Here is a 142,435-nt window from a genome sequence, read left to right on the forward strand (position 1 = left end):
TGTTATTTATAGTCATTCAACCACTTATTCAATTTAAAAAACTACTGTATTATACATGAAAAAATAAATTGTTACCTGATTAACATTGATAAAATAAAAATGGTATTTTTTTTTACAACAAATCCATATTCTCACTAACCATCGACTAATAAAATATTTGATTTTATGTAAACATAATTATACTCAAATAAACGTTTCCTCTTATTTATTATAAGGAATCATTTTCTTTTTCTCGTGTGTTATGAGAATTTTTTTAACATTATTATTTATAATTATTTGACCATGGTTCAAGAAACTACTGTATTATACATGAAAAAATTGAAAACACATTTAACATTTTTTTCTTATATTATTGTCATTTGATTAACATTGATAAAATTAAATTGGTATTAATTAGTATTAATAAAAGGAAAAAAATAGAAAAAATAAATTTATAATTTTTTGTAAAAGAATACTATTTTCTTTAAATATTATAAATAAATTAAAAAATAAAAATATCAAAATTAATTTCAAATGTGTTAAAAGAAAAATCATATCAAATAATCAAATTGGTCTCCACCTCAAAGTATATATATCTGAGTTACCATTAATCCATTTGGGTGTTAGTATTCTATTCAAATTTCAATGTAGACAATTTTTTAAAGATTAATTTTTAAAACACATTGGACTACATTAAAATTTTTGGTTACTCATGGTAAAAATGAAGATTCAAATATGTCTTGTGTTGCTCTGATAATATTGGTATTTATATTAAATTTATATATATTATTATCATGAAGTTTTAATTATACAACAGGTTAAATAACAAATTATCCAACTTACCAAAAATAAATCGTGCTTCACACAAATATCAAATCTAATAAATATATAAAGTATAAACTCAATACGACTTATCTTTTATAGTTTATATATTCATTTTAATTCAAAAACAAAAAAAGTCAAGCTATGTGAATTCATTTAATTAATATTTTTTAAAAATAAAATTGAAGAAAAGAATATTTATATAAACTATTTTTTTTATATCTAATATTTTTTATATATAATATCTATACTCTTTAATTATGTCAATACTGTTTAAATTTGTATTTTCTAAAAAATAATACGTAATTAGTATTGATATTTTTATTTTCTAAATTTAATTTGGTTTAATTTAAAAAGTGGTTATAAAAGTTTAGATGATGATTTTAATTTATTCTTAAGTCAAAATTTTGATTAAAAAACTGTTATTTTAAATAAAAATATTTAAATTTTATTTAAATTTCTCACTTATTTGTTTATACTCCACTTATTCTGTGCATAGACATTTTAATGTTATGTTATTATGATTATTATTATTATTTATTTAATACTTTTATTAACTATTTAATAACTTATTTACTAGGTTTGTGAATTGTTTGATAGATGTTATAATTGAGATTATTAATATATTATTATTTAATTAATAAATATTAATAATTTTTTTAAAATATTTGACTTATTTATGTGACTCTATAAATTTTTAGTAATTAATGATTGTGATTTTTTTTATGTGCATGTATTTTTATAAACAAAGAAATCATTTTTAATAATTTGTAATATTATTTTATATATGAAAATATATCTATTTGCATTTTTAATTACTTTTACATGTACAAACATTTTATACAAGTAAAGTAAGGGGGGTGTATTGGATTAGGATTTTAAAGGACTTTTTTAGTTAAAAAAAATCCTGCGGATTTTAAAAGACTTTGCAGGATTTTCATGACTTTTAAGATTTTGCAAGATTCTACAAGACTTAATCAGGATTTTAATGGATTCTGCAAGACTTTTAAATTAGGATTTTAATGGATTCTGTGGGATTTTGTGGAGTTTTGACATTTGATAAGATTTAAAAAAAAATTATACATTCAAATTTAAAAAGAGTCAAAGATAAAAATAATAAATAAAAAAAATAATGTCTAGATAAATAATAATAATAATTCTCTATAATATTCTATCCTCTTTTTATAGCATCCACTATCAATTGTAACAATTCATCGGAATCATCCTTAATCCAAGCTTCATAGTTTTCTTTCTCTTTTCATTTTTCTTTATTATTTCCTTGTGAATCTCCCATTTGAATTACTAAAACAATATATGTTAAAAAATAGTTATATAAATAATTACGGATAATAGAAAAAATCAATAAAATTATATTATTATTTTTAGAAGCACACCATCATACAAGATCGAATATATTTTTGCTATCCAAATGGATCAAATACCTCAGTTATTATAAAAAAAAATGTAAAAACGAAAATATAGAAACATAAGATAATTTTTTATATAAAAAAATTAGTATATTCGATACTGAAAAAATATTTAGATATATAATTTTTTTTATATAAACAGAAGTATTTAGATATAGAGAATATATATATATATATATATATATATATATATATATATGATAATTTTTAACGATATTTATAAATATAAATTATTCTAACAAATATTTTAACAATATTTTCTTTTTTAAAAAATAAGTTAATGAAGGCATAAATCCTAAACCCTAAAAAATTAGATATTGCAATGTCTTATGTTAATTTTCTTTTTTTAAAATATAAAAAATCTTAATTTCATAATATAAAAATAAAAAAGAAAAATTCATAGTAAAAAAAATAAAATAATTGTTGAGTCATAAAAGGAGGAGGGATAAGAGTAACAAATTCAAGGGAAAGAGAGAATTCGAAATTTTTATGCTAAGAGGGTTCTTCCCCCTACTAAGATCCATTTTTATCTCATTCTACTCACAAAAACCCTAACAAATTCATCTTTTATATATATATATATATATATATATATATATTGTTGAGATTATGATATCAATTTCATCTTTCACCTTTTTCTTTTCTTAACGTGTGTCATAAAAAAAATTACCACTAAAAGTTAAAATTTCAAGTATTTTTTTGTGTTATATAAAGGAACAAATTCAACTACATAGAATAAAATAAAGTAAGTCAATTAAAGAGAACGAACAGAAAAATAAAACAAGTCAATGACACTATCATTTACATATTAGAGTTTCACAAAATAGGAGAATGGTATGAGAATAATATTATATATGAGCAATGAACAATAGTGTAGTATTATTAGTAGAGAAAAAATGGAGAAGACAGGAGCATAGAAAAAAAAGATGAAAAACTCACTTGAAAATTCTTAAAACACTTGAAAAATCATTTCAAACAATCCTTCAAAATCCGATGGGTTTGGATGGGATTGTTTTATGAATCTGGTATTTATAGATAACACTAGAAAGTCTTTCAAAATCCCTCTCACACAACAATCCTTTAAAATCCTTAAATTTTTGAATACCAATGGATTGTTTTTAAGTTGTAAAAAATCTCAAATGAATACCAGTGGATTTTAATGGACTCTTTAAAAAATCCTGAAAATCCAGATTGAATACCACTGGATTGTTTTTAAGTGACATAAAATCCTGATTGAATACCAATGAACTTTTTTACTAAAAAAAAGTCTTTTAAAATCCTACGAAATCCTAAACCAATACACCCCCCTAAATAATCATTTGATAATTTATTTACAAATATTGTTTAATAAGGATGCCACAAACATTTACAAGTGAATTCAACTATTTAAGTATCTTCTATTTTTTCACATTCATGAATAAATTCATACATAATAATATTATTTTTTACATAGTAATATAATAAATTAAGTGTCTTATTGTAAAAAATAATTATTGACATGAGTTTCTTTTTTCACATAATATAAAAAATGTCTATTTTTTAATATACTGAAAATAAGAGAGACACTTCATATTTCTTTATTTAAAAGAGTGATAATGGACCATTATTCAAAGGAGAAAAAGTTTAAAAATTAAATTTCAAATTAAAGTAAAAGAAAGAACCAATATATTAATAAACAAAAGAAAAAATATTTTTTATTCATAGAAATGAAATTTAGATATTAAAAGAGTTTACAACACTTACAACCAACTAAAGATAATTATAAAAGTAAATTTTTGTTCAAAATGAAAAAATAGTTAATAAATATACATGGTTAGTAAATAATTTTGATATTCTAATTAATTAAAATTTCTCTTTTGATTTTTTAAGGATTTTAAAAATCATTTCTAACACCTTACATTGCATAGTGATTTTTTTAACTATGATATTAAATAATTAAATAATAATACTATTATAAAAAGTTTTTACATTAATAGAGATGGATTATGCATTAAAAAATAAGAAACAAAATTTTATTTATCACCAAGCCATGCAATAGTCACTTTGTTTTTATACTATTTTTGAAAGGACACCAGACCACGTTCTAAAGATCTAAAACAAAATGACCCGAATTTTACTGCGGCAATCAGCAGTAGCACAACACAACACAACACATTGTTTGATTGAACGGTGCGTTTAGTGTGGCGAGGGAAAGAAAATTGTAAAGGCGCGATGGTGAAAATTAACCCTAGAACTAGAACTGAAAACTAACCTAGACACGGAACAGTGTGTGTGAATGTGTCATGTTCAAGTTAAACTCTTAAACGGGTAAAAAAGTGAAAAAAGGATTTGAGCGGGAACTTCTTTTTCACACAATATAACATAACTCCCCATTTTGTTTCAATACTTTTTTCTCTCTTTCTCTAAACCATCAAGTTACTGCTTGGGAACCACGATGCAGGCTGCAGAAGATGCTGAGGGGCGAAACGCGCGTTTTGAGGAAAACGATTTGGACTTGGAAATTTCGAGGCTGCGTGGACGATGGGAGCTCGCTTCTGTTCTCAATTTTTTGGACGTAAGAGATCTTAAATTTTGCAATGCAATTTATGTCTCTGTACGAAATCGCGTAGGAATTTTTATCTTATTTTACAGTGAGTATAATGCTATGCGTGGGGTATGCTTATTTATTGTGTTGTATTTGGTCTAGGTGTTTGGTCCGATACTTGGTAAAGATTTGAAGCTTTCTGCCGAAGATATTGAGATTGGGCTTGTTAAGCCCGATGCATCACTTGCTCGGCTTCACATTCAAATTTTGAAGGTACCTTGTTTTACGTGATTGTGATTATTGAAGCGTGCATGTGTGCGTGAGAAATGTTTAATTTGTGGGAACAATTAGAAAAGTTGTTGATTGTTGTGTGTTTGCATGTGACATCTTTTGAGACTGTTGGTGCTTGGTAGTGGTAGAGAGGTATTTGTTCAAATGTAAATTTTGCAAATTTGGACATTGTTTTGTGTTTGTAATTTGAATTCTTTTATATGAAAAATGGGCAGTTATGTGTTTCCATTTGTGTGATAAGAAGTGATGATTGGGAGAGGAGGGGGGGAGATTACTCTGTTGAAGTGATAGTTTTGTGGGGGTACAATCTGATATTATTTTATTCAACTCTCCAATTTATAAGCTTTTACTAGTGACACTGTTAAAATGACTTTGTTTTCACATCTTACTTAACAGAAACCCAGATGAGTTATGGGCTGAATCATAAACTTCTCATGAAATGCATGATTGGATTTTAATATTAATTCTCAAAAGTGCAGTAGATCCATTGTGAGTACATCAAGTCCAATAGAGATATAGGACTGTTAACATTTTCCTGTTACATGTAAAACTGTGAGGAATTGAGGATTGCCCAAAATATGAAAGGGACATGCATTTCAAGGAGGAAGTTTGAATATACTAATTTTGTGAATTGGCTGACTTCTTAATATCAAACATACTATTCTACTGATTCATATGACTTATTTTTCTGTTGATGGCTTCCTATCCTATTATTTAGAATAAATAATATATCTGTAGTTTCTCCGTAGATTTATTTTATTTGTATTTCTGCCAGGGAATGCCACCTGTGAGTAAAACACTTGAAGAATCTGATAAATGGGTGACTTCACTCTGTAAGAAACTGACTATGTGGTGGCCATGGGTAAGTCACTGACATATTGCTTTTGGGTATGTTTTTTCTTTTTTCTTCCCTTTGCTGATTGAATTTATTACTTAAACATGCTGGTTGAATCTGTGGAACAGGTTGCTGAGGGGGAGATTCCACTTGTTCCATCTAAAGGGTACTGAAACACACTGATCATGTTGTATTGATTCTAATTACAATGGCATTTTTAAGAAATCTGTTGTCATCAATGTTTGTGCAGAGAGGAGATATCCAAGTACAAGGAACTTAATCCATCAGATCGTTTACTACTGCTAAGAGCGCTTTGTGAAGTTAGAGCTGATGTATTGTTATCTCCTGTTTGTTTCTTCATTTTTTTTTTAATTTAAAAATCTGATATATTGATACTATTTAATTTTCATGACTGGATAATCCTCCTAGTCTATGTTTCTATTCATCTTTGCTGTTTTCCACTTTTCTTTTAATATTTGATCCCTTTATTTGTTTTTATTTTGTCTGATGTAAATAATTTTGTTGATATTCAGCAACATGATGCAGTGTCATACATCAATGATGCTTTAAAAGAAGGAACCCAAATTTCCTCTTTTCGCAAAGATGCTTTGGGAAGAGATGGAACTGGCACATCTTACTGGTATTTTTTTTAAGACTGTTATTTTTAACAATATCAAAACCATAAAATTGTTGTTGCTTATGTGACTATTTTTGTGTAGGTATGATGCAACTTCAAAAGGTCAGAGTCACAGATTGTACAGGGAAATTATCACATCAGACTCGATCCCAAAAGATAAGGATGAAAGACGTTTATCACTCCCCACCATTCAATGGGAAACACTTGCTTCCAATCTTGAAGATTTTTCTAAAGTAGCTGTAAGATCAAGTTAACTGCCTTTTGTCTTAATCTTCCCTCTTGGATTTGAAATCTTTATTTTATTAAGTTTGCCATAAAAATGTTACCTGCAGGAAAATTTCACATTCAGCAAGTCTTCTGTGGAAGTTGCTGTTAGCATGAAGCTTCAAAGTGATGCTATTCCCACTCTTGAAAAGATTCGGAAGGTATGACATCCTTTTGTTTAGTGTTTTATAGGCGTATGTACATTCTAGGGGATACACTTCATCTTTGGTTGCGATAAGGATGTGAGGGAATGCCATCTTTGATTTATGCAGAAGAAAGAAAGAGCAATGAAGCAAAAGCAAAGGCAGGATAAACTGTTAAAAGATGTTCAGATTTCTCATTGTTCTGGAAATACACGCTCTTGTCGCACTCGAAGGCCTATTAATTATACATTTGGTAAGATGTGCATTATTCCTGTCCAATTACATGGCAATGATGCATGTTGCATTCTAGCTCCTACAAATTCTGATGCACAGGACAACTGTTATCCTGCATGTGAATGGATTTGACTTTATTGTGCATTGTTCTGTACTTTATCATTGATTTATCGCTTTTGTTAGTGAGAGTGGGTCTTGTCAATTGAGCAGGTGAGGATGTTTGTGCACTTGTAAGATGTCCTAAATTTTACTATATCGTGCATAGAACATGAGTCGTTACTCTTCACTGTTTGGAATTGCTCTGAATTGCTTTATCTAAGCTTTCTTTGATCAAAGGAATTCTATCTCACTTTCACTATTAGTCTTGTGTGCGTGTTTTTTTTTTTTTCTTTCTTCAGTTTCTAGTCTTACGGAGTGATGAGCAGTGTTTGCTTGAAACATTTTAGTAACAAGCGGTTGTTTTAATCTAGGATGTCAAATTATTTAGAATCTATTCTCATCTTTGATATTTCAATGCTAGAATCGCATTACTAATTTCCATCACTACAACTTTTTTCTCCCCATTTTCTGTCAAGTGTTAACGCAATATGTGTCTATGAATTAAATTGAATGAATCATAAATGTCCAAACCCATTTATTAATGTGATAAGTAAGCACAAGTTGCTTGATGCTTCTAATAAATTGTGAATCCAGTATAAGTAGTTTGATTTCTTTCCTTTTCCTGCCACTTCATGATATCAATTGGAATTTTAGATATTAATTAGTTTTGTTTGGGTAAATGTTGCAGAAGCTTATGATCGAACAATGGAGGAGGCAATACAGCTAACAAAGTATGTTTTACGTGATATTGTACATTGTTAGTAAATGATCTGTTTGTCACGTGTCAGATTATCCCTGTAGAATGGGAATAATAATTTTTTCAATTATTAATTAGAGTTATTTTGGTTTTGTTAGACTCAAGATTGAAACCAAAAAAGGGAACAAAATAATTTTTTTCTTTTAACTTATACTTTGCCGCTTTTACATTATTGTTTTGTCACACATGCTCATGCTTATTATATGAAGTAGATGTGTTTAAGATTGATAATTTGGCTATTTTATTAGTGGTTACCCTAGGCTGTTATGACTACAGAAATCTAACATGTTAATATTTAATTGTGGTTTCAATTATCTATTTGATGTGTTCATTGTTATCTGACCCTGCTTTTATAATTTTTACTTTCTTTTTTATTAATGTTCAGTAAAAGGAAAAAGTCTCCTGTTGCTGACCAAGATAAAACCAGAGGATCAGAAGATAAATCCAACTCAAAAGATGTTTCAACAGATGGTGATTCCGAAAGGGATGTGTTCCCAGTATCTGATAGTGAAGATGACACTGGTTACAAAGTTGAGAATCATGGTAGCAGCGATGAGGATGGTGTTGATGGTGAGATGGGCAACTCAGAAGCACACTCAAGCCATGCAGTTTCTTATCCCAAGGGGGTTCGCTGCAGCAAGCGGTTAGCTGGAGTTGCTAGCCACACTATTTTAGAAAGCAGAGGGTTAACTACAAAGCAAAGATTGAGACAAAGACCCACCCGCAATTCTGCTATAGAATCTGTCATCGTATCTGATTCAGAAGACGAAGCATGTGAAGGGAAGACAGATTTGTCGGAGTCTAATTAGTCCTAGTATTAACCTGCGTTTTGGCTAAAGCATGGAAGCCTAGCAGTGACAGAATATTTGTCATCGAAATTTGGGTAGATTTGTAGAAGCCATCATTTTTCTAGGATCACCATTTTTGCTTCTCCAATTTGTCTTGGAATCTATGAACTCATTTTTTTGTCTCTTGGATGTGATCCGATAAATTACTGAAGTATTTCAGTATATAATATATAAATATGGCTAATGAATCTCTATGCTGTGAGTTAGATGCATCAGCTGCAATCAATTCAACTCTCAACCATCTCTTAGATGACATGCACTGTAATGTAATTCATCATGAATCTGACAAAACAAGTGCAGCAACCTCTTAGTATGATTGACCATAAACAAAATGCAAAATACCATGGATATCCTCTTAAATGTAAAAAGAATTTGAAACGAATTAAATTTAGACCCATCAAGATTCTAATGTTAGAACTAAAATGCCTAATTTTTCAAAATTTGATAATAACAAAAACTGTTTAAATATGATAACATATTTCTTTGTCTAACAACGGTGTTCTTTGTGTAGATTTATTAATTGATTTTGCTTTCAATTGTCCGGGTTCAGTCCAATGGGTTTATAAGTCAAAAATGTTTCTAATGCTTTTAGTGTTATTAAAGCTCAACGCTGGTGAGTCTAGTCGTTTTAAAGCGTGGACAGTCCATTGGCAAATGAACGTCCAATAAGCATGATGAACTTTTATGTGTCCAATTATTTTTTCTGAACGGCCTTCTATAAAGGTTTAATTTGGACTTTGGACCGAGTTAGGCAAGCGCCAACTAGAATCAAATTTTCTACTAGGATAAGTACCTAGAATATGATTTGTTCAAGAAAAAGGTAGGAACAAATGGTTTTCAAATCTTTCACAGTAATTTAAATCACGAAATTCCAAGCCCAACAACCAAGTGATATTAAAACCCTATTTTCTTTAAGAATATGGACTTGATTAAGCGCCTCATCTAAGGGTCAATTCAAGTAAACCTCTTTTTAACTGAAATCTCAATCATATTACAAAGTAAATGCGTGATATATATTTGCAATCATCACAAGTAGATTGAATAAAAAGTAAAATCAAAGTTTTATAGATGAGGAAAATGGATTAATAGTTTTGATGAAATAAACCATAAAATGCGTAAGGCTTCAAACTAGCAAACGATTTGAATGATTGATTAAGAAGTTTAGTAACTCTCGTAAGTCGGTGAAAACCTAGAAAGTGAGTGCTTAAGGATAGAGAAGGCTATCATAAGAATAAGAGTTATTTATGTCCTAAACGTAGAGAGCTATCACCTTATTTATACGACTAATGCTGAGCTTTTCTCATTTCCTTGTGCTGATTACAATTGGCCCAAGACCAAATATGATGCAAATTGTTGAGTAACGGGACACAGTTTGAACTTTGAAGAACTTCACGTCCTTTCATATAATAAATACGTTTAGCTTCGTCTGGCCTATCGTCCTGTGCCTAAAACAACCATCTATTGCAATTCTGACATCTTTAAAGTCCAAACTCGGTTGATTTGTTTGCATCAAAGTTAAACTCACATTTGGCTTTAGTTCTATTTAATTTGGAACAAATCAAAATATGCCCAACAAACGACAAATTGCCCAAACATTAGACGATGCATCCCATCTCCATCTAGTGCAATTTTTACCAAATTAGTACTCGAATTCGGTCTTGGCTTTGCATGAAGGTTGTAAATCTTTTGCGTGACTTGTTTTGATTTCTTTCCTTTTCTAGTAATTTAGACATTAATCAATTCTGTGACAACAATGTTATCTTCTAGTAAATGTTCTATTTCCTTTGCCCCGTAAGATCATCCCCAAGCTTGCCTTCTCAAAACAAAAAGAGGCCAAGTAAAAAAATTTCTTTGCTGTATGGTACTAGTTTGATGCATTTGCCTTCAATTCAACCATGTCTTACATTACATGACAAGCACTTAAACAATGAGGAATCTAACAAAACAAGTGCTGCAATGCAACCTCAAGGATTGAAAAGAAAGAATCGCAACACAAAGACAAAGACCATGAGCAACCAAAAGAAATAAATTTAGCCAGTGATCATAGTTCCAGCACCTTCATCAGTCAAAATCTCGAGTAACAAAGAGTGAGGAACCCTACCATCAATAATACTCGCAGTGGTAACCCCTTGCGCCAGCGATCGCACGCAACAATTAACCTTCGGAATCATTCCACCACCGACCTTGCCATCTTCCATCATTTTTTTCACCCCTTTTATGTCAATCTTTTTCACCAAGCTGTTAGGGTCGTTCCGATCTTCCAAAATCCCCGCAACATCGGTCAGCAGAATCAGCTTCTCCGCGCCCAGCGCCGCCGCCAATTCTCCGGCCACGGTGTCGGCGTTGATGTTGTACGGCTGTCCGAACTCGTCCGCCGCCACGGAGGTCACCACGGGAATGTGGCTGCTCTCGATGAGGGAGCGGAGGACGGCGGGGTCCACCCTGGCCACCTCGCCGACGAACCCTAGGTCGGCGGCCTTGGGGCTGGGGCGCGCGGTGAGGAGGCGGCCATCCATGCCGGAGAGGCCGACGGCGGTGGCGCCGGCCTTGTTAATGAGGGAGACTAGGGTTTTGTTGACTTTTCCGACGAGGACCATGGAGACGATCTCCATTGTGTCGGCGTCGGTGACGCGGAGGCCGTCGCGGAAGACGGCGGGGATGTTGAGGCGGCCGAGCCAGGAGTTGATCTCGGGGCCACCGCCGTGGACCATGACGGGGCGGAGGCCGACGCAGGCGAGGAGGACGAGGTCGTTGATCACGGAGGCCTGCAGCTCCGGGGACTTCATGGCGGCACCGCCGTACTTGACGACGATGGTCTTGCCGCGGAATTTCTGGATGAAGGGGAGCGATTCTGAGAGGACGTCGACTCGGTACTGGCCCGGAGTGGCTGACTCGGCGGTGGTGGGCGGAGGTTGGACCGGGTTGGCGACGGCTGAAATGGGGCGGTGGCGAAGACGAGTGGAAGGGAATGAGAGAGAGGGGTGGGTGAGTGGGTTTTGGGTTTTGGTTGTGAATGGGAAAGAGGGGCAAAGATTTGTTAGGGTTTTGGCTGCTGCTCCTCCCATCATTGTGTCACAAGCTCAGTTTCAAGTGTGAAGTGAAAAGTTGCAGACTGAAGAAGGGTTTCGGACTTCCACGGCTATTGCTCTTTCTCATCTCATACATTATAATACAAGACAACTGTCTATGTAAGGTAATTTTCCCCACGTGCTATGCATACTTGTTTATAAAACTAGCTAATTATATTTATATTCTTATTTTGAGATGTGCGAGGGCGATAGGGAACCATATTTTTAACGTTAAATATTCTCACTAATAATTGTGCTAAATACGTTTGTATAAAATTTAAGTAGAAATTTTTAATTTATATCCATTTCAAGTCTCATCGATTGTTATTTATACTTTAGGATTAAGACGATTTAGTTGTTGGTGAACAGTTTTTCCATTCATGACAACACAAAAACCAAGCTATAACGTGCAACAGCACCTCTAGGACCCCTTAAATTAGGAGAAATAATCTTCGGGACCACTTAATTTAGAATGTAACGACATTGTTGATACAGTTGATAAAAAGAGCATTTGCTGAAATGGACAGTTTGAACCAAAATTGTGAGCAGGATGCGGAAGCCGTGAATCAGTGGTACCCATTTGAAATTGTAAATCTATTAATTAACTAATCAGTATCCATTTGATCTTTTAAAGCTATTAACTAGCTGTGTCACCGTGCATTACATGGTCACGATAGTCCTGGTCATGTGAGGTGACTTCATCATGAATCTGTCTGTGGAACATCATCCTTTTCTCAAAGATGATAAACAGAAGCACGGCAGCATATGTGAAACAGAAGAAAAAATAGTTGGTGGCACGACACCTTTGTAATGTATTCTCAGAAGTTACACAGTCCAAGCTTTTGTAATGCACACTCGCATGCGTGCAGTAATGCATTTCCGCGGTCTAAATAATATTCCGTGACCCGGATAGTACAATAAAAGTTAAAACAAAAAAAATACTGAGATGCTGCATAATACCAGTTAAGAAATATACTTTCTTCCTCTATTACCTTATTACTACGGAACATGGACATCTCTGCACCAAACATCCCGAGGTATAAAGATCATAGGCCACATCGTGGCTCTCGGTAAAAATGCGGTATTGTCAAATTATATACAACTGCGCTTCTAGACCTTCCATCATAATAAATTCGCAGAGGACATAGGGGTGAAATATAACAGCAAAATTGAGCAAAATTAATTGACATTCCGCCCAAAAATGAATATAATGAAGAAAGAAATAATTACAGCTTCTCCTCGATTAAAAATTAATACCCAAAGCCATTACCAACAAAATCCTCATCGTCACTACTTAAGGACTCAAGTATCTGACTATCATCATCATCCTCGTCACCTTCTGTCACAATCTCCAATATGCCAGGTCCTTCATCGAAGTCTACATCATCCAAAATGAAATCTCCATCTTCATCTTCATCGAGATCGCTCGCGCTGTCATCATCATCGTCATCATTGCTCAAGTCATCAGCATCACTCGCACTATCACCACCAAGACCAGGGCCTAAAAGGGGATCTACATCAACATCATCATCGTCATCATCCTCATCTTCCTCCTCACTTTCAGCATCATCAGGATCAGAATCATCATCAGTTGGCCTCCGACGACCAATTTCATAGATTCTGGCTGAAGCATACATCTCATCCTGATCATCCATAGTAACCAGACCAACAAATGAATCTGTTGGCTCGGCTGCAAAATCAAGAACACATCGGTCCACAGGGATAGTAGCAATGTCTGAATAATTGATTGCATCCACTGTGCGGAAAGCCGCAAACAGAGGATGTTTGACACGACGAGTGTGGACTGCTGACATTACATCCTCAAGATTTCTCCTCAAGATTGCATACATTACATCACCTCGTGCATTGAATGTTATTGATGTTTGATCTAATGAAGGTACACTGCGAAGCAATCTGAACTTGCGCAAATCCCAGACTTCAGAGTTAATAATAACCTGGTTAAAAACAATTATATTTTACAAACAAAAAAAATGATGAAGGTCAGAAAACCACCTTGCAGACGGAAAGTATAATTAAATCAAATAATTAAAAAATAATACTATATGTTCACTAGAACACTGTCCTGGTTCAAATTCTATAACCCTAGAATGTTAGACATAAATCACAAAAACCTTTTTACACAATGAGGTTGATAATCAAAGTATACCTATATGACTATTTTCTCACTACATGGTCTATAATAGAAGATTATGGTTTTGTATGATCTATGGTTCTGACCCATCTACCGGGAAAAGGCTTGGTTGTGGTTAATTCAAAATTCTATTTAGACAGATGCAAGAATATGCATACCTCGTTGCCAGCAGGATGAAAGCCTCCACCACCATAGTCTGTAAACTGATCAAAGCGATGAACAGGCCTAGAAACCCTCCGGTCCCATAAAACACCATTCCAAAGCAACATTGAGTCAGAAGGGTTAAAATGGATTAAAGAATAAACATGACCCCGCCCTGTAGAAGTTGCATATGTATCTGACAACTTTGATTCTAAATGACAAGATTGGATATCATACAAGAGGATTTCCCGTCGTGCAGATTCTGATGACAAGGCTGCAAAAACACTCCCAGAATTGCTGAACCTGGCAGCCTTGCATCCTTCAAATGAATGGCTAGGACCTCCTAAAATTGATGATGCATCCCACAACCTAACATCTTGGGAGCTTGAAGAAAGCAATAGTTGGGTCTCACCAGAAACGAAAGACTGAACAAGAGTCAAAGGAGACTGATGACCAGTGTAGCTCTCGACAACATTGCTGTTGTTGGAGTCAAAAAATTTGAGCTCTCCATTATGGCTACCAACAGCAATGTGAGAAGAGTCCCCAACAAATGTAATGCATGTTAACAAGGCACCGGCATCATCCCGACAAGGACGCCCCGGCCTAAACCGACTGTAAATAAATTGCCGATCCCTACGATTCCCATGCACTCCACCATACATGTATTTAAATTCCCGTGTACCAAGTCGAGCAGTCACATTAGAAGGAGCATCAAGGCTTCGCTTTGGTTCAGGGCAGACATGTGGATGCAGCAGAGACAGTGGAGGAAGAGTGGTAATAGGAGCTGGACATTGGCGATGCTGATGCTTCAGATACTGAACCACTAGCGAATCCAGTGTTACACGCTCAGGGTTGTTGGGCTGAAGATCATTCAATACTTGGGAGGATGGTGTCATCTGACCTGTATTTGGAGTATTGTACTGATTCTCATCCACAAAATCACCCATACAACGGCTCTGTTGATTTCTCAAGTTACAAATTGGTGTGACAAGCCCAACAGCATCAGTCTGCAGGCTGCTTTTACGAATTGCACTTGAACATATAGGAGAGCGAAGTCCTTGATCCCCAATATTTAGTCGTTTTCCAGAAGCTGAAAACATTGCTATATCCTTTATATCAGATAACTTACGTTTTGCTGGCAAGGAAATAGGAGTCTTAAACAGAGATCCAGTATCAATATTATTTTTCACCAAAGATTCAGATGTAGTATCTACTGCACTAGTTTCTGAAGACTCTTTACCAGTACTTGACCATTTACTGACTGATAATTGCTGAGAGTAAAGTTGCAGTCTTGAATGAAAAGATGATGAGAAAGTCAGTGATTTTTTCTTTGCAGAAATAGAATCACTTTTCAAGCTAGCATCCTCATCCTTCGCATTAACTTTTAATTTGTTAGAGAGAAATCCAGAAGGAGTACGACCAGAGGGCCACTGAATTTGTGTTGAAGAAACTTCCTGTGAGGTGGGCTGTTGTGCAAGAAAAGATGGAGCAACCAATGATGGCAAAGGAGTCAACTGAGCCTCTTTGAGCAACAAAGAAGCAGTTTGTGTCATTCCAGATGCTTGCAGGTGTTCATGAATTAGGAGCAAGAGTTCCCTGAATAAGAAAAAACATAACACAAAAGAACTATGAGTCATCAGAAGGGTGCCCCCAGAGATAGGGGGAGAGCACATCTATAGGAAAAATCTGAATGGTAAAATAGAGAAAAAGAAACCTTGAATGGTAAGTAATAGGAGTGGCAGCAGCTATAGCAGCTCTTTCTATACGCCTTAAAGTAGGAGTAGCTGCATCAGTAGCAGCTAATGTACTGGCACGTCCTGAATTAGTCACAATCTACAAATACAATTTAAACAAAAATTATCAGCAGCAGCCTTCATAAAGCACATATTATACTTGTTTATCTTATTCTTGGTGAAAGATAGATCACTGCATATTGAACAACATAATTCTCAAAACTGGGATTCTATTTGGTAACAGGATTCAAATATTTATTTAAGGTCCATTACAAAGAAACTGGCATTCACTGCCTTACAATTTCCTGGTGAAAAGTAAAAATCCAATTAATAACACACCTAAACTTGCACATTTGCTCAATCATGCATTCACTCAGGTGTGCAAAGTCTTTTGGCCACATGCAGGCACACACACAAATTTGGCCATACAACCAAATCTAGAATGTCAAGATTGTTTGAATTAATAATAATATACAATTTTTGTCATACAACAATAAATTGACAGTCATTATTGATGGAATTAATTCATATCTTAACCATTCATTTTAATTATATGGTTGAAAAATGAAAATTTCTCCTGTCATGCTCTCATTTCCCTGATACACTTGCTTAGTATATATTCTTTATTACTTATTTACATAAATAATAAAACAAGTCAATTAAATAGATGGACATGAAAACCAGTGAAATACACAATACATGATACCCTTAAACACAAACTTCAGCTTCACCAAAGAGTGGATATGCTCACCCCAATAAGCTCAATCGCAGCCTGGGAAAGTTCAGTTTGCCATCTACCCTGCTCTGTTCCAGGTGTTTGGCTGCCTGAATCCCGAATCAGTTCTGACAGCTTTTTCCCAACCTAGAACAAAAAAATCAAGATATTACATTCCAGCATTTGACAATATTTATGTTTTATGAAGTCTCATCAGAACAGAATTTAAACAGATAAAGAAAAATGTTGAAGCCAAGTTATCTCAATTTCCACATTTGATACTGACTATATTCCAAACCCATCAAACCAGGATACAATGGATACAGTCCAGTCAGAGTATGACTGTGCTCAATGAAAATCAGTTATGGTTGTTCACCTGAAGCTTGGTCAATATGTGTGCAATAGTATCATCTCTGGCTAATCCAAGCAAGACTCGACATGATAGAGCACGAAGACAATCTAGAGCAGCAGGAGGAGAATATATGCGCGGTTGGAGAAGATGCAGAAGAACCTTGATACCATTATTAGAGCGTACAGCCTCTCTTGCCTGACGATATCCTTGTTCCAATTGAGCAGCAAGACCAGCACAACCAGCTCCAGCACCCAATGATATTCTTCGGTCGCCAACCAATCCTGAGGTTGCTGAAGCAACAGGAGTTTGTGGAGTACTATTAACAGGCAGTGTACTGGATCCTGCAGCACTGCCTCGATCTACAGCATTGGACTCCCCATTCCTCTCCCTAGGATCAGTCTGGCTAGTAAAGTGAACAGCTCGATCTGAGACATTACGTTCAGCATTTCTATCTCTAGCCTCGGAGGGAGGACCATTAGATGTTTGTGAAGGCGCCAACTGCTGACCTTGTCCAACCATAGCTGGCTTATTGCTGATTGAAGGAGGAGGGCAAACAAGATTGACCAAGACATTTAATGCTGGTTGAATTATCTGAAATGTAGAAGTATTTGTTAACTAAATTTTAGATACCATATGTTGGGATACTCGGTATGTCAGTCAAAATCCTAAAAATTTCCTTTTACCACCTGCAGAAATTAGAGCAGTGAACACTAGAATTGCTACCAGAAGACACTCACCTCAGGGTCCACGTGATTACTAACTATATTTGCAGCATCCAAAATTACTGCAATACCGACACGATTATTGCTTAATGTTACATTTACAATCATCTTACGACTGCTAGGTACCAATGTAACAATGTGAAGAACACCCAACGCATACTGAAGCAAATCATGAAGATATCGCTCCACAGGTGGGGCCTACAAACAACCAGGAGAACAATAAATAAATAATTTGCAAGATAGGGAATGCATAAAATAACTGTCATACCTGACACAATTCCAACATACAATAAATAAATAATTTGCTAGAACAGGGAATGCATAAAATAAATATGCAAACCTGACACAATTCCAACATAGTAACATGTCCATTAGATGCCAAGAACTTCTCAACTGCTAGCCAACGTGTTCTCACAAATGCAGGACCTAGCTTCCGATCTTTTTGTAATTGCAGGAATACTGCATCCATTGCCTCATTACTAATATCAAGTGGCTTGTACACAGCCCTTACACTTGGAATATTTCTAGCAGCACTACGATTGCTTTTGTTTGGACGAATAGAATCCACTAATACAAGGAGATGAGCCCTGAAATATTGCCGCAAAGCAACACAAGTGTGATAAGCAATCTGCTTCTCAGATGATGTCAGCACTTCCGCAGATGATCGATCATTTCGAAGCGATCCTGAGTTAGATAAACTCAAGGCTCCAGAATTTACTCCTGATCTTACTGAAGCAGCATCATTTAGAAGCCCCAGTAATTTGTGTAATCCATCCAGGGAATCAAAGGCATCAAGAACTGCTCTGAAGACAAATGCAGCAGCAAAAAACAATGCTGCATTCTTCCGGGCTTGGTCTTGATTGCAGTCAAGGAGATGGAGAGCTAACTCAACAACATGATAAACAACTTCTGATGGAAGAGCACAAACCCGTTCCATTATCCCCTGAAATAATCATTTAGGGTCAGTAAAATGTAGCAGTGTTATATTTGAGCATGCATGCCCAACACTGTCAGACACGGAGTGAGGGAGAACTTAAAAACATAAGTAGGCAGGCATTTCAATTCACAATTATAACTATAAACAACATGAATACCTGAAGAGAACCAATAGTAAATAGACAAGAAGAAAGGCCAAAGAAGGTTTGAGCCATTCTAGGGACAGCAAGCAGCTTTTGCATTCCCCCACGGTCCACAAATAGTGCAGCAAATTTCCTATGTGCAGCTAAAGCACATATTAGCTTCATGACATCAGGCAACAGCAAAGCAACTTTGGATGCCTCCCGATGTTTAGAATTCTGCTGTAGAAGTGCAAGACACACATCAACTCCCTTCTCATGCAACACAGGGCCAAGAACTTCTACATATTCTCCTAGTAACTCGAGACACTGAATGCAATATTTTTCTCTCAACTGTGCAAGTGATTGAGTATCTGGGATGAAGTACTCTTCAACATCCTCATTAGTTTCGGATTCTTTGCCACTCATATTCTCTGTTATAGTATTGTCGCATATAGAAATCCTACCACCAACAAAAGAAAAACATTATATAAAAATTAATGTTGACATTTGTTCATGAATGTAATCAGATCTTAAAAGTTACCAATGTACCATACTTGTAAATTATATTCTGACATACCTTGAAACTTCAACTGCAGATGCAGCCTCGATAACAGTTGATGCAGCTCTTGAAGCAGCCAAAAAAGCAGCTTCTTCATCATTAGAGGATTTATATTCCTGAAAATAAATGCAAAAGTGAACTATCTTAGCATCAAGTTTAAACTATAAAGACAACCCAATCACACAGACATACATATAAGCACTAAGTACACTTTTGGCTCTGGGAGAAAAAAAATAAATGAACCCAAGCATACCTCTGAAGCTGCAGTTTTTACAAGATCAGCAGCAGCATCCCCAGCTGCTTGCACAGCTTCTTCAGGTGCATTGGCTGATCTAGCTTCAGCTTCAGCAGCTTGAACTGCTTTTCGGACAAGATCGGTTATGTCTTTACTTCCAATTCGGCACTCTTGGAAACAATCATCATTATCCTCTCTTTCAAAAGAAGAAGGGGACCTACCAAGGGTCTTCTTAGAATCAGCCACCCTCCTAATGTCAGCATTCCTCAATATGCTTCTATCTCTAACACTCCGTCCCAGTCCTAATCGACTACCAGAACCAGGAGATGACAAAATGGGATCACTTTCTACAGTCCCTTCATTGATCCTTCCTTTCCCTCTAGATCTCCCCCATCCACGGTTTGCACGCCGCCTCGAAGAGTCATCCCTAACATTGTCGTCATGCTCACCATATTTTATCCTTCCATCACGTATATCTCTACAACGCCATCTATCCTCTCCATCAGAATCTACCTCGCGGACATCAGCACCTTCACCAAACTCATCGGGTGGTTCACCATCTATCCAAGATCCATCTGGGCAAGTTTGTCCACTAATGCTTCTATCCGGACCCCTTTCAAGAGTTACATCATCTAAAGATCTCTCGTCAATCTTCCTAGTATCATCCAAATGATTAGATTCCAGGAGCTGGCGAAATCTTCCGCGACCATCATCTCTACCTCTTCCTGAAGTATTTGCAGATGCATGCCTACTCTCTGTTATATGAGTAACATCTTTCTGGCTGCTACTGGTCTCTCCCAGCACTCGTAAACGAAGATAACGCATAAGCTTAGCAGACAAGCCAGATGTCAATACATCTTCCACTATTTGACCTCCACTGCAATCATTCCAACATTGATAAGAAAATAAAATAAATAAATGAGAACTATAAAAAATAGGAATAAGCAAGATAACCCCCCAAGATCAATAGAAGCAAATGATTAAAATTTAAAGCCCAGCATTAAGCCAACATTAGAGGGAAAAATCTAAAAATAGTCTACAGATTGAGCAGCATAGCATACCCGACCAAACACACAGCAAGGAGTCCAGTAGAATAAGTTTTCAACATTTCAGAATCTGATGCCTCCCTCCTGTCAGGATTATGCTTCAGATTCTGCTCTTCAGCAGACACCCTAGGGTTATCATCCATCGCCCAATTTTTTATGTTTTCCATGACGGATTCTTCAAAAACATGAGGATACTGTCCATTTACACTTCATCAGATCAATTGAACAACACAAGGACGTCGTTAAAAAAAAAAAAAAAAAGTGGAAAGGAAATCTCACAATCCAAGTTAGTGAACAGCATAGGAGAAGCCTACAAGCAGCAGCTTGAATGGAAGTCGAGTATCTTGTTTCTAAAAGAAACTTCGACGATATCAACTCAAAGAACTCATCATTTTCCTGCAAAAACAAAAGAGCGAAAGTACTATCTCAATAATTTAACATGAAAAATCGCCTTAAGAAGAAACTCTACATCCAAACAAACAACAAGGATCACGTGGGGACAAGAAAATACCCGGATTAAGCCGCCAAGGCGGCCAATGATATGCGCAGCACGAGCATTGCTCGAAGAAGAATGACCATTCTCGTCCATGTATCTACATTGCAAAAACAAATTATCCATAAAAACCGGAAGGAATAATTCCAAGAGAAATCAATAACTAAGAAATTATTCCAACAAGTGATAGGGCACAGTATTCAGAATCAAATCTAAAACCACGCACGTAGATGACATAAAATCGACATTCATCTAAACAACCGAGTTTACGTATACGTACATATATTAACACCTGAGAAATTATTCCAAAAGAAATCAAATAAAAAACGAGCGTGCGTGCCCGCGAATCCATGCGTAAAATAAACCGTTAAAAAAAAAACAAACGAAGACAACAAATATACCGTGACTCTTGCGTTTCGAGAATGGAAGCAAGGGCGTGGAGAACGGTGGCTTTAGGGTTATCAGGTGCGGAAGTGATCTTATCCATGAGTTTGTTAACCTTTGCAATCAATTCCTCTTCTTCCTTCTTAGAATCCTCCTCTTCATCCCGCGGCGGTGTAGCGTGATTCGCCTGATCCTCCATCAGCGACACTGAGACGAGATAATCGTATGATAATAGATGGTGTGATTTGATTAGGTTATTTTCTTTTTCTGTGTGTGTGTTTTTAATATGAATATGTATCTATATTACGGACTAGGGATATGAGCGTGAGCAGTTTTGAGTTGCACAGGTGAGAGCGAAAGAGAGGCATAAATGAAGAAAAAGAGAAAGAAAGACAGTGAGAAAGGGCACCGCACAAACAAACACCAACACCAACGCGATGATGGATCGGAAGCTTCGGGAGATATCCGACCCAGTAGCATAACCCTACTTGTGCCCATTTCTTTTAAGGCCCAATGTAGTAGACCCAACAACAGAAATGGCCCAAATATTATATTTTTACGACCCAACAGGTATGTTTTTCCAATTTAAATTCATAAGCATCAGTATCAGGCATCAATTACTATTATTTAATAGAATCTACATGTTTAAAAAATATAATAATTTTTTAATAAAAGAAACAGTTTTCTATTTTTTATGCGTTTGTCTAGATTTTTTTAACAAAAAGTAGTTTTTTTTTTAAGAAGCAATTCTTATTTATTTTGTAAAAAATCATTTTTTCAAAAATCAAATTTTTGATAATATTTTTTAAATTCTAAACAAACTGATATGTTACTATTAATAGAATAAAGTTTCTGCTGGAACACTGCCATTTATTATTAAAACACGTGTCATGTTATTATCGAATTTGTTCCGTCCTACTTTTCATCTCCCATTTCTAAAGTCGACTATTCTTTTTTTTGTTGAATTGGTCCAACACTCACGAACACTTAGCCACAATAAAAGTGGGCAAACCCAACACCCGATCCATATTCAAAGATTTTGCACGGGTTAAAAAAAAGGTAAAAACATATACTATTAAGAAGTTCACTTTTAAGTTTTACGGTGCATTTCATGCACTTCAAGGATAAGACAATAAAAATAATATAGGATAAATTATGGAGAAATTGTTCGAACTTTTTGTTTTGTATATATATTTTTTAAAATAACAAACAACATAAATAAAATAATATCAAATTTATTATAATATTATCTTTTATATTGATTATCATAATATATTATTATCATCTTAATTGAAATGATAATAACATTAATGATAATAATAATAATAATTGTAATAATAATAATCACAATAATAAAATCATGATAATGATAAAAATAATGATAATAACCAATAACAATAATAATCAATAGTAATATAGTGATAAAAGATAATAATAATAATAATAATAATAATAATAATAAGTAGTGATGATAATTTTTTATATTTATTATTTTATTTTATGACTTTTGTAAATAAAAATGAAATAATTATATTTATCATATTTAACACCATAATTTTTTTAGAAAATCTAACTGATATTTATGTTTCTCATCATCAATGTTGTCCATAATCGAACCTGACCAACTAACTATGTTGAAAAAATTAAGAAAACAAATTTTAATGAGTTGAAATGAGATGAAAAGTCTGGACCCTATAGAGTTATAGGCTTCAATAAAATAATCACTATCCTTAATTTAATGGTTGGGTGAGGAAGAGTTAGGGTAGTTAGAAACATGAGAACTTATGTTCAATTCTCGATCATTTTTATAATCTTTTCAATCTTAAAAAAAAAAAAAAAAATAGGCTTCAATAAAATACATATCGGCAAGCGATGAGAGAAAAAGGAAAATTCATACGATATTGTAGATGGTTGCTCGTGAGAAAGACAGTCACAAGCCCCAAGACAATGAAAACCCGCAACCAATGAAGATCCAAAAAACTACATTGAAATCGTCTTCTCTTCATTTCCATTCTGTCACATAGTCACTCTCAACAAATCCCCCAACCTATGATTCATTGTCACCTCATTATAAATCTCCCGATAGAAACCCAAGTGCCCCCACCGTACATTTGTTTCCAAACCCGAGCCATAAAACTTAGTATTTCACACCATTTTTGCAACATCATTTTGTGAAGAACAATTACATGTATCAAAATTAAATTCCTATAGAAAGAGAAATAAACAAATATATAAATAAAAAATATTTTTCATGTATTATCATTATAAAAAAAAATTCACAATGTCAGCAAATTAATTCAGATATGACTTTTAAATTATTTGAAAAGCCAATAATCTTTTTTTGGTTACCCAAGTTATCCCCCAACCTAGAGCTATACATCATGTTGATAAACGTCAATAATCTTACTAATCTATGATTAGACGAGAATATTTTTTTCCATCAAGATTTTAATTAATGTTGGCAATGAAGATCGAAATACCAGTCAAAAAGCAAGCAAATCAAAACCAAAGATTACAAAATAGCAAAAGTACTAAAAAACATAGCACTGTTGTTAGAGATCCAACTCTTGCATGTAACTCCGCAGAATCTGTCTCGATCATGATTCTGAATTTGCAATCTCCAACGGAAGGATCCTTGTCAGTGACCATAGAAAGCCCCGGGAATTTGCATGCACTATCCATCTGGTCATTAATCTGGTAGTAGCTATTAAACGCATAAGAAATGTTACCATGAACATCCAAATTGGCACACGAAGTTCCATAGCCAAGACTAGTGCAATCAGCATTTTGACATGCATATGCCACACTAGGTGCGACTTGGTCATCGTTAAGGTTTGCAGAGGGTTTCAAAACGCACCATTTTTTAGCCAAATGATCAACACCACTAGCCCCTACTAACCCATTACCACGTGCTGACCCAAGATTAAGTTGGTACTTGGGTTGGCCATCAAAGTAAAACAACCCCCAATGACGCTCAAAGTTCCCTGGCTGAATGCTTTTGCTATCTTCATCTATGAAACTAAACAAATAAGCATCTATAGGACCAGGCCTCATTGGGGTCCCTTTTCCAGACATATAACGTGACATGAAACCTTGATTAAAACGTTGTGCATATTGAAGGTTTGCATTTCGGTCCCCATCTGTTGGCCAACCAATTTCCCCCACAATTATGGGCAAGTTTCCAAACCCATTCTTCTGCAGGGCCCACACTAGAGTGTCGTGGTTGGCATCAAACACGTTGTCATAGGTCCTTCCGTTGTCATTTATGGCGGGCTGGTAGCCATTAAAAAAGGCGTAGTCAACAGGGAAATTGGGGTCTGAGTAGAGGCTGATGAAAGGGTAAATGTTCACTGTGAAGGGAGCTCCATTGTCGTTCAAGAACTTGACAATCTGCAGCATGACATTGTTGATGTCAGGTCTGAAACCACCGTCGGATGGATTTTCTGAGGAGCTTTGATAGACGTCGGCGTTTAAGGGAACGGTTACTTTAACACGGTTGCTTAAACCGGATTTTGTGAGAGCTGCCTGGATGTTTTGGAGAGCTGGAAGAGTTGTGGTTTCGTAGGTGCCGTTGTATGTTGACAAGAATGGTTCATTCCCCACTGCAACGTACCTTGCAAAAACCACAAGAAAATGAAGAAACAATGTGTAAGAAAAAAACAAGTGTAGGCATTTGCAGCATACGCTCGTTGAGTTTATAAGCAGTGAACGTGAGAACACGTGGATTAGATCTACAATGCATTAGTTAGATCAATTAACAGAAAGTTGCTATTCTGTTTCCTTCAATTCCAATAAATCACCCTGAGTTTTAACCACATGCACTTTGAGCCTCACTGATGAGTTTTTAAATTTTAACCATGTTTACTTTTAAGTCCTCATTTCAACAAATGCTGGGAACAGCTATAACACAAAGTTACAAACCAACAAGAATGTTGCATCATATTTGAATCACACCCTCACGTGGCTAAAATCGATTCATTGCAAGTGATTGAAATTATTATCAACAATAACAATCAAATGTGGATCTAGAATGATCAATATTTAATCACCATTGAGCTCTACTAATTACTAAATTGATCATAAATTTGAATCACACATAAGGGAAACAACTAATGCTTACAATGATAGGGTTGTTTAGCAGAGAAGGAAAATCTAGTTTTTTCCCAATTGACAGAGTCAGGAATGAATAGAAATCGATATCATATGTGGACTCAAATTATAATACGTAGGAATCATACTGCAGCAGATGCAGAGATCACATGTTACCAAATGAGTAGTTGAACACAAACTATAATTGCACAATCTATTCATACAAACATTGTTTGGAAATTTGTGAAGGAACAAGTGTAAGCTACATATTTTTGCAGATATTATCAATAGAATGCTATTCAGCAATGCAGAGAACAAAAAACAAGGACGGTAATTATAAGTCGATAGAAACAATTTTTCCTTCCATTAACAGTGGAATAATAATCTCTTTTAAGAAAAATAATCACGAATGGGCTTCTGGCATTGAGAACATACAAGGAAAAGCATTCAGATAAAATATGAATTGTTCCACTTATAATCTTGATTCTTGATAGATGCACCTAAGCATAACCTTCCAAATCCAAAGCATTCGGTGAAAGAAGAGGAGCATAACTTTCGATGTTGGGGAAACCTTAATTGCATACAAGAACAATATATGAATGGCATTTCAACTTTCGGCAGGAATATAGTCGGACCAATTAGTCAGCTAAGGGTGACATTATTTTCTGATATAAGAGATTGGGAATTTAAAAAACCTCACAAGGGGCACAATTTCACTCCAAGTACGTTATCAATAAATGGAGTTCTCTTAGATCAGCATATATGAGAACTACGGGGAATTTGTTAAACAGTAGAAAAGTTGGAAGATTAGACATTGAACAATTTCCCAAACATAATAAGTAATTTTTTTTTTTATCAAACAGAATAAGTAAATGTAAAAGGAAGACAGGTTAGATGGACCATGATAAAGCAGAAGCTGAACCCCTTAAACAAATGCATTTCATTGCATATTCCACTATGAATTAATATGGGAAAGACACTTATTTTCCATTCACTATAAGTCTCTTCTGCTCCGGCTGCAATGCTTTCTTCAAACATTTACACTACCACTACTCCTCAAACTCTTTGCATCAGAGAGCACAGTCCTTTAATGTTCAGAAGAAATATCCAAAGCAAAAGAATTACACGAAATTTATTTTTTTATAATCTTCCACCAAACGCCTAGCATAGAGAAACCATGTATTTTCACAGCATCAAAAAATGTCAGTGCTAAATATAATAAGATGTAGAGCATGCAGTATATTCAACTTCACATCTTATATATCTAATTCTCTATATTTGTTCTTTTCTATTGCTAATATTAGGCTAATTTGAAGTAGAGGATCATATGTGAAGTTGTGAACTTGTATAACAAGTAGACATGTATATCTTCCATGATGATAGGATGACATTGCATTTTTAAGGGTGAAAAAACCTAGGGTACGAAGAACACAGCAAAGAAGAAAAAGAACAAATATTCACAGCATTTAGTCATGCAATAGCAGAAGAACCAGAACATCAAGCAGAAGTGCCAACAGAATGCAAGCTGAGTTAAAAGCCACAGGGATTGTCCTTATAGAATATTGTGTGGAAGTAACAAATTCTTAGCCAGCGTATTTTTTCAGAATTCAACAACAAAAGCTGTTTAGAATTTCCTACTTTGCATCTCTTAAGATTAGGCATAATATGCAAACTTAACAGTAACTTAGAAATTTGGATTCTCAAGAAATTCTCGGTCCCAATCTAACATGCATTCTCAACCGCACCACAATTCCAAGTTGTCACATAACAATATTGTTTTCCATTCACATTTCTAAAGAAACTCGTTTGGTTTATGAACACCCATTTCATCAATGAAAAACTAAGCCAAGCACCAAAAGCAGTGGCAATTAAAAGCATAGCTTCAACTCAAAGCTATGTGCCTGCAAAAGCCAAGTAGAATACTAAAATCTAAGGGGTGTGTCATGTGTGTGTGTACCTGATATCCACTCCACCAGAAGAGACATGTTTGGAAACATTCTTGGAAACCCATTTTTCAGCTGCTTCCACACTGTTAGCCAGCGAATAAAGCATGTCATTCGGAATCCCCACCATGACCTGTATCCCAGACTTCTTGAGAGCATCCAAGATACCGGCATCAGCATCAAAAAGCTTAACCTTCTGAATGCCATTGTCCTTCAGCATTTTCACCACCTTAGACGGTGACAAAGGGTGTGTGCACTGTGTCCCCCAATTCACACCAATCCCACTCACTGACCCCACCAACACCAACCCAAACAACACAACAACAACACCACCACACCTACCCAACTCCATAAGCTGGTTCGTCAGTGTAAGCCAAATCTAAAGCTCAGAGTTTGTTGATCTAAAAAAGCACAGTGAAAAATAATAAGTCAGGGTGAAGAGTTATATAATGTAATATAATAATAAAATAAACATTGGGACAGCTATACCAATTGAACGAGCTCTTGTGTTGGGAAGTATAACAAATTAACAAGGTTTTGAGCTACAGTAAGTGCAAAGTGGATCCTAAGGATATGTTGCGTTAAGTACAGAGAACCGGAGGAATGAGGAGTGACCGAGACACAAGTTATGTGGTGGAGAATCTTTTTCTTTTTTTTTTTTTTTTTTTTTTTTCAGCTGATATAAGCAGGCAAAGGAACAGTCAACAGTGTAACAAAAAAAAAAAAAAAAAGCAACGTTATAGGGTGCTGTCCGTGTCAGACTTTTTTCAAAACATCTCGAAAATCACATGCCTGAGTTGCATTTTATGGGGAAAATGTTTCGACGGATATTTTGAAGTTCTCGTACTATTTTTAAATAAAATTGGAAAGATAAAAAAAGATACTATTTTTTAAAATGTTTTTAGTCATTAAAATAAGAGTAAATTTTTTTTATTTTTTAAATTTAAAATTATTATTTTTAGTCTCTATAATTTTTAAAAATTTTGATTTAATCTTTTAAGTTACTAACATATTTAAAAATAATAAATTAAAATAATTATACATCATACTTATACCTAAATTTAATATAATATTTTCACTAATAAAAATAGTAAGATATCAATAAATAAATTTTATACGATAACATTTGATAGATTTTTTGATAAAATTTAAAAATTAAAGTAAATTTTTTAAAATTATAAGATTAAAAAAAATTAATTTTAAATTTAAAGAATTAAAAATAAATTTATGATTGAAAATATATTTAAATCCTTTTTTACCATGGTGTTAACAAAAATATCTACTAACTTTTTAAAAAAAAATAGTCTTTTTTGATACTTAAAACTTAAAGATCAATTTCAACATCAATTGGACCAATGAATATTGATATACTATTTATTCTAATTATAAGTAATATAATATAAATTATATATAAAAAAAATATTAATATAATTATTTTTAATTAATTTTATCATAAATTCAAGTCTTAATCTAATATATGTCTTTTATTTTAAGTAATTGTAATATTTAATGTTAGTAATAAATGAATCAATAAAAAAATAAAGTTAATAATAAATGATAAATATAAAAAAATTAATCTTAAGTAACTATAAAAATTAATGATTATTATTTATAATTAAAATTATTTTTTTATTTATTACTTATAATTAAGATGAAAGATAATATTATTACGTACCGTAGATTAGTCGAGTAATTCTTACTGATCATATTTTTATTTTATAAATATTTAAATAAAAGTAATGTATTTACTTTTTTGAAATATAAAATATTTAGACTTATATATATTTTTAGTCCATATAAAATAAATAATTTTATATTTTGATCTCTCATTCAATTTTTTTTTTCATTTTTTCAAATTTTGTAAACATTGTTTTCAATTTATGTAAAATGAGAAAAAAAATATTTTGATCTCTTTAGAATATTTTTGTATGATTTTTGTTCATATAAAATTTAAAGGTATTAATTTTTGTCCCTAAATATTATTTTAAGATATATAAATAATATTTATTTTAAAAATTTATATAATTTGTAAAAGTGTAACATACTAAAAGTATTACATACAGATGTGAATATCACTTGATATTATTACTTAACTTATTAATAAAAAAATATTATAGAAAAAACAATTAACATTTACAATAATAACGTTTTTAATTAAAAATATTAAAAAAAAAACATTTGCAATAAATATTATTAAAAAAATTATGGTGAAGTGTATTAATAACGTTTTTAATAAAAAAAAATTATAAAAACAATAACTAGCATTTGCAATAATAAACTGATAAAAAAATAATTTTTTAATAAATAATACTTTTTAACTAATATTTTAATATACTAATTAGCATTTGCAATATATTGGTTGTTGGAAACATTATATGACTTAATTTAACCCTTAAAAAATATTAAATAATCTTTTAAGATTACAAACATGAATAATTTTGATCCTTGTGCTATTTTTCTTTTATATTTTTAGCACGTATTTAATTGTTAAAAACATGAACCTGTGTAGTTTCTTTTTATTTTTAATATCAATAACTCAAATTAATTCCAAAAATTTAATTAAAACATTTTAACTTATAATCTTAAATAAGTATTTGATATTTTTTCTTTAAAGCATATAATTACATGGGCTCATGGAATGATTTTTTATTGTCGCGAAACAAAGTTCACATTATATTCCAGAAAGTGCTTAATCAATACTCGTTGTCGTGTCTGAGACGTGTACCTTCCTTCATTCCGGAGTCTTGTGATGCCTTATGCCAGAATCCAGATAACATTTGCCCCAACCCCCTCCAAGTACTAACTCTCAAGTCTCAAGTTTCTGCTTCGAACTTTTTTTTTTTCCCTCTTAAATTATACTATATTTATTTATGAACAACGTGCTTTTGCAATTTAAGTAATTAGATTGAACTTTGAAGCATAGAGTATAGAATAACTGAGAAAGAGAGAAGAATCATGAAGGTAGAAGCTAGATGATATTCGAAAGGTATTTATAATAATGTTTAAGGCTTAACCGCTTAAGCATATAGTCATGGTTCGATATCCCTATTCCAATATCAATGACTCGATGTATGATCAATCCCTTAATAAACAGATCATAAAAAGAATATGTTTCTCTTGGACAACACATAACCTAAAAACATTAGCAGTAATAAGAGTTGACTCCTCCTCCTTGGTTATATTTCTCTAGTGCCAAAATGATTTCACTCTAAGTACTATTTTAATTCTTATGAATGAATTTATATTTTGCGAATATTCTTAAGAAAATAACAAAAATATAAATGATAGCATATTTTAAAATTCAAATAAAGGTGTTTAAAAGACGAGAAGAACTTTTACTTTATTAATTATTTGCTTAATGTAATTTAAAATAAAAAATTAACTATTTAAATATTGTTTAAGTATTCTCCTTCTTAACATATTTATAAAGACTTTTAAAGGATAAAATTATCACAATTCAATTAGTATCAATAAATATAATATCTCAATTATAGTGATTTCTTCCTAAAAATGAAAACGAACATACAATCGAAACAAATATTAAATAATATTATTTATAAACAACAAATTGATTTTTTTAATCCTAATTATAAATAATTATTATTATTTTTAAAAGTTATTTATGAAAAAATTATATAATTTCCTTTTTTTATGCATTCACCTAAACAATAAATATAATAACTATTTAAAATTTAAATTAAAGTATAATGATATATCAGTATAATAACATATGAAGACTTGTTGGTTAATACAAAAGTTCATTATTTTAAGTCTTATGGTTAAGAGAGGTCAAATTTTTTTATATTTATTTTACAAATATAATACATAAAAATAACTAACAATAGGATAATAAGACCTTTTAAGCAAATCATTTTTTATTTAGCTAATTAAAAAAATATGAGATAGTAATTTTAATTTATTTTTAAAATAATATAAAAAAATATCATACAATTATATAATATTTTTAAATTTTTGACTCTTCTCAACCATGAGTCCTAAAGCACTACACTTCTGGACTAACCAACAAATTTGCCCTGTTTATTATAATTAAATTTAAATTTTAATAAAAATACAACAATGTTGATCGAAAATAATAAGTTTACACTTATAATAGAAAAACTGACAAACTGATATAATATAAAATTATAAGAAATCAATGTATAAAAATTATAAATTAATATAAATAATTAAATTATATTTTTATTAGAAGATTATTAATAAAGCTAAAACTCTAATTTAGTCTTTTATAATGTTTTAAAGTTTCAATTTAGTCTCACTTTAATTTTTGGGTTCAATTTAGTCACACCTATTAAAAATGTTAGCAATGTTTTGCCTTCCGTCTCAATTTCTCAAACGTCGTGTCGTTTAGGAGTATCCATGTGATTGACAATTACGGGCGTAATTAAAAATTACGAGCGTGATTGAAAATCACGGGCATAATTTTCACGGTTCTTACTTAGCAAATTTTTTTATATAATTCACATGGTGGGAATTATGGGCGTGATTCTCATAGTTCTTGAATGACATTTGAGAAATTTAGACGGAAGACAACTATTATTGATATTTTTGACAAATAAAACTAAATTGAACTTAAAAATTAAAGTAAGATTAAATTAAAATTTTAAAATATTATAAATGATCAAACTTTAGCGACTGGATAAATATTTTTTAAACGGTACTAATTCAACCAGTTTTCTCTGCTAGAAGCCCACTGGACAAGACCTATGATACAGCTCAATGGACAATGAAACTAGAAATGTACCTATTACCATAACCCAAACGAGTAATCAAGAAATCCAAATAGCTCGTAGACTTCATTTACCCTTTATTTGGTACCTTAGAAATAGAGACAAAATGAGTGAGAAAAGTAAAAATGAGAAAATGAAAATAAATTTGATTGTTTGATAAATTAGGGGTGAGAAATATAAAGGTATAACCCACTACCTTTTATTTTTACCATAAAGTAAACTGTGCAGAAATAAACAGGAAAAGTGCATACAATGTTACAGTTTTCTCTTTCTTGACGATTTTAAAACCCACGAATTGTATTTTTATTTTTTAAAATATTTTTAGCGGTTTAGAAGTCCCATACTCATTTTTTAACAAATATCAGTGGTCAGGAAACTGTCACAAATTATTAAAAAGCTGAATTTTCTCTCTACAAACAAGGGGCTAAACCCCGAAAAATCTATTAGCTAGCTAAGAAAAGAACACTCCCGTTAAGAAAACACATTTTGACATCTTTATCTAACTTTTATGGGTCTCTGAACTTAATTTTAGTTCTTAATTTATTTTATGAATTTTATATTTTATTAAAGTAAAAACATTACACACAAAAAAAAAAAAGTATATGTACAATAATCTGTTCAAAGCAAAAGTATAAATTCTAGGTCAATCATTCATCCTCTATACAATAATTACACAAAAATAGTATAAAAAATAATCAATGTCATCATTCGTCAGATGACTTCCACAATACCTCTACTCTCATACTAGGTATAATTATTACAATCCAATCATGTTAAAATAAACAATAATAAACTAAAGTTCAAAAAGAGTACAAGTCAAAGCAAGTATAAGAATAAAATATTTATACTAATCAACCAAATGAAAACCAAGCAATCCCTCTTGGCTCAAACCATACACCAATCAACACATCATCCATATGTTTGAAAGCTCAACAACTAAGTAATTCAAACTTATACCACAACCATATTATACAATAAGATATTCACCTAATGCATATGAACATCATCAATTTACACCATATCATGCACACATCACAAATAATTTATTGTCACACATTCATCTTGGGAGATCTCCTAAAACACTTAAGCAATTTAAGTGATTTGACCCTACTAAATCAACCCAATCATGTTCACACCTCATGCGCCTCACTAGATTGACAGCTAAGTTGGGATACTAATCCATATCCTCTAACTTCTTGGGTGGTGCCATTTAAATTAAGAAAGTCCAATTTTACCGTCAAAACTAATATAATTGTGTATAGGTGTACCATGACCTTGATATTCATTATCAAGTCACTTGTGGAATTAACCCACTAATTATCCTTGAAGAACCACACAAATCTTTCCAGTAATCAGTTAAGAGTTATAGCCTTTGGTTTCGTACCTTACTCTAACATTGACTAAAGACCTAGAAGAGACTCAACAAATCCATTTCAAGAGTTTCACACCTACTTAATGAGGGTATTCAACAACTGATCTATCAGAGTGCCGCAACAATATTCCCTACATGGGATATCCAACTTTCATATCGACATCCTCTTATTTAATCTTAAGTCAATCAACATGCTTTAATGCTTATAACATTTTTAGCATTAACACCTCAACACATGTCATCTATATAATTACCTCATATTAATGAATACAAAGATCAAATCGCATCAATCATGCATAACATACCAATGTTTAACAACTCATTCAAGTATAGCATACCAATACTCATCAACAATTCAACCATTCAAATATCTACATAAATTATCTTAAAGCAATATACACATAATTATCATCATTATTCAACACACAACATGCAATAGGTTAAACAATTATATTCGTGTTCACCATCATATTCACCAAACAATAATAACATACAAAGCAACCCACGCTTGATGTAACATACCTTGCATCCGAAGCCATTGAGGCAAGGACTTCGGCGCTACTCAACCCCCACCCAGTGTGGTTGAGGAAGGGAACTCCTGGGGAGCTCAAACCTAGTGTGGCGAAATCCCACGCCTAGCTTCACACCAACCCGAGATGATTCTCTCTCTTCACGTTCGACGATACTCCTTTGGCACCCAACGCCAGTCCAACTTGAGATAATTCTTTCACCCTATATCTGACGTCATTCAAACCATGCTTGATGCTAGTTCAATTCGAGACAATCCTTTCTCCTTATGCCTAACATCATCGATCCTACACCTGACATGAACTAGACAAAGTGTCCCTAATTGAATCACGTTTAACACCATGAAGGTGCAGTTGATGCAACGTGAGTTTTACACTTGTGCACATCACGAATTTGCCCCAAAGTACCTGAAAAATGGAAAATCCCAAACATGCAATGCTATAAACCACTCATATACATAATTTACAACCCATTTCACACAAAAATAACCACATGCAACCACAACTCAAGTAATTCATCAAATTTCACATTCATGAACCTAACTACCTAAATTTAACATTTTCATCATACCATCCAAAAATCCATCAACATAAACACATTTTAATACCAATTAGACTACAGATACAACACCACAAATCAACAATAATTTATTCCTAGTTTCCTTTACCTCAAGTCCAAATAATAGAGAGGAAAGGGAAAAAAAAGAAGAGTAGCTCCGTCAAGAACTCTATAGAACGCACCTTAATTCTCAGCAAGAAGCTTTGAATCACCACCCACCACGGATCAACAGAGATCTCCTACATCTTCGGGGAGCCTAAAAAGAAGAAAGGAAGAGTCAAAATCCCTAGTGCACTTCCTTTATATAATGCATACAACAATCAAGAGATTGGAGGCTAACCTCACTACCCAACAATTATCCCACGTCCTAGGATGAGATTACTCGCTCTCTCTTACCTCGATGAATGCTTGATGAAGGACATGAATCTTCAAGGTGACATTTCATAAACTCTTATTCTCCTTCTTATTCTTCAGAGCGTATGCACAAGAGTAAAAAGAGAAGCGTGAAATAAAAAAATTGATGTAACAACTCTTTTGAAAACTTAACTCCACATTAACCCAATAGTTAAGACCCTAATTACAAACTCTTACCTTACTTAATAAAATAAATAATTATTTAATTACAAAATCTTATAATGTATCTATATACACATAAAATAATTAAAACAAGTATTAAAACTAATCCAAATAATTATAACAAAATACAATAATTAATAATTATAATATATAAAATAAATATATGTATATATAAAAAATATATATTTTTGTCAATACAATCATAATTAAAATAAAATATATAAATAATAAAAATTATAATAAAAATATTTTTTTTCCTAAATACTTATTATAAATAAATATCATAAAAATACACATTTTTCTAATAAATATTATACAAAATTTTTTGCAAATATTTATTATTATTTAAAATATTCATAATTATTAAAAGTTTCTAAATTATCTTTTAAAACACTAGTGGAAAAAATACTTTTAAGATCGGTCATTTTTAAGTTTTAAGATCGGTTCTTTGACCGATCTTAAAAGAGATGATCTTAAAAGTGGAACTTTTAAGATCGGTCGTCAGCCGATCTTAAAAGTCCAGCTTTTAAGATCGGTCATGCCAATAGCTGATCTTAAAAGCTGAACTTTTAAGATCGGTCATAGTAATAACCGATCTTAAAAGCTGGTCAGCCGATCTTAAAAGTCTAGCTTTTAAGATCGGTCATGCCAATAGCCGATCTTAAAAGCTAGACTTTTAAGATCGGTTATGGTAATAGCCGATCTTAAAAGCTAGACTTTTAAGATCGGTCATGATAATAGCCGATCTTAAAAGTCCAACTTTTAAGATCAGTCATTGTAATAGCTGATCTTAAAAGTCCAACTTTTAAGATCAGTCATTGTAATAGCCGATCTTAAAAGTTTTGAATTTTTTTAAAATGTTTAGCTTGTTTTGAGAAGGTTCCTGAACAAAACCTACAAATTAATACCAGGCAGTTGATATATTTTCAATGGTCCGCAATACATACAAAATACAGGATAACTTTTTTGAAACAATTCAAGATTCAATACAAATGATTAAATAAAGTTAATCATCAGTATTGAATCTCAAATGGGAAACTAAGGTTCACTCAATACAAATGATTAAATAAAGTACCTAATTATGTTATGAAATAATCTGATCACACCACGTCGACCGTAGTGGATTAAGAGAGATATAGTAAATAACGAGGCTATGTTATGAAATGAAAATATTTACATTTTATTATGTTTCCAAAACAACCAAAATGACATCAAAGCTTAATAACTATTGTACAATGGTAATAATATACTAACAATTAATCAAGAGGACTTCAAGGACGCTATCTGGTCAAGGCAGTCTAGCAAGTTTTGATCCCTGCTTAATAAATGAAATTATAAAATAAATAAACAAATATTACCACTCACAAAAAGGAAATAAGAAAAACTAAAAGTGACAAATTTTGTTTAACAAGCACACTCTCAATTCTCAAATAAGTATACCTCCCGACAATGATAGTTTGGACCAAGAAGCTGCGTAGCATAAAATGTGACTATGCGAAGGACTTGGAAGCCTGCAAGTTTTTAATAACCCAATCAACAAGATAATTAAGCTTTAACAGATAGGACTAAGGGTAGGGAGAATAGAAATTTTTTTTAGTACTTTTGTCACAAAGCGATGATCCATAATTAGTCACAATAGTTTGACAAAAACTTATCCAGAATTAACCCGAATACTTGGTATGACACAAATTTATATATTTTATAAGAAAAACCATACCAAAACCTTCACTGTTAGTTACATATATTGTCACAATTACATTTTTATAAGTTTAAGGTAGTTATTGGAAGTGTTAGAAGTCTTATGGGGAACCACACTCGAATTATGATATTGCGAGAGAGCTTTGTTTGAGTTTTCTACTACTTTTCTTAATTTTCTTTGTAATTACTTATTGTTTTCATGACTAAGAGCATTTAAATTCTATTTTGCTGGGACTAGTTGCAATTACTGAATCTTATGTAATCATGTTCATATATTAAGTTATATTTATGCCGTTATCACAGTGATTATTTATGTTATTAATTGTTTTATGGTTTGATTGCTCACACCTAAAATGATAATTGACTAAAATGATATTGAAAAATTAATTATAAGTCTAGGACCGAAGTAAACATATAAAAGTCTTGATTAATAGAAATAAAGTTTATTTTAGTCATCTTAAGACTTTTGTTCTAGTGCAAGTTATTTATTCAAGTGTTGCAGGAATTAAAGTTTAATTATGTGGACTGTGTTGTGCAGGGGAGGGGTTCTTATTTCATTCGTCCTTCTAAATATTTTAATTACAACATTTTAATGCACGATTGTAGGAGAAAAAATTGCTAATGTTAAAATAAAAGAATACGCTTTTCTAGTAGTGCCCAACAGGTCTCATAATGTGTTAACTCAAACTAATTTAATTTGTTTGTATATAGGTTAAGTAATGAGTTTTAATTTTTAAATTTAATATGATTCAATCTAATTTCTGTTTTTTCTTAATAGTGGGAGGTTAAAAGTATATATATATATATATATATATATATAAATCAATAAAGTATAAACAAATAAAGGAATTTGAATATGAAGAGATGAATTTTGAAATAAATGTAGTTTTCCCGTCAAAAAGTTTCTAAGATTAACAGGTCTATTTATAATTGGTTTTATAAAAATGTGACCGTAAGAAATTTCTTGATGATGATTCACTAAATTCACAAAATCCGTTAATTACAGTATAGCACGAATGATGTCTCAAACATTCATCATTCAAAACAAGAAAAAGTAGGATCGAGTTAATTTACCTTGGAGATTGAAGAGTGGCACGAAGCAGCGTGTGAAGAAGCTTGATGGAGCGAAGGAGCCTACCCGGCCACGAGGACCGAAACGGAAGAGTCGCGATCGGGAAGACACTGCATCCACAACGAGCGTGCTACCCTGCATTCACAGCACAGTGAGTTGAACACTGAAACACACCAAAAACGAATCGAAAATAGTTTTTGTTTTATGACGAATTGTTACGTGTCGATGAATGGAGGCGCAGGGGAATGCGGGGAATGAAACGACGCGTTTCTTGATTGCTCGGAGCAACGCGCGAGTCACCATTGTTTCTTCGGATATGGCTTCGTAAGAAACAGTGATTAAGCTTAAGCCTATGTTTGTTTCCGCGGAAAGACTATTGCTGCAGAAAGAAAAGAGGGGGTCACTTGTGTTTGTTTCGAAGGAAAAGCGAGGAAGGAAAAGCGAGGAAAAGCGGGAGAGACGTACGGAATGATCTTCGCTCATCAACGGAGAAAAGAGGGAAAATCTGGGGAAAGCCATGTCAGCTATGTGAAAAAGACCAACCTGCCCTCGGCTACGTGGAAGCATCTTTCTACTGTTGCTCTGCATGCATGCACAGAAAGGACCTCCATGAAAGGTCTCCAAGGACCTCGCTCTACACAGGCTGAAGAAGGTCACAGAAGCTTTCCCCGTAGTTTCAACGTGCTGCCCTCCCAGGTATGGTGGCCGAAGGCAACGAGGAAGGAGAAGCAAACCATGGCAGAACGGTCCATGACATGGCTGCTGGAATGGTCGAAGGTCGCCGGAGGAAGCCATGGAAGCTGCAGGCTCACATAATCGATTATGTATGGCTGCATAATCGATTATGTGGCACCCATAATCGATTATGGGTGCCACATAATCGATTATGCAGCCAAGCATAATCGATTATGGAGCGGCTGCATGCAGGGGGACGACGTCGGTTCCGGGGGTGGCGTGTCTCGTGATCCAGCACCACCCTTTGCATCTCCCTTCCGACGCTGTTCCGACGTCATTGGGAACTCGACCTCGATTCAGGAGATGTTCAGGAGGGTGAGCGAGCAGTTCACGGCCATGTTTAGGAGGAAGGCTTTCTTGCATTGGTACACTGGGGAGGGCATGGACGAGATGGAGTTCACGGAGGCAGAGAGCAACATGAATGATCTTGTTTCTGAGTACCAGCAGTACCAGGACGCCACTGCTGAAGATGACGGAGAGTACGAGGATGAGGAGGAAGATGATGTTGAAGGAGACCATATGTGAAGGGGCTCAATGTCAACATGCTTGTCTCTTACTTATGCTATGTCATGCGTAAGTGTGTTTGCTCCGCTCTATGATTTGATGATTGTAATTAGTGTATGTACGGTTTGCGGGATGATACTGTGATGAGCTTGGTTATGGTTAATGGTAGTGTGAGTGGAGGTTGGAGGGACATGTGATGCGGCACCTATATGTTTGTTCTCATATTTGCTTGCTTTTACTTTTTGTTCCATGTGGTATACTGGACCATGTTTCCTTAATATTTTGTTATTCTTATGCATGGCTTTTGTCTACATTGGATTCTTGAGATGTCTATTTTTTATTTTTTATATTCAGTAAAATATTTATATTTATAATATTTGTAAATAACTAAATTTCATAATATCTTTAACAAACTATCAATTACAATATTAATTACAATAATTATAAACCTCTTTTTACCCTAGGGGCAAAATAGTAATCTTACCAATTAATCAATTAAAAACAAAATTTTTAACTATCACATCAATCAATTTACTCACAAACTTTCACAAACTTTCTCTACACTTTCCACTCACTTTCCCTTAATCCAAACAACCTCACTTTCCACTCACTTTCTCTTCAAATCCCTCCTTTTCCACTCCCCCTTTTCCATCTTTAAAAACAAACAGAGGCTAAGGGAGGAGTGGGAGTGTCATGTGCGTTGGTGACGACGCCTCAGAAAATAAATTAGGGTACAATTTAAAATTTAGAATAAACTTTTAAGATCGGTCCTTGAGAGCCAATCTTAAAAGTGATTTAGTGGTATTTTTGTAAATAAGATTACAATTTTTAAGATCGGTCATATTTTAGCCAATCTTAAAAATCGGCTAAAATGTGACCGATCTTAAAAGTTGTAACCTTATTTATAAAAATGTCACCGCATCATTTTTAAGATCGGCTCTTTAGTAACAGATCTTAAAAGTTGTAACTTTATTTAAAAAAAAATGTCATCGTACCACTTTTAAGATCGGCTCTTTAGTACCGATCTTAAAAGTTGTAACTTTATTTACAAAAATGTCATTGTTTCACTTTTAAGATCGGCTCTTTAATGACCGATCTTAAAAGTTGTAACCTTATTTACAAAAATGCCACCGCGTTACTTTTAAGATCGGCTCTTTAATGACCGATCTTAAAAGTTATAACCTTATTTACAAAAATGCCACTGCGTCACTTTTAAGATCGACTCTCTAATAACCGATCTTAAAACCCCGATCTTGAAACTAATTTTTGTACTAGTAAAATCATTTAATTAATCAAAATATTCTTTTAATAATTTTAAAAAATTTGAGGTGTTACACAAAGACTTTTGTAACCTTTCATAACTTTAATTTAATAGTTTTTTATTTTTATTTAAAAGGTTAAAATTATCTAAAATAAAGTACACACCAAAATAGAAAGTCCCCTTTATATATAGGTATAAATAACTATTTCATTTTCCATATTATCAATATACTTTCATGGTTTAATTTTTAAAAGAGTTAATTAAAAAATATCATATTATATGTGTTAGCATGATTTCAATTATTTTATGATCAAACTTCTACGACTCTTTTATCTAATTGCATGAAGTATGATTACATTTTGCATAATAATATATATTTTTTAATTAAATAATTTTGATTAAAGATAAAATGACCTATTTTTGTGATGTTGCAATAATTAATAAATATAAATTTTTATCTATATCTAATATAAAATTTATTTTGCATTTTTTCTTTGTACGCATTTTCATTTTTTTTTCTTCCAATTTGACATAGAGTTGTTTAAATAATAATTATTCAAGTAACAAAGTTAAGAAAACACTCATGCTACTAGTTTATTATTAATAAAAAAATTAACTAATTCTTCGTGCATGCGGATTAAAAAAACTAGTTAATTATTACTTGACTTAGCCACAACAGTGGTCTTCGTCTAGCTGTGTTTTTCTATTACTAATGGTGGATTTCAAATATTTTAGAGATGCGTAGCTTTTGGATGAACGCAACTTGGAAGAGAAAGAACTCTTTTTCGGGGCTTTAACTTTTCTGGTTTAGGTTAACGATGAGCCACGATGATATCGCGATTGATATTAGGTCGATGCTGGAGAGAGCGGAGCCACACGTAACTGATGAGTGTTGCATCTACCGAGTGCCCTTTGGTATTCGCAGACTCAACGAAGATGCCTACACCCCAAAGGTTGTTTCCATAGGTCCTTTTCACCACAACAGCCATCCTCGCCTCCAAAGCATGGAAAATTACAAACTCCATTATTGCAAAACATTTCTCGCAAGAACCCAAAGAAGTTTGGACGACTGGATCTGCTACATAGAAGAAATAGAGTTACCTTTCCGTCGCTGTTACTCAGACCCCCTTGAGTTCAGCAAAGAAGATCTGGTGAAGATCATCTTCGTGGATTCAGGTTTTATAATTGAACTCTTTTGGAAATGTTATTATGATGAATTGGCAAAGGATGACATGTTTATTAGAAATCCTTGGTTGTTCACTAATATAAAATTAGATCTCTTGTTACTTGAGAACCAGCTTCCTTTTTTTGTTCTCGATAGTCTCTTCAATAGTTGTATCTCCTCCCCTAGTTCAATAATCCCTTCTTTTATTGAGCTTACATTTGAATATTTTGCGGATTTCAATAGATCCAACTTGCTTTATGATAATGTTCGCATAAGGCACTTCACGGATCTCATAAGAACTTTTCACTTACGATCTGAGCCTGGACCCCCTAGGCATTTGGAATTAGTGAAACATCTTCCTAGTGCTACTGACTTGTTAGAAGTTGGAGTGAGGTTTAGGGCAAAAGTCAAAAGTACCTGCTTACTAGACTTGAACTTTTCGAAAGGGGTTCTTGAAATCCCACAGTTGATAGTGGAATATTGGACTGAGCCTTTGTTTCGCAATATGATAGCTTTGGAGCAGTGTCACTACCCTTTCGAATCCTATATTACAGACTATGCTAATGTAATGGACTTCCTTGTAAACACTAGCACGGATGTGGATATATTGATTAAAACTGAAGTACTAGTTAACCGGCTTGGGGATACTATTCCTGTGGCTAACATGTTTAATGGTCTTTTAAACAATATTACGCAAACAAGTGGCAATCCCAGTTACCTTGCAATCTGCCGAGAGTTGAATGCTTTTTATAGAAATCCTTATCAGCATTTGAAGTGGACTCTGAGGCGTGATTATTTTAGAACTCCTTGGCAAACTGCTGTTAACATTGGTGGAATTTTTCTCCTTATTCTCACTTTGGTTCAATCGGTTTGTTCCGTCTTGCAAGTAATACAGCAATTTGGGGTAAATCCAATTATTCTTAAATGCTGAACTATTCTGATTTTTTGTTGTTGTTATTTTCAAAAAAAAAAATTTGTCAGAAAATGTTTCAATGATTTCCTTATTTCAGGTATTGTAGCAGATTAATGGTTCTTTGCAAATTCACTCAGCAGTACGGAATGGATGCTGCTCTTTATGTCTAGGTCTATGGGGCAAAATGTGATCTCAAGCCAGCTCCAGGGTTGCGAGATAGCTAGTTTAATTTCATTAGTCTGTTTCCCAAGTAAACCAGAATGTTGTGTATCTCTATTGTTCTATGATTTTCATTAGAATGTTGTATAAACCATTCATGCAACTTACAGAGGCTAGCGTGTTTGCTCCCACGTTTGAAACTATGAAACACAAACCTTAATTCTTAAGCCAACGCAATTTCAGCTTGAAAATATTTTAATATCTTTAATTTAACAATTATTTTAATATCTTTAATTTAACAATAAGTGAATTCTTGAAGTTATTTTTGTGTAATCATTTTTTTTTACAGATGTGTGTAATCATTTTAATAATCGAAGTAAAGACAAAAAATAAAACGAGCTATTTTCCTCTATCCCTTAAATTTCAAAACAATTATTTTAATATCTTTAATTTAACAATAAGTGAATTCTTGAAGTTATTTTTGTGTAATCATTTTCTTTGAAAATTTATATATTAGGTTAAGTTTGATATATATTGAATGAGATATTGAATTATTTCAAAGTCATATAAAATTTTGTATATATGATTAAGAGTATGGATGTGTCACAACCTATTTTTCACATATTGTATGAAGGTCCAAAGCCTAATAATGTGATTTAGTAGTCCAGAACGGGTCGTTCCAAAATTGGAACAGGCAGTTCCAAACTACTAAAATAAGTGTTATTTAGTAGCCCAGAACGGGTCGTTCCCAAAATGGAACGGGCCGTTCTAGACTACAAAAATAACCTATAACCCTTGTTGTGGATTCAGAACGGGTCGTTCTAGATTCAAAACTGACTGTTTTGGATTCGGAACGGGTTATTCCAAATATGGTCGTTGTGAGTTAAAATGTAATCCCAGAACGTGCCGTTCTGGTTGTAGAACGAGCCGTTCTGGATGAGAATTTTACACATGAGGTAAAAGTCCAGAACAGACCGTTGCGGATTTGAAACGCCCGTTCCAGAGACTCCTGATGTTTATAAATAGAGCTGTCTGACACTCTCAAAAGCACACTTTTCACTTCTCTCTTCTTTTCTTCTTTGCCCTCTTCTTTTCCTTCTACACTCTCTAAAGACGAGAGAAACTCAGAGGAGGAGACCAATGAGATCCCTGCTTTAGTTTCAGCTACTACTTATCGAGGTACGAGGGAAAAGGAAATTATTTATATGTAAAGTTACATGAGGGAATTAGGTAGAGGAGGAAGCCCGTAGGATTATGAGTAATTTTATAATTATTTCTGTTTGAGAAATTGATGATCCTATTAAATTTTGTATGTATTAAGGATTAGGAATATGCCAATAATTTGTAAAAATGATGATCTGGGAGTGAGAACGAAATTGTAGAAAAATGTGCATGTGAGTTAGGTTTTGGAAAAATTGGGGGTTTTACTGTTTAAATTAAGATTCTATTAAATTGGTGATTTAGTTGAGTATTATATTAATTTATAAATGTTATTGTTATATTATATGATAAAAATTGATGATCTAGATGTGAATTCATGGTGAATTACTTGAGGGGTATGTGAACAATTATTTTGTTGGACTTGTCTGTTGTGTGGAATGTGAATGTGATGTGATTGTGGTTCCTCACACTTATGACCAAGGGTGAGCACGACCTTAGGCAAGAAATGTTACATGGGTACCGTGACCTTGGATAACATGTCAGAGGTGAGCACGACCCTGGGCTAGATATGCTACAGGAGTAACGTGACCATGGCACAATGTTATATCAGGGGTGAGCACGATCTTGGGCAAGAAATGTTACATGGGTACCGTGACCTTGGATAACATGTCAGGGGTGAGCATGACCCTAGGCTAGATATGCTACAGGGGTAACGTGACCTTGGCACAATGTTATATCAGGGGTGAGCATGACCTTGGGTTGCTACAGGAGGTGGCGTGACCTTGACATAGTGTGAAGTGCAAGATTTGTGATAATTGGTGTGATTGCGAATTGTGACGTGATGATGATGCATGATTGATAGAATTAGGATACATTGAAATGTTTATGAATATTTTATTAAGTATCAAGTTATAATGAGATGATATGTTGTGTTTTCCTTATGTGCTTTACATATAGATATTTTTTTTCTCACCGTATAATTTGTGGATGTTTTAGGTGAGGAAGATCTGACTTTGAGTGACATCTAGAATGTCAACAATTGAATTGTGGGTGTGCTCTGGTATTGTGACATCGAAACAGAGGATTCTAGGATATAAATTTTATATGTATTTGGAGTTGTACCTTTTCTTTTGAAAATAATTTGTAAACTCTTGAGTTTTACTTTTCAAGTTTTATTTTAATTATTTTGGATATTGAAGAACAACTATGATTGTTTTATGTGAACCCTTTTATCAACGTTGAAAATTTTATTCGTTAGTTTTAATTACATTATTACAATATATGTGTTGGAGTAGTAAGGGTGTCACAATGGAACTTTTAATCTAATGGAAAATTTCAAAAAAATAATCATTTAATTAAAAGTTATTGGGTGATATAATATATTAGTTAGTAAAAGTTATACATGTCTTATTTGATTCCTCCCCGTATATATAGGAGAGGAATCAATTGACATTGATATAACTTTTATCAACTATTATAGCGTTCAATAACTATATATATATATATATATATATATATATATATATGAGTCAGTATCAGTTAACATCAGATGTAGTTTAAATACTTACACTAAATCTTTTAACTTTAATAACTTATTGCATAATGAAAATTTAATTGATTTGATCTTTGAATCATGTTATATTATACTTAAGATCATATATTTCACATTTTGCGTGATTTTAACTTTTTTAGATATGTTATCCAAAATTGGATATTTATATATATTTTAAATGTTACATTATATGTTAAAATAAAATGATGTGATGAAATAATAAAGGTTAAAATACTTTTTTAGTCCCTATAGTTTCGCTTACTCTACCTTTTAGACCTTATAGTTTAAAATATACATTTTAAAATCATATACTTATCTGTTTCAATACTTTTTAGTCCGTATAGTGTAAGATAAATCTTTTTAGTACCTATATTTGTAGGGTTTTTTAATCCTTTTAGTCCCTAATGTTAATTTTTTTGTAATCTTATATTTTTTGTGTTGACATAACCGATGTATTAATTTAACTTTTTTGTTTCATGTCATATTTATTTTATTAAAATTACTCAAAATTAAAATTTTCAATGTTTTGTGCTTCTTTTATACTCTCACTGCACTTTTGAAACTTTTTTTTACCCACAAAATTGAAGATACTTACCACAATAATATAAATCAGACAATATTAAAAAAAAATTAGTGATAGTGGATAAGATTAAAAAACTACAGGTATAAAAACTAAAAAGATCTACATTAAATTATAAGGACTAAGACTAATTAGAAAAATAAGTATAATTAGTATTAAAAAAGTCTATTTTTAACTATAAGAATTAAAATGTAAAGTAAGTGAAACTATATGAATTAAAAAAGTATTTTAACTAATAATACATAATTTTAGAATCATGTAAAAGGTAATACACATGATCTTGAATATAACATAACATGATTCAATGATTAAATAAGTTAAATTTACATTATATAAAAAGTTATTTAAAATATAATATTTGATGTAAATGTTTAGACTTACACTTTGTGTTCATGAATCCTCACTCACATGTACATCATATCTTAGTATTATACTATATTATGTTCTATTTCATTAAGTTTTGACCAATTTAAAATTTCATTTTATATCTTGTATTTTTATTATACACTAATATTTTAGCATGTATAATATAAAACATTTAAGATTAAACATTTAATATATATATATAAAATTAAAATTGATAATAAATTATATATAAATAAATATATAAATTATATTGATAATTTTGTAAATAGATATTCTTAAAAAATATAAATTATATTTTAGATTCATGATATTATACCATAATATTATTTTTATTTATTAATAATTTTATTTAAAAATATTAAATTTAATTTATAAATAATTATAATCAAACAAAATTGAATTAGATAAGAAGTTAATAAAAAATCTCTAAAAAATCTTCTCTATGAAAACTCCTAAAAATGCTCTAACATAAATAGGAATTTGTATTTAATATATAATAATTTATTTTCATGTTTTATTTTTTAAAGTAAGATTTATAGAAAAATTACATAAAAATATAAATTTGGATTTAGTTATTAATCCTAACAATAAGAAAAATTAGACTAATCGAGTCCAGTTTTCTTCTACCGGTTAACTTCTAGATTGACCTAGTATAATCTAAACAGCTTCAAATAAGATTTACTAAGTTCTATCTTGAAACCAAATCAGTTGGATAGTTAAGAAAATGTTGGAAGATATTAGTTTTTATTCTTCTGAAATTGACATACTGAAATATATAACCTTTTCTTATTTATAAACACTTTTAGTTTGAGAAGTGATTATTTATAAGTAAATATAAAAGAGATATAGAATTTGGGTATACAAATTTTATAACTTGACAATTTTCTTAAATAATATTCACTATTATTTAATTATATATTTTAAATAAATATTATAGGCATGTGGTACATCTTTTTCCTATTATAGTTATTGCCAAATAATTTTAAAGTTCTATTTAGGTATGGCAACAGGGGAGGGCGGGAGTGGGTTTTATGTTTCTCGCCCCCGTCCCGCAAATTTAAACCGTCTCATCCTTGTTCCTGATATCTGCTGGGGTAAAATTTGGGTACCTATCCTCGTTCTTGGCGGGGTTCAGGTTTTCTCGTCCCACCCTTACCCTCGCTCCTACCATTTTTTTTCTTAGATAAATATGAATAAATTTTAAAAAATAAAAGAAAAGTAAAATAATATAAATTTTTACATATAAATATTTTTAATTTGGTTTATATATATATATATAAATAATTTTTTTAATTATATTATTAAGCGGAGTGGGGGGCAGGTACGGGAACAGGGACGAGGAGTCGAGGACAAGGATAGGGCGGGTATTAACATCCCTATCTCTGCTCCCGCTCCCGATTTTATCAATCAAAGAAAATCCAAACCCAATAAACACGCATTTTCCCCATCTAAATTGAGACGGGTACTCACGGGACAGGTTAAATTGTTATACCTAGTTCTATTCAGAATAAAAATCAAAAAATAGTAATTTTTTTTTTTATCAACAAACACACTAATAATTATAATAAAGAGTTTAAGATTTGAATTTGTCCAATTTTATCTCTATAACTACTCCTTTATAAATCACATTTTTTTAAATATCACTTTATATCCATCCATACTTTTAATTAACCACAATCATTATATAATTTTTTATTTTTAAATTTTTTGATAGAGACACAAAATCTTTTATGCGCTAGTTATTATATATTAGTGAGGTCAAAATATTTCATACTTTTATATTTTATTTAATAAAAGGCTTTAAAAATTATTGATGTTTGTTTGATTAATTGCTATTGTACTTGATTCTAAAATTTCAAGGTCTCATGCTTGTAAGGATAATTTATTTTTAATATTATTTAAAAAATTAAGGGTAAAATTATTAAAAAAAAAAAATGTATATAAAATAATGTTATCAACTAAAAACTATGTATACTAAATAAATTATCATCTTTATATATGTTATAGATTAGTAAGGAATAGAGACAAAATGCCTCTTAAGTTTTAAAAATTCTAAATAAATAAATTAGAGATAAGTTGAATGGGTAGTTGTGGCTGGTTAATTAGAAAATATAACTTGTTATTTCATTTATTTTTTCTTAATAAATGAGGGTATAATAATTTATTAAAAGTAAATAGTTATTTATCATGAATTTCCTTATAATAGACTAGTCAGATTAAAATACTCTATGTTTAATATTTTATTTAATAAAAAATATTTGAAAATTATCAATATTTCTTATATTAACTGGTGATGTGCTTGATCCTCAATTTTCAAAGTTTGAAATTTGAGTTTTGTGTTTGTAGAAATAATTATTTTTTAATATTTTTATTAAAACATAATAATAAAATCATTTAAAAAATTTATACATCAAATTAGACTATTGTCTATATATATTAATAGAAAAAAAATATTTTATATCTTTATATTTATTATTTCTATATATTAAAATAGTTGTAGAAAAAAATCAAAATTTGAAAATAAGTAATCAAATAGAGTATTTTTAAAAATTAAGGATAAAATTATCATATTAAAAGTGAAAAAAAAAATTACTAAAATTTATTCTTTTTATAATAGGTATAGATATATATTAAAATACTTATAAAAAATTAAAATTAAAAAGGATAATTACCGTATTCTAGGTATCGACTATAAATATAGATAAAAAGAAATATCCTTTTTTTAGTTTTTACTTTTAAGAGAAGATGATATTGTTAATGGGTTAGCACAAACCATCTATTTATTTTTCAATAGAGATTCAGAGTGCATCTTTTGTAACTATTTTTCTATTAATTAAATAAACATTTATTTAATTATCATCAAATAATTTAAAGCTTCTGTACAGAATATATTTCTTTCATAAATATAGTTCGGCCGTCCTTGTTACGGTGATTCTATCTACGTTGACCTGTTGGTGTTGACGAATTTGCCAGCCTATCATAACCATAACGTAGTCGTGATTTTCGCTCCTCAGTTCACACAATCTCGTTAAGATTCTCTTTTCCTTTTGAATCTCTTTCTCCATTCACACTCTTTTTATACGCTTTCTCTTTCTTTTTCTCCCCTCACAGAGCACTATGGCCGTCACCGTGAAACTAATGGCCCTCACTGTTACCTTTTTCGGTCTCTTGTCTTTCATCCTCGGAGTCATAGCCGAAAACAAAAAGGTAATCCAATTGTTTATTTATTGATCTTTCTAAATTTAACTGTCAGTGTTGGATCAACTATCTATACATATTTATTATTTCAAACTAGTTGATTGGAGCCAAAGAAATTCAGCAGCACATTGTTGTTAGGCAAAAATTAGGATTCGATTATTGACCATGTGTACGGAAAAAATTAGGCAAGACTCACTTTCTAAAAGACTACGAGTTTTATAAACATGTTATTAGCATGAAATATTGTTGATTATGAGTTTGATAATTTATTGGTACGCATATTTATTGATTTTGTGTCGAAAAATTTGACCACTTTTAATAATTAATATTTCACTGGTTGATTAATCCACAACATTTGGACGCAAGACTTTATTTAAGGGATATCACTCTAACCAACCACCCTGTTTAAAGTTGTTAGTGTTTGATTAAATAGACGTGAAATTTTAAATATTTGTTTTCATAATATATGCACATAATTATTTACAGCCTGCGGCTGGAACGCCGGTAGCCAGCAAGGATGGTGTGACGTGCAAGTTTCCGGGTGATCCAACAGTAGCACTGGGGTATCTTTCTGTAGCGTTTCTTATTGCTTCCACAGTGGCTGGATATGTCTCTCTGTTTTACCCTTACAAAGGAAAATCTGTGCCACAAGGAGTTCTGTTTAAAAGCACAAGTTTCGCGGTATTCTTCAATATTGCATTGTAAGTAGTGTTTCTTTGTGTTTTTCTTATGTTTAATTTTGCACGTGTTTTTCACCCCTTTTTATTCCTTGTTCAGATAAACAAAAGATAGATATTTGATTAGCCTGGGAGAGGGTTATGTTAGTATCCTGTGTGAGTAAAATGCTGGACCTGTTTTACTTTGTTAATGATAAACTAACTCCTCAGTTTAGGGTGGATCGAGTATTTTCTGTTTTCCTCAATGAAAGGCTATAACATGATTCTTCTAGGGTGGCTTCTGTAGTGGATCTCTTATTATTCTTCTTACTCTGGTTTCATGAATCATTGTGTACCCACCAAAATACTTATTTTAAAAATAAGCCTGTTTTGGTCGATGTAAGTGTAAAATGCATTTACTTAGTTGACAGAATATCAATGTTCTTTAACTATTGGAGTTCATTATTTAAACATTAAAAAAAATTTAATACCACACGTAACATCAGATACAATTATTTATATGTATCTCTTACTTTTTGTTTTCACTTTTTAAAAGTACACCCTAAGATCAAATCACACGACATTTTGTCCCATTTTGATGGTAATGTAAAACATTTTTGTATCATCTATTTCTTGGGTAGTAGTAGTACTACCCGTTAAACATCTGGCAGCAGTGATATAAAAGATTTGACTACTCTCTGCTATCATTCTATGCTCATGTACCCTACCAATTTATATTCTATTATTATTTTTTCTGCCATATTCATTTCCTTATCTCTATCTTCCAGTTCCTGCGGAATGATTTTTCTTCCTATGATTGTGTATTTACTTAGGTTTTCGACTGGACTAGCTGCAACTTTGCTGTTATGGCCAACAATCACTGAACAGCTTCACCTTTCACGCAATGTGCACCATGATCTCAAATATACTTGCCCAACTGCTAAAACTGGTCTCCTTGGAGGCGGTGCTTTTTTATCCCTTGATTCATCCCTCTTTTGGTTGATTGCCCTTATGTTAGCTGGCAATGCTCGAGAGGATTTTTTGGATGAAGACAAGGATGATAAAGTTGATATTGAAATTTCCACAAATCCTAATCATGCAGATATGATCATATAGCAGTGAAACTAAATGTAAGTGCCAGAGTTGTGTATTGAGAATAAAATTAGAAACATCATACTGCTTAGCTAGTTACTTTGTCATTGTTTTCAAATGTGTTGATGAAGTATAGATGTAAATATGTTGTTCTCCTTTACACATCATTACACGAACTTGTGGCTGTTTAGGAAATTGCCTCCTGATCTCTGGCGATCTGTTTCTGCCTTCTTCTTTATCCTTAAAACACTTTTTTTAATGTTTTATATGTATAAAGAAGATGGGAGGTTATTTATGACTTAAAAGTTTAACCTAAGTTCTATATAGGCTAATTATGATGCATTTTTTTTCAAAATATTTTTTCTATTTTCTTTTACTTTGTATGGTTTGTTATATTGAAATTGACTTTGGTTGGTTTTTATATTTAGTTGATAGATTTTGTTGCTCCTGTTTATGCAGAGTTGCATGTGGAGCTATCTACTAAGTGGTGTTGAAAGATTTACGTACGTGGGCAATGACAATAAGGTTGCAATAGGATCTATAGGAACTTTTAGAATGCAGTTAAAGATTGGTTTTTCTATAGTTTTATTTGAGATATATGTTGCATATTCATTTATAAGAAATTTGATTTCTATTTTTATTTTGGACAAATTTGGGTTATTAGGAAACAATAAAGTTAATCTCTTTTATAAATCAAATAATGTTGGTTTTGTTTTTTATTTGTTTTTTTTATAATTCAAATATAGTCGATTTTGACTTTTAATTAATAATAACACATACAAGTTTGATATTGATAGTCCTTATCACATAATAGTGCAACTAATACACATGGTGCAAGTCACAGATTAAATGAGAATTCGGTTTCCTTATTGCAACAAGCATTTAGGATATATCTCAAAATTATTTTAGGCCTGTTGTGTTGGAGAATTAAGGGAAAATGAAAAAAAAAAAATGAGAACTTAGTCCATAAAGTTTAAAGATTTCTTAAAATTATTATTAAGCTAAATTGTATTTTTTTTTGCTATTTATCTTATTTTTTTAGATTTTTTTATATTTCTTTTATATATTAAAGTATTTATTCATTTTAATCATTTATCTTTTATAGTTTCATTGATTTGATCATTTAAAAACAATTATCATTTCTAATTATGTAACAAATAATTTAAGCGGATGCTAGATTGGAATTAGGTGGTCTACGTGAGTCATATCTCTCGAGAGATAAATTTAGTGGCCCATACTCTTGCTAATTGGGGTGTTAAGAACTTGGGTTCCTCCAGACTTTGTCCTGTTAACTTTAGAGAGAAACTCAGTGTCTTGATTGTTTTTTTGTTCTTTTTAATTTTTCATACTTTACCAAAAAAAAAACTTCATGGTGTATTAAAAATTATGAAATTCAATTGATATTTGAATTTCAAAAAAAAAAATTAAATCATGTTTTGACAATAAAAATAATCATTATTTTAAAAATACCAAATAACCCAAATTTAGAAGATAAGAGGCTTAAATGAATACTTTATTAAAAAAATAAAGGATTAAAACAAATTTTAAAAATAAAATAAAATACTTAAAATATAATTTAGTCTTATTATTATTATTAAGATTCACTTACTTCAATGAAAAATATGAGTGAAATTATTCTACTCAATTAATCATTATCTAAATAAAATTTCAACATTTGATGAATTAAAAACTTTTAATGAATAAATTCAATTTACAAGTTTAAAATTTTTATAATATATAATACTGTATCTTATATATTTATCATAGCATATAATTTTTTTATAAAATATTTATTAATTTAATCTATTCATTCACAATTTTTAATACATAAATTTTCATATACACGTATAAGTATACATTTACATTATAAATTATATTATAATTTCTATTTTATTTATTATTTTAATAAATTAAATTAAATTAAATTATATATTTTACAATTTTATTAAGTAAATTAATGAGTACAAACTAAGAGTATATTTGAATGCAAAATATAAATGGAATAATTCATTTTTTTTAAAATTTAAAATATTTTGGAGTAAAAAATCTTCTTTTGATAATTTTTTTTTTTTTAAAATTTAAAATTTAAACATTTGTAAAATTTTTGAAATAGTAAAATTTTAAATTCTTCTAAAAAAGAATAAGAATTTAAAATTTATTATATTTTTTCTTTTTTATCCCACACATATATATCTTTTATTTATCTCTCCTATCTCTTATTTTTCTTTTGCCTTTCATTTATTTTCATACTTTATTTTCTCTCTCTCCTTTCCTCTCTCATTTTTTTTCTCCGTAATTTCTTTCTTTATTCTCTCTAATTTTTATCTCTCCTATTTATGTATTCTCTCCATCTCTACTTTCTATTTTGTTTTTTCTTTTATTTATTTATTTATTCTCCTACCTCTCTTTCAAATTTGTCATAAAAAAGATATTTTTAAATTATTAAATATTTAAAAATAAGCTAATATTATTTTTATAAAATTTAATCTTAAAATCTCTCTCTTACATATATACATATATATAATATTAATTTTATCCATAATAGAAATCAAATCACCATAACAAACTGTTAAAAGAATGATAGAAACTAAACTCAAAATTCAAATTCCAAAAATTCTTCATCCAAACACACTAAAAACAACATTTTTAACATATTTCAATCAAATGCATATTTTAAAATTTTATAATGAATAATTTTTTTAGTGATGCTAAATTAAATACTCTAGATTATATATTTCAGTAAAATGAGAGATAATACATAATACTCTCTCTAAAGAGTAAAATTGTATTTTAACAAAAAAAAAACAATGATAATTTAAATATATCTGAAATGGTAACGTAATTTTATCTAAAATTAATTAGATTAGATGGATGCATTAAAGAGAATAATAGCAAATAATGTCTTGTTGTACAACAAAATTTTTCAGAATGAATTGTAATGAAGTGATAACCGAGAACCTCGCTCCCAAAAACTCTGTTCAGCTTTAATTCAACCTAAAAATAACCAAGAGGTATTTACTTTTCAACCTGGTTTGAAGTATTATAAACTTGTCCTCAAGTCTCAAGACTATGATAAACAGGTTTGAAGCATTATAAAGTTGTCCTCAAATATAAAAATACAAGCCACTAAACTAGAGCCCAACCCAGTAAGAACGTCCATTACTGTTGTGAATTGGGGACGACGAGGGAGAAGCAACACACCACTCATACCAAACCTGTTTCCGGTTCCATTGAGAATACATATCAATATTATAATAAAATGGATAAGGTAAGACAGGAAAAATTATGAAAGCAGCAGCTGCAAGTGAAATAAAATTAACCTTTGTAGAACCACAACACCGCCAGAAATGTACTTCAAGTGAAGAACCAGGATTCACACAAATGGGTTTCCTTAATGGGAAAAATATTGCAAACCTACAGAAGGCGAAGAAAATCTTTTAACATTTCAAAAGGGTCCGGGGAAATAAGACACGACTATTACTGCACTGTTTTCATTCTGAAAAGAGTTTAATAGTAGTGAAAAATGGCATAAAACATGTGTTAAGCATGGAGTTAATATGTATAATATAATTAAATAAATAATCCCCTAAATCACATGGACTATACAAAACATCTAATATTCATGTAGGAAAATCCTTTGATAACCATCTAGCAAAATAATACATCAAAGATCTAATGGATTCTGATCCTCAAATAAATGTAGTGATGTCATTCAAATTAAAGAACTAACGCCTTCAAAAAAATTCCACATCACAAAAAATGGAAGTTATTCAAACAGAAATTACAAACCACACATGATCATATTTACAATGGATTTAGAAAAAGGTCAATTTTTTTTTGGTCAATGTAATTCCTGCTGATAAAAAAAGAATCAAATTTGCATTATTATGTGTTTAGCTTGTTTACTTTGTTCTTTTCTAAGTGGTTTTTTAGGAGGATATATTATGCTTTGATACTTCACTTTCCTTTATGCTACCCTCCAATAAAATTACTTCTCATATCCCAAAACAGAACAAAACAAAGTAAATCTCAATACCAACTGAACATGTTCGGTGTTGCTGTTGAAGGTTCAATTCCAAGATGCACATCCTTGTAAAGAGTTGCATCAAAGTAACCAGCGAATCCTATGATCAAGGACAACACAAGGTTAATCTAAAAAAGATAACCAAAACAGCTCAAAATTGGATCAAGAAAATTTGCAATAGAAACATATCACATACCATGTACCATAGCTGACCCAGTGTCATCAGGTATCACAAAATTCAACTTTTTATAGCGGTGATTGGTTTGTTTATCAGAGCACTTTGGATGAGTAAATGTAAAAACCTATGCAGAACAAAATGGATCAAACGGCATACAGATCAGATTGGTGGATAGGTTGAAATAAAAGATCAAAAAACAAACTGCACGTGAAAAAACTCACAGGTTGAGTTGGTGCAAGTCTGGCAACATTGTGTATTTTTACAACATATGCAGTTTCAAAATGTACAAGGTCTTTATGCGCCTTAACCTGGAATACATTCAAAACCACCTAATATGAGTACCATATTTCTAAATATGAATTTGTCAATGGGAAGTACAAGATATATATACATCATTATATAACTTTGAAGCTGTCACTGGTTGGAGGAAACTGGTGTACCTGAAAGTCAGTAATACAAAGATTAATAGAATAGAATAACTAAACAAAAATAAGAAGAAATAAAATTTAAAATACATAAATTAATTAATTCATCAATGGTCCCTAGAAACACTAAATTCTACTGAAAAAAAAAGTGAAACCCCATGACCATCACCACCTCAAATTTTTATGCTTATAATGTAATACAGTTTATACGGCATTGAAGTAAAAGTACTATTTTTTGCAAAATTTATTCAACTCAACAAAATTTATCAAAAATTAAATTGAGCAAAAATCCAAGAATTCATATGCGACTCTGCAGCTTTTAACTAAAAGGGGAAGCAATAAAATTATATAACTCTAAACAAAACCCTTTAATAAAAAAGATAAATCAATAACAAAGGAGTAGAAGCATTTTACATACGAAGATGGTATCGAAATTCCATCTTGCTTTAGAAACCTCTGGGCTCCATCAAGGCACTCAGGAGACAGTTCATTGTCGCCAAAGGAACCTAACAATTCACTAACCTAAATTCAAAACAACAATCAGACACTGGAGTAAACAATAAAAGTCAAACAATTGATTAATTGAACATAGAAAATACCAATATGTCAGCTTTTTCAGGGGCATTCCAACATCGCATGTCACTTGAGACTACAGTGACAGTATCCTCCCATCCTTCTAATTTGAGTAATGCCTGTTCCAACAATCAAGTGACATGTATAAAACAAAGGAAAAATAATAGCAACATTCAAAAGATAGAAACCTTAGTCCAAAAATTAAGATATACTTTCATGAAGATTATCTAAAGCAATAGGAACAAAAAGAAAATTAATTTATAAATGCACAGGGCAAGAGCCAAAAACAATGTTACATTGACCAAACATAAACTCCAAAACTCAAGGCACTAGGTAACAAACCATTAGACTTGTAACTTAGCATAATGTTAAAATCACATTTGATTTATAAATTCAAAACAAAGAGCACATAGATATTTGGCACACAGTCAAGCATGCAACAAATGTTTTACAAAATCAAACACTTGAAGAATTTTAGGCCATGTATTTGAATTCAGCAAATACTGTAAAATACAAATAACATTAAATTGGCACATTAATCAATGGAATCATAAAAAATGTAAGAAGATCCAGCACTAACATGTAGGGTAACAACTGCATTTGGATTCTTTTCAACGGCATAAACTTTGAGTTTCCGCCCAGTTTCTTCAGCAGCCTACATGTGAATATGAAAAATATAACCAAGGAGAAAGGAATAGGATGTAGAAAATTCTGAATTTCACAGAATGTGATTTATATTAAATAATAATGTCAAAACTGATCAACTAAAGGTACAAAATCAAACCTGTAACGATGCCCGTACAAGAGGACCACGACCTGCCCCAACAACCATCAATACCTAGCCACAGGATCAAAACAAAATTACATTAAAGTAGGTGCATATACCATGCCCCACAAAATAGAAATTAAAAAATGGAGACATTGAAAAGAGAACATGAGAAACAAATCTTACAATGGTTTTATCAGATGCCTCTTCATCAGGAACCCTGTCCAATAATGCTTTACTAACTGCTCTTTGGTACTGTAAAAAGGAAACCTAACGGTTAGATTACAAGTACACAAAGAAACCAAAACAAGTTACCCCCCAAGTCACAGCCTTGAACTTCAGGTAACAAACAAGACAGCAAATAATGTTTTGACCAAACAAGGCATTTACAGAGCCCAAACATCATTTTAATTCTATGCAAACCAAATACAATAATGTTCTGTAAACCATGCATAATTCATATGCTTTATATTACATATACCTTCATATACCAAACAATATTGGTTGAAGAATAGTATAGGCTAAATCATAATGCTCATGACATCAACAGAAGTGCTATAACTAATCAACTTCAATCTTCAATCAGTACTCTAGGCAGCTCAATTGCTCAAGAATCACATGCATGGACATACTGATTCACAACTATCAACTACAACAGTCTCATAAATTGGATTTAAGGGGACCATGCCAAGGGAAACAGATAAAAATATATTTACAAAATGGATATGTTAAGATGAGAAAAATCTTGCATACATTGCCATACCTGAATGTATTTCACTGCATCTCTCTCAAAAGTCTCGTACGTCTGAGCCTCTAGGTTATCCATTAAAGGCTGCAAAATAATTGGAAAAAAATCAAAACTATTTATCTGAAAGTTCAGAATAAATTAGGAGTAATATAGAAGCCAATAACCACAAATAAAGAAGCATGGCAAAAATGCTTACTTGCAAGGGTGACTGTAAAAAATCCCTGTAACCAAGCTGGCATAAGATGTTGAGAGTCAAAAGAAATATCATAGTATATAATGCAATGCTATGTTTATATATATTCAACAAACATCAAGATGGATACCTCAAAACGTTCTTGCTCAGGAAGAGGATCCATTTTTTGGTATAGATATCCAACATAGTCTAAATAAGGTCGCAAGGGGTGTCTTTGTGAATCTGACATGCAAAAATACTGACTATAATACAAGATTTTGGCCAAGAGCAACATGGTTGAAGAAACAGTGGAACACCAAATCACAACTTTCACATTCCATACATGAAGGCATAATGACTTGCATACAGGCACACACAAAGAATTGAAGAGATCCCTAAATATATATTACATGGGTAATAGTGATGGTTCTTGTAACCTGAATGCAAGATAAATAAAAATGGGCTAAAAATAATAGGAAAACATTGAAAAACTAGTTTAAAGGGAATAATTAGATATACAATATAATATCTTCTCACTACATGAAGGATGATTATCAAAATCAAGAAAACATATATAAACCAAAAGGAACTTACCTGTAACCGAATTATCATGAACTGTTTTTTCATCCACACTTGTTTTAGGATGAACTGAATTTCCAGATATAATGATCTACACAGATTTTTCAAATTAGTTCAGTACCTTTTGAAGGAAAAAAAAATGAATTTAAATTCCTTTTCTTATGATTAACCAAGCAGCAATGCATTATCCATAAAAAGATAAATGACATGCAAAATTTTTTAACACATATAACAGTAGCAATCCTCACAATATTGATTCCATAAATACAAAACAAGATTCAAAGTATTTAAATGCTTTACCTGAATAGAATGGTTAAAAAACCCGGTAATTAGCCTCTGGTGGCGCTTAGAGAGGCATGGACAGCCATGAGAATTAGTTAGAAAGCACTGGCAACATTCCAACATTATGACTTTAGACAAGAATCAACACTATTATGATTGATATTTGAAAAATGCATAATAAAGAAGATATCCTTACGTCAGTATTCAATATAGCTGCTCTAACAGACTCCCCAAACCAACGTCCTAGTGAATTTGCAGAAGGAAGAGTACTCCTAATGAATAAGTTCCAAGAAAATCAACATGATTCATGAACTTAATAATATATTGACACAATTATAAAACAAATTTAGGAATTAGGAACAAATATTAAGCAACAAAATCCAAGATCAGAGTAAAACATATAATAGGTAAAAGGACCAAAGTGTAGACTACTCACAGAATATCAAGTGCAACTGACAGTTGACTATGATGCTCACACAGCAGACGAAATGAATTCCAAGTTTCCCATGAATCAACCTAAAAATCAGGATCACGAAGTTCTGAAAAAATAACTCAGAATCCTTATATTTGTCTAGAATGAGCCTAAAATTTCATGACCCAACCATCCAACCCTCAATAATTTCATCATCAGCACACATGACTTAATACAAATATATAAATATATAGGGACAAACACCACATAAATCTTGACTATTGGCTCATGTTGAACTTCAGAATCAAAAGTTCATTATCTAGTAGTGTGACATTGTTCTTTCAATAAGAATTAAAAAATTAAGACAAAGTTGTCAAACCAAGTTTTCAATAAAAATACAACCAACACAATTAAACACAAATAAAAAACTCTTGCACAAGTTCACATACTTCAAAATTAGTATTAAAAAAAATCAAATTGCAATCATCTTAAACAAAACCAACAAAATAAAAAAACAAAAGTTACATAATACCTGAACCAGTATCAAATTATACTTAGCCACCACTTGTACTATTTTCGAGTTTAGTAAAGCAGAACAAAGTACTAACAATAACATACAATTAAATTCATGACACAATACATATTGCAAAAGCAAAACATAGACTATCCAACCAAATTACCCAAAGAAACCAAACAAAAATTTGCATTTTATAACCAAAACCATATGTACACCCAGGATAATAAACTTACTATAAGAACTGAGTTTAACAATCCTGTCAGAGCTTAAATGTGAGTTAAATCATTTGGGTCCTAAGATGATAAACTTTTATATTGCAAAAGAAAAACATAGACAGGTGCATGCACGTTAAAGAAGATAGTGATACAAAAGAGGACCGAATGTAACTATACAGATTTTAAAACAAGACCTTCATAACATCATTGTACATAATACTCACCAAACCAACAGATTTTGCATCCATAGATTCATCATCAGCCTTCACCAATGGAATCCTAAGCCATAACTACATTACAAAGTTAAAGGAAAAATATATATAAGATTGGAAATAATGACATTTTTGAAGAAAACTAAACCAGTCATAAAACCTCAATGAAGAATGGCACCTGCATATTACTTGAGCCTTGTAAGATCTGATTCACACATCTAGCATAATTAGCACAGGAAGTTCCCTTGGGGGCAGGAAGCAGGCAGGCCTGCAACATATTAAAAGGTATTAGAAAAACCATATGCACAGCCAATAACAGGATTTTTGCATGGGTGACATGTCGACGTATGACACAATGTTGTGTTACACAGCTTACAACAAATATAAGCATAAAATAACTTTTAAAATAAAACCAGTTAGCATTCTTTAACCCATTTAACACAAAAGGTAACTAAAATGTCAAAATCACACCCTTGATTGTTCACATTTAAAGTAATTAGCATGTCAAGCATCAAGGACAGATTTTCAGGGCATAACTTGGGCATTCTCAAGTTATGGAATGTGTTCAATTCACTTATCAATTTTCAACAAGTTTCCCACTTAGTTTGATATAGCCAAAAATAACGTCCTACTTAACCTACACAACAGAAATATGGAATCTATTTCTGGGAAGGAATTAAATATGACGCATACATGCAAAAAACAGTAAGCCATACACATAGTTACATACCAATTAACAATGTGTTCTATTTCCCATTGAATTTGTATACCAGACAATATAATTTGTCTCTCCAAGCCAGTACATCACAGGCAGGAAAACTCACCAAAGGCAATGCTTTGGCAGTGTTTCAAGAAACTTCAGAAAATTTGAGCAACAACTCCCCAGTCCTATATGAAGACTAAATAGAAAAGTCTCCATGGACCATGATGTGGAGTTGCAAAATAGTCTGTTTCAATCCCATGCTGCAAAGGATTTTTATTCTATTGGTTTGGAATTCAATCATAAATTTATCTTCTTTTTTTTTTTCACAAAGGTAGATGAAGTATTATATATCATATATCACTGAATGTGTTTTTTCTTTTGCATTTTTTCATTTAAAACAAATTGAATTGGAGAATTATTATTAGATCGGATTAGCAATAAACACACACACTTTCTCCTAAACCCATATCCTAATTTTAAAAAAAAAATATCATGCACCATATCCATACTCATTCTAGTACAGGTACCATAACCATACCCATGCAACTAAGAGATATAATAACTATATCATAGATAGTCAAACAAAAAGAATGTTGATTTTTGTGGAGGAAATAAAAAATATTCAAATAAAATAAACAAATTTTTAAAACCCAGACAATTAATGAGTAAAACCACTAATAAAACTAAGGAATAAAGACCGATCAAGACGACACAAATTTGAACTTTGAAGTTTCTTCAACTTGGTTATACCAATGCAAACCTGTAAAGAGAGATGAGAAGCCCAAGCTATTTCTTGTTTAAGTGTGGTCTCAGAATCTATCCTTAGGGTTTCATCTTCCGAATCCAAATCAATCCATGAGCTAATTTTTCCTGAATAAAGCATAAAAAATTCACTGCCTAAAAGATTTTAAAATTGAAAGAACAAATAGAAAATTACTAGGTTCAACAAATGCTCAACAAATTCAACACCTAAGACACAAATCATCTAAAAAACAAATATATATGCATTTATAAATGGAAATTCTCTAACACAAAAAATCTAATATAACATTTTAGAATTGTTGTTAGAACAATAACCATAATCACACAGACATGCACCAAGAACATAGAAACATTTTCTGTATCAAACCAATAATAAGCTCAATATTATAAAATAGCTACATTATTATGTGCACAATTGTCCTGCCTTTTCCAGAAAGGAAGGGGTTTAAGGAAGAATAAGGATTACATCCCATTATGTAATCCACAAAATATTCCAAGAATAAAATTTATTTTTAGTCCAGGAACCAATTTCAACGTGCTTTCAATCCAAGATATGAAAATGGATGAAGGTAAAACATTGTAGCTTTCATAATATTTGCAAGGTTCATAATATCAATTAACAAATACAAATATCAATTATAATAGGTAAAGCATACCCACTACATGACTACTCCATTGGGATGGACTCAAGACCAAGTCTGACCCAGCAAATGGCAGAACACCAGACCCCAAACCATCCTTTTGCACTAAACTTGGCCGATAAGAAGGATCCATCTGAATTGCAACATAAAATCATATAAGATAAACAAGCAGTAGGAAATTATGTAAGCAAAAGGATCAATTCATAGCAAAATAAAGTCATATATGACAATAATATGTTATTCAAAGACTACAAAGTGTATAAGAAGATTTCACCAGCAGCAAAATAAACAAAATATGCTAAAGAAATCATATGAAAGTAAATACACTGTCCATTAAGAAGATACAAAGTCCTTGTTAAGCCCCTTAAGAAGGCACAGGATTATGCCAGGGAACTTCATTACAAGTCCATTCAAGGTTTCAACAATGTAATCTAAAAAGCCCTTAGAGTGAAACCACGTTGAAACAGCTTCACAAGTAAAGCATTAGACTTTGTTACTTTGGGTAAGCTTACTGACCAGACACATAAAATGGCAGCAGCAAGCCGCTATGTGACTGGCTAATTGGCTACCATAGGAGCAAACAAAACAGTACTAGGAGTGTAAAAAAATCCAAACCGAATCAAACCTAATCATAATCGAACAGAACCAGATTATAAAAACTAAACCATTTTGAGAAAAAACCCAAAGCTTCATTCTATAAAAACGGTTCTATTAACCAATCCATTTTATAAAGTGGCTCAGTGCATTTGATTTTTTTAATAGTCTGATCTGATACATATAAGAATATAAATTGGATAACCAAAACTACACCAAACTGCCCTATTTAAAAATAATCTGCTCCATCTGCCGGAAAAAATAAACCGATCCATTTTATAAAATATGGTTCAGTTAAACAGACAGATTTTATAAAATGAATTGGTTTGATTCTGTTTGAATTTTTCAGCAGCCCTACAAAACAAACTTGACAGTTAACACCATGCACAAGCACAACACTTTTAGAAGAAATGAAAATTTGAAATAAGTTTCTCTTTCAGTTAAAATTAGCTGACCATAAGTTAAACATTTACTTTTAGAGAAACTAATATGAGACAACTGCTATAAATTAGCTAATTTTAACTTTTGATGTTGTTTATTTCATTTTTTTTTATTTTGTATTTTCTTTCCTGAAAGTGCTTATGGAAAATTATATCCAAACAAACCCACTTCACTATTCGAAAACTGATAAGTCTTTTCTTTAACCCACAAAAAGGTAAACACAGGTTGTGAAATGTAGTTCAACAGAGCCAGACAATGAAACCCCAAAGGCTCACTAGTGGAGCAGCTTCAGTGTAAAAGACCCGTTGAGCAATTTCGCTGTAGGTGAGCTTACTGACCAATCACACACAAAAGGGGCAACAGTGAAGTTGCAGTGTGAGTGGCTAATTGGCCACCATAATTTAACTACTTCCAGTGCAGTTTACACTTTCAAATTTCGATTCACTGAACAAATGGTAAAAAAAACAAATGCAGAACGGACACCGTAATCTTCACTCTCCTATCTTCTAGTTCTATGCGATGGCAAAACATTGCAATAAATTTAACTAATGATTAGTGAAGGGCGCGAACCAGAGGAGCAACAACGAAATCGAAGGCTCCGGAATAGAGGTTGAAATCGAGGACACGTGGCATGTCATCGTTGAACTGTGTCTCTACACCGCAGTAGCGAGACTCGCTCTTGTCACTCTGCCTTTCTCCAAGAGGCATTTTCGGTCTCTCTTACAGCGACAAGTGTGGTCGAGTTTGGGGTGCTATCAAGCGATTTCGAGCATGGTGTGTTCGCAGAGTGAGTGGCGATGGAGGGTTTTGGTAGGGTTTTGTAGAAGAAGCTGCTACGGCCACCAAACCAACACTAGGGTTTCGGGGTTCAATGGGTGGGCTTTTTTTGGAACTACCTGATCAGACATTTCTGAATTAAGCCCAAAACTGATAGGAATTTGAAAATGACCTAACAGATCGTGATTTTAATTTTAATAAAAACTAGTTTGGATAGATTTTTTGTTCCGAATATTTTACATTTTTTTAGTTTAGATAGATATTAACGCCACTGCATAACAAGTCAGGATTCGAATCCCTAATCTTGTTTAAACGTGAATTAACCCTATCGCCGAACCACACGCTTTAAGTTTATATTTTACATTTTAATAACTTATGCATTCTAAAATAAAAAAATTAAAATAAAAACTTACACGTTTAATTTTTACACCATTTTCAAAGTTGCTAACTTTCACATTCAATAATTACATGTAAAATGCAAATTTAATTAATACACAATCATATTTAATATATTACTAATTAATTTTTTTAATTTATAGATATGATTATATAATGTGTTAAATTTGATAATAAAAAAAGGATTAATTTATGCGTTTTTGGATTCTCACTTTCATATAAACATTGATTTACTCATTATCTATCATATTATTTATCACCAATATAATATTTGACTACCTTAACTTTATTTTCAAGTTGATGTTTAACTACTTCGAGAAATGAACAAATTAGTTATGAGACTCCTCGTAAATTAAGTATGAATAATCATGCATTAATTAATCATCTATTAATGTAACAAAATATGATATTCATTTCAAAATATTGGAAGGGAACAAAAATACAAATACAAGATTAAGTTTAGATAAAATTATTTATTTATTTATATTAAATTTCAATAATTCAAACATTAAATTTATAATATATATATTATAATTATATTTTATTTAATGATAAATTTTTAATATGATTATCTACCTTATCTCTTGAGTTCGATATTAAATTTTCATTAATGTTTTAACATGTAGCATAGACTCAGATGCTTATTAAATATATTAAAATTTATAATAAGTTATATGTATAAATAAATATTATTTTATATATAAGTTATATTTAAAATTTATATAAAAATATATTTTTAAATATATAAATTATATTTAAAATTTATGATAAATGAGTTATATTGTAACAATTTTATTTTTTATTTATTAATAATTTATTTAAAAATATTAAAATTTAATTTATATATAATTATGATAAATAAAATTGAATTTGATAAGAAATAAAAAAGATCTTCTAAAAAATTTTCATTGAAAAAAATCTTAAAAATCTTTTCATATAAGATGTATAGTAGTTTATATTCAATATATAAGAATTGTTTTTTGAACTAATTAAATTTTTTAGCATAATCTATATAAAATACAACAAATTTCAATACATAACAATAGCATAAAAGATATGAATGATGTTATCTTTTGAGTTCACGTGCATTTATAATAGACGGTTTTATGAATTTAAAAAAAAAGTGTGCCAGATGTTTAAATAATTTTAATAAAAAAATATTAGTAATGCACTTTTTAATATACTCATCTTAACATACTTATCTTAACATACTTATCCTCATTGATTATAATTCCCAGAAATTTCAACATATTAAAGAGAGTATAATGTATATTATTAGTATTTCTCATTCTCATAATCAAACATGGAGAAATACTAATAGGCTCTCCAATGACACATGTGATCCATTAACTCATGACTTATGGTGGACAAGTGCATATTAAACATTATATTTATTCATAAAATATTAAAGAGTGTAGACAAGTTTAAAAACTCACTTGCTCATATAATATATTAAAATCACTAAAAAAATATGTGAATTAATCATGAATATAAAATTGTGTTATATACTAAAATAAATTTTTTTTTACTTATAATAGTCTTATTTGACTAACATGATTATTTGTATTAGAAAACAACCCAATTGTCTCGTGTAGATGATACATGTGCAATATAAAAAATATATATATTATAAAACAAGTATAAATGTAAGTTAAATATGAAAAATAAGTCATCAAAAACTTCCATAATTTCTATTTAACCTATTCAATATGTAATAGTGTTCATTAATATCGAATCAACTTATATATATATATTAACTTCTATATATTAATTGTAATCGTGAATGACTATTTTAACTATATTATGCTATAGCATTTTTAGAATTATTTTCGAAAATATTTGAAAAAATTATTTTAATCTAGTTTAAAATACTAGTAACAACCAATCACGAATGAACAATATTTTTGCAAAAATTTCGATGTAGTTATTCAAACAGCCGTGTTCGGACTCCGACAGTGCTACAAATCAAACAGCCTTCCGGTAAAAATTGGCTTTCAAAAATAGATACAAAAAAAAAGTAACCTTGTATTCTTGCAATTATGTGATGATTAATAAGAAACAAATGCTACAAAACGTCACCTACATGCCTCACTTCTTGACTTCTTCATACTCAGCCTCGGGAGCCTGGTCACCACCCTGAGAACCTCCGGCCGAGGAACCACCACTAGAACTGCCACTAGAACCACCTGACATATGCTGTCCAATCTTGGAGACAGCTTTGTTTGCGGCATCAAGCTTTGACTTAATTTCATCAGCATTGTCCCCTGCCATTGCCTGTCTCAAATCTGAAACTGCATCTTCAATCTCTTTGGCCACTTCACTGGGAATCTTATCTCTGTACTCACCTAAACTTTTCTCAATGCTGTAGATGGTTGTATCTGCACTGTTTCTGATGTCAATGAGAGCCTTTCTTTCTTGGTCCCTCTGAGCATGCAACTCTGCTTCTCTAACCATCTTATCAATCTCATCTTCTGAGAGTCCTCCAGAAGATCGGATGGTAATTTGTTGTTCTTTCCCAGTGGACTTGTCTTTGGCAGAGACAGTAACAATCCCATTGGCATCTATGTCAAATGTGACTTCAATCTGAGGCAAACCTCTTGGGGCAGGAGGAATCCCAACAAGCTCAAATTCTCCTAGCATTTTGTTGTCTGAAGCCATTTCCCGCTCGCCTTGTAGCACCTTAATACCAACCTGAGTCTGATTGTCAGCTGCTGTTGAAAACACCTGAAACAATGATATCACAAGTCAAGAGTAAACTCTACCAAATAGCAAAGAGTGTATTTAACAAAATTAAATAGGCTATACATCTAAAATTACCAAACCAGGTACAAAAAAAAAGTATTTAGCACATATTTGCAGTGGTTGGGAAAGACTTCAATTAAGCATGTTATTGTATAAACATTATTACCTGGCTCTTCTTTGTTGGAATTGTGGTGTTGCGGTTGATCAACCTGGTAAAGATACCACCCAAAGTCTCAATACCCAGAGAAAGTGGAGTGACATCTAGGAGTAGTAGCTCTTTAACATCTCCACGTAGGATACCACCCTGAATTGCGGCTCCCATGGCAACTGCCTCATCAGGATTTACTCCTTTGCTAGGGCTCTTTCCAAAGATCTCTGAAACCACCTCCTGGACTTTAGGCACACGGGTCATCCCTCCAACAAGAAGAACCTCGTCAACCTCTTTGATAGATATGTTAGCATCCTTCAAGCAGCTCTTACACGGTGCCTTTGTTCTTTCAATCAAGTGGTTTACCAAAGCCTCAAACTTGGATCTTGTCAATGTGATGTTCAGATGCTTTGCACCAGATGCATCAGCAGTGATGAAAGGAAGATTGATTTCTGTCTGAGATGTTGAAGACAGTTCAATTTTGGCTTTCTCAGCAGCTTCCCGAAGCCTCTGCAAGGCAAGCCTGTCCTTCGAAAGGTCAATACTCTCAGTTCTTTTGAATTCATTCACTAGAAAGTCCAATAAAGCATTATCAAAATCCTCTCCTCCCAAGAAAGTGTCACCATTTGTGGCTTTCACCTGAACACAAAAAGTTATCAGCAACAGTTTCAAACATAATTCCTAAATCCTAATGACAGGTTAAGAAAGAAAGGCATATGAGAATTAATTGTTAATACCTCAAAAACACCATTAGAAATCTCTAAGATGGAGACATCAAATGTTCCACCTCCAAGATCAAAAACTGCAATGAGACCCTCCTTGTTGTTCATCCCATATGAAAGTGCAGCAGCAGTGGGCTCATTGATGATTCTCTGCACATCAAGACCGGCGATTCTACCCGCATCTTTTGTTGCCTGCCTCTGAGCATCATTGAAGTAAGCTGGAACAGTAATTACAGCTTTTGAAACTGACTTTCCCAGATAAGATTCTGCAGTTTCCTTCATCTTGGTGAGAACAAAAGCACCAATTTGGCTAGGCGAATACTGCTGCCCATTGGCTTCAACCCAAGCATCTCCATTGGGCGCCCTAACAATCTTGTACGGTACCATCTTCATCTCCTTCTGAGTTTGATGATCATCAAAACGCCTACCGATCAAACGCTTTGTTCCAAAAAGAGTGTTTGTTGGGTTAGTCACAGCCTGACGCTTGGCTGGTGTACCCACAAGAAGCTCCCCTTTCTGGTTGAAGGCAACTACTGATGGTGTTGTTCGAGCTCCTTCGGAATTCTCGATAACTTTGGGATTCTGAAAATGTCATAAATATTAGTCAGCAAAGACACCACCCCTTAAAACATATATAAACAAATTGAAAGAGAAAATCTTGCCTTTCCCTCCATAACAGAAACACATGAATTGGTGGTACCCAGATCAATTCCAATGACATCATTACCAGCAGGTTTTGAACTGCAGTGACGATAAAGTTTTACAATGAATAAGCTTGAGATTGAAAGTATCATAAATCTCTATATATAATTATAAGAGTAAAAACCATGAAACCAGAACAACAAATGGCACCTGAATGGTCGAGACAAACTTGCCCACTTGTGACCTACATATGATGCCTTTGTGCTGCTTGTCAACTGCATGACCACAACCACATATAAGAAAATTAAATTTACCTTCTGAATGCTGCTCACCGAACATGATCAACAAATTCAACAATCGTTTTTCAACAAATGACGCCATGGTATCAACAATTGTTCATATAGTTACTAGGTCCAAAATAGACAAGCATGTCTAAAATTGTGAGTTATGAAAAACAAAAACAAAACAGATTAGCTACAACAACGAAACAGCATCCATACTTGTATATGAAAAACAATGAAGTCAGCTGCACAAGAAAAACCCCGCATATAATTTAGCGAAATTTCAAGCCAATACATAACCCAATAATCAGTAACACCCAAAGTAACAAGTGCCTCTATCTTCTATGAAAGTGCGTAACACGGTTCTCAAAACCTTTCTAAGACTGTTATATTCCATGATCTAGTAGTATATATTATTGACTAGTTAAAATTTTATTTTTTATTTGATATAAGCGGATTCGAAAAAATCCCATAATCACAGCACACATAACCTCATTTTAGAGATCTTAAAGAGCAATCATCAAAAAATTCAAAAGTTATAGTTTGTAAACAGCTGAGGCAAGAATCTGAACATGAAACACAAAGTGATTCACTATATTCGTAACACAAACTCAGCAAACATCTCAGAAAAACACGAAGTAAGGTTAATCGTGCAGAAAGAGTGAAATGAGAGATGCGAAAGAGAGGACAGTGATGTACCGATCGAAAGGCGGAGAGAGAAGAAGAGGGAAGGTCGCGGCGTCGGAGGGAGCGGAGCAAGGCGGCGGCGGCCATGGCGGATAGGAAAAAAGTGAAACGAAGGTTGTGGAAATGGGCGTTAGAGAAAGAGAGGGTTTGGCTTTAAATTAGGGTTTAGGGTTTTGTGGTGACGAAAGGAGCGGTGGAAATGAGAGTATCGTGTTCTTCAAGACAATGAATCCAGATTCTTCGATGGGGTTTTTCACCCTACCTTCATCTAACAATGGTTAATGAGTAAAAATATTATTAATTATATTTCATGAATCATTAAAATAAATAAAATAATTATACATAATTATTGATTATTGATATAGAGATAATATTAATAATTAATAACATTATAATGAATATGTACTATGAGGGAAGGGTTAAAATTTTTATTAACTTTTAAAATTTAATGTAAATTTTTTAAATTTATTATTCGATTAAAAATTTCTTACCCCCAAATTATATATATAAATTTTATATCAATCTAAAATAATTTAATATTTTATTCTTGTAAAATAAAATTAATATAATATATATTTCAAAATATATAAAAATATAAAAATTTTCATTATCTTCAAATTATTGTTTAATTTAAACCAAATTTGATATAAACATATAAAAGTAATTAAAGGTTATAATTCAACGATTGGATTAACTAAATTCATATTTAACGTAAAGTTATTAAATGATATAATAATAAGTAAAAGTTACACAAATGTCATTTATTTATTTTGGGTTCCACACTAGTATACTAGATTTTACCTAAGACTAATCTAATTCAACAAGAAGGTAACTAAAATCTAATAAAAGATTATTTTTACCAAGGATCGAACTCTCCTCCTACTATATATATTAATTTAATAATATAAAAGAAAAAATTTATAGGATAACTCTCTTCCAAAACTCTTTCAAATAAAACAAACTAATATAAAAAATAATCAATTTACCCAGTAAAAACATATAAATCAATATTAATAACAAGTACATTTTGCATATTTAAACTTGTCTCTAATAATTCTCTCCGATGAATATATGATATATTTTAAAAATTTATTTTCTTCAATAACTTATTTATATATATATATAATAAAAAAATTATAAACAAATATATAAAAATAAAAGGAAGAAAATGAATATTATATAGTATTTATATATTATATCAAAATTAATGAAAAAATATAGATAAAATATTTTAATAATTACTAATCATTATTAGATTTCTACAATAATATAAAATAAATTATTATTGAAAATAAATAAATAAATAAAAATATGAAAATTAATATATTATATAATATTTATATTAATATACAAGGTGATATGAAATTATAATTCAACGATTGAACAAATTAAATTCACATTTAATATAAAGTTATTGAACAATTTAATAATTAGCAAAAATTACACAGATGTTTTTTTTATTTTAGTTTTGCACTAGTGTTTTGGATACCGCCTTAGACTAATTTGGTTTATTCAGGAGGTAACTTAAATTTGATCAATGATTGTTTTTTTCAAGGATCGAACTCTCCTCCTACTATATATATATATATATATATATATATATATATATATATATATATATATATATATATATATATATATATATATATATATATTAATTTAATAATATTAAAAAAAAAAGTTCTACAACAACTTCATGCCTCCAAAACTCGCTCGAATAAAATAAACTAATATAAAAAAATAATCAACTTATCCAATAAAAACATAAAAAATCAATATTGATAATTACTATATTTTGCATATTAAAACTTGCCTCCAATAATTAATATGTCTTAAATATTTATTTTCTTCAATAACTTCTTTCTATATATATATATATTATTAAAAAAAATTATAAAAAAAATATATAAAAAGTAAAAGGAAGAAAATGAATATTATATAGTATTTATATATTTTGTCAAAAAAAATATCAAAATTTATATAATATTTATATATTAAATCATAACAAATATATCAAAATTAATGAAAAATTTTGATAAAAATATTTTAATCATTATTAAATTTCTGCAATAGTATAAAATAAATTGCTACTAAAAATCAATAAAATAAATAAATATATCAAAATTAATATATCCCAATAAAATATTTTTTTATTAAAATATTTTAATAATTAAAATTTATATATTAAAATATTTTTTGAATTTTTTAATAAAATTAAATATTATTCATATACTATATCATAACACATGTATCAAAATATTATTTTTTAACAAAATATTATTTTTTCAAAACTCCATTCAAATGTATCAAAACTAAAGGAAGAAAAAGAATATTATTTATATATCATGTCATAACAAATATATAAAAATATTATATTACTATATATAAATATTAAGCCAAAATTAACTTTTTTGTAATTTAATATATGTCAATTTGAAACAAATTGTTAATTTTGGTATTAATAACCCCAAAATTAACGGTTTTATGATTTAATATATGAGAAATTCAATGGTACTCACATTGTTTGAGAGGGTATCGGTACAGTTGTAATTATAATTTTATTTTATATTTTATATTTTTAATAATTTATTTAAATAATATTTATGATATTTTATTCTTTTAATTTTTAAATTATTTATTCATTTTATTTTTATTTTATGTATTATAATTTTATTTGTAATAATATTATTATATATTTAAATAGTTTAATTTTAATAATTTTTTAAATATATTTTTATCTTTTCACTTAAAATATTTGAATTTTTATATTTTAATTTGAATTTTTTTAAGTAATTTTATCTTTTTATCTTAAATTTTTTAATTTCTATATTATAATTTTAATAATTTTTATTTCTACTATTTATTAATTCTTTTCTTTTTTAATGTTTTATAACATCATTGAAATTTTATAATTTTAATTTCTATAATTTTATCTTACTTTTTATTTTATAAATATAATTTGAATTATTTATTTTATAATTAAATTACTTTTTTTTATAAATTTTTTTATAAATTTATATCATAAAAAAATGTATCGAAATTTTTTGATCTTTAAGGGTACCGTAGCAATTCCCTTAAGATATTTCATTTTTTTTACGGGAGAAATTAGAAAAAAAAAATAGAAAAGGAAAACAAAGTTATCATATACCAAACCAAAACTAAAACTTACGCAACCCCATGCATGCAAGATTACGTGGGTTTCAAAACATCTAAAACTAAGAGCTTCAATACGCTGTTAGGAGGCTATATCAGTGCAGGTTTCAATCTTTGATCTACTCTGATTAGCAAGTCTATTTGCCACCTTATTTGTATCTTTGTTGATAAGAGTGACGTTGGCACATCAATTCCTTCTCAAAAGAATACGAATCTTCTCCAACATATACCATTGTGTTTATGACGTTGGTTTCTTCCAACTTACCTGTTAGGAAGTGCTTCAGTGATCTCCAAGCAGTCAGATTCGTAGATAATATATTTCCAACCCTTATCCCAACATCTTGCAAGATCTTTTTTGATAGCAAGAAGCTCGACTAGAATATGGTCACCCCTTCAAACAGATTTAGTAAAGCCATATAACCATCTCCTAGTGTGGTCCCGAACAACCCCACCAATCCTCATGTTTTTTGGAGAATGAACAAAGCTCACATCAACATTTAACTTAATAAAACTAATTCATAAGGGAGTCCAAGAAGGTTTACTAGTTCCCAGCAGGTGAAAACTTTTGAGTAGGTAGGAAAGCTCCGCAATAGACGAGTGGATACTATGCATGACTCTATCAATCTTTCGTATATCATTCTCAACTTCAAATATGTTATTATTTCTCCATCTCCAGGCCCACCAAAGAACATATATGATCCTTGAGGAGTCTTTGGACTTTGGAGTTCACAATATTACCAAACCAAGTAAGAACGTTATTAGCCCATATGAAAGCCTCACCGTCAAAACCCATCCTTGTCCAGAGTTCTCTAGAGTATTGGAAGTCTCTTAAGGCATGTAAAATGGTTTCAATAGATCTAGAGCAGCGCTGGCAAGTAGAAAAGGTAGAAGGATGACACTCTTGTTTCTTGCTATTGGTAGGAAGAACACTGTGGACTGTGGAGTTAAAGCCAACAAAACAACTTGGTCTTTTATGGCACAACCGCACAAGGAACTTCCAAACTTTCTTCCAAATAAGATGATGATATTGGCTAGTATCTTCTTGTAGCCATCTATATGTTGAGGTTGACATGTAATCCCCCGAAGAGTTAATTATTCTTCCAAGCGAAAGTATTAACCCAAAGGCAGGGCTAGGAATAGTGGTATTCAAGATTATTTCCTTGATATTCAATAGGATAGGGGTGCTCAACATATTTAGATTCCATATGTTATTATGCCAAGCATATCGGAAACTAAAAGCTAAGTGTTTGAAATATGCACATAAGGGACCAAATCGCATATAGGGCCTAATCCAAGTCAATCCTCATAGAAGAGAAAAGAGCTTCCGCTCCCCAACTTGGGTTCAAACCCAGTTCCCAATGCTTGAACAACTTTCAAAATACTACGCCATGTGTAGGAAGGGTTATGCGACCTTTTGAGAGCAAGAATGGAGTAATCTCCTAGGTATTTGTGCTTTAGAAGGTTCACCCATGGAGTCTCAGGCTTATCAATAAATTTCTAAATAAGTTTTCCCAGTAAAGCTGTATTCGTAGAACAGGCTACACAAATACCCAATCCACCATTTATCTTAGGCTTAGTAATTTGATCCCACCAAATGAGACTCCACCCTGTAGAAACACCATCTCTAAACCAAATGAAACTACAGCAGAGCTGATTGAGCTTGTCACAAATGCACTGGGGAGCCAATATGTTTGCATAGAAAGCAAAGTATCCTTAGCCAAACAAACCCTTCCTACGAGATTAAGCAATGTCCCTTTCCATGCAGTTGTTCGACTATGAACTTTACTAACGACATAATCAAAGTCACTTGTAGTAGCCCTTCCAGTAATAATATTATGCCTTAAATATTTTCCCCATGGATGAAGCACTGCTAATACCAAGTTTATTAGCAAGGTTAACTCTTTGATCACTACTATTCCCTCCAGAACAAATGAATTTAAATTTTTGAAGATTCACTCTAAGACTCGACGGTGCATAAAACTCGATCATCATTCTCTTAACATCAACTTGACCCATCGTGGCTTCTTAGAAAAAGAGTAAATCATCTGCAAACATGAGGTGAGACAAGGGTGGACCACCTATAGAAAGCAACAAAGGATTCCAAACACCATCCTTCACTAGCTTGTTAATCTTTAATGTTAATCTCTCCAGGAAAAAAACAAAAATTTATGGGGAGAGTGGATCTCCTTGTCTTAAACCTCTTTGTGGTGCGAAGTCCTCTAAAGCTGAACCACTCTATAATATAGCTAATCTAGAACCTGTCACCCCCCACATTATCAGCTTAATAATAGGAATAGGAAACCCGAACAGGATCTCTGTGTGAGGCCCCCACCTCCGTTTTCCTTTTTCCCCAACCTTCATCACTTTCACTCACTCTCCACTCTCACTCTCTTTTCTTCACTCTCTTCTTCCTTCTCAATTCTCACTTGGCTCTTCATTCTCTCATTGCTTGGATTCAAGGTGCTGGTCAAGAGTAGTGTTTGGATTACTAGTTGAGCCGTACGGAGTTTCTCCTTCTTCTCCTTTTCTTCCTCGTTCAAGCTTGTCTCCTTCCCGAAAACTCGGATTCTCGCACCGAGGTAAGGGAAGCTAGAATTTTCTTGCCGGTTGTTTGTTTTAGTGAGTTAGAAACTCACATGATGGTTGATTTTTGCGGATTGATGGCTGAGATCGATGAAAATAGAGTTTTGGGGTTTTCGGGGGTTTGGGTGAAAAATTGGGGATTTTCATGATTTGAGGTTGCATGTTGAAAATGAGGCGTTTTTCTTAATGCTTGATGAAAATGTGAACTTTTGGTTGGTTTGCATGTTGGTTTTCTGGTTGTTTTTACAAGTCTTGAAGAAAATTTTGAAAGTTTGAGGGTTGTTGCTGAGCATCACGCTGGGCCCAGTTCTTCGCGCCAGGCGCGTGACTACCAGAGGGCTTCATTGGGCAAGCCTTCCGGGTGCAAGGGTGTGTGTGCCGGGCGAGCTTGAGAATGTGAGCCTTTGGATGGCCCACGCCGGGCGTGATGGGACCGTGTTGGGCGCGATATCAGGAAGTAACTTGGTATTTGAGGTTCTGGTGTGACGCCGGGCGTGACCCTGTCTCGCCAGGCATGGAGACTCCTTCGGAGTCTCTGCCAGAGGTGGCGCCAGACACAATTGATATTGCGCTGGGCGTGAGACCTTGGGGAAAGTCTCTGCTTACCTTGCGCCGAGCGCGGGTTTGCACGACGGGCGTGTGAGACCATTTGAGGTCTCTGCCTCCTAGCATGACGGGCGCAATAGGTATTGCGCCGGGCGCGTTTGAGCCCTGATGCTCTCTGGTTGTGCCACACCGGGCGCGACCATGAGTGCGCCAGGCGCGGATGATATGTTGTCTTATATGCTGATATATGTTGAATTTTGATGAAATTGCTGATAGATGTTGTTATATGCTGAGCTGAACTGTAAATGATGAATAGTATTGTGCTGTTAGATGATAATGCTGAATTATAATATTGCTGTGTTGTGAGCTATTTAAGCTGTGTTATTTATTATTTAGTTGTGTTGTATGCTGATGTATGCTGATTTGTTGTGTTGTGCTGCATGCTGATATGAGCTAGCTGAGCTGTTGTAGGCCGTAAGGCTGAGTTGTTGTAGGTCGTAAGGCTGAGCTGTTGTAGGCCGTAAGGCTGAACTGTTGTAGGAGATCTCCGAGCTGATATGCGTGACGATGCATTGTGTGTTTACTGCTGTTATTGCTGAATGATGTATGTTGTAATATACTATATGCTAATGTTGTTAAACTGGTTGATATGCTGTTAACTGTAGCTGATTATAATTCTTGTAATTATACGTATATATGTTGATGTTTTTCACTAGCTTACCCTTTGTTGTTTCCATGTGGTTTGGACTGCGATGATCATACGTTGTATGGGAGTAGAGCAGGGTTAGGTTGGTGTCGAGAGGCAGGTCTGCAGCTGGCAGATGGAGTTATTCTTTTGATGTTTTGTTGTTTTTGGCCACTAGTTTAGCTACTTTGGGCTGTATTTGTACATTGATATTTTCAGGCCCCAGATTAGACATTGTATATAATTTAATTGGATATATGTATGTCCTTTCTGTGTGGTGTTGTGGTGTTGATCTATGTGTGGCGGCCAGCCGAGTCGTTACACTCTGCCTCATGCAAAGACTTTCAAGTGACTCTATCATAAGCTTTCTCCATATCAACCTTAATGGCTATATACCTTTCTTTGATATTGACTTGTGAATACAATGAACCGCTTCCTAAGCCAGAATAACATTGTTAGTAGTACCCCTTCCAAGAATAAAACTACTCTGGAAGGGTCTAATAATATTTTAAAGAAAATGTCTTATTCTTGCAACAATAACCTTCATTATAATTTTAAAATCCACATTACAAATACTTATAGATCTAAAATCTTTCAATCTAGAGGGTTGATCTACCTTATGAATTAACACAATAAGGGTATCAAGGAGGTTTGAGTCTGCAAACCCACAGTTGAACACATTCTGAACTAGGTTGTAGAGATATCGACCCACATTTGTCAATATTATTTGTAAAAGAATGGTTGAAAACCATCTCGACCTAGAGCTTTCATGGATTTCATACCCATGACCATGCTATGGACCTCTTCCTTTGACACCGACAATATCAGTGCATTAGTTTCCTCATTTCTCAATTATGCAGTAACCTAAGCCTGAAAAGGAATATTATAAGGATTGTAATCCACAAAGAGAGATAGAAAGTACCTACAAGCCTTCTTCTTTAGAACCTTAAGGTTATAAGTTTCATCTTCTAAGAAGAGTCCATGAATCTTATTTCTTTTGCATCACACAAGGGTTTGGATGTGAAAGAATTTAGTATTCCTATCACCAAAATGAACCCAATTCTCATGTAATTTTTAATACCATAAAATTTCTTCTTGAAGCTAAATCTCTTCATGAATGTTGTTTCTCAAGCCAGATGAGACTATCAGTTTCTCTCTCTCCAAGAGTTAATTGTAACCCTTTCAACCTCACTAGAACTATCCATTTATGTTTAAATATATTATCGAAAATATTCTTATTGAAGATAAGAGAATCTTCCTTCACTCGATTCAAGCAAAGGGTCATGTTTGAAGACTTTTTATCCTAAGCTCTCTTAACAACCATATCATAGTCCTTATGAGTCACCCAATTTGCTTGAAAGTTGAAAGGTCTCTCATGAAGTGTGTTTGCAATCCCCCCCCCCCCCACCCCGTGCATATGATAGGATAATGATCTGAGTAAAAATAACATAGATTCTCCACAAAGACTTTCAAAAAAAGTAGTTATCTAAGACTTGTTCACAAGTGCTCTATCTAGTTCCTTACCAATCCTAAACTCTTATTATTTATTAACCACATGAGAAATACTCAAGGATTTATAAGGATTATCTTCACTGAAGCACCTATATTAGGAAGTTTGAAGAATCACAAAAAGAGAAAAGAATGCAAATTGTAAAAATTATATTCATTCTTTTCGTATATAAACCTTATACTTAATATAATTGTATCACATCTTAAAAATAAGTCAAATAACATAGTCTTTTCACTCAACTTTAACTTTGTATTTTTACTGAGTCTACAAATATTTAACTATAAAAAAATACTTAATTGTTTTGAGCTTGAAGAATCTTATTTATAAAAAAATATTTGGTTGTTTGAAGTCTAGAGAGGTTTTCTGTTAAAGAATAGTTTAATAATTGTTGGAAGAAATAAGTCAAAAAATACATGGGTTAAATTAAAAATGACTTGTGAAATAATACTTATATTTTGATAAAAAATAATAAAACTTAATTAAATTTGATCAAGAACCGGATGTAACATTAATGATTGAGATAAACTAATATAAAAATACTTTATATTCTTTTGGCTCACTCTTTCATGAAAAAGTAAATTTTTTATTAACACTATTCAATTTTCACTTTTAGTGTCTTTTTTTCTTTATAGTGCTACCAAGTGATTAAGTAGTTTATCTATGTTGGCTTTGATAATTACCTCAATATTTGGATTTGATTAGGTTTCATTTGATATCACCCGTTCCAAGCCGTAAGATACAAATATGCACTTCCAACTTCTTGGGAACGTTTGATACAATTTTATTTATTATTTTTTACTTTTCTGAATCTAATGTTAAAAATTTAGTTTCTAGGAAATTGTAAAGTGCATACATGCACTTCCAACTTCTAGAGGAATATTAAAAGTAGTTATAAATTATTAGTTAGGAATTAGTTAGTTCATCTAAACCACTGTATATAAGCCTATAAATGGCTTGACAACTTTACCGGTAACAATTTTACTTTTCTCACGAATGTTTAGCAACACCTGGGTATAATTACAATAATATGATTATGATAATGCAGGAAGAATTGGAAGAATTTTAAACTCTCTACTGTCGGCAAAACGTAAGCTAAAACACGCAACTAAAGTTTTTCTTAAGCTTATATCGCAAACAAGGGTCTTTGATTACTTCACATCATCTAAATTGGCTATGTGGTTGTGCAATGTCATTTCAAGCGCTGAGTCCGTTCCTGATCTTCTGCTACCATTGCAAGTGATCGTCTTACTGTTTGCAATATATTTAACGATGAAAGTTATGATTGTATGTGTGAATAAACACAATAAATAAAGGATATGCAAATTGATGGCTCACGTACTAGAAGGAGTAAAGGAGCAGTAGATGCTGGTTAGGATCGATGGTTCGGTGTCATCCCATAATTCTTCAAATCATATACGTTGAATTTATAAATGGTTCAATACCCCTGCAACTGCAAGAACAAAACACACATGATCATTCTATTCTGATACAAATAAATAAATTTACTCCTTCCCAATTTTTCTACTTGATCGTTGCTCATGTGCTTTATTTTATTTTGTGATGGATTAACCACTGTTTTATTTGTCACGTAGGTCTTAAAAAAATAATAACCAAACGTGTCTGGTTGTCAAAAAAACCAACTAATTTTTTTAGTTGTAATATATTGCATGCGTGAGTCCTCCAACCCCTTCCCACACATAAAGAATGTGTTCCGAGACTGATGCTCATTTATTTTATTTTTATCAAAATTACACAACTGTTTGTATTTTCATTTCAATCATATGAAACGAAAAGTGAAATAATTTAGTAAATTTTAATGACGTCTCATGAAATATTAACCATTTCTTTTCATACAATAAATTGAGAAAAGAGAAAGATAGCAAGACTAAACTGTGCAAGTCTATTGACCCAAATATGTACAAAGCACAATAAATAGTGAATAAGTATCTAGTGTCTACTATATACAACAAAAGAATATCTCAGAGAAGTCGTGTGTTTCCTATGCAAGAGTAAGAAGACTAACTAATTTATTATATACAACACGAGATTCTCTTTTAGTTGGCGTAAATTGTTTGAAAAAAAAGGATAGATATGATTCGGCCAACGGTTAAAAATAATAAATAATTCATGTTGAAAACTATGATGAAGGTAACCCCCAAAATAACCAGAAGGTAGACGGACTTCATAATAACTGATAAGTATTCATAATTCATAATAAATAAGTAAACTTAAAACAAATAATATTTTTTTTCTCACAATGTTTTTTCCCAAATTGTTTTTCTCATTCTAAACTTTAACTGAACTTTTAACAATATGCGTGTTCCTCGAGTTACTAGTAGAGAAATACATTCCAAAATTTGCCTTTATCTTGGCTTTGGAGGACAAAAAGTAGAGTTGACAGTTAAAACTTAAAAAGCACCAGGCACATGGATTTACATTTACCGAACTACTTCATTCAACTGATTTTTTTAGATATATATACACCAACAAAAAGATGCTACAGAGATATATCAGCTACTGAGAGTGCAGTTCTTAAACAACCTGGGATGAAACATTCGCTGTGAGAAGTGTTCCACGGAACCCTTCCTCAGTATGCTGCAGATCCATTTTATCATCGCAAAGCTCATCTGCAAAACATGAAGATAATTCATTTCTGACTGTGTATCCTATATTTCCATTTTCCACTTTAAGAGGATAAAAAACATTACTTGCACATTGCCACTATGGTTCTATCAAATAGCTTACCAGCAATATCTCGATTTTCATGGATCTCAGAGTCTCTCACTATAATCTGATCTCCAGCAAATATGTTCACATCCGCGAGGGTAGCACATTCATTCTCGCTATCAATTATCCTATCACCTTTATGTAGTATCTGGTTTTCCTTAACAACCTGGGAGGGCAACCATCACTGATAAGATTCATGATAAAAAAACTTAGACATCATGAAGCTGTGTCATCTTTTATACCAATTCATTGATTATCATTAATGCTGAAAATAACATCGGCTATATGATAAAAGTGAAAAAAACCACCTATCGTGTCATTTCATGTGTATACCCTATGAAGATAATGCCTATCTAATGATGCTTAATCCCTGAGGTATGATTAGTTCCTTCACATTGAAATAAGATGCTTACTCCATGGCTAAAACTCGATACTAACTCGTACTAAAACTTTAATTGCATGACTTGAGGTTTTGGCTACTTGGCCATAAGATTATAAGAGCCCAAGAATGTTTCTAATATGCTTCAATAACAAGAATGTATATAATATTATGCACCAGCCTAAGTGTCAGAAATTCCATAAACTGAACTAAAGCAAATGCATTCAACATACACTAGACATACCCCAAAGGATTCCCATATCATCATTTTCAGCTGATACAAAGATGTTGAAGCAGAAACTTTTAGACTAATTGAACTCCCATTTTTAGTCTTGCGGGAACGTTTGGAAACTCGCCGATCTGTTTCGATGAATCCTTTTGAAGCCTCCAATATTGATCTAGGTACCTCCTTACCACGAACAAGTATTACAAATATGTCCTCGTTGCAATAGTTAAGTTTCTGCATTAGCTCACAGCTCTCTCTTTCTCCAATGCAACTTTCACAAACCTGCACATTGAAAGGAAAAAAAAAATAGTGCAAACAAGAGGTCAAATATATTAACCACTAAAAGAAAGATAATTTTGCACAAGAATATCAGAATGAACTAGACACAAAAATGCAATGACACAAGTCGATTATAGAATTGTGAGAGAATGTGGCAGCAGGGTATATTATTCAGTCAGCTAAATATTACATTGATATATATATACACACACACACACCCTTCAAACTTCATTTACATTATTAACCAAGAATATTGTCAATCAAGTTAAATGCACAAATTGAGAATACCTTTTTTTCCACATTTGATGCATTTATTCAGCAACATTTAAAGAAACATTTTTTTCTCAAACAAGAGTTATTGTGACATCAATGAGATGATAGGAATTAGGATCTAAGAGGTAGCAGAGGGAAAACAGGAAATCCAAGAACACAGCTTTCAGAACTAAAGTGTAATATATGTATGAAAAACTGCAACCGTGAGATTTATTTTCTAAAAGACTAAAGTGCAAGAAATGGAGGATTAGGGCCAAACATAGCATAATCAACTAAGGCTGAGTTTTGGATTACCTCAGGACAAGTCTTAATTAAAATTTGTCCAGATCCATTTTCATTATTCATCTTATCCACAGTGCCCAGCTGATCCTTGCATATTAGCATCTCTTCACTGGATCCAGTCAAAACATTCTCTGAATCATTAACATTATCAATTGTTGCAGATATTCCTTTGGTCTCAATACCTCCCCATTCTTCACAGAAGCATTTCCAATCATTCTCAGTTACAATGGTTAAGCCACCTGCCTAGAATCCACATAATTGATGGAATGAAACATAGAAACAAGACAATACAGTTATAAGTAACAAAAAACTACACCAACTACAATGCGAAAATGGAGAAACAAAATGAAAGAGCAAATAGATGACAAGGACTCATAATTTACTTGGTTAAATATTTAAAGAGATTCAAAACATACTAAAATAAGTGATTTTAGTTTGTCTCAAATAAGAAAATAACATAAGATTTCATGACACAATTATAGAAAATAATCTGTTTTTTAAACAAACTTACAGAAGACTCCCTCTGGATTATAGCACCACGTCTGAAAACCAAATCAGGAGGTCTTTCAACAAGCTGCGAGTGCTGGTGCCCAAAAAAAAAAAAACTCATCATAACAATTTCCTAAGGATTAAATTAGAAAGAATGAAAAGGTTATCAATGTGCAGACCCAATCACTCCATCAGTTGAAGAGTAATCTCTGCTACTAAAGTCCCTATCACATGCTGGATAGGATACTTTTTAGCAATAAATCTTCTCCTCATAACAGTTGCACATAAACATTTTTCTCAAATTTAACCAAACCAGTCAAAATGACATTAAATAGAAACTAATTGCATACAGTGGAAAAAGATGCAAAATATGACAGAACATCAAGGTGAAGTAACAATGTACCTTTTCACACAGCAGTGAATCAATTACCCCATCTAAAGTTTCTGGTTTATCTGAATTCTTCAGGGTTGGAGTAATGTAATTTCTCCATTTTGAAACCCATGAAGAAGGCACCAGAAAATACTTGCAATGCAGAGAAAGTGGCATACTTTTAGCCTGGAATAATTTCTCATGATTCTGACGTTGCCTTTGTTTAACTAATCTGCAGCATAAAGACAGAAGTCATTTTAAAATTTGTCTACATAATCTCTACATTAATAGCAATGAATGAATGATAAAACCTCAAGGAGTCTTCCAAGCATGCTACTTGAGATAATTCATTACTGCATTGGGAACACTCTTCAGAATCTGAAGAAAAAGTTGGGCCACCTAAAGGATCATCAGGCTTTACAGAAACAGCATCTTCATGTAAGAAGAGCCAAAAGCTCTCAGGAATAAGCACCCGCTTAGCACCAGGAGCTTGCTCAGGCATCAATTGACCATGTGGACAACTAATGGCTGCTGTTGGTCCAGCATCAGCGTCTGATGGAGCATCAAGGACTTTTCTTTTCCACCACTGCTGCAACCTACAAAAGCATGTTTCTCAGCATGACATGATCCAAAATCATTGCTTTTAAACTATCTTAATAGTATAGTAAAGTAAAAAAAAACACCACCATGCCTTTTCCAACTAGGTGATGTCAGCTACATAGATCATATGATGCCACAATGTTTTGTTGCAAATAATGTTTATAGACAACTATTGAACTCTAATTTGCCTATAATATTTCTCTATGTTATAGAGAAGAAAACAATGGAGCTAATGAAAACAGGTGATAGAATTCAACCCCACTCCTTTCAATCCCTTTTTTGGTAGCAAGAATGACATGAGAGAGGAGAGAAATTTTGTTATCATACCATGGTCTGGATATGTAATACTTCCCTTCTAGACAGTTTCCATCTAAAATATCTCGCGCAAGTGACTTCATCGATTCTCTTCTATCTCGATAGGTGTCAGCTGACACCACTGTCATAGCCCCGTGAATCAGGCAATCCCAGCAGTTGTTATCATTAGACAATGCCGGCCCCCCACCATACTGAATTTCAGAAGTCAATAAAGGGAACATGTCATTGATATTATAAAAGCAAAATGATCAGTGCTGAAGTAGCAATAGGAACAAGAATTTGGGGGGAATATACTACTAATAAACCATAAAAAAGAAAATCATCATTGTCTAAATCTCTCAGCAGAGCATTCACTTCCTGTCAATTATATCAGAAGCTGCAATTCTTTCTCTTATATGGCGTCCTTCTCACATAAACCAGATACTTTGCAAACATGAGACTTTGTCAGAAAATTACTGTTCCATTAGCCCCCCATATGACTATAGACACTAGTTTTGTTACAGGCATCAACAGAAAGAAATGTGGTCATGATCAAGACAACCACTCCCTCGACTTCTTAAGTTCATTTAGAACACTAGATTTGTCTCCAATACATCTGATAAATCCTCTTTTCATCTCTCCTACAAGTAACGTCCAACACAATACCACAAAATAGATTGAAAGGGAGTTACTTGTTAAATTTATCCTACCCAAAGACATATTAACATTGGTAAGTGGTAACATTTCATCATTATTTATGACATAGTGGCAACAAAATAAAACTAATAACAATAAAAAAATTGCAATAAAGATAAGAACTCCCAATCAATTAATGGCCTGTTTGGTGACCATTAACCAAGATATGATAGGATAGTATAACTATCCTATTCTGACGAATCAGTTCTTTGGTATACTGATAAAATAAGATTCTCTTATCCTATTGTCCATCCTATATCATTGGTACAATTATTTCTTATCCTGCTTTCATACCCTATCTTATCCTATCATATGTTGATCACTAAATGACCCCACAAAGTAGACAATTAAAATCCAAATAAACAAGTAATAGCAGACTAGCAAAAAGTCACCTTGGAGAACAACGCATTCCACGCCTTAGTAGACAATCGCTTCATAGAGGTAACCTTTGAAACTGGGACTTTCCCATGCGAGCATTGGACTGGTGTGTTGTCAAGAGGACTGCGTATACATAGCAAAGTAAGCACTCTGTAAGATGCATTAATTAACCATACCATAATAATTGACAAAAAGGGATTTCAACCAATGATGAGTAAGAAAGAATTTAGCTACACACTACTAAAATATGCGTTCACTAGAAATTTAAGTACTAACGTTGGAATAATGTTGTCGGCCCACTGGCGAAGCCATTCACTAGAAATCCAATAAAATGGTTGCTCCAATGGTTGAACAGGAGCCTCAGCTAAAATAGATCGTACTTCCTGTCTCCTCTCGGTAATACGGCTCAATTCTAACTCTTTCCTGTTATTGTACTGCTGACAAGCATCATTATATGAGGTATTGAAATTTTGAATCTCATCATAAAGATGAGATGGAAGAGGAGCACCATTTTGCAAAGCAACACCCTCTGTTTCTTTATGGTCAACACCACAAATTCCTCCTCCACTTTCACCTACATTTTTTGCATGTTTAAGATGGTACATCAACATGTACGCATCACTAGACAAAAATGTCTCCACAAGCGAAGATTGTGAATGAGTGGCATTAAAACCATTTCCATTACTGACAGCTTTCATTGTTTCAGAACTATCAGAATGAATTGCATCAGTCTTGATGGATTTAGTAGAACTTGAAGAGCCTTCACCAAATGGATGGCAACCCAAATTAGTAACGTGCTCATCGTCAAATTCCCACCATTGCCCAGTGTTCACATCCTTGATGTGAGCAATGTAATGGCCACTATTAGCACCAGTTCCCTTGTGAATCAGTACAGCTGACAAGTCATATACCAAGTCGAACTGAGACAACTCAGACATTCTATACCGCATATCAAGTTCAGCGGGAAATGAAAAGGCGGAAGTAATTTTCTTCTTTGTTGTAGTCTGTCAACACAAGTAGATGAATATAGAAATGCACTATCAGAATAGAAATGAGTGGTAAAGAAAATCAAACTTTGCACCATCTATAGAGAACCACCCTTACAAAACCAGTTTTAAGAAAGAAAAATGGTAAATTATGTTCCCTTTCCTTGAGAGATGAAAATGCGCTATGCTTCATTTGGGCGTAAATGAATCTCTTGGCAATTGTGAGAAACTATGAATGACCCTCCCAATCGCATTTTTTTTTTCTCTCTATGCAACTCTAAATGTCTAAAACTTTATGAATACCTTGTCAGCTCAGATACTTAAGCTGACACCTCCATTCAGATGGACATCACACTAATGTCATTAATACTCTTTATTTAACTTATGGGAAAGTCAACTTAAAATATACAATAAATTATTAAAAAATAATGACTCCCCACAGAAGCTCGTTATCATAGAAAAAGCTTAGTAGATTTGAGAAGGTGAATATACTTTTCTTAAAAGATATAATTTCATATTATTTTAAAAAAAATTATAAAGACACCAAGTTCTTCCATTATAAAATAATGCCTGTTAATATTCTTTTTTTAGGCTTATTCATAAGAAAAAGGTGAATATAAAAGAATATATATATGTGCTCAATATTTTAGACATTAGCCAAGTCAAAGTGTATATGTCAAAGTCGTGTTTCATGGATTTAGAACACCCTCCATGCATTGTAACTTCACCTAAAATCTTCATCTCATGTTATAAAGTCACCAAGTTGTTAGTAAGGGTGTGATTTAAGCATCTCTCTACGAATGGGAGTGTAATTTACCCCAAAAAAATATAACTATATAGATATGATAGATTCACACTATCTACAATAACAAACCATTAAACTTATCAAGAACCATAAGAGTTTTGCAAATTAAATCAAACATTATATAATTATACGTCAAAACCATTCAAGAATTTACCCATTTTTTTTCACAAAAACTAAATTTAATCAGAGAAGAGTGAAATGCACAAGAGAAAAGGATAAGATATCTTACTAGAAGAAACCAATAAAAAAAAGCATATTAAGAACAACAAAAACAAATCAAGGTACTTGCATCAGTCCTTCTCTTAAAGCATAGAGAATAAGATGTTTGGTTTAATGATGAGACACGCATTGGATAGATTTTTTTATTTAATTTAATTGATCCAAGTCTTCTTCACAATGAGCACAAAGTATTTTAGTAAAATGAGTTTTCTGTATACTGATGCACTTCGTTAGATAGGAACTCTAGTTTTCTAAAAGGAAAGAAATTGTATATTAATTACATAGGGATAAAATCATCAACATTTTAATGTGATCTTCCCTTACAAGGCTGATGAAAACATGCAAAGTGAAAGATTATTTTTCATTGCAGCTAATTTTTTTGTATGGTATTTATATTTTTGGTAAAATCTGCATCATTCTTAGCTTGAAACTTGTTCCTATTTTTATCAAATCAGTGTCTTCTTATATGCATAAAAACTGCAATAAAACAAAGGGAAAAAAGTAAAGAATGAAAAATGCATGCTACGTTGACAATGCTCACAATAATAATCAAAAAGATAGAAATTACTTATACAGTCTATCACAATACCTTTGGAAGGAAGACATAACGCTTAAGCTGAAAATTAAGTACTTTGGGTAATGTACATAGCTTGATGCTACGTGTAGCATCAACTCTTGTTTTACATGACTCACAAAAATATTGATTGTCACCATTAAGCTCTTCAACAGTGAGATATTCATCGAGGCTTTCATCTAAACTTTTCAATCCCTTGACATTCAACTCCAATTCATAGAAATCTTCCATTTTGGAAGAAGCTTCAGAGTCTCTTCCACATCGTGAGCACCTGCATAATAAGTCATTAAATTATAAGAAATATGTAAGAGTCACAGTCTATGAAGCATTAATACTCTAATTTGCTATGTGTATCTATATCTAATACATATCCAATACGATAATCTTGGATACTTCACCATAACCTATTTGTGAAATATTCAAGCCTATACAGATAGTTAACAAATTCTAATATAGCTAAATATGAGACAGAAGCATATATAATATAAAACCATAAAAGCATTGTTTGTTAATAGAAAAATGAAATTTGTTCTCTTTCTGGATGATCGTAGGGAAGGAATGAGATTAATACTATTCCTAATTGTAGGCAATAGGAAGGATTTATAATGACAAATGTTTTATAGTTTTTATTTTGTTTATAGTAATGTCCAAAAAGTATGTTCTTGATTTGGATATGCTGAATTGTGATTGCATATTTATTATTGTTTGTGGAATTTTATACATATTTAAATATGTACCTTACAAGCATCATATCCTATATATATATTAAAATAAGCATATAGCCTTATTAGATTCATATCATATTAGATACATGTGCAGCAAAGGTCATAGTCATATAACTTATAAACATGGCCTCAATTGGTCAATCATACATTTAACATGAAGGTATATGAAGACAATTTTAAGATCATATATACATAAATTATGGGAGTTACTTCTGAGATCTGATCAGTTATGAAAAAAATTAAGTCTCGTGAAGTATATTACAACAACAAACAGTACTCAGAACTTAAGTATGTAACATTCATGTTAATGCAATATAATCATAGACAAAACTAAAAATACTCTCCCAGACAAAACAAACTCAGATACACATGTGGAAAGATTCAACAACACTCACCAGACAATCACATTACATGTTAACAACATTTGCAGCATTTATGATTGCTTTTCAGGTTTTCATTTTTAATGCTTCTGGTGGAAGGATTGAGAGGGGTCAAAATTAAAAGAGAAAATTATAGATTGGTTGTTGAGCAAATATATAACAGGCTAAAAAACTAGAATATTATAAGGAAAATCTTTTTGTTATTAAATAAGTTGCTCAGCTTCAATGATTCATACGTCGTCACATGAGACACACTTCCCCGGAAAAGATCTTGAACTATTGTTCTTGTCTTGAGAACTTTGGAATGGCTCAGACAACGCTCAAGCAAAGAGAGAAGCAATGTCAGAAATTCATGGCTATCCTGCTGAACTCCATTATCTAATTCCAGTGTTTTTACAAATGGAGAAGAATCTATGAAAGCCATTTTGCTAATATGCAACTGCACAAAAAGTCGAGCCAGCTGATCTAGCACAGGCTGTTGTTGTAGAACATCTCGTTCTACAGAAAATATGCCTTCTCGGAAAGATTCATTCATGTACAAGCACTGGAGAATGCTGTTAGCATAGCATGTTGCACCAAGATTTGTGAGACCTGCAGGAGAATTAGCAGATGCACGAAGATCCTTGGTTGGGTCATGGCCAAGAGTTTCAACAAAATCTGACATCTTTTGCCATAAGCCAGACTTTCGGGCTCCATTTGGAGGTGGAACTAATGCACAGAAGCAATTTGGATTATCTTTGGTATTGACTCGACAGCCTGAACAAACTGGCTTCCAAATCATATATAGTTGATTCATGTCATCCTCAGTTATTGTACCTGTATTGTAAATTTTCCTATACAAAAGGCATAAAAACAATTTACAATGCTAAAAAAATTAGGATTAACAAATTTCATTTCATTTCACAAACTAAAAGCTGAACATCCGTTGGTACCTCCATATTTCACCAGTGCCAGTGCCATCATCCCCTTGCCTCTGTCTTTTATTTTTACTTCTTGTTGTTGGTCTACTCATTCTATAATTTAAGTACTGCAACCTAGCCCTGAGAAACCAAAATAGCGTAATAACAACTTTTTTAGGACATAACTGACAAATATCCATTCAACAATTCCATATCCTTCCAAAATTTCTTTAAAAAAAGAAGAAAAGCAGCATATCAAATTTATATCAAATGCATCACTTGCGAACAAGTATACTAGCAATGTATCTCAAACAATGCTTCAGAAATTTTCCATCGAAGTAGTGGTTCTTTCTATTCGGACACATTACAACGCCTTTTGGCGATCATTACACAGTAGAAAATGCACACAAAAAAATTTGACAAAACAAGAGGAAAGCAAGTAGAACCCTAGAATTTTCTACCGAATTCGATAAACGAATAGACGAAGCAAGGAGGAATGAGAAACATTCCAGAGATTGATCAGAATCAAAAATAATTAACCGAAAATTTCTTAAACGAATGGCAGTAAGGGAGAAAAATTGTTGTTGTAATGTTACCTGAGAGGAGAAAAACGAAGCTGCTAGTAACTGCAAGATCAAAGGAACACTTCCGATTCTGGAGAAAGGGGGAAAATAAGAGGAAGAAGATTTTTTGTTTTTATTTTTATTTTTATTTTTTATTTTAATATTTACTTTCATTGAAAATTACTGAATGTAAATAATAAAATAAAATTACAGAATTACCTAAGAGGTTGCAGAGCAGGAAGGGGTGAGAAAGAGAGAGAGTGATGAGAGAGAGAGGGATGAGATTGAAAATTGAAAGGGGACAGAGTTTTGTTGGGTTTGGATGGAGAATGTCATGTCAGAACTAAGAAGGGGGAGAATGGATGGGTCAAGTTTGAGTCAGAGGACTCAGCTCCTGTGCCAGAGGTTACCCCTACATATCACCTTTTTCCCTTTTACATTATCATCATATTTATCATTTTTCTTAAAACTCAACAAATTAATTAATAAGATAAATAAATAAGTTATACACAAATAATATAAAATATTTAATTAAAAGTTATTATATATGATATTTTTTTAAAAAAATATCATTATTTAAAAATATTTATTTAGAATTTTTTTATCAATTAATTATATAAAAAGTTTATATTGATCATTAAATTCAAATGAATAAATATTTTATTAAAATATTTTATATGTGCAAATTAAATATTTATTAAATATAATAGAAAATTATGAAAAATTATATAAATAAATAAATATTATATTGAAATATATAAATTATATTATGTTAAAAATATTATAAAATTATTATAAATTTTAATATATTCAATTATTTAAAAAAAACTTGTATAAATATGACTCGTATTATATTTTATGACTAAAAATTAATCTACATTCATAAATCATATTTTTACTGGTTAAATATTATTTTAATATAAATAAAAATATTAAATTATTTATATAAATATTTGTTTCAAATAAAATTATTTTGATTATATATATATATATATATTTTTGTGTATGTGTGTGCATAATTTAAATAAATATTAATAATAAAAATTATTACATATTATATTTTTATTTATTAGTTTTCTTTAAAAATTATGTTTTTTTATAAAGAAAAATGAAGTGATTAACATAAAATATAAAATTAAAATTAAAAAAAGTTATAAATTACAACAAAATTTTAATGATAAATAAAAATAAAAATATTTATATAATAATATTATTTAAAAAATGTGTAATTTTTTAATGATTTCAAGTTGGTTTAGTATTCATATAATATTAATATTTATATGGTAATATTATTTAAAACGTCTGCAACTTTTTTCTATGATTTCAAGTACTAATATTTAACACTAATGTTTAGTCTCCATATAATACTAATATTTTAATCTATGTTTTACATATTGTAAATGTTTATTATATATAATTAATTTTTAAAATTATATTTGATTAATTTATTTATATTAAAATACATTGTAAATTAAATATATTTTATTTTAATTTTTAACTTCAAATTAATTTAATATTTTCAAATTGCAAATTTTTACCATAATTTTAACTCATGTTTCTCATTTTAATTTGTTTTGGATATATATATATATATATATATATATATATATATATATATATATATATATATATCACCTGTCTTTACTGTTTATTGTTTAATGTAAGAGAAGAAAAATGACATTTTTTAAAAAACATGTATTTAAAACCCAATTTAAAATATATTTCATTTCAATTTTTTAAAAGTTAATTTATTTTTTTACAATTTATCTTAATTTAAGTTTTTTCAGTAATCTAGATTGAAATAATTTTTTTAACAGTACTATTTAAAGTGGAATGAATTTAATTTATTAGAAAAAATTGTGCGGAAATATATGTCTCCTTACACAATTAATCGACCACTAAAATTGAACAGGCCAGAGAGATATCATTACGTAATAAATAAGTAAGTTCAAATGCTCAGCTCAATACTCCATTGTACTTGCAGCTTTTTTGTAAGTGATGCACGTGACTTGAAGCAGCGGTCCCGGTCCCAATGAGTCAGTATCTACATTAATAACTTATGCATGTTTTCGATGATGAAAGAAATAGAAAAAATAAATAAATAATAAATAAAAATAAAATTATTTAATAAGAGAGATGTATGAAAAGTAGAAATTTTTAAGAAATTGTTTAATTTTAAAAATATAAACAAAAAAATAATTTTTTTAATTATAATAAAAAATTATATATTATAATCAATTATATTATTTAACATAATCTATAATGTATAATAAAATAATCAATTATATATATATATAATATGGTAGAGAATATATTATATACATACATAATTAGTTATGTTACTCAAAATTATGACACAGGTTCTTTACTCTTTCCTTCTCATCTTCTCTATTTCATCTCTCCCAAACAACCTTAAATATAACTCCTTCACTCCTCCCTTTCTTTTACATCAAATACTCAAGAAATCAATAAAATGATGATGGAACAAATGAATAGTGCTCTCCAGACGTTCAAGTACAATAATAGATGCTTTAATAAATAATTCTCGTATATACAGCATTCATACAAAATATCAGAACATTACATGACATTGGACTAAGGAGTTCCAATCAGCTACCTCAGTGACTTAGTTAATCCTAGAATGAAATCGTGGTCTATGAGTTCAAGGCTTGGATGGTCGAATGCATCAAATTTAAACCCATTAAACAAAATGGATACAAGACCAGTATTCAAAATTTCTTTCAGGTACAAGTACAATCCAAGTTTTAAAACTAGAACACTGTCACAATATAATGCCACAGAAAAAGAAAGAAAAAAAGAAGCCAAAATTGCTTTAACTCACAAACAATACGTGTAATCTATGTATCACAAATCACAAGAAGTATCAAAGTATTTCAGCACTCTTCTGCAGCCAACCAAGGAAACCAATTGTAAAGTTCCTCCCCGTATATATAGTCAGTTCATGCCCAGAACAAGGGGCAAGACAGTCATCCCAAAAGTTGAATCATCAAAAAATGGCTGTCCTTTTAATCAACTTTCTCGTCCAAACTTGCCCTTTCAGATACCTCCTCTATCTCAGAACTAGCAATACTTCTGGGACTACTGCTTGTGATTATGCTCTCGGCTGTAAAAGCCCGAGCATTTTTAACTGCATCAGTCTCACCATTGTCTGCTTTTGGAGTACCCGTGGTTGGAGAAATAAGACCAGGGATATCCAATTGCTTGGGTTTGTTCAGGGCCTGACAATGAGGACAGTAGTACGTGATAAATGGGAAATCCTCCTTCCGAGCTAGACCTGAAACAAAATAAATAGATAAAAATACACATTTTCTGACCATTGTATTCATCTATTATTAGTATGGTCTAATACAAAAATGCAAAAGGACATGAACATAAAAGATGAAATCTAGCCCCCTTACCATTATGCATATAGCAGTTACCGCATATGAGAGCATATGACTGTGTTGGATCCTCACCCACAAGTAAAGCTGCAATTCGTGCAATCCATCCTCCATCTTGTGTGGATGAACTTTGAGGTTGGTGATGTTCAACAACAACCGGCTGATTGTGGTCAAAAGTCTGAGTTTGATCCATTCCCCCTGAACCAGAATTTGGTGTGGCTGTCCCTGGAGTAGTGGATGAGGATCTATATTGAACTTGTTTTCGATTTCGAAGTCCAGTGGACTGCACAAGTTCAACATCATTGCTCTTCCCTACTGGAGCACCAGGATTGGATTCATCTCCCATGTACACTTTCAAACCAGAATCTGCGCCCATCTTAGATGCTAAAACAGATGCAGCTGCTGCTTTGGCAGCTGGGTCTGGATCATATCTCTGAGTAGATCACAAGCATAACACACAATAATATTAAAGCAGTTGCAAATGGATACCATCAAGATCTTCTCTTCAGTAATGCACTTTAAAGCATATGTCTGGGCATAGCCTCTTAAATCAATGAAATAAATGAACCTTGATTACAGCATTCACGTGATTTTATTCACATGTTCACTCTATTGATTCTTTAAAAAAAATAGAAGCACTGGATTTTGAATGTCATGGATAAAAAATTTATAAGTAACTGAGAATTAGGAGCCATGTCATCAAACTTGAAAGGATTCTGAAAATTTAAATAATCCACTGTCTTTCAGCGTAATATTTCAATGTTAATGAACCCCAGCAAACTACAACCCTGAAATTATTTTGTCAACTCCAAACAGAATGAAATGAAAGAAAGCTGATATTGAAAACCATGTAACAAGCCTTGCTTCAAACAATCACCTGAATGAGCTGTTGAGTAGTGTAATAATTTGTCTTTTCTTTGAGCTCATCAATTTTTTCTTGCCTTTCAGCTCGAAGCCTTTCAAGAATGTTCTGGTCCCTGCGATCACCTATAAAACCCCACATTATAAATTAAAAATTCAAAAGGTGAGGGAATTTTGTTTTTGCTTGCCATATAAATTATAAAACTCCAAGCACTAGTTTGCCTGTCCAAAAACTGCATCGTTAAATTGGAATGCTAAAATCATTAGAATTGTGAGTAATAGCTTTTATAACTAAGTATTGATTTGATGGTGAGAAACTACTTATTACTTACAAGTATCAAATGCTTCTCCTTCATGCATCTTTCTCTTCACATAAGTTTCATTAGAGCCGATTGAACATGATTACATGAAATTTAGGAACTTCTAATGAATTTTAAAACCTACTGGCTATTGTCATAAAGCATTGATATCAGCATTTGCAGGCTAAAGTGGAGCTGGGTATGACAACATGAAGAAAATCAGACACTCTTTCATAAAAAGCATTCACCTAGGAAAGTACTAAAACTTCGACTGGCTCTACCAATTCTTGAAGGCATTGCTGACAGAAGTTGATCAACAATTATTTGCTTAAAACTCACTTTTGAAACTTTCCCATCCTAACTTCTAGGAAAAGAATTATAACGACAAATAAATTCAAAGTTCTTTTCAATAGTAAGCTGTATCATAAATCAGACCTCCTGACGAAGTCAAATTTGATAATTACAATGTAAGAGTTAAGATTCCATCAACATAGATGACAACTGCAGATTATGCAACACTTGGTACTCTAAATCATGGTAGAACACACAACATACATCCAAAACTTCAATTGTCAAATAGAAATAAAAATGTACACCAACACTAGCCCCTGCAAGATGCACATGTTAATTGTAAAACTTAAGTCACTTACGCATCCTTGTGAAGCTGATAAATGCTGTATAGACAGCAGATGCTAGTACAGGCAAAACAAACATTGGCAAAACCCTGATTGCCCTCGTTTTCCAATCCATATCCATTGTTCTTGTTGTCATAATAGCATATATTACCGCAACAACCTGAAAATTGGAGCTATTTTAAGCAAAATCCATTTGTTATTTTAATTACCATATAAAAAAAGGAGTAACCGGGTAGCACCACAAGAGCAACTTATTTAGAAATAGAGATTAGAGAAACCAAGTAACCACGTAGGTGGCTAGTCAATAAAAATGAATGAACAATGCGATTAACTATTTGCTCCGCATCTCTGCAAAAGTGTCATTAAGTAGCTCTGATGGTTCTAAACTCTAATTCTCCCGGAAAAAAAAAAAATAAATCTCACAGTAATATAATAACAATTTTCTGGTAGGAGTTAAAAATTTTATGTTAAGTTATTCACTTGGCCCCTATAGTTGTCCCCATTTTAAGTTTTAGTCTCTATAAGTTTCCTTCCCTACACAGTTTTTTTATAGTGGTTTATCCCTGCCAGAGTTTTTGTTGCAATTTTATACCGCTAGACATTCTTCTCAAACATTGGCATCAAGGACCAAAACTTAAACTTCTATGCATGTACAGGGACCAAAACTTACAGTTTTCATATATAAAGACAAACACTTAAAAATATAGACAACTACAAGAACCAAGTGAATAGGTTAACCAAAATTTCAATTCCTTTTAACATTCATTCACATTGGCAAAGGAGAATAACCGAAACTTCTGTCATATTTAAAGGACAAAATAAGATAAACTGAAACAAACACCAATCTCACAACGAAAAGCAGAAAAGCATGCATTATTATTGATTAACAATAAATGTTAAATGAAAAACGCATAATCAAGCATTAACACACCTCAAATATGACAGAAAACACAATAAGATGCCGCGAAATTCTCCTCCAGGACCGGGATCTCCTGTTCATCCTGGTCATAACTAGAGCCTCCTCTTTAGAAATGTATTGCAGTCTCTTCTCAAAATCATCGCCGTGTAACCTAAATATCCCGTTCCAAAGTCGCGAAAAGAAACCCTTACGCTTCTTCTTCCCATTATTCCCGGCGTCACTACTCGTCTCTCTTTTCTCACCTTCCCCAACCTCCTTGTCATCCGCCATCTCCTACAAAAATCCCACGATTCAAATTCGCCGCAACAATTTCAGTCACTAACAATACATAACATTCGAAGAATTAATTTTCTTCCGATGGTCGAACAATTAATGAATCAACGAAGGAAGAAACTATTGGAGAAACATACCTGCTTCTGTGGTTGATCTTACGTCGATCCTTTGGATCTCGCAACCGCGTGTTCTCTTTTTCTGCTTTCCACACGCTACGTGAACGCGGAGCACAAAGGTTGAACGGAATGAATGCTTGGATTGGATTCCACTCAATCAACGTATCGAAATTTTGACCTCCGAAGCTATTGGAATTGGAAAACGAAAAGCATGTGAGGGGTAAGGTTTCTAAATTGGTACCGATGAAACCCACGGTGCCTTAATCATTGGGGTAACGTGAAAATGGTGTTATCGGAAAGGAAAGGAAAAGAAATACCGTAGTTCTACGAGTATAAATTTTACAATGTTGTTGTTGCTCCGACCCACGACGGAAACTTAGATTCTATGTTTAACTTGTAATGAAAATTCAATAATTATAAATCTTTCTGTTACATTACATCTTCTACTCGTTTTCCTCATTCTTTTATATTAAGTACGTTTTATATTTATAAAGTAGTATTTTTTTATGAGTATATTTATAAATTATTTTTAATAATCTTTGTTTATTAATAAAAATTATAAAACTCACCTTATATATTAAATACGAAAACAAATTTTGCATAGTATGTTTTTAGCAAATTTCTCTTAATTTTTTTTAATACCTTTCTTTAACGAAAAAGTTTTTATATTTTTTTTAACCTTGTGTATATTTCAATTTTTATATATCATATATAATATAAGTAAGTTTTTTATAAATATAAAATAAATTTTATATATTTAAAAATAATTATTCATATAAATTTAATTTAATATAATTTATGTAGCGACCTGTCATCACCATTACATTCAATAGAATTTCTACCATTAATTCTATAATATACAACATAACACTACAACCATACATGAAAGTTATAATATTCTAAGCAAACATGTATCTCATCCAAATTATGTCACACAAAATATCAACAATGCATATAAACACACACCTCGACACCCATCATATGCAAACACATCAATCAATGCATCATCATGCATTGACCTACGGAGATCTCCTAACAACATGAGCAGTCTAAGTGATTTACACCTTAGTAAATCAATCTAATCATTTTCACGTTTGAAGCATCGGCTCAATCATAACAAATTAGGATACCAATCCCTCTTTTGATTTCTCATGTTTCCTCACTTACATTAGAAAAGTCTGATTTCATCATTAAGAGTGGTACAGTTGGATATATGTTTACCACGACCTTGACATGCATTATCAAGTCATATGTGAAGTTAGCCCATGATCATCCTCAAGAAATCACACAACTTGTCCAAGTATTTGGTTAAGGGTTGCAGTCTTCAACCTCCTATCTTATTCAAGCATTAACTAAGGAATTAGAAGAGACTCAAAACCCACTTCAAGAGACACATCTATTAAATGAATATTTTCCAACAGTGACCTACCCAAGCATCACTCCAAGATTTAAAGTCATATCGCATTCTCAGCATCCACACCTTACCATACATCATCTTTATGCATCACACCTAGTCAATACTTATAGAGATCAACAACATCATCCATACAAGGTATATCAATGCTATCCAAAATCATACATTATACATATGTACATCATACCTATACTCATCTTCATCCAACACCAAACAAACATCTACACATATCATATCTAATAAGCACATGTAGAACCATCATCGTACACCATACAACATGCAATAGAACTCAAATTGTTTATTTATATTCATCATACAACATGTATCAACGTACAACTTATCCGAAACATTTATCCTATAATGACAATCTTCACATAAAATAATAGATAAGGAGTTCAACTACTCTAATCAAACTTATCTTTACCTCATATGAAAGATAAAAAAAATTCTCTACAACTCTTATGAAAACTTTAAATTCTAACTTCATCATATACTATACTAAAAATCACAAAATCATAATAATTTACCTAAATGTTGATAACTTCTTGTTTAGGTAAATCTAAAGTCATTGAAAAGCTAACATTTAAAACTACAACTTTTATAAAGACCACAAAAGCAAATTCGGCCATCTACTTATTTAAACGAGTCAATTGTTCACTTAAGCGAGGTTAGCTCGCTTGGAACGACCAAAATTTACTTAAAGCACCCTAAAACTCATCCTAAGTGACTAAAGTGACCCAAGTTAGAGAACACCTCTAAGAAACCACTCAAGCTCACTTGGAACAACCCCAACTTATTTTAAGCGACCAAAATTTGCTCAAAACACCAAAAAAACACATTGTGACTCAAGTTAAAAAGCATATTTGAGAAATCACCTATCGTGCCTAGAGCAACCTTCAACTCTCTAAATATTTTATTATTTCAACAATGTATTTTCAAAATTCATCATTGATTTAAAAGTTTAATTATTTATTATAAAAGTTAACATCATGATTTATGATAGAATAATAATGTAATTGGATAACTTTCTTACAAACTTAATAAAATAAAAAATAAAAACTGTTTCCAGTAAATTTAAAAGTTAACACTATATCATTTTATTCTTAGATATCTAGAAGTTCTTCTAAAAAATATCTAGAAGTTTCTTTAATATCATTTCTAATTGGCTAATTCTTATTATGTGCTTTTATTAGGATGAACTGATGGACATAACACTGCTAACGTCAATACAAAACCAACGGAATGTGTAGAATCTATTTTTCACACAATATTATATTAAGTGATATTTGAGCAAGTTCTCAAAGAAATATGATCCACATCACTTGATTTGTTTTATATGAATTCCATCTATCAAGAAAACACATGTTAAGCACGTATATTAAAAAATACTATGCTATTAACGTTCTATTATTTGTCTTGGACATTTTCAAATAAATCTTAGCGCATAAAATTATCTACACAAGCTTTGGGTTCAAATATTTTAGAGCAAATATTATATTAAGTGATATTTGAGCAAGTTCTCAAAGAAATATGATCCACATCACTTGATTTGTCTTATATGAATTCCATCTATCAAGAAAACACATGTTAAGAAAGTATATTAAAAAATACTATGCTATTGACGTTCTATTATTTGTCCTGGTCATTTTCAAATAAATCTTAGCGCATAAAATTATCTGCACAAGCTTTGGGTTCAAATATTTTAGAGAGTTGTTATGAAGATACTCGATGGAAGGCAAGTATCATTTCACTTTATCTCACAGCGTAAAGTTCTAAAGATCCCTTACAAGTACATGTTTATTACAGTGAGGAATGAAACTGGATCAAATCTCCTTTCCCTCATTCAGCGACGAAAAAGAAAACACTAGTCATAACAACAGAACAAGAATCAATAATAATTAAGTTAAATTATGAAAAAACTAAAAATCCAAAAGTATATATTGATATTCTTTGATACACCAGAGCAGGCCCCTAGGACACGCAACAGAACTAGGGAATGACAACCTCATGTCATCATGCAGAAGATTTCGACACCCCATTGAAGGAAGGCATTCACCAGGGGAAATTAGAATGATGGGAGCTGTAATATTTCTTTTTCTCTTCTCCAAGTTTATCTCCTGTTCCATCTTCTGTCACTTCCTCTATCGTTGGTTCTTCTTGCACCATAAGACTTGTCCTTATTGTGTCCACTAGCTGTTCCAAACTTGAGAGGCACAACTTGAGGAATGTATAGTAAATTTCCAGGAAAGTTCCTTTTCTCCTTTGGGATTTTCCGCAACTGTGGCAACCAGTATGCTACATACTCACCTTCAGGGTCATATGTTTGAGCCTGAAAACATGTATGATATAGTATCGTATCGATCAGGTCCAAAATTTAAGTTCACTCCAATTGCTGTTCCCAAGCCATTCTTCAGCTAGTCCTTTATCTAATATGTATCAAATATATCTAAATTGCAAGCCTTTCAAATCATACACTTCACAGCTACTAGTTTTTGTTATGATTGTGTTATATATAAAAGGTTCATAAACCTTCAGTTCTTCACTAAACTTTCGGGAGAGCAAGTCTGTGACACCTTTTTGACCAACTGACCAAATTTTTGTCTTAGTACGTAGTTTCTATCATTCTAAATAATAGTTGAATTTTAGGACAAGATAAGCTTGGAGCACACATAGAAGTCCAAAGAGCTCTAGTAGGATAGGAAGAGGCGTGGTAGATACAAAATCAATCACGAGCCTTAACCTAACGGTTCAAGCTTAGAGGAAAATTATTCCATATTAAATTATACATGTTTTTATAGTGATATTAAATTATAGATTGTTCTCTAAATTATTTGAGAATTTTCAAATAGATTCTTAAACTAAATATATATATATATATATATATAATAATTGGTGGCTTGAAATTCGACAATTCATGATGGTTTTAAAAACCTTTGGGCCCAGTTAAAAAAATTATATGATCAAGAACTCAAATTATTATTATTTTTCTTTTAAAATTTAGAGACCTACTTAAAAATTCCCAAATAGTTTAGGTACAACCAAGTAATTTATCCTAAATTATAATGACATACAAATCCTTAAGACCAATAATGCACCTAACCAGATGCCCTTGCCCTTCCGAAATCAAAACCACGCAGGGCACATACTTTCATAGTTATAGCATTTGCAAGTGAAGGTGAGGATCACTCTGGTTAAATCATGTATTGTGAAATTTTGAAACTCCTAATAGCCACTTACTTGTTTTGGGATGCTGAAATAACGATCTTCTCTGGGATCATTCCCAACTCCTGAACAGGAAGAACACAGTGAGTATGTATTGTAGTTTTCATTGTTTAAAAATTCATAAACTGAATAGTAATGTGAACATGGCATATCATGATCCGAGCAAGCTTAATAATAACATACACAAATATAAACAACCAAATCTCAAACTAGCAAAAGAATCTGAATGGTCCAAATAATAGTATTCATCAACATGGCTATGTTAACAAATGATGGAATGCCCCAAATCCTTATTCACCAAAATCTGGTAGTTTAGAGGGCACAGACTGGCTTACAGGTAAAAATTTGAAAGATAATATCGGATTCAAGATAAACATTTTCTAAAATAAAAAAATCAAGATAAATAATTTGGTACATGCAGACCTACTTCTCCATGCACTCTTGGACGTGCATTAGTTGATTAGCATAGTTATCCAAAATATATTTAAGTTACCTGATCCATAAGTCCAGTTTCCATAATTAGAACATGGATCATAATCCAAAAGACATGTCTCAAACCATTCTGCTCCCATGCGCCAATCTATACCCATATCACGAACAAGAAAGGAACACACAATCTGTCAAAAAAGCAATCAAGTTTCAGTTATAAAGGTGTTTGCAAAATCCCATTAATATATAGTAATATCTACTTTGGTTCAAGAATCGTATTGTATAAATTTCTAGCAAATATTGTATTGTAGAAACACTATAATAGGGCTCTGATTCACCTGCCGTCCTCGATTTGACATAAACCCTGTAGTTGATAATTCTTTCATATTGGCATCTATCAGAGGATACCTAGAGGTTTATGACAAATTACAAAAAGGAGCGAAGAAAATGTCAATTCACTTCGGAAATAGTACACATGTAGATGATCCAACTCTTTGATACATTAATGAATAACCTATGTCTCAACAGGGGCAAATTTTAAGTTGAAGTTATAAGACAACAAACATAATACATGTAATAGTAATTGTATCAAAACAAACAAGAAAATTCTGTAACACTCTAAATCTCTGATAGAAACCGTACCCGGTACAACCATCTCTCCAGGCTTCAAACAACTTCTTGTCTTGACTCCAGTTATGCTGAGCTTTCCTGGGGCCACCTGAAAAGCAAAACAGATATACGTGTGTAAGCTGAACAAATTGATATTGACGACAGTGTTCTACAAATATGCATAATCTCGCTTGCACTTCATAACTGCTACCTAAGGATAGCACGCGGGTACAAAACCAGGAAATTTAAACTACAACTCTACAAACACCAGAGGCTTCAAATACTTCAACCTATCAATACCTAAATGGAAAAGCGAATTCCCATATTTCACTGACAAAAACCTAAAGTAATCCCTCCATATCAACTCGAACAAAACCCTGTAAAAATAAATATAGGTTCAGAAGAAGAAAACATAATGAGAAGGGGGAAGAAGTCAAACCTATCACTGTTAAACTTCGTCTATCATTACTAAAATTTCATGAAGATTAAAACGTTGGTGCAAATCGCATTACTAAGGTTTTCTCCTTTTATTTTTTGTCCCCTTCCTTAAGCATTATCCTTAATTTTTCACTGAATTCATTTTAACGTAAACACACAGAATTGATAGGGGAGAAAAAGAAAATACTCGGCAAAAGAAGTATTTTCTGAATGCAGTTAATCGTAACATTCACAAAATCCAACTAATCAGACAAGTTAGTTATTTAGGAATAATTAAGAAACTGGTAATAAGAGAATACTATTGAGAAATATCAAATATGAAATAGATACACATTAATAAGAAAGATGCAATATTAAAAATTACCAATAGGTAGAACTATTTGCTAGTCTTTCGTTCTCGTATCTCTTCACCTATAAAGAACAAACTGAACTTTGTCAATGCATTAATAGCTATCATACAATGCACATCAGAGATCATTGACAAGTTTAACCTCTTCATGTATGAAACGAGGAGACAAACTTCCTGAGGCAAGCCAGGGTGAGAATTTGGTAGAATAATCAGGCCCTAGCATCCCATTCCTGGTCTCTTTATATACCTTTAGCAAATCCTACATATGAACAATCATAAGATTGCATTAGATAACCAAACAGGCCTAACTTTAATATCCCCAACATGCTACATACCGAGGTCTTAAAAATCTCTCTGGAGTCCTGAAGGTGGTATTTTTTTTTTTTTATTTGTGTCTTTTTCCTATTTCTATGAAATTAATACCTGCCTTGCATTCAGTACGCTAAGTCACTGCAAACCCTATCAAGTTATCCCGCCAATATATACGGTGGTATATTCATTTCGTGACACATGTGATAGATTTCATAAACGCAATTCATAAATATGTAATTAATCACTATCAAATATCACTCCTGCACTAATTCATTATTTACAGCATAGCCATATGCAGCAACAGTGACATAACAAAAATTGGATCTAAATTGTCAATCTGAGATAACCAACCTTCTTCCAAAAGTACTCATATACTCTACTCAATGCTGCAGTTTCACCCCCCACAAACTTCATCCCTTTGCTAACCTATACCAAGAGGAGGAAAATAAACGAAAGAACAAAATTTGTTATCTTTATCATTCACGATTTCAAAGGACTCAAGTTAACTTCTTGTAAAAGCAGGCACTATCTTGAAAGATGTCTGCAAATAGTTACGGAAAAACCTACATTCTGCGAGCAAAGTCCCAGCTGCTCTAATGAAGGAAGGCATCCCCAATCCTCAACCAAGGGAGGTGGTCCAAGAGATGCTGGTAGTTTGATACATGAGCGTATGGTACATTTGTCTTCAACAATCTGCAATTTACAAATCCCATTAGCATGCATAAGTAGCGCTGAAAACAAATCCCAATTGAAAACATCATGCCTTGCGAAATTGAGTATACACATCCGGCAAACAAGTGGCATCGAAAGGGAGGTCATCAAGGTGGTACATAGTGGTACCCCAAACAAATTGCAACTTAGGGATGTTGTTTGAAACTGTGACACCACTGGACTCCTCAGGTGATATCACAACTTGTTGAAGACCTCTGATGACTAACCTTTCAACATTCAGCTCCTCACTGCAAGTTTCTTTCTGCGCATACACCTGACAGTTTTACATTCATTAATAAACCTTATAGCTTCAACCACGAAATTCCATCAATTCAAACTAACTTACTGCAATTAATCAGGCTTTAAATTCCAAGACTTACTGTGTGAACTCGAAAAGCTTTTGCCAGAGAAGGAAGAATATCCTCAGGCTTCCCATGTTGTACAAGCAAATTAAGTCCTTTCTTCATCAAATTCTTCCTCAAGTCAGCCAAGCATTCAAGGAGAAACTGCGCTCTCAATGCTGCATAAAAGTTGTGTGAGTTATGCAATGCAATGCTATTGCGGCAACATTAATTAAATTCATAATAACATCAACAAAAGCAAAAAACAAACTTAGATGCAGTTATTTAGGTGCTTCTAATATCGTTCTCCCCTCAAAATTGGAGTTTCACACCAGGAGTTTATTTGAACAAGCTTGTCCAAGAGCACTTAAAGAGTCTCTAGAAACATTTCATTTTTCCTTCTCTAAAGCGCGGACTTTCTACAAATCAACTTATGGAGAAGCTAATTTCATTTATCTTTCCCATTTTCTTCTCCTGTATCTACTTTTGGAGAAGTTTATCCGAACAAATCCTAAAAAGATAAGTTATGCTAATCTTTAGAGTGAACTTCTATTATCTTGACTATTAAAGTGAAACTCTAATGTTGATCGGAAACAATGTGAGAAACATCTAAGCAATTGAATTTAACTTTGTACAGAAGAAAAGGTGAATATGAATATAAGTCATATAACTATACCACCGGTTTTCGGAAAGCCGAAGTGATAAGTAGTGGCAAAGAGTCGAGGATCAACACAATAGACAGGTAACACGGTTTCGGAATAAAGCCATGCCTTGTAGAGAGCCTCATTGTCCAAAACTCTGAGATCGTTCCTGAACCACACAATGGCGGTTCCTTTGCCACTCCTCTTGGTGTCGGACGTGTACCTTCGAAACGCGTTGTCTACAACGCGGTCCATGTCGTTAGCATCATGCTCCGGCACCTGGTACGTTGACGCCGAGGCTGAGGACGACGCGGGTTCGGATTTGGCGAACGTGTTCATCGCTTGGCACAACCGAGTTCTTGTTGTTGGGTTCGTCAGTGTTGAGGTTAACGTGGACTTGGAGGAATTGAAGGGGTTTCTCAGAGAAAGAAATGGAAGTGGCGTGCAGAGGAGAATGGCCATGTATAGAGTTGGTTGGGTTTTGGGGAGGGTGGAGTGATCAAGCAGTTGAAAGTGTGACACGTGGCCTCCATGGGTTTGTGTGACGTGGACAATTGCTAGCCTATGGTACTTACTTGCTCGTACATACGTTTTCTTTTGTCGGATAAAAGGTGCTACAGGTTACAACTACAAGCCCAACCTACGAAAATCTATGAACGCTAATTTAGTTGTTAGTTATAGTAAATGTTCTTATTTAATTATCCGTTCATGCAGTTATACAAATTGATTATATTACTATAGGGGACTTTACGGAGTGTTTGTTTCCGGTAATGTACTATTTACGAGTAATGAAAGGCGAAGAAAGTAAGTGTTTGTTTCCGGTAATTTGCAACGAAGGAAAGACAAAGAAAAGGGGGGAGAAGTATTGTTGTTGTCTTCGCACAAAAACGAAGAAAAGAGATGAAAGACACATAGGATTTGTGAAAAGTCAGAAATGCCCCTGTCTCATGCATGCAGAGGAACCAAGCATAATCGATTATGCAACCTACATAATCAATTATGTTGAAGCATAATCGATTATGCATGCCACATAATCGATTATGTTGGAGCATAATCGATTATGTTGAAGCATAATTGATTATGTTGAAGCATAATTGATTATGTGGCTTGCATAATCGATTATGGTAGCCTATTTTCGCTTCTAGGCAAACCTAGAACGGGCCGTTCCAAAATTGGAACGGGCCGTTCCAAAATGACATAAAATACAACCCTAAATTTGTAATTTAAAAAATTTCTCAATTTTTTAACCGGTAAAAATTAATTTGTACAATTAATAAATATATCTTCATTTCATTCTAATTTATATCAATTTTTTTAATTTATTAATTAACTTTTAAAAATTTTATTGTACATTTTTTTATATTAAAAAAATTCTATTATTTAAATATTAACATCAAAAAATAAAAATATAAAAAAATAAAGTAATATATGTTTATAAAATTAAAATAATAACATTTTCATAAACATTAGTAAAATAATGTTAGAAAATATAATTATAATAATATATTTTGTTATTATTATTTATTATTATAAAAATTATTATTATTTTCATTATTATTAATATTATTATTATTTATTATAATTAGTATCATTATTATTTATTATGATTCTTATTATTTTTCTAATATTTATTATTATTCTTATCATTTTTTATTATTTTTTTAATAAATTATACCTATTAATATAATTTTATTGTAATTATTATTATTTATAATAAATAATATTATACTCATTTTTAATCCAAGAATAAAAGTGTAAATTTATATTCATCTATTAAATTTTTAATTTTTATCTATCATTAAATTTAAAGCAAGTATTTAAATTAAATTACTTTTAAATTAATATTTTATATTTATTTTTTTAGTTAAAATTTATATATTTATCTTTTAATTATAATAATTATAAACTTTATTTTAACCTAAGGGCAAAATAGTAATCTTACACAATTATCAATTAAAAAATTTATTTTTATCTATCACATAAATCAATTCACTCACAAACTTTCTCTACACTTTCCACTTACTTTCCCTTAATTCAAACAACTTCACTTTCCACTCACTTTTCCTTCAAATCCCTCCTTTTTCACTCTCCATTTTCCATCCTCAAATCCAAACAAAGCCTTAATCTTTGTGTTTCACCTATTACATAAACTTTCGAAATTAGCTACGGCTGAATTACGATGAATGGATTCATTATGATAGAAAGGATTTATCTGATTTAAGTGAGAAGCTCCATAAGTATGAGCTTTTTTCGTTGATTGAAGTCTTGCGATGATAATCTCCCTCCACCTGAGAGGCAATCTCTCTAAGCAGATTGACTTAATTAATATAGAGTATATATATATAGATCAACTTAATTAAAAACATATACACACAGTTGAAATGGGTAAATATTCATCTGTCTTCAAAGTTATTAAAGTTCATAGTAGTTAAATCACAAAGTTAAATACCCAACAAAAAAGAATTTAAAGTAATTCCTAAATTTTGATTTCAGTCCAAAATATTTTTTTTTTTTAATTTAACATAGTATAATTTAGTCCCTTCGTAGTTATGGAAGAATCAGATCATTGGATCCAAAATTAAAACCGAATATAATAACAATAAAAAGATACATAAAGTAAATATAGTTTTTTTTTTATAATTAATGCCGTGGAGAACCTTTGCAATACAATAATATTTCTTAATGAATAATATTCTACTACAAAATTACATAACGCGGAATAAAATGCAACTTAAGAAAACTATTTAAATTAAGGAAAAATGTTCATCACACTTTAAAATGACACATTGTTAAAAAAATGATATATTATAAATATATTTTCAATATACGTTTATACTTTATACCATCATTTTAATTCTGCTAAACATAAAAAGAAAAAATAAATTGTGAGATATCTCTTACGTGGAAAAGAATATTGGAATTTGGAATTGAGAAAAAAAAATCTTAAAAATGTGTTAGGTTATTATTTTAAAACTTTGGAATTTGAGTTTGTAATTACTTTCAACTTAACGTAGATTAAAGTGAACTTTTTTCGTTGAAAAGGATTGTGAGATATCTTGTACGTTGAAAAGAATATTGGAATTTGGAATTGAGAAAAAAAAATATATTCTTAGAATGTGTGGGGTTATTATTTCAAAATTTTGGAATGTAAGTTTGTAATTTCCAATACAAGAAATGGAAAAGCATGAAAGATATTACTCTGGAGTTAATGTAGATTTTAAAGTGAGGCTTTTTCCAAATATACAAAGTGATATTTCCATTAAATAAATTGTATATTATTTAAATTAAAAAAATAAGAAATGTATCTGACGAATGGAATTTAACTAAAGTCCTAAACTGTGCATCTTATTATCATGTCCCTTGAGTTCACATCATGTGTTGATATTTGTGGTGTTGCAGAGTAAAGTTTGCGAGTCGGAGAAGGCACAGCAAGCAATGGCTCCAACTCCAAGGAAAAGCAAGAAGGAGGCACCGAGTCAAAGTCCTTCCAGGCTGACTCGCGCCGCGGCTCTCTCCGCCAAGAGACTCACTCGCTCCGCCGCGCATCTAGCCGCCCACTCTGGCTTCGCTCTCACATTTTACGAGCACCACTCACCGACGAAGAAACGCAGCAAAAATGCTTCCCACTCCAACACCGTCATCGTCATTGAGTACTGGTACGCTATTTTCTATCCAACCTTTTCTTTTTCTCTTCCTTCTTTATTTCATCTTTTATTCCTTTGTTTTTGTTCATCACCTTGTATGTAGAGATCATCATCTGCTTTATTTGTGTTTTTTTTTTTACATAGCTTCTTATTCAATATTCTTGTGCAAGAATAAGTGTGAGTTTTAAAATTTAAACTGTGTTTGATTTTGTGGGGAAAAAATATATAAGAGAGAAATAAGATAGTGGAAATAAATAAGAAATAAGGTTGTTTGTTTTGAGAGAAATAGATTAAAAAAAATAGGAAAAAAATATTATAAAGTTGTTTGATTTAAATGGAAGAGAGAAAAAATTATAATTAATAAAAATTACAATTTTACCTGTCGTATATATTTAAAAGTATAAATTACTATAATAGTTATGTAATAACATTAATTATATTATTTAAATATAATTTAATTTTTAAGATTCTTGTTATTTTTATTAATTTTTGAATATCAATAACTTAGTAAAAATACGGAGAAATTCTTTGCAAGTTTTTCTAACCTTAAGGAGAATGAAGTTGGATTTTAATTTTTTTTTTATATTTATTATATCTTTTTTAAGATGTAGTTATTTGACATTTTTAAATTAATAGACTAATGTACATGTATAGGCCTATTCGAATAATGCTGAAGAACACAGTGTATTCTAAATTTCTAATAACAAATAGATAAAATGAAGTTATTCGAATAAAATATTTCTTAAATAAACATATCAATATGTTCAAATAAAATACAATATATTCAGATCAAATGAAGCATATTCAAATAAAATATGTAACCATTCAAATAAAATAATCTCACTCTTTTTCATTTTTTTACTCGTTTTTACAAAAAATAAAATAAAAATTACAGATGTAGGTTTTATGTTTGTAATTTTCTCATTTGATACATATCCCCTTAAATAAACCACAAAAAATATTTTCACACATACATCTTCACCCTCTCCTCGCTATTTTTTCGTGGTTTTTGTGGAAACAAACACTGTTAAAGTCTTGCACGTTGTCTTACTATAATCGTTTTTTTTTCTGAGTTATATTTTTTCTCTTTCTATTTATTTTAAAGATTCAATTTAGTCACATTATATTTAAATTATTTAATTTGATCTCATTGTTTTTAAATTATTTAATTTATTCTTCAAATATTTTAAATATATATAATATTATCTTTTTGTTCAAATTAATTTTAATGACTTTAATCAAATTAGAAGAAGAATACCATTGATTTTTTTTAAAAAAAAAACAAGAGATTAAATCAAATCATTTAAAAATAGTAAAACTAAATTAAATATTAAAAAAATATAGGTACTTTACATACACTTAAAAACTTCGTTAAACTTTAATTATAATCATTATGTTTAGTTATTTAATTTTTAAATTTTTAAAAAAATGTTTAATGTTATCTTTTATCTAACTTCGTTAACACTTTAAAAGAATGATAATGTTGAACAATTTTTAAATTGTATATTTTAAAAATAATAAAACTGTATTAAATCTTGAAAATAAATAGAATAACTAAAAATATGGTTTTTAAAATATTTTATATTAAATTTACAAATTGATTAAAAATTAGATAAATGTAAGAGCATAATTAAAAAATAGAGAAAAAGGTAATCAATCATCCTAAATTTTACTCTTTTTTTTTACAAATAGACACCATAAACTTTTATTTTATCATAATTAATTCTTAAATTTTATCTTATTTGTAAAAATACATTATAAATTTTAATATAATTTCAATTAATCTTTAAACTTTACTTCTTTTATAAATAAACATCCTTAATTTTAATTTCATTATAATTAATTTTGACATTTGATAAATTTTTATTTTTATAATATTTTTATATTATCAATTTAGAGTTAAATTATTTATCTTAAATATCAATCATTCACTAATTTTTTTCTTTTTATATTATAATTATTTTTTTCAAAATATAATAAAAATACGAGTTTAAAAGAAATGATAAAAACAATAAAAAGAAGTCTTTATTTCATTTTTTCTTCTTCTATATTATATGGTATTTTAATATATATGAAAATAAAATCAAAAAAATTAATAATTAAGTATGATTTAAAATAAATAAATAATTGATATTTTTTTATCTTAGTGATTTAATCTCAATATAATATAAGAGATTTACAAAAAAATTAATTAAGATAAAATTACAATCAAAATATTTATTTATAAAAATGATATAATTTAAGAATAAATTATAATAAAATTAAAATTTATAATGTCTATTTGTTAACAAAATAAAACTTCAGAATCAATTAAAATAAACTTTAAATTTGTAACATCTATTTGTATGGGATTTAAAGGAGTTAAATATTATTTTTCCTTAAAAAGTAATACTCCTCCGTGATAGATAATAACAAAAAAGTTTCTGTTAGAAGTTGTGGATGTCTCAAACAATTGAAATAGAGGGTCCCTTTTATTTTATTTTAATGCCATTGAATTTAACTATTTTTTGATTTGTTAATTGGAAAGGTAAATAAAGACCATTCTGTTGCTACTGCTTGGTCTATTTGCCTATATTTAAGGAAGCGTGACTGAAACTGCTCTCTCTTTAGCACGCAGTGTGATCCATTCGAGACGAAAGCCACAGAGCTGAAAGAAGGGCTAGTGAACAGAGTTCCTGGTATCATTGTTAGAGTGAACCCTAAAAAGGTACCTCTGTTCTTCTAGGTTCTAGCTCATGTAAAAATGTTTTTATTTTTTTTAAATTAAAATTATATAACAGCTAATATTTTAATTTATACGATGCTTAACTAAATATTTAATTTATATTTAAAAAATTTATATAAATATTTAAATTATATATTTTTTTGTCAGTAATATATAAATTATATTTTATATTTATAATAAATAATTTTTGTTATAACATAATATTATTTTTATTTAATGATAATTTATTTTAAAATATTCAAATTTAATTCATAAATAATTATGATAAATAAAAATTAAATTAGATAAAAAGTTAAAAAAAATTCTAAAACCTCTCGTCAAAAAAAAATCTCTAAAAATAATATTACATAAAATAAAGGTTCATATTTAATATATAAGAGTTGATAATATTAATATTTAATAATTATTAATTACATATATTATTAAAATAAAATATTAATCTTGATTTAAAAATCATACAAACAATATTTATGAATTTTCTTCATATTATTTTAATTATAAACATAGATCCGTTTAATATATACATTGTATTTAATTTAGATTTCATTAATATATATTTATACATATTATTGAAGTAAATTTTCAATTCTAATTTGAAGAACAATATTAACTTCAGAGTTTTTTACTCAAATAATATTTTTTTTAAAATTTACCTAAATAGCAATTATGCAAATTTATTTCATCAACTAGCACCATTTACTGTTAACGTTTGGAACGGGCCGTTCTGAAATCAGAACAGGCCGTTCCAGATTAAAAAATAACACATGGCAAACGGATCAGAACAGGCCATTTCAAAATCAAAATTAGCACATAAAAAGTGGAATCAGAACGGGCCATTCTGGCCTATAAATAAAAAAATTTTGTTCGATTTTCACTTATCAAATACCAAAACTCATAAATTAACATCAAATAATTAAATTTATTGAATATTAACATTATAAATATATCTAAATAAATTTATTAAAATTCAATACAACAATAAAGATCAATGGTGACAGAACTGTTGTTCTCTAATGTCCATCTCTGTTTTAATCCTGCTGGACTTTGGCCGACCCTTAAAAGTTCGCTTGAGTTCTGGATTTGACCACAAAGTTGGACCAGTATAAGTAGACCAATAATCTTCATGTTGAAGCTCTCCAAACTGTCCTTTGTATATCTTTCTAGAACTTGTCACAATCATACCACATTTCATTTAGCCTTACTGTAAATCTCCCAGCGGGTCAAACTTCTCTTGGATGTTGCGTTTCTTTCAACTTTGTGACCAAATCCAGAACTCAAGAGAACTTTCAAGGGTCGATCAAAGTCTAGCAGGATTAGAACAGAGATGGACATTAGAGAACAACATAATCGTGTAAAAAATTGTTTCTATTGTCACACCTAAGGGTGAGCATAAAACCGAGACCCGAACCGAACCCGAAAAACCCAATAAAAAATATTACTTTTGGGTGGGTTCGGGCGGGTTTTACGGGTAAATTGGGTTAAAATTTTGATTTTATACGGGTTATATTGGGCGGGTTCGGTTTTAAATTTTTAAACCCGCTAAAAATTGAACCCAATCGAAAATGAGATAAGTTTAGATTTTTATTACTTTTGTATAATTAAACAACAATGGTCCAAACTCAAAAGTCTTTATTTCAAGTATAATATAGACAACAATTTGTAACTTTTTCTTTCTTTCTCTCATAACCTAGATATTTCTTTTATCTTCTCCTTCCTCATTCAATTTCTCGACACACTAGTCTACTTTTAGATTTTTCTTTTTGTTTCTTTCTTTATGTTTCTTTTCCATCTTCCTATCTCCATTTTGAGTACAACTTATGCGACAGTGGTTTCTTATAGATTTTGTAATCTAACTTTAGATTTCTTTTGCATGTAACAACTATGGATTTTGTTATCTTTTTTGTTTCTTTAGTTTGTAAATGTTTCATTTACGAATCTACTTACATCATCTATTGTTACCTTCATTCTATTTTTGTACATTGTTTTAAAAATATTTTTTTACCGTTTTAAGCTTCACCTTCTTTAAAATAACTTTGTCCACAAAAAATCTCAAACTTGATTGTACCCACCCGCCTAAATCCGAATTCATTGCAACCCGAATCGCCTCAAATCGAAAGCTTAGTCGGTCGGATATGAGTCACATTTTTCCAAAGTCAATTTACAACAGGTTGAACATTTTTCACCCGAACCCGACCGAACCCGCCCGTTGCCCACCCCTAGTCACACCCCTGGTCACACTAGGAAGACATATTCAAATATTGGTCATGAATTTAGTTTTCGTCACCATTGATCTTTATTGTTGTAATGAATTTTGATAAATTTATTTACTTATATTTATAATGTTAATATTCAATAAATTTAATTACTTGATGGTAATCTCTGAATTTTGGTATTTGATAAGTGAAAATCAAATAAAAAAAAAATTATTTATAGGCCAGAACGGCCCGTTCTAGTTCCACTTTTTATATGCTAATTTTAATTTTGGAACGGCCCGTTCTGATCCGTTTGCCATGTGTTATTTTTTAATCCGGAACGGCCCGTTCTGATTTCAGAATGGCTCGTTCTGAACATGAACAGAAAATGGTGCTAGTTGGGGAAATAATTTTGCACAGTTGCTATTTGGGTAAAAAAATTTTAAAATAGTATTATTTGTCTAAAAAATTCTTAACTTCATCTAAGAATCTATATTTTACTTTTCTCCTAAAATTAATACCATTTATTTATTTTTTTTTGAATAATTTGATACCTTTATTAAAAAAAAAAAGCTATGGGAAATATGTTTTTTTTTTTATGGGGCAACATTTTTTCATCAAATTTAATTAAGGAAAAAAAATATTGTGAGAACAATAACACCATGCATGTTTATATGGATTCGCTTTTTATTTTTGGTGGCAGATAGATGTATTTTTGTCGGACTTTTGCTCGGTATAATTCTATTTTTTTTCTTCCTTTTGTTCAAAAGGGGCACTCACGCTACTAATGTTTGATGCATTTTACATTTGTTTGCATATCTTGCAAAGTAAATCGATAAAATATCTAGTAATGTAATGAGATAATTAATATTCAAATTTTATTTGGTAAAATTTATTGTTCAAAATTTTGATAGAGAGAACTTACGAAGCTTGGTACCAATTTAAAACATTGAGCTGTGCAAAAAAATTTCAAGTTTCATGTCAACTATTTGATTAGTCTAAGTAATTAGTATAGCATAGATGTCAACGTATTGATCATATTTTGACACTTTTTATATTCTATGAACAGCCAAGAGAGGGTTGCTTCGAAATACGGAATGAAGGAGGCGAAAAGTTCATCAGTCTCTTGGTAAATCTTACCCATAATCATGCTTGAATAATTGAAAGTTGTTATGCTTTTAAATTGTTAACTGTGAAATAGTTTTCTAGTGTTGCAAAATTAGAGTTGCTACTTGCTATATTACGGATTGGTATCGACCATTGATCATCCTGTTGAATTTCCCCTACAACGTTTTTATCATAACATCTTCCAATCACTCCCTTTAAAAGAAGGGAAGAAGATAATATGCGGTTGAAGAAACAACTACATATAGTACAATTATTCATCCAAGTATATATGTGTTTGCAAATTTTGTAATTAATATTTTACATGAACTGAGGCAATTTTTTTTGTTAGGATCGTGTGCTGTTTTAGAATTAAAGTTTTACTTTAAGTGTTAATATTTAATTGAACAATATATTATACGATACTAAGTTGTAATTTTATTGGAGAATAGTTCGTATCACGGTATTTGTGGTACTCCATCAAAATTTTGACTAAACTAACATTGTGAACGATTTCGCATTGAATCTTAGGCACGTAATATATAAAAACGGAGCTGTTTTGGATTAGAGACAATGTTATTGCTTATGGATTGATATAATTTCAAGCTCGGCTTATTATAGTTCACTTTATTTTTTCCTATCACCTCCAACTTTAGGACTTTTTTTTTATTATTATTTAAACCGAAAGTTTTGTATGAGGTTGGTCGTGCTTTTAGTATGTAATGCTGCTAATCTATATTTTGTGTCACTCTGGTTGCAATATGTATGCACTTTTAATGCTACTAATCCCTTTTTTTTTTAATTTATTTCAGAATATGAAGCCTCCGTTTGAAGCATTGTTGGATCTAGACATGGACAAGGTCATCTCGGATATCAGTGATAAGATCAATGGACTAGATATGAATCCTAAGTAAATCTACTGGTGGATTTTAGGCCTGAGTAGTAGTAGCTAGATAAATAATTCTTGTGATAGAAATCAAATGGGAACCTGCTTATAATTTATCTGTTTGTTGTCTTTATGCTGGTTTTTAGTTAATTGACAGAGTTATTTTATGTTCTGTTAATTGTCCCAAATGAATTCCAATATTTGGTTTAGTGGACTGTACAAGACTCGGGAGTGAGCACCGATGGGTCCAGTTCAGATTTGCAGTATGCAGATCTAAATTGATCAATGGTACTTTGTTAACCCTACCTAGACCATATCCATCGTTTAGAATCTTTACTCGTTTTGATCATTAATCCAAACGAATTAACTTTCCTATGTTTGGTTTGATTTTGTATGGGTCATCTGATTTATTAAAAAGAATACAGATTAAAAATGAAAGATAGAGTTAGAATCATTAAGTTTGACTTAATGTTAAATATTACAAAAATGGTATACATTTTATCATCCTATTTAGACATTCCTGCACTAAATAAGAATAAGAAAATTTCAATTTTTTTGAGAACTGAAATTTAAGAAAATAAGTGGAAGTATTTGATATTTTTGAAAATTATTTTAAGGAAAATATTTGATAAATGTTACGAGATTATATCAAACAATGTTTTTTATCTTAAAGTTGCCAATTTTATTGATGATCAATTAAGAATTCTCAATTAAGTACTCTTTTTAAAGGATATTAAAGGTGAAAGTTAAGGCAAGCAAGTTGACATAAAATAAATATCAAAAGAGAGTTAATCTCTATTGAGTATATAGTTGTAGAATTAATAATCCAGTAAAAGAATGCTAGTTACAGTATTTTAGGATTGTATATTTATAGACTTGTATTAAAGTTTATCTTTTTGATTTATGACTTTATGCATATTAAGTTTGACATATAAGGATATCATTCATTTGAATTAATATATATGGACATATTTTAGTTATTAGAAAGTATTATACATTGTAACTCATGGAACAAGTGTTTATCTTGAAATGTAACTGTTATGATTCATGTATAATAATTTCTATATATTTTTGAAGAATTTCAAGCTTTAAGTTAAATGACCATATTTAGTTGATGATGATAGGAATAATCTCTAAAAAGTATATGAGACAAATGAGATAATGAAAAAAAAAACATCATGTGACTCATATAGTTTATGTTTGATTTAATTATCCTATTAATTTAATTAATTGTTTGATAATAAAAAAAATTATAATAAAATAATAATAGAAGTTATTAAGATTCATAATAAACATTGTTTATTAATTTTAGTTGGAAAAATTAATGAAAAATTATTACAATAATAAGGTAGAGTCCCTAATTTTGTTTATAAAAATGTCTGTGATTTTTTATTTTTTAATAGATTTAAAAAAAGAAAAAAAATATAATAATTATCTATCTTCTAGATATTTAAAATACTTAATTATATATTTAGTAATTTGATAATAATAATTTAAAAAAATACGTTTTTCTTATTATAAATTATAGACTAATTTTATTTTTTTTTCATTTGTGATTTTCGAAAAGGACACATACACTGATTCTTTAAACATGTTTTGTTTTACTATACTGGTTTATCAAATTTGGATAGTCAAGGACCACCACTGAAGTAGTCAAGCCTAGTAACTATCGTGATCGGGCATTTATACTGATGGGAATCATTTGTGGATAAACTCAACACCATCACTTTTCCTGTACAATTGGATTAGATTAAATTTGGATAAATTTAAATTCGATCAAAATTTAATAAATTAAATTATATTAAATTTATATTTTTTTTTTATAAAATTTAATCAAATTTAACTTGATCACAAACGAATTAAATTAAGTTGAGTTAATTAAATTTATATAATTAAATTTATATATTTTTATAAAAATTTAAATATTTCATAATAGATATACATAATTTAATATCTTGTAACAAATTTAATATTGTCAATTGATAAAATATATAATAATATAAACTAAATTTAAAAATAAAATTTTTATTTATTATGTTATTATTAGCTCAAACAATTAACACTAAGATAATCATTAGGATTAGTCTAGTAGTTGGGTGGGGAGGGATTAGGGTAGTTAGAAGCATGAGGACCTAGGTTCAATCTTCAGTGTGATCATCTTTGTAAGTTTTCTTATCTTTACCAAAAAATAACTAACATTAATACAAAATAAAATTTTTAAAACTAGATTTTATTATTATGATATCATCAATCCAAAAATGTAATATTCGTTATTAAACAAGAGTGATAGTGAGTATTATTTTAAATAAATGATCATATTAACTTATTATTATTATTTTATTATTATATATGACTAGGTTGGATTATGTCATGGGTCAAAAAATACAAGACCCTTTACTCAATTGAGTGTCATATTTTAATTGCATTAAATTAGGTCTAATCCAAAAATTAAAAAAAATTGACTTAAATTCATTAAATAGATTTAAGTCGATTCGAATCAAGGTTACTTAATCTCATTTCATTGATAGGGTTATATTTGAATAATCAAATTACTTAATTTCGTTTTTTTATATGTAACCTTGTTTATAATATGTTTAAGATATGATTAGATATAAAGTGTGTAATTTTAAATAAATAAATATATATATATATATATATATATATATAATATTGGAAAGTGATTTTCACAAAATAGATGTGAAAGTATAATAACCAAGGTTATTTAAGAAATGATTAAGTTTGGGTAGGAGACAATAATGGTAGACAAACATCCAAAGAGAATTAATGACAGATTTGACAAGAGCAATGTAATTTTCTCAATGTTGGGGAGGACCATGAAGCCCACGTGATGCCATGTGGGCAGCACAATATTTTTAAGGAAGAGTATAGTTTTCCCCACGTTTGAGGCACATTAGTAGGACAACGATAACTGAAAACCTTGTGATCATTTGAATCAATGAGGGATGCATCTGAAGTAGCATATGATATGAAAGGTGTATTGATGATGAGGTTTGAGTGGTGATAGAAAATTTTAGGGATAACCCAATCATTCTAGAAACTATCATTGGCCAACGAATCAGAGACCGATCTTCATCTAGGTATTTGATGGAAATTTGTTTTTACAAAATTCAATAAAAACACAAAAATTATTCATATTATAATATAATCAAAATTTCAAATTGTTAGGAAAAAAAACTTATAAGCATGCACAAATCTTTATTATTAAGAGTTTTCTTGAGAGAGAACAAAATATAAATAAACTCAAAGTAAATAATATCATATCAATGCTAAAATGTGTGAATGAAAACCCTCAATATATTATAAGTGTACAAGTGATATTATCTACTTAGACTTAAACACCCATAAATTTACTTATAAGCATCTTTAAAATGATCTCATACCAATGATCATGTTCATCCTTTTATTCCAACTATGTAAGATTTTGATTTAATGTCAACCATTAAAGTTACATATGTCAATTGATAATTACAATTTTTCATTTTATATTTTTCATTTGGATAATTTTTAACTGAGCATTATTAAGAGTATAAGTCAAGTAATACAAAGTTATTTCAATTTATAAACTCGAACGTTCTCTCGGTAGATAATCTATTTGACAAGAATTTTATTTTGTTTTGCAATGTGATGAGAAGGATATTGCAATATTATTAGTGAAGACAATCGTAACATATTTAAATTATATTTATACACTTTATACAGAAAAATTATACAATAAAAAAGTGACAGAAGATGATTTATTAATATGATAAAGAGAGATGAGGTAGACAATATGTGTACCTATAAAGGAAAAAAAATTTAATTATCAATTTAATCATCGTGTATGAGTGTCAGCTTATAATCTAGGTTTTATGTATTGATAGGGATTAATTGAATGAGTTAATGAGTGGTCTTCAAACAAAAAAAATAAATAAATATAATATATATATATATATATATATATATATATATTTATTTATTTATTTATTTATTGAGAGGAAATCATAGTTTAGTAGGGTCGAGGCCTTGGGCCTCGAATCATTTCACGTCTTTTTTAATTATACTTTCAAAAAAAAATTATTAATTTGAATTTTAATTGATAAATTTTATTATAATATATTATTTGTTACTGTTTTTATTAGTGTGTCCGTGTATACGTAGATTTAAAATTTATTAATTCAACAATTGAAAACTTTCGAAGAGGATGGATTAGAAAAATTTAGAATTAATTTTGAAAAAAATCTTAGTAAGAATTATAATATTAAATATCTTTGTTTATTTTTTTAAAGATAAATATAGGTTAAATACCTAATTTGGTCTCTTATAATATTTTAAAGTTTCAATTTAGTCTCACTTTAATTTTTTGTTTCAATTTGATCCTTAGTAATTTAAATTACTGCAATTTTGAGCTTCCGTCCAAATTTCTTAAACGGAGTTAACTGTTGGTTACGTAGATACATAGGTGGATGCCAAATTTCTTTAATGCATCTGGAACGGCCCGTTCTGGTTCTAGAATGCCAAACACAAACGGTCAATGATTATACACCATTTCTGGACTAATTGCAGGATATAAGAGCTCTTAGAAGTATTAATTATAATACTTGTTATGCAATGCAGTGTATCACTAAAGACAATGGTGGCAAGTTTTATTTCATTGTTAATCAAACTGAAGTGAACCATTTACTACTAAATCGACACTATATAATCAAAGATGAAACGACATGGTGTTTCCTCTTGAAGTCATTGACCGATGTACCCCAACAACAACAATTTATTCTTGAGGAGGTACAACCTGAAGTAGAGAAAGAGGACACATATGACCAATATTTCACCACACAACCACATGTACATGTAGATAATGTTAATACCCTGTCAGTCATTCAGTGTATGGATCGTCGATTGCAAGAGATGGATGAACTCCAACAACACTATAATTATATGGTGGATAGGATGTATAATTGGCACCTTCAGCGTTATCAAGATGATTTCCCTCCTCAGTAATTTCTTTGAACTTTCTTAGTATATTTTATGTTATGAATTTTTGTTTTCAATCTTTGAACCATATTTCAGTCTTTGAATTTATGTTATATTATGAATTTTTGTTTTCAATCTTTGAACCACATTGTTGCATTTTGTTGAACATACGTATGTGGTTGACGTTTTGGAACGACCCGTTCTGAAACCAGAACGGCCCGTTTTGGTTTCAGAACGGCTTGTTCTTTTTACACTCGTTGTGTGTTAAATAATGCATCTGGAACGGGCCGTTCTAGATGCAAAATTAACACACGATGAGTGCAAGCAGAACAGGCCGTTCCAGATGCAAAATTAACACACGACGAGTGCAAGCAGAACGGGTCGTTCCAGATGCATTAAAGAAGGAGGAGGAAGAGGACAATAATATATGTATGGGACCTTGCCACCTATGCATCTATGTGGCATCCACGTGACCAACAGTTAACTCCGTTTAAGAAATTTGGACAGAAGGTCCGACATTGCAGTAATTTAAATTATCAGGGACCAAATTGAAACAAAAAATTAAAATGAGACTAAATTAAAACTTTAAAATATTATAAGAGACCAAATTAGATATTTAACCATAAATATGTTACAAAAATTACAAGTAAATTGAAATTTTCTACTATAAATATTAATTATGTCAAAAAATTGTTATTTTTTAAATAAACATTACTTCTAAAATATTATTGATAATATTTGAAATTGTAGATGATAAAACAAGTCAATCTAGTAGTCGTCACCACTTGAATAGATAGGATCTGACTCTAAATTTTGAACGTGAATCGAATACAAGACTTTTAAGTTCAATTAGATTTGGACAAGCTAGTTCATCTGATTTCAAGTGACACTTTTTTTCTTTCCAATGGGGGAATCGAGACTAAAAATAGTCACTAATTCACTGTCTAAAACTTTTATTTGCTTGATATAGATTTTGATGTTTTATTTTGACAAATGTTACTTCCAGAGTTACACTACATGTTATCAAATTGCATATTTTTAAACTACACATATATAAGATGTTAGGAGATCTTTCAATCTTAAATTTATTTAACATGTGATGTTGACGTTTGTGACTAAGTATGTTTCCAACTTGTATTTTTGTATTTTCGAGCTACGTGTATTGACGTAGTAAGACTTTTGTAATTAATGTTTACAACTCGCACGTGTTAACCATTAAATACATGTATTACACTAAATAAGAATACTAACAAAAATAATTATCACATTAATTCTCGATCTTGAATTTTGACAAAAAGAAAACAAAATCAATCAAAAAGAAAAAAGAAAAATAATCATATTAAAGTCTAGATAAAGTCAAAATTGGACATCAAATTATAAGAATTAAATTCGAACCTTTTGATCCTAGGCAGTATAGCATGTGGCATGCATTGGTTGAACTTAGAGTATAGTTTGAGTGATATGTTTTGTCACATCCATTTAGTTCTTATACATAGGACTATTTTGGTTATTTCACAAAAATTAAGAAAATTTGATAATTTAATTAGTGATGTTAAATTTATTAATATATTTTCTTCTAAAATTACTCTTAAAACTATTGAGATTCGTCATCTCTCTCCTTTAATTTGATTATTTTCTATCCATTTAACTATGCCGTGGAGTGAGAATAGTTATTGTGTGTGGCTTATTATTTTTTCTAATTATCCAAAAAAGTGAATAAATCATCTTATTAATTTACAATAATTTTTTTATTGAATATATTTTTAATGTAATTATTAATTAATTAAGGATACTTTGATAAAAATAAAGTAATTGAGATAATTTAGAAAATATTTTATAAAAAAAACACAAATACATTCCTGAAAGTGATCTTATATAATAAAAAAAAAATTATTATTATTACTAAAATTAGTTTTTTAAAATTAAAATACTCATATGTTATTTGATTATTGACTATGTTAAAGGATAAATTAAAACAACTTGTCCTTTTACATATTAATATTGAAATGTTTAAAAAAATCTAATTATAAAAATGTAAACTATAATTTTATTGTTGATAAAAATAAAATTAATAAATTATTTTTAGAAAATACCAAATTTAAGATATTAATATCACAATCGAAAAATATTTTAAGGATAAAATTATAATAATTCAACGAGTGTCAAAGTAGATAAAAATTTGAATGTACTTAACGAGTCCAATAAACTTAGGGTTAAAATATTGACGCTAAAAAAAACCTAAATTACTCTTATCTTTTATCATTAATTGAGGGTTCGTTTTGATATGTCATATGTCAAAAAATCTCACATAATTTAAGAGTTGAGGTCAATAATAATTTGTAAACATCATATTTTCTTAATCTATTGAGACATTTTTTTAAGAACAAAATTATAATTGGGTATGTTTGGTTTGCTGTTTAGGCACGCAAACAGACGTTTAATTCTCATTGAATGTGTGACACCCTTACTACCCCAACACATATATAATATAATTTAATTAAGAAGAATAAACTTTCAAAGGGTTCGTAAAAGGGTTCACATAAAACTTCGAAACTGTTCTTTCTTCAATATAAGAAAATGACTAAAAAAATAAAACTTGAAAGGTAAAATTTAAGAGTTTACAATTTTAAACACATTTATTACAATACCAAATCCATATAAATATTCTGTCCTATAAATCCTCTGCCCCGATGTCACATTATCAGAGCATTCCCATAATTTAACTGTTGGCATTCTAGATGTCACTCGTAGCCGGATCTTCTTCACCTAAAATATCCACAGTTTATACGGTGAGAAAAGAAAATATCTATATGTAAAGTACATACAAACACATCACAATATAATCTCATCATAATTCATTATTTAATAAAATATATATATATATATATATATATATATATATATATATATATATATATATATATATATATCAATCATTCATCATCTTCACATCTCAATTCACATTTAACATATCTCATTTCACATACATATCTCAATCCATCATAATCCACACCAATTATACAATTTACAACATCATTTCCATATTCATAATTCATGTCAATCTTACAATTAACACTATGCCAAGACCTCGCCACATCTGACACAAGTGATACAGGTTAATTGCCTCCCACACCAAACCAGGGTCACGCCCTCCCTGTAGCATCACTTACCCAGGGGCCGTGCCATCCCTAGTCATTAAGGAGTACGCTCGTCCCTGAAGCATCACCTACCCAGGGTTCGTATCATCCCTGATCATCCGGGAGTACGCTCGTCCCTGAAACATCAACTACCAGGGTTCGTATCATCCTTGATCCTTTAGTGTGAGGAATCACAATCAAATTAAAATCCATACAGTCTCTTGCAATTAACCCTATGTCAGGGCTGCCATAATCGACATAAGTGGTGTGTGTTAACTGTCTTACTCATCCCACACCATGCTAGGGTCACGCCCTCCCTGTAGCACCACTTACCCAGGGGCCGTGCCATCCCTAGTCACTGATGTGAGGCACCATAATCACAATCATAATCACATTCATACAACATCTCATCTCATAATTCAAATTCACATCACGTACACAATTCCACCTCACATACACAACAGATAAGCCCAACAAAATAAGGGTTTACACACCCCTCAAGTAATTCACATCAAGATCATTCATTCTTATCAATCAATACAATAAAAACATTCATAAATTAATATTATAAATAATGGAATTATCAATTTAATATAATTCAGCATAAACAGTAAAACTCTTAATTAAAACCTATCTCACAGGCACTTTTCTACAATTTCGTTCTCTCTCCCAGATCATCATTCTTACAAATTATTAGCATATTTATAATCCTCAACACATACCGAATCTAATGGTATAATTCATTCCTCAAACAGAAATAATTCAACTTTTCCAAAACCTAGCCTACATGCACTTTTCTATAATTTCGTTCTCTCTCCCAGAGCATTATTTTTACAAATAAATCATATATTCGTACTCCTAAATTCATACATTGCTCATAATCCTAAGGGTTCTTCTTCTACCCAATTTCCTCATGTAACTCCACATATAAATAATCTCTTTTTCCCCGTACCTGGATACATAGGAACTCGGGCAGAACCTCCTCTTTTTCCTTAAATAAGGATCGGAACTAAGACTGGAGCAGAACCTCATCCTCTGAGTTCCCCTTGGTCTTCAAAGAGAAGAAGAGGAGCGAAAGAGAGAACAGAAGAGAAGAGAGAGTGAGAATGAGAGGTGTGTAGAAATGAGAGGATTTGAGGCCTATTTATAGGATTTTTCGCCCACCTACCACTACGGCTCGTTCCAAAATCGGAACGGCCCGTTCTGGGCCCTTCAAACCTACGTAAATTTTTCAACTGGAACGGCCCGTTCCCAAACTAGAACGGCCCGTTCTCAAACCCAGCAGAACGGCCAGTTCTGCTTCCAGAACGGCCCGTTCTCCAAACCAGAACGGCCCGTTCTCCCTCTGGAACGTCCCGTTCTCCAAACCGGAACGGCCCGTTCTCCCTCCAGAACAGCCCGTTCTGCTTCTCAAATTTTGGGCCTTTAACTTATTCCAGAACGGCCCGTTTCACTTTTGAAACGGCCCGTTCTGGGCAACGAATTGGGCCTACGGCCCTTTGAAAATTGGGCTGTTACAGAATGTTATACCCATTTGTTTGATAGTTTTTTTTGTATGTTACGTTGAATTTCATTATCTTTAAAATATAAGTTGCATCCAAAGCAACACTTATTTTATTTTCCCGTTGAACGAAAAGTTTCTGTTGAATGAGAAATTTCTGTTAAACTTAACTTTTTAAACTTAAATCCAAACACATACTTTGATTGTAATGACTATATTATTGTTAATAGATTTAAAGTTGAAACACCTATAAAAAATATGTATACTATTACTAATAATTAAATCACTCTATGTATATATGAAAATAAATATTTCATATGATAATATTTTTAAGAGTTTTTTCTAATTTAAGAAAATTTTATAAGAGAGTTAATGAGGAATTTTCAACCTCTAATATATTTAAATTTTATTTTTCAACTACTTTGAAATTAAATTTTAATATTGTAAAAATAAATTAAAAATAATAATCTTGTATCATAATATAAATCAATTATTGTAAATCTAAAATATAATTTAAATATTTTAAAATATTTATTTATTATAAATTTTAAATATAATATATATTTATAATTAAATATGATATTTCTTTATATATAATTTATTTTGGAGTTTAATTATATAAAATAAATATCATAAAAATTTATTAGTTGATTTAATTATTTTTGATGCGTTGAAAAAGAGAGAAACTTTGTGAGCCGCAAAAATGGAATGTAATATATTTAATTAGTGGCTAAAATTGGCTTTATGGTGTCCAATGTTTAGTACGAAACAAGAAAACAGAGCAGCCTCTATCAGCCAGCGATGCGATCCCTCCAACGTACAAGGAAGCTCGAAGCTTACAATCCCTGTCTAGTCATGTAAACGGGAACAACTCTTGCGTCAATCCACTTTGTATATAATTTTACTTCTTCCTTCTTCTTTTTTTCTTTTTTTTCCTTAAGGAAATACTTTATCTATTTAGTCCTTTAAAAAAAAACAATTTAAAAGGTAACTTACATTAATTATTTTTTATAATATTTAATTTAATAAATAGTTGATAAAATAAATATTTCATTAATATTAATAGAATTTTTTTTAAAATATAAATTTAAGGTAAAGTTAATGTTATAATTAAATTAATTTATTTTCTTAATCATAGTGAATCAAGTAATTGCGTCTTATAAAAGTGATGGTAATGGTAACATTTATGGTGTTAAATATTCTTTAAGACATTCTATTATGTAAGGTTTGATGATTATGTAAGGTTGGTGTAAAATTTTGTACATTGTCAACTAATATAAAATCATGGTTGTCAACACTTAGATAATTGTTTAAAAATCAACAAGCTCATAAATTAATTCGATGACAATGTAAATTTATTTTACATTGTTAATGCATAACCTTTTTTTTCCTCATATATATATATATATAGAGAGAGAGAAAGAGAGAGAGAGAGAGAGAGAGGGAGAGAGAAAGAAAGAGGGGGGATTCACTTGAGTCTTGATAGGCTTAAGAATTCAACTATTAAATTATAAGCTCTTGATAAATATATTGAAGTCTATAAATTACTACAAAGTTTAAAATTATATGATACTTTGTCATATATATCCAAATTAACATAATATATTTTTCAGAAAATACATCAATTTGAATTATCTTATTAAGTATCAAACAATTTTAAAGATCTCATTAGTAGTTCATTCATTAATAATCACATGGGTGATGTGATTATTTGGGATGCATTTGTGAATGATCATTACTCCACCAAATCTACTTATAGGTGGATCACTCGAGCCCACCTTACCCGTATCACCTTGTTTAATTCTAGAAATTGGGTGTGTTATCTTCCAATACTATACAATATTAAACACTTTTTGTGGCTTTCTAGCCACCTATTTTTACTTAATAACGCTTTTAGAGTTGGAAGATTTATATATTTTGACCCTTCTTATTGTAAGTATGATGCTTTGTTGGAGGACTTTTTCTATGTGTTGAGAGACTGTCGTAAAGCTAAGCAGATTTGGAGCTTTTTCAATTTCATTTTGTGGGATGATGATGATAATGACTTTCATAGTTGGCTAAGAGATAGTTCAAACTATAGTAGAGGTATGTTTTTTGCAATCACTGCTTGGACAATCTAGAAGGCAAGGAATTATGAAGTTTTTCAAGAGCTTGTTCGCCGTGAATGATATGTGATCAACCAAATCAACACCATGGTGGCTCTATCCATTTCAACTTTCAATAAAAAAAATTATGCTTTTGTCGACCATCTTCTAGTTAGATGGCTTGCTCCGAATAAGTTTATTATCAAAATCAACAAAAATGGGAACTCTTTGGAAAATCCAAGCAAGTCAGATCTTGGAAGTCTTCTTAGAAATCTTCTCTAGCAATAGATTCAAGATTTGTAAGATATTGTGGTGTCTCGACTAATATATATGCAAAATTGTTAGTCATTTATCACGGTCTTCATATTGCGCATGAGACAGGATATAATTTTGTTATTTATGAGTTAGACTCAACGAATGGGTTGTTGCTAATAAAGTAAGAGACGTTGCTATTTCACTTGTATGCTCTTCTAATTTCCAAAATTAGAGTTTTGTTTTTCACTCTCCCTTAGGATATCTCCTCTAGACATATACTTAGAAGGAAGGGAACAAATGTGTTAATTGGTTAACAAAAATTAGGAGTCAATTCTTCAAATTAATTTTTTGCTTTGTCTGAGTGTCCAAGACAACTATTTGTTTTTATCCTTGCGGATGCTATAGGAACCTTGTACCCTAGGGGTACTTAGTTTTCTTTCTCCTCCTTTTATTGTCTTTCCCATTGATAAAAAAACTTTTTTTAAAAATTGTAAAAATTTGTATACTTGAAGCTTGTTTCAAAGAGCTTATAAATAAATTTTTTGTTTTTATCTTATTTCATAAGTGCGTATGAGATCCAATCATGGATGGATGACAGTCATGCAACTCACACATGTGTTTAAACAAATTTATAAAATATCTTATGAGTAACCCATAAGTCATATTTTTTTTTCATTACTCCCTCCAAAAGTTTTTGTTTCTCTTTATTTTTTTTTCTCTTCTCTATTTTTTTATCTCTTCCCTCCAAAATCCACATTCTCCTATTATAAATTCCACATTTTCCTATTATAAATAATAACTCGTAGCTTTTTTCTCTAAAATAGCACATTTGAAATAATTTTGTTATTATACAGTAATCTTTTAATAATGAATTTATAAAATATATATAATTGATTTTTAATTTTTAAAATACATGATTCTTAATTTTTAATCATAGTTATATATATAATTATTTTTTCATATTTATTAATAATTTTATTTTTTATAAACTAAAATTAGGTGAATGGTGACTAGTAAAATTTCATTATTTGTAATATTATTGTGATGTATAATGTAATTTTCAAAAATTATTTAGTTACTTTTTATATTTTTATTTGCCTTAAATATGTTTTTAGTCCATGTAAAATTAGGGAGTTTTGATTTTAACACTTTTAAAAATTGTAAACATTATTTTTGGTCCTCATAATTTTTTTTGTTTGATCCTATAAAATATTTTTCTTTAATTTTTATCTCTCTAAAATTTAAAGTCACTATTTTTTGTCCCTATCGATTATTTTAAGATAGATGAATAACAATTATTTTAATAATCTATATGAAATTTTAAAGGTGTGAAACACTAACATAATCTTACCAACAATCGTATATAATATTTAAGAAGTTCACTTAATCTTTTAATAAATAAAAAGTAGTTAAAAACGATCACATAAAAATTAGGGACTAAAATAATATTTTGAAATTTAAAAGATGAAAAACAAAGAAAAAAAAATACCCGAACTAAAATCAAAATCAACCTATTATGTAGGGACTAAAAACATTTTAAAGTTATTTTATTTCATTTTCAATGAAAATTTATTTTGTAATTTTTTTTTTTTTAAAATAAGATAACATTTCATGCTTAAATAATGATATATTCAAACACTTTAATATTATATAAGCATTTGTTACTTATTGAATTTTAAAAACATATAGCATAAGTTTTTATTACATAAGAACTTATTAAATAAATTATTTGTCCAAACAGGTCATTGATCTATTCATTATGAACTTTTAATTTTACAATTAGAACATTGAAATTCAATATAAACGGTAAGTTGTTTAGTGAAGTAAGCCGCCTACTATAACTTATTTTCTGGGTAAGTAGATCTATATATATATATATATATATATATATATATATTTCATATTATTTTTCTTTCAAAGACAATCTTTCCTCATGTTATTATTATAGAACTTTATTTCATTATATTATGGAAGCTAATCCCTTATGCTAGATGTAAAAACTTGCTATAGCCTATTTTAAAATTTACTTACATCAATTTTAATTCTTTTTATATATTTCTACAAGTTTATCCACTTCTCTTGTAATATTTCATACACACTAGAGTAAGAACGATAAAAAAATGTATAATTGGGAATAATTTCATGTAATTAAACAGTATTACTTATAATAATAAGATATATTTATTTTTTTAGGCACTCATCCTTAATTTGTTTTTAAGTTAAGCACATGTAGTTCTAAGTGATGAACTATATATATATATATAAAAAAAAAAAGATACTAAAATTTTGTGTTTTTTAAATTATGAGAATTAAATTAATAGACCAAAATCAATAGATAAATGAAACTTATTATCTAGAACCAAAACATCAAACCATGTTCATCATTATAAAGAATAAGTAGAAACATACCTTAATTTATGATGACTATATGTATTTTAGAGTCAAACGATTTTGTCTTCTAAATTTACATAAGATTTCTTAAGAGAACTCTTTAAATTTTCTTTTGCTTTTTTTTTTTTTTTGTTAATTATGAGGTTCACAAAGACGAGAATGATAATATGTATGATTTGGAGACCATATCCTATTTTATAAACAATCCTAAAGTCTTTTTTTATTTAATTTCTATTTGAGTAAAAAATATATATAATTTCTCTTTAGTTTCTATGTATTGAAGGCTCATAGCCCATTAGATACATTAAAAGGCAAAATATCCTAAGCTTATCATTTCTTTTAATTGTATTGGACTTTGAGTGAGAGTATAAAATACATGATCATTTTACATATAGGCTAATGTTGAATTAATGATTCAAGATAATACTTTATTTGAGTAATAAAGATTTTTAGAAGAAAGAAATATAAGAGAAGAGAGAATAAATATATAGAAAGTGAGTAAAATTTTAAGTTGTTTGATTTAAGAGAAATATAAAGAAATAAAAGTGTGTTTGAAAAATATGTTTATTCCTATTAACATATTTTCTTAATTCAAATTAAAAGGATAAAAATCGTATTTAATCTCTGAGTTAATCATCTATATACTACCAGTGTAAAGTTTTTTTACACTGGCAACCAATCATATCTTTTAATAGTGTCATGTCAATTTCTTATTTAATAAAATAATAATAAAATAAGTAATTTTAAAAGATATAATTGGTTGCTAGTATAAAAAACTTTACACTGACAATATATAAATGATTAACTCTTAATTTTCTTGGAATGCTCCCACAATTTTTTTAAGCCTTTTAGAAAAAAAAATTCGCTTATGAGCAGGTTTTATTTTAATATGGATTCCACCGTATTTTTTTTTCTTTCTTCTCTCACTTTTTTCTTTTTTTCATACAACTTATAATTTCATTTTCTTTCACACTTCTTGTTCATCTATTTTTTTCTTTTTAATCTACCTAAATAAATACTTATCTTTTAAAAAAATAAAGATTAAAATTACAAAATACAAAAAATACGATGATTGAAAGTGTAATTCAAACAGATTTTTTTAAAATTTTCTTTTATAAGATATGCATGTACACGTCGAGGCAAAATAGCCCCAGGGACATAAGCTAAAAGAATATTGTAAAATTAGGATAAAATGAGATGCCCTTTTCTAACCTTTATTTAGACTTTTCTTTTTTTTCCAAAAAAGGAGTATTTAATTCCTTCGTTTTACTTGACTTTTTTGTCACACTTATATGTGTGTGCTTATATAGCCTTTCCACCTTTGGTTTCCTCAGCAACAAAACAGAACCCCCTTTTGTTTTCTCTTCTCTGTTCCTCCTCACTCTCACCCAGAAAATTCAATACTAAATATCCAAATTAAAAAGGGGAATCAAAGGGAGAGAAAAAAAAAAAAAAAAAAAGCAATAAAAAATGTCTGGGGTTTGGGTATTCAAGAAAGAAGGTTTTCGACTAATGGAAAAGCGTCAAGCGGAGGGGAAGGCACATAGTTTAAACCAAAAGATTTTGGTTCATTTGCCAAGTGGGGAAGTTATCTCTTCCTACAGTATGTTGGAGCAAATCTTGACTAATTTAGGGTGGGAAAGGTATTATGGAAGAGACCCTCAACTCTACCAATTCCACAAGCATTCTTCCACTGACCTAATCTCTCTTCCAAAGGACTTCTCCAAGTTCACCTCTATCTACATGTATGATATAGTCATCAAGAACCCCAATGTCTTCCATGTACGAGATATGTCAACTACCTAGTTTTCTTTCTTTGCTATCCTCCAATTCATAATGAGATATTAACTCTTTTGTCTTTGTATATATATGAACATCCTCAAAGCGAGTTTTATCTATTTTAATCAAGTGTACAGTTAGGAAATTTAACTCTTGTGAGTATATTTAAGAAACTTTACTATCTAATAATTATGGTGGATTTTGTTAGGATCAATCTTTGTTATTTGTTGGACACTTTTCACCCAACTACCTTTCTGTTTGCTTTTTTTTCTCATTCATGTTGATCATTCTTTCAATAGTTTTCTCTAGTTGATAGTTAAAAACTAGTTTCTTTTAAGATATAAATATTATTGAAGTGAGTTATGTTTCTCTTGACAAAGTCTTTTTCATATATACATAATAAAAGAATTGAATCAATGTCAACATATTTATAAAAAAAAAATCAACTATTTAATAACTATGATGAAATTATTAATACTAATTTTTATTATTTGTTGGACGCTTTTCACACAATTATTCAATATATATTTGTTTTAATATTTTTAATAGTTAAATTTACGTTTAATTCAATCCACCCATATTCATGTTTTTCTATTTGAGTACATAAAAATGTGTGTAGATGAATATTCAAATCACTCCTTCAACCATTTGCTTCTTCTCGTTCTTGTTGATGTCTCTCAGATGTTTTTCTCATCTTTGGTGGTTTTCTGTTGTTCATGTGTATAGCGTAGAGAATTTGGCAAGAGGGTTGGTTAGTCTCTTAAAGTTATGCAAAGATTAATTGAGATTATAAATATTTGGTAATTTTGACCTACGCCTAATAATTTATCCTCGAGGAGCGTCTTTGTCACCCCACGTACACGTACTACTCTCTTGGATTTTTCTACCTTTATCCTAGTGGAGATATACAAAAGCATATAACAGCTTATAGAGCTAATAACAATGACTGTCGGTTGGAAAAAAATATGGTTTTGCGAACCTATTGTCCAAAAATACATGATTGTAACCTGTATATACAATATTACAATTACAATATGTAAACGAAATGCATCTATTATTGTGTTTGATTACTAATTTTGTTATGTTCAATTATCTAATAAGTAGTTATCGATCTTTAATTATCGAGCTAACCGTAAATAATTATTAATAGAATTTTTTTTATTACATGTGACTTTTTTTTTTTGCAATTTTTTTATGAAAATTCGTAAAAAACGTTATTTTTACAAAAAATTTTGCAAAATTTTATCTGTAGGTAATACTTTCGTAGATAATATGTTTTTGTGAATTTTAAAATTTGCAAAAAAAATTTTGCGAAATTTCTTGCGAAAAAAATTCGCAGAAAATTTTCCTGCAAAAAAAATTCGTAGGAAAGTTTCTTGCGAATTTTTTTGTAAGAAATTTTGCAGGAATATTTTTTACGAAAAAAATTAAAGAAATTACTTTCATCCAAAACATTTGTTTCCACGCCTCCAACATGTGATATATAATCTTTTAAACTCTAAGATTGTAGATTATAAGCCCAATACTCAACCATACAAATCAACTTGTAAGGTAATTGTTGCCTCAACTTATATACTCTTTAATTATTTTATTTTTAATCGATGTGGGACTTGAAGTTTTTAAAAAATTAAACTTATAAATTTAAATATTTTTTTTATTTTTCCTGCGAATTAAAATTGGCAGGAAAATCTGCACAAAAAGTTACCTGTAAATTTTTTCTACCATTTAGTAAACATTACTTGCGAATTTATTTTTGCAAGAAAATCTGCAAGAAAAAAAAATAAAATTCTTACAATATTTTTTGCAAATTTTTATCATGGAATTTTTTTTTATAATCATTAAAATTTTAGCAAATTTTGCAAAAATTTCTTGTAGATTATTTTTTATAAAAAAATTTGTAAGAAATATCTATAAATTATTTTTTTCAAATAAATTCGTAAAAAAAGTTGTGAAATTATTATTGCAAGAAAATTCACAAAAAATTTATGCAAATATTTTTTTGTAGGAAAATTCGCAGAGTCGATAACATGAAATGAATTATCATGTGAATATTTATATTATTTTGTCCTTTTCTTTTTAGTAATTGACCGGGTAATCTATTTATAATATTGTAGAAGATAATATAAGAGATTTGATATTAAACAAACTGTTGAGATGCAAACATAGTTCCACATTGTTCAAACAAGAGCATGGACATTAGTTTATATACACATACTTGTCTCCATTGGTTGAGAGGCCTTGGGTGATGTCCAAAAGCAAATCCGTTGTTGAGATGCAAGCAAAGTCCCACATCGTTCAAACAAGAGGATAGACATGGGATTATATACACACAATTGTCTCCATTGGTAGAGAGGTCTTTCGGGTGATGTCCAAAAGCAATGGATCCATGTGGAAAAGAGGCTTTCCAATAACATGTTGGGTGGAAAAGAGGCTTTCCAATAACATGTTGGGTTAGGAGGCCTGTGTATATGTGTAGTAACCCCCGGATGCACAACACAAACCAAATTGCTTCCAAAATTTATGGATTAATCAAACAGATAAATAAATTTAATATTGATTAGATATACATTTATTTTTATAAACCTCTTTGTCTTACACCCTTGCGTGGGCATGTTAAAGACGGTCTATAAGTTTGTCCTAAAAAAAGTATAAAACTTAGGTAGACAATTATAAAACATAATGTTCAAATAAAATCTGTTACAGTGGACATGTAAATAATAATTAAAACCAAATTGCTTCCAAAATTTATGGATTAATCAAACAGATAAATAAATTTAATATTGATTAGATATACATTTATTTTTATAAACCTCTTTGTCTTACACCCTTGCGTGGGCATGTTAAAGACGGTCTATAAGTTTGTCCTAAAAAAAGTATAAAACTTAGGTAGACAATTATAAAACATAATGTTCAAATAAAATCTGTTACAGTGGACATGTAAATAATAATTAAAAAAAAATGCACTCGGGAGTATTTGATGTACAAAAAGTGTTATAGAACTCATTTGAGTCTGTCATATGGTTCATGTGCTTGCACCTTGTAATTTATGATAAATGTTTAATCAGTGTTATATAAGATGTTTCATGTATTCATGCTTGCATTTATATAAAGCTTATTTCACAAATTTCATATATGCATTGGTTTGGGTGTTGAAGTGTTTGTAGAGATTATTACCACCTTGTCCTCGATTATCATCACTTTTATATTGGAATTGACTTTCACATGGTTAAATTAAATTAAAAAAATTACTTTTCAAGTAATCTAAAGTTGAAAATGTTTTTTTTTATATTAGTTTTATTATTTTTAAAATAACATTCATAGGAAATAACATTCTAGAGTTAAATTGAATATTACGTTACCTTAATTTATTTAATTAATGTAATTTTTTTATTTTTAAGTAATATTTATAAATATTCTAAAAATGTTTATGATTTATCAAACATATTTAATTATTTATTAATTATGATTACTATAAATAATAATTTTTGAACACTAATAAACTTCTCTTTTGCATGAGGCTCCCCAAAAGTCAATCAAATTTGTTGACACACATTAGTGATCGGTATTAATAACATGGTCACATTAAAATATTATTATTATTATTATTATTATTATTATTATTATTATTATTATTATTATTATTATTATTATATATAGTGAGCATGTTTGGGTGTGTAATGGAAATTTTTTTTCCATCCGAGTCAATTGCAATTTTTCCCTTTAAATTCACACACACATATATTAAATCGAGTCACACACATATATATTAAATCGAGTCATTATTATTTCACAAACTATTTGTTAATATGTTATTATTAAGTATTTAAAATTTTAGGTATAAGTAATTTCTGGTTATAAGTGATTTGATTCCTTATAAGTGTACTAATATAAATATTGTATTTTTTTAGTAATTAATAATCCTTTTTAAAACTAAAAATTAATTAAATGCATAATATAAGCAATAATTGTTTAATTTTTAAATTTAAATCTATATTAACTTTCAACTTAGCAATATTTTTTAAATAATTTTCATAAGGCTTAAATATGTTTAAACTACCTCGAATTAGGTCGATTTTCAGATTATTACTTTAAAAAAAAATTGTTTAAATTACTTGACTAATATTTTTTTTTCAAATTAGTACCTGACGTTAGTTTCCTCTGTTAAATGATGACGTGACAAATGGATTGCCACGTCATCGCCCAACGTTGTATGCCATGTCAGCACACAATGGTCACCTCATTCTCCATGTTTGAGACTTAATAAGAAATTGAAAGAGGGATCTGAGAACAAATTGAAAAAACCCTAAAAGAAGAAAAAGAACTCTCTCGTGGGTTAAGAAATTGAAAGAGGGGTCTGAGTACGTTTGACTCGACAAAATTGAGGAACTTCTATATCAAATTCATCTAATCTAGCAACCCTCTCCTCCTCTGAATCATCCAACCGAACATCCCTCACAGAGTCATCATCACTGTTACAAAAATTGTCCCCAACAACACCTTCATTGCCACCATCACAAACTGCAAACATTTCCACTTCCACATTGTTAGTAATTGCAAAGTTTGCCATGTCTAATGCAACACTATCACAATTAATCTCTTTGAAATTAGAAGGACCAAATTTCCAACACAGCCTAATAGAATGTTTTCCATATGCCAAGTCTTCTTTTACAATTCCCACAGCTTCAAAATAGGACCACCTATCCATATCCATATTCTTCACATGCACTGACTTGCTGCCTCCAACATAATGCATCACGGGGTCTAACTCAAAACGACTCCCGTGATAAAGTTTCAAATTGAAACCCATTAACACAACTGCAAAGAAACCAAATCTTTGAGTCAAAAAAACCTTAGCAATAGAACAGTTAAAGACTATCAAATTGCAAACCCTAATAACATAACCAACCACTTACCTTCAACACAGACGGAGAATGGCAAGGGGTTTCGTCTAGAACAACTTTGGCAGTGCTTCAACAATGACAACAACTACCTCTATTTATGGCTACAAAATCTCACCTCCACAAATGGTCATCAAAGAACGGTGCTTCAAACTTCTAACCCAAGGAACAAATAACCACGTACAATGCGCGTTTCCAAATTGAAGGAACACAAAAACAGAGCAACTTCACGAAAAAGGAGAATGAAAACGAAAATCAAAACGAATTACAACTTTAATATTTTCAAAATCAAAAAGGAACAATTTTCAAACATAAGGTTGAAGGTGAATGAGAGAATGGGTTTCTGAGTTCATCAATTTCCAACATATACGCGAAACTAATTTTTTAAAAAATTTACAAATCTAACGTGGCAATTTACGTGGAAAATGAGGTGACTATTATGTGCTGACATAACATACAACGTTGGGCGATGACGTGGCATTCTGTTTGCCACGTCATCATTTAACAGAAGAAACTAACGTCAGGTACTAATTTGAAAAAGAAATATTAGTCAGGTAATTTTTAAAAAAAATATTAAAAAGTAATAATCTAAAAATCGACATAATTCGAGGTAGTTTAAACATATTTAAGACTTTTCATAAACTACATAAAAAATTGTAAGATTTTTTCATACTAAAAATCAATTAAAAATTATTTTACATATTATTTTTAAAATAATTATTATAAAATTTAATAATTTATTATCCATAATAATAATGTATAATTCAATGATACTATTAAAAAAATCAAACTATTAGTATGTTTATAACAATATATAGAGATAACGGTGTGTTTTCAAATATACAAAATTTTGGACTATTTTATATTTAAAATTACTTTCAAATCATTCTCTATTGTTATTTTCTTTATTAAATTTAATTTTACTTTTTTTTTTGCTTCTCATAAATTTTTAGATAATTGACCATTTTATTATTTTTTATTTGTTAAATAATAGAGATCCCTCACTAATTTTAATAAACTTGTTATTGTGTTAAGCTAGTAGTCATAGAAGGTAATAGGGGTATGCATGGTTTAGTTTTCCAAAAAGACCACACTGAAATACGTTATACCATTTTATCGAATTGAATCGATTTATGAATTATTTGAACCACATTAATAAATTGGTTGAGAGCTAAATCACTTTTATAAATAGGTTTAAAATTGGTTCAGAACAAAACCAATATTGAACTTATAAATATGTTTAAAATTGGTTTAAAACAAATTTCAGAACAAAATCAATACCGAATTGGTTTCAAAAACTTAACCAATTCTAAACCAGTTTTCTTAAGAAATTTTTTCTTTCTTTCAAAATTGTAAATAAAGTCATGATTAATATACTCTTTAGAGATGAATTAAAAATCTTTTACTAATTAAACATTTGATTAAAAAACTAATTAAGTAGATAAACACATCATATAAAATATAAATTTTTTATTTTATTAATAAATATTTTTAAATAAATAGACAAATGAACTCATAGAAATCAATTCAAAAGTATTGAAGAACTATAATTACCATGTAAAAAATTAATTATGAAGCATGATTTGATAACTGATATTTACTTTAATAGTATAAAGACAATAAAAAAGTAAAAAAAAAAATTAAAATTACAATAATTGCAAGTAATATTGAAATACTTTATATGATCCTATAAATTAAATTGGGAGATATGAGAGACATAAGTAAATTATTTTAATTTAATTTAATTTTATTATTTAAAAGTGGTGCATCGATATATCGAACATAACTACCGATAAAGTTGTTTTTAAAATTTATTTTACGTAAATAATACTATTTAATATTTTCTTAAAATTGATCATGATTTTCTTTTAACGGTGCAATTCGATTTCAAATTTAAATAAGTTCATTTAGTTTTTTTAACACCCCTAAAGGGCAAAGGGGAAGGTGGGGGCTACACCTACACGTGAAGTGGATTGCAATGACCCACATTCACTATCACTATTCACTATCATATTTGGATTGAGCCACGTCTGCATGAGTCATACATGAAAACGGACCATTTCTATTTTCTCTTGCTTTTAATCAAATTGGCCTCAGTTTATTTTTAATTTAGCAAATTATTATTTTTCACTTTTTAATAAAAATATGTGATTTAGAATAATTTAGGGTCACATTTTAATATATTCAAAGATCGAAAATCAAATATAATTTTACACACTAAAAGAACACTGAATTTTGTTTCATATATTTTCAAAGGGAATAGGGATTTTGTGTCTTGAATACACATATTGACAATCTCTTTGTCTCTCTCTCTTTTTTAATTTTAATTTTCATCTACTTTCCAAACTTAACCTTATTTTAAATTTTCTCTTAAACAAAATTTAAAAGATAGTTAAAGCACGTTTTTATTAAAAAATATTATTAAAAAGTATTATTATTATTTATTATAATTATTCTAATTTTTTATCGAAAATTCATGTACAATTTATAATGGTAATGGAAATATTAATTTTAGTATCTATTAAAAAATTAAATAACGGTAACTTAAAAAAAGTTAAACTAAAATAAAAAGAGAGAAGTGTTAATAGAGATATTAAAGTATTAATAGCCTCATGTACGGATGGCAACGGGGCGGGGCGGGTATGGGTTTCATGATACTCGTCCCCGCAAGTTAAACTAATCTTCATACCCGTCCTCATACCCGTCAGGTATAGATTTTCATCCTCATCTCCGTTCCCGTCGGGTATCGGGTATACCCGTACCCGTACCCGTACCTGTCAATTTTTTTATTTTTTGTAAAAAAAATTGATATTTTTAAATTTTTTTATTATATTATAATTATAATTAGGTTATTTCTTTATCTAATATTATAATAAATAATTACACATAAAAAAATATTAAATTTTTTTAATATAATTAAATTAAAAGTGAATATTAAATTAAAAATGAGAACGGAAACGAGTATGAGTACGGGTACGGGACGGGACATACCTGTACCCGTACCCAATTTAATATATCAGGTTTTACCCGTACCCGATCAAACCGGGTATTCCTTATCAAAGTCGGGACGGGTTCGAGTATTACCTGCGAGTACGAGTATATTTGCCTTCGGTGGCCTCATGGCCTTCGTCCTTTCACAAATAGTAACTTTGTCTCAAAAAAAATAAGGGCAATGATTTTTTTTTTATTTTTCCTAAAAAAGGGGCTAAAGCCCAAACGAAAAACTATCCAATGAAAGAGATATTAGAATTAGAGGCATCACTGCATCAGTCGACAGACGTACAAAAAGGAAGTAAACCACTCCCATATTAACAAAAACAATGTTATTTTCAAAATATTAACACATGTATTGAAAAAAATATATATTTGTATTTTTTATATGGCATGATTGGTATTTACTAAAAAATAAATTGACATGGTTGGCATCATTAAAAGCAATTTTTTTTAATATGTTTGAGGATTCGTTTGGACAATTAACTTATTTGGAATCTTATTTAATAATTTTTTATATAATAAAAATTTATGTTATAAGTGTTTAAAATTTATTAAATTATTATATTTGGATATACATATGAATAATCACTTATATAATTTTAAAATATTTTAAAGTATTTTGATGAAACATTATTTTAACACTTATAATATATTATCTCATTTTAAAATTAATGATTGAAAATAAAATAATAATACAAAATATTTTTAGTCTCTAAAAAAATCAATTAATTTTGATTTTAATCTCTATAAAAAAAATTATGTTTTTCATCTTTCTAAATTTAAAATTATTGTTTTTATTTCTTATGTTTATTGAAATGTTGAGTGAACATTCTAGGTGTTTCATATAATATTAGTGATATCATATCAATGAGTGACTCAAAATTCTAAAAATTCGTATAGATCCTTTGTTATCCATCCACCTAAAAATAATTATTAGGGATAAAATATAGTGACTTAAAAATTTAGTGGGATGAAAATTAAAAAAATTTATAAGGTGAAAATATTTTATTTTAAAAGGACCAAAAATAATATTTGTAAAATTTAGAAGAATGAAAAACAAAGAAAAAAATTATAGGGATCAAAATCAAAATTCCTAATTTTACAATAACTAAAAATATATCTAAGCCAAATAAAAATATAAAATGTAACTAAATAATTTAAAAAATGACATTATACATCAAATAATATTAAAAATAATTTAAAAAAATTACTGTAACGACCCGACTGGTCACTACACACAGCACAACACACCAGAAACCCCACACAGAAAGGAACAAGTGTATACATATAGTGTCTAAAATATATATATATATATATATATATATATATAAGGCCCAAATCTGGCTAGAGTCAGAGTGTATCCATCACTACTACACTAGGTAGCTAAGACAACAAAACACCCAAAAGAATCAGCTCTATCTGCCAGCTGCCAACCTTCCACAAGCCATCAACCTATCCCTGCTCTGCTCCCATACAACGTATGATCATCGCAGTCCAGACACATGGAAACATCAAAGGGTAAGCTAGTGAAAAGAAATCAACATACATATATAACAATATGAATGGTAAACAACCATAGCTATCAGCACATCAACCAGCTTAACAACATCATCTTATACTATATCATAGCATTCAACAATATCAGCACCGCAAAGCGGCAATATCAGCACTGCATAACAACAATAACAGCACCACATAGTGGCAATAACAGCACCACATAGTGGCAATAACAGCACCGCATAGCGGCAATAATAGCACCACATAGTGGCAATAACAGCATCGCATGGCGGCAATAACAACATACAACTCAACATTAAACAGCACAGCCAAACAGCTCACAGCCCAATTAACACAGCTCGAAGCACAACACAACAATATTATTATAATTCAGCACTATCAATATTCATCAATAACAGGCAACAGCTCAGCTCAGCATAAAACAACATTCTTTAGCAATTTCACCACATCTAACAGCACATAGCTAAACATCACCTCTGCGCCCGGCGCACTCATGGTCGCGCCCAGCGTGGCTCAACTAGAGGGCACCAGGGGGCCAGCGCGCCCAGCGCAAGAGTGCTTGTGCCCGGCGTGACACATTTAGAGAGCCCAAGGCTCAAACGCGCCTGGCACAATACCAATTGCGCCCAGCGCAATCCCAGGCAGAGACTCTGAGGAGCCTCACATGCTTGGCGTGCCTAAA

At 30.8% G+C, this 142,435-nt stretch overlaps 13 protein-coding genes across 20 annotated transcripts; 5 read left to right on the forward strand and 8 right to left on the reverse strand.

The window, feature by feature from the left end:
- The first annotated feature begins 4,358 nt into the window (after window positions 1–4,358).
- On the forward strand, window positions 4,359–9,086 carry LOC109809240 (DDT domain-containing protein DDR4). Its single transcript, XM_020372490.3, has 11 exons — window positions 4,359–4,782; window positions 4,915–5,025; window positions 5,819–5,905; window positions 6,007–6,044; window positions 6,129–6,210; window positions 6,412–6,518; window positions 6,598–6,754; window positions 6,848–6,940; window positions 7,052–7,175; window positions 7,944–7,986; window positions 8,398–9,086. The coding sequence occupies exons 1-11, from the start codon at window positions 4,663–4,665 to the stop codon at window positions 8,819–8,821; spliced, it is 1,386 nt and encodes a 461-aa protein (XP_020228079.1). The 5' UTR covers window positions 4,359–4,662; the 3' UTR covers window positions 8,822–9,086.
- Window positions 9,087–10,698: 1,612 nt separating this feature from the next.
- NAGK (N-acetyl-l-glutamate kinase) lies at window positions 10,699–12,079 on the reverse strand. Its single transcript, XM_020372048.3, has one exon. It carries the CDS (start codon window positions 11,926–11,928, stop codon window positions 10,891–10,893), a length of 1,038 nt encoding a protein of 345 aa, XP_020227637.1. The 5' UTR covers window positions 11,929–12,079; the 3' UTR covers window positions 10,699–10,890.
- An 812-nt stretch (window positions 12,080–12,891) lies between these two features.
- DCAF1 (DDB1-CUL4 associated factor 1) lies at window positions 12,892–21,918 on the reverse strand. Of its 2 annotated transcripts, none has more exons than XM_083077580.1 (14): window positions 21,536–21,918; window positions 21,153–21,234; window positions 20,921–21,037; window positions 20,657–20,835; window positions 19,614–20,472; window positions 19,379–19,476; window positions 18,838–19,261; window positions 18,012–18,686; window positions 17,759–17,941; window positions 17,046–17,612; window positions 16,706–16,816; window positions 15,936–16,054; window positions 14,239–15,817; window positions 12,892–13,883 (listed from the first exon to the last, which is right to left on the reverse strand). In XM_083077580.1, the coding sequence occupies exons 1-14, from the start codon at window positions 21,715–21,717 to the stop codon at window positions 13,179–13,181; spliced, it is 5,880 nt and encodes a 1,959-aa protein (XP_082933706.1). In that variant the 5' UTR covers window positions 21,718–21,918; the 3' UTR covers window positions 12,892–13,178. The 2 variants fall into 2 exon arrangements, with proteins under 2 accessions (XP_082933706.1, XP_020227634.1); XM_020372045.2 differs by having other exon boundaries at window positions 18,084–18,686; window positions 21,536–21,917.
- Window positions 21,919–23,906: 1,988 nt separating this feature from the next.
- LOC109808854 (glucan endo-1,3-beta-glucosidase 5) lies at window positions 23,907–28,211 on the reverse strand. The gene is made up of 3 exons (XM_020372014.3): window positions 28,040–28,211; window positions 27,565–27,951; window positions 23,907–25,131 (listed from the first exon to the last, which is right to left on the reverse strand). The coding sequence occupies exons 2-3, from the start codon at window positions 27,900–27,902 to the stop codon at window positions 24,018–24,020; spliced, it is 1,452 nt and encodes a 483-aa protein (XP_020227603.1). The 5' UTR covers window positions 27,903–27,951; window positions 28,040–28,211; the 3' UTR covers window positions 23,907–24,017.
- Window positions 28,212–41,283: 13,072 nt separating this feature from the next.
- On the forward strand, window positions 41,284–43,098 carry LOC109809506 (UPF0481 protein At3g47200). Its single transcript, XM_020372839.3, has 2 exons — window positions 41,284–42,671; window positions 42,778–43,098. Exons 1-2 carry the CDS (start codon window positions 41,421–41,423, stop codon window positions 42,784–42,786), a joined length of 1,260 nt encoding a protein of 419 aa, XP_020228428.1. The 5' UTR covers window positions 41,284–41,420; the 3' UTR covers window positions 42,787–43,098.
- A 6,327-nt stretch (window positions 43,099–49,425) lies between these two features.
- On the forward strand, window positions 49,426–52,163 carry LOC109809377 (uncharacterized). 2 transcript variants are annotated; one of them, XM_020372672.3, is made up of 5 exons: window positions 49,426–49,488; window positions 49,610–49,705; window positions 50,183–50,397; window positions 51,186–51,482; window positions 51,904–52,163. In XM_020372672.3, the coding sequence occupies exons 2-4, from the start codon at window positions 49,616–49,618 to the stop codon at window positions 51,466–51,468; spliced, it is 588 nt and encodes a 195-aa protein (XP_020228261.1). In that variant the 5' UTR covers window positions 49,426–49,488; window positions 49,610–49,615; the 3' UTR covers window positions 51,469–51,482; window positions 51,904–52,163. The 2 variants fall into 2 exon arrangements, with proteins under 2 accessions (XP_020228261.1, XP_020228260.1); XM_020372671.3 differs by having other exon boundaries at window positions 49,474–49,525.
- A 2,123-nt stretch (window positions 52,164–54,286) lies between these two features.
- Window positions 54,287–64,600, reverse strand: SKB1 (SHK1 binding protein 1). 2 transcript variants are annotated; one of them, XM_020372809.3, is made up of 23 exons: window positions 64,259–64,596; window positions 62,669–62,786; window positions 62,011–62,120; window positions 60,726–60,815; window positions 60,560–60,625; window positions 59,628–59,707; window positions 59,388–59,463; window positions 59,210–59,296; window positions 58,925–59,000; window positions 58,482–58,573; window positions 58,355–58,390; window positions 58,174–58,242; window positions 57,597–57,665; window positions 57,429–57,482; window positions 57,225–57,299; window positions 56,671–56,763; window positions 56,490–56,593; window positions 56,038–56,086; window positions 55,868–55,954; window positions 55,665–55,770; window positions 55,481–55,568; window positions 54,765–54,858; window positions 54,287–54,659 (listed from the first exon to the last, which is right to left on the reverse strand). In XM_020372809.3, the coding sequence occupies exons 1-23, from the start codon at window positions 64,394–64,396 to the stop codon at window positions 54,576–54,578; spliced, it is 1,941 nt and encodes a 646-aa protein (XP_020228398.1). In that variant the 5' UTR covers window positions 64,397–64,596; the 3' UTR covers window positions 54,287–54,575. The 2 variants fall into 2 exon arrangements, with proteins under 2 accessions (XP_020228398.1, XP_082933708.1); XM_083077582.1 differs by lacking the exon at window positions 54,287–54,659 and having other exon boundaries at window positions 54,765–54,878; window positions 64,259–64,600.
- Window positions 64,601–66,762: 2,162 nt separating this feature from the next.
- LOC109808436 (heat shock 70 kDa protein, mitochondrial) lies at window positions 66,763–70,316 on the reverse strand. Its single transcript, XM_020371440.3, has 6 exons — window positions 70,096–70,316; window positions 69,326–69,390; window positions 69,136–69,214; window positions 68,489–69,055; window positions 67,770–68,390; window positions 66,763–67,585 (listed from the first exon to the last, which is right to left on the reverse strand). Exons 1-6 carry the CDS (start codon window positions 70,168–70,170, stop codon window positions 66,950–66,952), a joined length of 2,043 nt encoding a protein of 680 aa, XP_020227029.1. The 5' UTR covers window positions 70,171–70,316; the 3' UTR covers window positions 66,763–66,949.
- Window positions 70,317–79,574: 9,258 nt separating this feature from the next.
- Window positions 79,575–91,099, reverse strand: LOC109807826 (ubiquitin carboxyl-terminal hydrolase 26). 3 transcript variants are annotated; one of them, XM_020370477.3, is made up of 17 exons: window positions 90,924–91,098; window positions 90,738–90,795; window positions 90,175–90,282; window positions 89,479–90,075; window positions 88,153–88,408; window positions 85,830–86,557; window positions 85,568–85,676; window positions 84,513–84,691; window positions 83,897–84,181; window positions 83,619–83,817; window positions 83,238–83,309; window positions 82,739–82,969; window positions 81,911–82,174; window positions 81,306–81,453; window positions 81,102–81,187; window positions 79,900–80,010; window positions 79,575–79,808 (listed from the first exon to the last, which is right to left on the reverse strand). In XM_020370477.3, the coding sequence occupies exons 3-16, from the start codon at window positions 90,252–90,254 to the stop codon at window positions 79,996–79,998; spliced, it is 3,249 nt and encodes a 1,082-aa protein (XP_020226066.1). In that variant the 5' UTR covers window positions 90,255–90,282; window positions 90,738–90,795; window positions 90,924–91,098; the 3' UTR covers window positions 79,575–79,808; window positions 79,900–79,995. The 3 variants fall into 3 exon arrangements, with proteins under 3 accessions (XP_020226066.1, XP_082933709.1, XP_020226068.1); XM_083077583.1 differs by lacking the exon at window positions 90,738–90,795 and having other exon boundaries at window positions 90,924–91,099; XM_020370479.3 differs by lacking the exons at window positions 79,575–79,808; window positions 79,900–80,010 and having other exon boundaries at window positions 80,722–81,187.
- A 2,279-nt stretch (window positions 91,100–93,378) lies between these two features.
- On the reverse strand, window positions 93,379–97,663 carry LOC109808167 (uncharacterized protein At2g24330). 3 transcript variants are annotated; one of them, XM_020371042.3, is made up of 7 exons: window positions 97,526–97,663; window positions 97,230–97,394; window positions 96,832–97,092; window positions 95,916–96,060; window positions 94,983–95,092; window positions 94,124–94,538; window positions 93,379–93,999 (listed from the first exon to the last, which is right to left on the reverse strand). In XM_020371042.3, exons 3-7 carry the CDS (start codon window positions 97,087–97,089, stop codon window positions 93,731–93,733), a joined length of 1,197 nt encoding a protein of 398 aa, XP_020226631.1. In that variant the 5' UTR covers window positions 97,090–97,092; window positions 97,230–97,394; window positions 97,526–97,663; the 3' UTR covers window positions 93,379–93,730. The 3 variants fall into 3 exon arrangements, with proteins under 3 accessions (XP_020226631.1, XP_020226632.1, XP_020226630.1); XM_020371043.3 differs by having other exon boundaries at window positions 96,832–97,137; window positions 97,230–97,601; XM_020371041.3 differs by having other exon boundaries at window positions 97,230–97,600.
- Window positions 97,664–100,351: 2,688 nt separating this feature from the next.
- Window positions 100,352–106,151, reverse strand: CRY3 (cryptochrome 3). The gene is made up of 13 exons (XM_020372984.3): window positions 105,710–106,151; window positions 105,073–105,212; window positions 104,745–104,966; window positions 104,549–104,674; window positions 104,333–104,407; window positions 103,812–103,928; window positions 103,685–103,731; window positions 103,183–103,259; window positions 102,916–102,991; window positions 102,612–102,681; window positions 102,338–102,461; window positions 101,860–101,909; window positions 100,352–100,951 (listed from the first exon to the last, which is right to left on the reverse strand). Exons 1-13 carry the CDS (start codon window positions 106,134–106,136, stop codon window positions 100,733–100,735), a joined length of 1,770 nt encoding a protein of 589 aa, XP_020228573.1. The 5' UTR covers window positions 106,137–106,151; the 3' UTR covers window positions 100,352–100,732.
- A 2,852-nt stretch (window positions 106,152–109,003) lies between these two features.
- On the forward strand, window positions 109,004–116,600 carry LOC109807311 (uncharacterized). The gene is made up of 4 exons (XM_020369832.3): window positions 109,004–109,330; window positions 111,929–112,025; window positions 115,305–115,364; window positions 116,152–116,600. The coding sequence occupies exons 1-4, from the start codon at window positions 109,110–109,112 to the stop codon at window positions 116,251–116,253; spliced, it is 480 nt and encodes a 159-aa protein (XP_020225421.2). The 5' UTR covers window positions 109,004–109,109; the 3' UTR covers window positions 116,254–116,600.
- Window positions 116,601–131,870: 15,270 nt separating this feature from the next.
- On the forward strand, window positions 131,871–132,468 carry LOC109807292 (flowering-promoting factor 1). Its single transcript, XM_020369808.3, has one exon. The coding sequence runs from the start codon at window positions 132,035–132,037 to the stop codon at window positions 132,368–132,370; it is 336 nt and encodes a 111-aa protein (XP_020225397.1). The 5' UTR covers window positions 131,871–132,034; the 3' UTR covers window positions 132,371–132,468.
- Window positions 132,469–142,435: the final 9,967 nt, after the last annotated feature.

Source organism: Cajanus cajan, chromosome 6 (genome assembly GCF_000230855.2).
Source record: "Cajanus cajan strain Asha chromosome 6, NIPB_CcT2T_4, whole genome shotgun sequence".
Classification (NCBI taxonomy): domain Eukaryota; kingdom Viridiplantae; phylum Streptophyta; class Magnoliopsida; order Fabales; family Fabaceae; genus Cajanus; species Cajanus cajan.

What these genes read in the sequence shown, in the direction of transcription:
- SKB1 (XM_020372809.3), bottom strand. Translation starts at nt 64,396, where the DNA reads ATGCCTCTTGGAGAAAGGCAGAGTGACAAGAGCGAGTCTCGCTACTGC. An exon ending in ATGCAGTGAAATACATTCAG is followed by an intron (nt 57,666 to 58,173) that starts GTATGGCAATGT and finishes TCCTTTTTACAG; the next exon opens with TACCAAAGAGCAGTTAGTAA. An exon ending in TTGTACGGGCATCGTTACAG is followed by an intron (nt 57,300 to 57,428) that starts GTTTGATTTTGT and finishes ATTCACATGTAG; the next exon opens with GCTGCTGAAGAAACTGGGCG.
- LOC109808854 (XM_020372014.3), bottom strand. Translation starts at nt 27,902, where the DNA reads ATGGAGTTGGGTAGGTGTGGTGGTGTTGTTGTTGTGTTGTTTGGGTTG. An exon ending in TCTGGTGGAGTGGATATCAG is followed by an intron (nt 25,132 to 27,564) that starts GTACACACACAC and finishes GGTTTTTGCAAG; the next exon opens with GTACGTTGCAGTGGGGAATG.
- DCAF1 (XM_083077580.1), bottom strand. Translation starts at nt 21,717, where the DNA reads ATGGAGGATCAGGCGAATCACGCTACACCGCCGCGGGATGAAGAGGAG. An exon ending in GCTGTTCACTAACTTGGATT is followed by an intron (nt 20,836 to 20,920) that starts GTGAGATTTCCT and finishes GTAAATGGACAG; the next exon opens with TATCCTCATGTTTTTGAAGA. An exon ending in CTGCGATTGAGCTTATTGGG is followed by an intron (nt 16,055 to 16,705) that starts GTGAGCATATCC and finishes TTGTATTTGTAG; the next exon opens with ATTGTGACTAATTCAGGACG.
- LOC109809240 (XM_020372490.3), top strand. Translation starts at nt 4,663, where the DNA reads ATGCAGGCTGCAGAAGATGCTGAGGGGCGAAACGCGCGTTTTGAGGAA. An exon ending in AAGATTTTTCTAAAGTAGCT is followed by an intron (nt 6,755 to 6,847) that starts GTAAGATCAAGT and finishes TGTTACCTGCAG; the next exon opens with GAAAATTTCACATTCAGCAA. An exon ending in CTCTTGAAAAGATTCGGAAG is followed by an intron (nt 6,941 to 7,051) that starts GTATGACATCCT and finishes TGATTTATGCAG; the next exon opens with AAGAAAGAAAGAGCAATGAA.
- LOC109809377 (XM_020372672.3), top strand. Translation starts at nt 49,616, where the DNA reads ATGGCCGTCACCGTGAAACTAATGGCCCTCACTGTTACCTTTTTCGGT. An exon ending in TCATAGCCGAAAACAAAAAG is followed by an intron (nt 49,706 to 50,182) that starts GTAATCCAATTG and finishes AATTATTTACAG; the next exon opens with CCTGCGGCTGGAACGCCGGT. An exon ending in GTATTCTTCAATATTGCATT is followed by an intron (nt 50,398 to 51,185) that starts GTAAGTAGTGTT and finishes GTATTTACTTAG; the next exon opens with GTTTTCGACTGGACTAGCTG.
- LOC109808436 (XM_020371440.3), bottom strand. Translation starts at nt 70,170, where the DNA reads ATGGCCGCCGCCGCCTTGCTCCGCTCCCTCCGACGCCGCGACCTTCCC. An exon ending in AGTTTGTCTCGACCATTCAG is followed by an intron (nt 69,215 to 69,325) that starts GTGCCATTTGTT and finishes TCGTCACTGCAG; the next exon opens with TTCAAAACCTGCTGGTAATG. An exon ending in TTTCTGTTATGGAGGGAAAG is followed by an intron (nt 69,056 to 69,135) that starts GCAAGATTTTCT and finishes TGACATTTTCAG; the next exon opens with AATCCCAAAGTTATCGAGAA.
- LOC109807826 (XM_083077583.1), bottom strand. Translation starts at nt 90,254, where the DNA reads ATGAGTAGACCAACAACAAGAAGTAAAAATAAAAGACAGAGGCAAGGG. An exon ending in GGCACTGGTGAAATATGGAG is followed by an intron (nt 90,076 to 90,174) that starts GTACCAACGGAT and finishes CCTTTTGTATAG; the next exon opens with GAAAATTTACAATACAGGTA. An exon ending in AGTGTGTCTCATGTGACGAC is followed by an intron (nt 88,409 to 89,478) that starts GTATGAATCATT and finishes CTTATTATGCAG; the next exon opens with GTGCTCACGATGTGGAAGAG.
- LOC109809506 (XM_020372839.3), top strand. Translation starts at nt 41,421, where the DNA reads ATGAGCCACGATGATATCGCGATTGATATTAGGTCGATGCTGGAGAGA.
- LOC109807311 (XM_020369832.3), top strand. Translation starts at nt 109,110, where the DNA reads ATGGCTCCAACTCCAAGGAAAAGCAAGAAGGAGGCACCGAGTCAAAGT. An exon ending in TTAGAGTGAACCCTAAAAAG is followed by an intron (nt 112,026 to 115,304) that starts GTACCTCTGTTC and finishes TTCTATGAACAG; the next exon opens with CCAAGAGAGGGTTGCTTCGA. An exon ending in AAAAGTTCATCAGTCTCTTG is followed by an intron (nt 115,365 to 116,151) that starts GTAAATCTTACC and finishes AATTTATTTCAG; the next exon opens with AATATGAAGCCTCCGTTTGA.
- LOC109807292 (XM_020369808.3), top strand. Translation starts at nt 132,035, where the DNA reads ATGTCTGGGGTTTGGGTATTCAAGAAAGAAGGTTTTCGACTAATGGAA.
- CRY3 (XM_020372984.3), bottom strand. Translation starts at nt 106,136, where the DNA reads ATGGCCATTCTCCTCTGCACGCCACTTCCATTTCTTTCTCTGAGAAAC. An exon ending in AAGCTTTTCGAGTTCACACA is followed by an intron (nt 104,967 to 105,072) that starts GTAAGTCTTGGA and finishes TAAAACTGTCAG; the next exon opens with GTGTATGCGCAGAAAGAAAC. An exon ending in TGGAGAGATGGTTGTACCGG is followed by an intron (nt 102,682 to 102,915) that starts GTACGGTTTCTA and finishes ATAAACCTCTAG; the next exon opens with GTATCCTCTGATAGATGCCA.
- NAGK (XM_020372048.3), bottom strand. Translation starts at nt 11,928, where the DNA reads ATGATGGGAGGAGCAGCAGCCAAAACCCTAACAAATCTTTGCCCCTCT.
- LOC109808167 (XM_020371042.3), bottom strand. Translation starts at nt 97,089, where the DNA reads ATGGCGGATGACAAGGAGGTTGGGGAAGGTGAGAAAAGAGAGACGAGT. An exon ending in TGTTTTCTGTCATATTTGAG is followed by an intron (nt 96,061 to 96,831) that starts GTGTGTTAATGC and finishes TCCAATTTTCAG; the next exon opens with GTTGTTGCGGTAATATATGC. An exon ending in CTACTCAACAGCTCATTCAG is followed by an intron (nt 94,539 to 94,982) that starts GTGATTGTTTGA and finishes TGATCTACTCAG; the next exon opens with AGATATGATCCAGACCCAGC.